The sequence below is a fragment of the Coturnix japonica genome, chromosome 5 (genome assembly GCF_001577835.2).
Source record: "Coturnix japonica isolate 7356 chromosome 5, Coturnix japonica 2.1, whole genome shotgun sequence".
Taxonomy (NCBI): Eukaryota; Metazoa; Chordata; class Aves; order Galliformes; family Phasianidae; genus Coturnix; species Coturnix japonica.
The window spans coordinates 25,820,098-25,935,675 of NC_029520.1; the positions used below are offsets into that span (position 1 = coordinate 25,820,098).

Here is a 115,578-nt window from a genome sequence, read left to right on the forward strand (position 1 = left end):
GCTGTGTTTGGTCATCATTCTCCTGTGTGGGAAGGATGGTGTGCCTGGTCTCCAAACCCCTATTTTATGTGCTATGTCTGAAATATGTCCAGATGCAAAGGTGAGGCAACTGTGAAAAGGTACTTCTTATCTGTCTACGTATTTGAACCTATGTCAGAATGCCAGAAAATCTACAGTGCAGTTTTGTTGAGTGTATGCTCTCCTAAATGTATTCTTCAAAACAGAGATGCCAGGATTCTGCCCATTGAAGACCTTCATCTTTTCAACACCCATGACAGTTTGAATTCTGCCTTTTTTATTATTTATTTTAAGAAGATGGGATACTTATGTCACTTCAAGTAGAAGAATCCTCCTTCTAATATAAATAACTATATTCTCATATACGGAAAAGGCAGCTGGTAATATTTCTGATAAAAAGATTATTTTCCAGGGAAATAATTTTTTCACGACCCTTCAGAGTCATCATTGCAGTGTGGATTTTACAGACCACATTTGATCCAGTATCTACTTTGACCATGATACAAAGGTAACTGAAATATGTGGAGTGAAACCCGAGACAGAATTTCTGTCTTTCACCTAACTTTATTTAGACAGTTGCATATCCTGACCAGAGCAATCATTGCATCTGAGGTAGATTTGAGTATGTGCATCCACATACTCTGATGCTTACATTTTATTATTTCAACATAAGATCAATCAGGTCTGATTCAAGTAGTGCTGTGAAGCCAGCAACTGCAAAGGTTCTCGGGTCAGATTGAGACCACAGATTCCCCACAGGCCACTACTCTCAGTGCAGTACTAGAGAGTGTGAAGAACAAGCTTTCTTATGTAGTCAGTACTTACTGGTGATAAAACAGAATTTCTCCTCAAATAATCTGTTAGAATTAAGTGAATTAGTGCAACAGAAGCAAATCTGCAGGCAGTTTGCATGTGAAATAGGAAAGGATATTTCCATTTTATGGCAGCTTATGATCTGTTGCTCTCAGTCAGCTCACTCCTTTTTATTCCTTCTTGTTTCCTCCTCTTACTGTCATACAAGTTGGTTGAGTATTTTACCATTCTATATTCTACTATCTATCCAGGTACACTGCTTCTTTGAAGTCTAGAAGATGAACACTCTGAATGTTGAGAAGATAAATTGTTTTTGTGCATGGAGATTGAGTAATACAGGGGTTTCCATACTACTTATACTGTTTTTATGTTCCTTCTCTCAGGCACTAATTGTTATCATAATAACATTGATTCCATTTGGCAAAAAGTATAGTAGCACAAAGAGGCTGATGTATTTCATATCTCTATCTTCTTCAACACCTCATCTGTCTGCTTTATATCTTTCATGTCTTTTGTATACTTAACACAAAGTGCACCCTTCATTCTTTGTTCTCAAGGTTCTCTCCCTGCTGAGATATGATCCAGTTCATATATACACCTACTTCCACCTTTTAACTAGTGTCAGGATAGATAGCAGGACACTTTGTAATGGGATGATCTTTCTGGCTCATTTTATTATTTTCTGTAAGAACAGATGATGACCATTTTGAGACACATTTCTTCCTCTCTGCTCACAAACTAATTATTTCTTCATACCTAGATACTGTCCTGTGTGCTAAATCATTTCCTCTGAGTGGTAAATTTGTTAGACACAGATGCAGTCACTTATGATATTAAATTCTGTTGAACACTACATTTCTGACAAGTGCTACATGTTAACTCCAAGTCATGATGCACTGCTAGTCATCTTTATGTATTCATACTAAAAATAGTCAACTCCAAAGGCAGCTACTTCTCTGCCAGTGCAAGCCAGCTTTATGACTGTCAAAGGGTGACTAACTCATAGTGCAAACATTCTCCAGAATCCCTCAGCTTAGTCAGCTCTGCTAGGACATTTCCTCTACTCTCTGGATGATTAATGTGCCAACCATTGTCTTAAACATTAGATTTATATTGGCAGTAGTAATGAGAAACGTTTAATGCAGAATTTTTCCCCAGATTTAAAATTTGCTCTGTAACAAGTTAAAGGAGATATTGTTATCATCTGTGTTGTCTCATATTCCAGTTTTGCTGAAGCACGTGAGATCAATGCATGTCCTGAGGCAACATACAACCCTGCTGCAACCTAAGAACTGAGCCTTGGCCAGCAGCTAGCAACTTCTGATTGCTGCATGTCCAAAGCCGTGACTGGATCACCCTGTCACTATAAAACTAATGGAGTCCTTAACAGCTTTGAGGTATGGGTTGCTAACTATCATCATTTTGCACTTGCACCACAGAAAGAAAAGGAGAAAAAAATAATAATAATTTGACAGTAACTACACTGACTGATAACCAAAAATTTCAAATTGGATAGGGAAATGCATAGAGTTGTTTCATGGCTTCTTCTTGGTAAAAGCAGATTAAAACAACATAATCAGAGAGGGGTGGTGCTAACTTGTAAAACAGACAAATTATAAAACAAAAGGGGGTCTGTCAGATTTCAGCAGGCATTGTAGAAAGTATCAAATTAATAGAAAATTGGAATATTTGTTAAATGAAATTGAGAATTTTCCTGGGAGCTGGAAAGACAGCTGGGATAGATTTTTCAGTTCTGGACTGACTCAGATCTCTGCAATGGCCAATAATGTAAGTAACAGTACAGTAAGTAACAGTAATATAAGTAACAGTAAACAGTAACAAAAAATAAAAATCATTTTTATATATACATAACTGTATACATATGTATGTGCACATATGATTATGTGTGTAAAATATCTCCTTATGAATACACAGAGTTCATCTCTATACCAATACAGATAGATATATAGAGACATACAAAATATAGAGAAATTAATGTACATCAAGGAAAATATATGGTACAAAAATGCCACAAAATATCTGAGGCCCTTGTAAACATTAGGGAAAACATTTTTAATGAGTTAACTGAATTCGTATAGTTTTCTTCAACTCTTATATATGGCAAACTGCATCTGAAGTCTTAGCTCTGAGTCAGCTACCGTAGGTCACTATTTACTAAAACATACTGTTAGAATCCAAGCTAGCAGATGTTAAACTAAACTGATTAATCAGAAAGATTAAGAAAATACCAGATTGAGCTTCCGTCCAGGAACATGACAGACCTGAGGCGCTATCTGTAGGATTAGAGCCATAAATATCTAAAAATAATGTTTGCAGGAAACAGATGAAAAGCTATCCTACAAATAGGTTTATTTTGATGAAGGTGATTAAAAAGATGTCAGTGTGAAGAGAGTGCTGATATTTCAAACCTCACATTTAGAGCTAAGTATTTGTTTACATTATATTACTATTTGAAATGAAGACTTAAACAGTCACTGAATCTTGAACATTTTTCTTCAAAAATTGGAACAAATTCGAAAGATGAGAAACTGTTGTTAGATCATTTTTTTAGTGCTACTGCTTCTAAAAACAGATTTCTCCACAAGGATCCGAGAAATGGACAATTACTGCTTTTATTGCATCTTCAAAGTAATTATTTTTTGCTGTTACTACATGTACTTTCTGTCAAGGACACACCACTGTTGACTAGTTTCCTGGCTGCAGTTGACAAAACAGAGACCTAGAACAATACTAGCATGACAAACAAAAATAACACTGAGGAGCTGATAAACTACTGACTTTTACCTCACTGATGGCCCATAATGTCTAATTGGCTATACTCTGACTTCTATTCAAGACCCTGCTTGTCGTCCTGATGTCAGAGACTGTACTTCCATATATATACTGACAAAGATAGATAGATACATAAGCAAATATATACGTGTGTGTGTGTGTGTGAAATCTATATTTAGTTACCCAAACAGAAATCATTTCATTTGGAGCAAAAAAGAGAAAAATGTCCCTCAACTGCTATGTATGATGCAGTTTTAAAGTAGTATACTCCAGGGGATCAAATTGTACAGGCAGCAGAAAGAGAGGTGAAGCAAGCAGCCAAGGATTTTGAATAAATACTACAGCTGTGAGAAATGAGTTGCAGAAATAAAAGGAGGAGGAATCAACTAGAGAGTTTTGAGGGTAATAATCATTTTAAATCTACAGGAAACACTTAGAGCAAAATTGAGTCTGATTTATACTGTAAATAACTCCACTGACTTCGCTGAAGTTCCATAGGATATCGAATATATCATCTCAGAAACTTGTTACTCTATGATGGCTGTGAATAAGAAAAGGGAGTTCTGCAGAAATACCACTGTTTATATCTTACCATTTTTATATTCCACGTTTTTAGAAAACTTGGAGATTGATGGTCTCAGAGTGGTAGCTAGAGCCAATGCTATTGCAAGCATGTGTTACACAACTCCCCAGCTCCCAAGGCTCTGGTGTTCTAACTTCTTCCACAGCTCCTCTGCTGCTCTAGTTTTGGATTGTTCTTGAAGGGCTCTGGGCTGTTAATACTGTGATGAACTGGCTATTATTCATACAGATGTAGAACACTCACTAGAAATAAATCTCAAGATTGAGTTCAGCTTAGGTATGCTGACCTTCTTTTGCCTGAGCCTTTCTTTAAGGAGATATGTTTTCCAGACATATATGCATTTAAGGTGAAAAAAAATGGGCTGAGCCACCCAAGAGTGGTTTTCACCTGGGAATTCCCTGCTTCTGCAGTTCTGTTTTATGCCCCTTTCTTTGTTAAATTCACTGCTTTGTATCTCGCAAACTATTTGTCCTGTTGTCAGAGAGGGTTGTGTTGCCTTCATCATCCCAATATATGTTAGAGAATTACTACATTAATATTACTTCATTCAGAATCTTGTTTTCTCTCTGTTATGAACAGAAGGCAGCTCTCTCTTCAGAAAAATTGCAAAGAGAAACAAATAGTTATAAATAGTAATTCTGATTAGCATGGAAGACATGTTTTATTTAAGATATTTACTGACTGAAAAGATACACACAGCAGTAATTTTTACTTCCTACAGCAAGCTTAAATATCTCTGTGCCTGAGCCATCTATCTGAAGTGGTGCTTTAAAGTTTTAATTATTTTAATTATTTCCTATGAATCGTCTACAGTTCTTCATAGCTGTAATTTTTCATAGACTGGAGATGGAAATCTGACATAATCCCAAAGAAGGAGGCTTAGCACTCAGAAAGAGTGACATCTGCTTAGTATTGCTTTTTAGGTGTGCTCTTGCCTGATTCTTAAACCGAACAGTTGGAATCCATGCCAGAATTCTCCATTCTTTTTTGTGGGATATTTTGGTGCAGATTCATCACAGTCCTGAAGTTCTCAGTGATATTTGCTTTTTGCATACAACTTAAGCCAAATCAAACTTAAGTCAATCAAAATTAAGCCAAAATAGCTTAATAACTAAATATAATTCAGGAAAAATTGTATTTAAATAGTGTTTTGCCTATTTTCAGCATATGTCTTAAAGGTGAGGAAACATTGCGCAGTTCATTGGAAAGCAGAAGTCTTCTAAATAATATTCTACTTTAAACCAGACAACCCTAGAAAGTTCCTGAATTCTAGAAATTCAGGGTTACTTCAGCCTTCAAAGCTCTGGACAGATTTATGGATGAATTTCTTCAAAATTTAGTGTGCTAAACGCTAGTTTAAAAATATATATCATTGTTAAGAATGAACTAATCACTGGGACAGTACAGACATAGTAATTGAAATATATCCTGATCTTCTTGGATACTGAGAGGCTGTTTTGTTATTTGCATTGAGACAAGACTATAAAAATTAAATATTGGGTTGGATAGCAGGGTTGAGGCAGAAATGCACTGAGAAATGTTGTCTTGATGGTGAAAGGTATATGCAACAAAACACACTAACACTACATATTGGAAAGTCATACCTTCTACTTCTGTTTACTGTCAAAATATTGCTTTTGCTAATTCCCTTGAATTTCTATGAACTTCAATGTCTACAGAATAGCAGAAACTGTAAAGCATGTACACATCTAGGATGTCTGAGTAATTTTAATGGTCTGGGTATTTTAGGCCAAAATCCACTATTAAGTCTGGGAAAGGCTTAATTATATAATTTTCTTACTGTTCCATGTTGTTGTTGTGTTTACCACTTGCTGAATATGATGTCATGAATAGTGCTACTAGTAAAAATCCTCTTATCTGTTAATCTGGTTTTAAAACACAGGTAGTAAACAGTGAGAGCAGTGGGAATGGGATAGTGCTTGAGGCAGATTACAGTTAATATCATGCAGTCAGGTTAAGCTGTTATCATTTATAGCAGGCATGTCTATCCTGTGGCCTACGGGCTGTATGCAGCCCTGGGCAGCTGCTAAAGTTGACCAATAAGATCTTAAATTTTGGTATCATTATGTGATTTTTAGTGTTATTTTTCATGAGTTGATTGTGTGTAGGTTGGCTTCAGGCTGTATATGCAATAATAGAGCTCCGCGAAGGTGAGGGTACAGTGCAGTGCTGACTCTGCACATTACATGTGCTTGTACTACTAGGCAAACAAAACTCACTGATTGCCAATAATATTATTTCAACCCACTGACATGTATATGTGCCTGTGATGACATGTGCTTTTGGTCATCAAGCAGACATGTAAGTTTTCTTATTATTAATCTCAGGCTTGAGTTATTTTGTAAAATAAATTCAGAAGTTAGCACATTCACTGTGGAAGAAATATCCAGAGTACTTGAGCTGCACTGAAAATTTTTGAAATTTTCAACATCTCAAAAAGCTCACAAAAAATATAAAACAATTTGCAATATGTTTTTAACTGGCTTTGTTATATGCATTTAATTGTATTTTAACTAATGTATTTAGTGTTTCTGCCAGTTCCAGGAGTTCCTTTAAAACTGTGGATGCTGATTATAGGGATATCATTTATTTTTCTGAAGCAGCGTGTCTAAGGTGGGATAAAATGCTAAAAAGATTTTATGATTTGCAAAATGAAATCAAGTCATTTATGGAATCAAAAGGAAAATTTGTGCCAGAACTTGAAGATGAAAAATGGCTCACAGATTTAACATTTTTTGTAGATTTGACCACTCACTTAAATGAGTTAAACTTGCACCTTTAAGGTGAAAATCAACTTACTTGTAGTGTGTTTCAACTTATCTGTGAATTAGTTTTCATGAAACCAAACTTTTACCTAAAGTTGTCCAATTTTTTTATGTTTTAACAGCAAGACTTAAAAATATTTTTTAAAATAAGTTTTGCTACTTATATACATTAACCATATTTACATTAACCATTATATATTTTATATGTGGCTCAAGACAATTTCTCTTCACTTGGTATTCCCAAGGCAAGACAAGACATGATTTAATTGAGTTTATCCACTCTGTGCAAGAGATCGGTTCAACTTCAGGGCTGAATGTACTGTAAGCAGAGCCTATGTTGTATAATAACGTATTGACTTTTGCATGCAGTTTCTTGTCATCATCCATGTGTGATGCATTTGTCACAGCCATAAATACTGGTAATCCAAAGTGTTTGGTACTTGGGCAAAGGATTAGAATAAAGAGCAAATTAAAATACAGGAAAGGATAGTGCAAGAAATTTTTTCTACTTATCACATACATTTAGCAAAGATGAAATCTCAATTAAATAGTGAAAACATGAGCTGGAAAGGATGTTTCCTCACTTGAGCTATTTGTTTTCTGCAGTAAACTGCTAAAAGGCAATATTGGTAGTATTAGGATCCTAAGAAGTAGGAAGGAAAAAACAATTGTCAAGTTAATTGTTTAGGTGGGAAGATCTTTTCAAGATGAACCAGCAATCCAGAAGGCTTACTATAAAAGGAAAAAATAAACATAAAGGAAAGAAAGCACTGTTTTGCCAGATATCCTTGCAAAATGCCTGATGACAGTGACCTAGAATCAAGAAATCAAGGTGTAATCCATGGGAGAGGTGAATATGCAGGACTTTCAACTGCTTGCTTAGATGAATAAGCACAGAAATACAAGATCATCTTTAACTACAGGTGTCTTTGTACAGCATTCCAACTTGTCTTGAGCCATTCTTATTTGTCAAAATCTCTCTGCAAGACCTCTCCATATTGGAGGGAGTCAACAGCTATTCTCAGTTTAGTGTACTTTCAAATCCTTTATCCAAGTAATTGATTTTAAAAAAAACCAACAACATTAAAGGAAACTGGCCCTAAAATGGAGCCATGCAGAATCTCCATTGTGACTGGCTGCCACTAAATGGGATGTAAACATTTTTAATGTAACACTTCGAGCCCAACCTGTCAGCACTATGTGACTATTGCCACTATGTGACTGGGAGGAAGTAAGAAAGAGCAAGCCTGTACTGGACGTGTGAAAGAAAGTTAGAATAGCTTTATTATTTTTAAAGTAATAAATACAGGTTTTCCTTTGTTATTCTTCTTTAAATGGCATTATAAAATATTTTCTGTGTAGTTATTCTTAAATAATATATTAGATTTATACACTGAGAAAGTTTACAGTCCACATAGGGAATATGTTCATGGACCTCACAAAAAGGAGCAGATCTTACTCTCACATCTGGCAGTCATTTGTTCATCATGGAGTTCTGCATCTGAAAGTGTTGCATAATAAATATGCAGGGCCAAAATCATTCTGGGTGTAACAGTACTGACGTCAATTCCCTTACACCACGAATGAATTTTTTGTGTGGAATGCAAACTGTTTTCATGACAGACAGGGAAACAATTCAGTATGGATGCATCTTCTTATTTTCCTTTAACAGCTGGCAGCTGGTAGACATTGGTGTACAGGCCAAGTGCAATAAATGAGATGACAATGAAAAAGAACAATTACAAAGAAAAGTGAAGGTTGCTCAGAGAAGAATGAGTCTGTATGATTTTTCCTGCTTGGAAAGAGAAGGAGAATAGGGGGAGATAGAGAAGAGATCATTTTTAGGAAGCAATTATAAAGTCATATTTTTCACAGCAAAGAGAAGTAGATAATCATTACCTATTACAGTTGCTTCCAGGTTAATTTTCTTCTTAGTGTGGTCATAGAATCCTAGAATCACAGAACCGCTCAGGTTGGAAAAGATCTTAAGGATCATTAAGTCCAACCGCAACCTAACCATACTAGCAACCCACCACTAAGAGTCACAGCTAATGCTTCATAGTATTTAATATCTTCATTAATGATCCAGATGATGGATGAGAGGATACTCTCAGAGGTTTTGCAGATAATAAAGCATGAGGAGGGACAATTGACTCAACAGGTGGTTGTGCTGCCATTAAGAGAGATCTCCACAGGCTGATAGGAATCTTATAAAGTTCCACAAAGTAAAGTATAAACTCCTGCACCTGGGGAGGAATAACCCTGTAAACCAGTGCAAGCTGGGGGCAACTGGTTAGAAAGCAGTTTTGCAAAAAAATAGATTGTACATACTGGCAGACAAGAAGGTGAATAAAAGCCAGCAGTGTGGACTTGTAGCAAAGAAGTCCAAAACAACGTCCTTGGTATACAGTAAGAAGATCATTGCCAACAGTCTGTGAAAGATGAACTTTTCCCTCTACTAAGTATTGGAAAGGCCATATTTGGAATATTAGGCCCAAGTTCAAGAGACATGGACTTAGTGGATTGAGTCTGGCAGAGAGCCATGATAATGATTCAAGGACTGGAACATCTGCCGTGCAAGGAGGGTGTGAGAGAACTGGGATTTTTCAGCCTAGAGAGGAGTAGGGTCAGAGTGAAACGAGACTCTTTGCAGTGTTTCTCAGTGAATAAACAACGGTCACAAATTGAAACACAGGAAATTCCATTTACACATAAAAAAAAAAAAACCTTTCTACCATGGAGTGAGTTACCCAGAGGGGTCATGGTGTATCCATCTTGGAGATATTCAAAAGTCAATTGACAGAGCCCTGAGCAACCTGCTGTAGCTGTCTCTGCTTGAGCAGGGGGCTAGACCAGATGGTACCTAGAGGTCCCTGTTAATGTCAGCCATTCTGGATTCTACAAAATGCATCTAGGTTTTCTGTGAGCCTTTGGACAGCACGGGAATCATTACAAGGTCATATGGGTATGTTCAACATAGAGTATAGGACAAAGATTTTATTTATCTTAGATTGAAATGGAGTGGTAGCATGATTCTGTTTCCTTCTCTACCTCCTCATGCTTCTGGGCTCCTGATGTACAAAAAGAATTCCTGAATTTCCCAGAAAAGAGGCTGCAATTCCAACTGGCACATACAGTAGCCACAAAATTAAGAAGTTATGGCAGTCACAGCTTAATCCATAATGTTAAATCAAGTCCTTGCAGATGGAAATACAACTTAATTTAAAGCATTTTTAAATGATGTGTGAGTCCTTTTTAAAGACCAGTGATTGTAAATGCACCTGGATTGTGTGCACTTTTCTTAAATTTCAGTTGCTTTACAATGTTCTTTATTTAATTATATTTCTATCAGCATTAAGCAAGCATCAGTGAATGTCAGTGGGTGCCATTTTTTCCACATGCAGGAATTAAATGCCACAGCTTTGCTTCACATAAACTTCCATGTCAAATGTCATTTTGTCAGACTGCCCCTCTGCTGCCATTTGTTGCACAGCACCAAAATGTAATGGAATATTTGTGGGAAGGCTCAACCTCTACTCATACTATTAACATTCACCTCTGACATTGTCAGCCAACAAATTAAACTGGAGGCATTAATTTCAGGGCATCACTTGTGTATATGTGTATAAATACAGACATGCTTATGTATAGAGTTACATATGTGTAAATAATATATTAAGCACATAGCCTAAATAATGTATATATTGGAATTGGCTTATGAGCTTGCTTACATTTTTATTCTGTTCAGCTGACTTACTTCAACAGAAACTTAAATTAATTGAATTGAGCTGCAACAGTATAGACCAGTAAAAGGAAAATATTTCTGTGCACGCACACATAACTTTAATTAAAACTCAGATTTTTGGGGCTGCTTTAATTCAGCAATTTCAGACTGCAAAATTCAAGAACACTTGCAACTTCAAACACTGAACAAAAAAATAACATCCTCAGTCTAGTCACAGTTAACCACATAGTAACTAAATATAGCATCAGCCAGTCCTCAGGATGTATCCACAATAACAGACTACTCAAAATGTTCTGCTGCTATTCCCTACCTAATATTATGCCTACAACAAAATGCGGAAGTTTAAAATATCTCTGTAATTATGGTAAACAGACAACAATCAGTAAAATTGCAGGGTACTGTCTGCTGTTCCTAACCTACACGTTGTATATAGTAGGCTAAATTAAACAATTCTGCCTGCTTTCGGTAGTCACATACATACTAGATCCAAGTGCCTGTAAAGCACAGGGAAATTATATTTTGAGTTGGATATAAATTCAGCTCAGACTTTCTTGAATATTTGTATATGAATTCCAAACAATTGTTGTATGTTTTCTGTTTCCTTGCTAACTGTGTCAAGAATTTTCACTGATATTTTTAAATGTAGGAGTCATTAAATGAAATGACGCTACTTCCTTTTACTTGCTTACTGTGGAATTGTGATATTACTCAGTGTCCAAAAACGTTTTTGCTACAATCAAGCCAAATTCCACTTTGAATTGAACACAAGAAGAGGCACATATCTTGATGTTCCTCACTGCCTGCATTCTGAGGAAAGGACTTATTTTGGAGCGTGGCTTCCATCCCATACTGCCTGTGACCTTCTGCTTACGTACTGTGGCCTCTGAGTGAGAACAGGAAGTGGTGAATTAATCAGCTGTTCTCTGAATCACAATTCTCTCTGGATTTCTCTGAAGAAAAAAAAAAAAAAAAAAAAAAGCATTAGAGTAGAAACATATTCCTTGAAGCTACCCCTGCAGCTGCTGTGAAGAGAATTCACAAGCATGATTATAAAGATGGGTGTAATTGTTGGCAAAGAAGTTTTGTAGAAGGTTTGTAGATTCTGCAGGGCTTCAGTATGAATGATCTGCGTTATTCTGGCTCCAAAACCTTCCCTTGTAACACACTCTGAATAAAGACTTCCCAATTTGTGTTGCTGGGAAGTTTAACCCAAGAATAGATGGAGCAAAATTTCATTAGGTATGTCAGCATCCAGTAATCTGAGTGGAACACAGATTTGGTAGAAATTCATGTTCATCCTATGTAGGAATAAGACTTAGACTTTGATAGCCATTCTGCAAATGTAGGAAAGCTGTCCTTCCTCATTTTAGAGGAGAACAGCTTGCACCATGTTCTTTTGGAGGCAAATATCTGTCTCATAATTACCTCAAATGTTTATTTTACGAATTGGGCTGAAAGATATACTGAATTTCAGAGTAAAAATTATTTTACTTTCATCTCATAGATGAATTAGACCATTTCTGTATTAAATACTCTCAAGATTTCTGTAAAATAGCCAAAAAATCTGAGCCATATGTTCAGAAATGCTTAAAAACAGCTATGAAACTGTAGTATCAAAAAATAGTTTTGGCTTCTTGGTCTCAGGCCTGACATTCTATTCAGTTTTTACCTGGGATTTTATCAGTATTTTGAGACAGATAGCAAGAGCTAACATAGCAAAATGACTGTAAGAACTACATTATCCGTGCCATAAGTAACTACCCTTTTGCATCTTACTTCAGGAAATTGTACCAAAAAATTGACAAGTATATTCATTCATAACTGATCAATTTCCATCCCTGAAAATTTCTTGACTTGGTTCATTCTCTCAGCTGCTATTTCCCTTGGGCTGGGAGGGGGGGGAAGGGGGGGGGGGAAGACATTAATGGCTCTGCTTCCGGTAGTTCCTTCCTTCCTGCCTGCCCTTACTGAGAAATTGTTTTTCTTATGATCCTGTTGAAAACTAGAATAATATAGAAAATCAATCTTTGTATCACTTTATGCATAAAATCAGATGCAGACTTAGATTAAGAGATTTTAACACTCCCTGGTCATGCTACTTGTGATGTCTTTCCCCAGTATAGCTGTTAGTTCTGAAGTTTTACATATGCTCTATCTCTTTTCTATTTGACTGTATTTTCTCATAGCCAAGAAGATTTTCATTAACAAAGTCCAGGAACTCATTTCAGTGATAAAATATGAGAACTTCATATCCATAGACATTATGTAGAGAATACTAAAATTAGATGTTTGCTATCTTGTTGCTTACAATATCAGTAAATGAACTTTGGTTTGGAGAATCTTAGTCCCATTCACTGTGTTTTTATGCATTGATGTAAATAATTCTTACAATGTAGGAGACAGTGAAACAACAAGTCTTTCTGCCTCTCTATTAAAATTGTATTTTTAATTCTCATTTTGGTAATTTCCATAGACTTTTTCCATATATTTTGCATATGGTATAAATATCGGTAGAAAAACACCTTTCCTATAAGTTTAGTTGATGATCACAGGCTTCTGAATGCAGAAGTCGCTTTTGAAAAACAGCTTAGATGACTGACCTGGATATGTTTTGAAAATCATCCTTTGTTAGCTTTAGCATTAAGAAAAATAGGAAGTATACATTCCCGCTATACTTCATCAAGTTCTGTCAAACAGAGAATCAGAAATCTTCTAAAATGTGCAATTACAAATAGGCATAAACTTTGAGACATTTCTGTGGTTTCAGAGAAAACTGACTTGAGTACATACGTCTGGAAAGTCCCACCAAGAAGCCACTTCTGTATTTTCAGGAAATTCAATAAAAGGGCCCACTACAAATCTGAAGTTGTCCTTTGTTTGTTTATTTTAAGCATATAATAAGCAGACATTTTTACATCATAGGTACAAGATTTGTACTAAAAGACATTGTTTGAAGATAAAAGGGTAGTTCATATAATCAACTGTTCTTAACATTTTTCAGACAATTTGTAAAGGTCTTCTGTAAGACTGTGAATAGTGGGGGGATTTCAGAACTCTGCAGCTGTACAGACACAGTCCTTTTCCTGAAACCGCCAACAGAGACAACCTGATGTTTGAAAATGATATGCTAGAAGATGTCCCTGAATGGTCTTGATAAAAAAGGTAACTGAAAGGGTAGTGTCCTGAGTCAGATTGCTGTTCTTGGGCATAAGAACATCTATCCTAGATCAGAAAGTCCCTGTAACATCACATCCTGTCTCCAGCACTGGTCAATTAACAAATAGCTACAGGAAAATGTAAGAACAGGACACATATATTGTTGGTATTAGCTGGTATTTGGAAGATCCTGATATCCAGCAGTTTGTAATCCAGATATTTCTTTACATAATGATAGAAGAGCCTTATTGGGCTTGTCTCCAACAGTGTCCGTAAGTACATGCTTAGGAAACAGTAGAAGCAGGAAAAATACATACTCTCCCGCACCCTCCTACCCTCTTGATACATTTAGATTGAAAGACTTTGTAACTCTCATAAAATTTGCTTGTTCAGTTCTATACCAGCTAATCTCCAATCATTAGTAAAAAACCTTCCAATCCTGGGACGAGAGTTCTGGCAGAGTTGGAAACAAGATTTTTTGTAATGATACTGATATCAGGCACTTGTTGCTGAGCCATCTTTGCTGCTTTGTGGTGAAGAAAATGGTAATTCTGTAGGATGGAAAGGAAAGGAAATGAAAAGAGAGCATTCCTCACATTGACATGACTAGTATACACTGTTGAATCTCCAGTAGTAGTCGATGACACTGTTCTTTTGTTCAGACGAAATCTCTAGTGTTGTGAAAAGCCATCTTCTGAGAATGTAAGATGTTTTTATTTTCATATTTATTCTTTACTAAGCATGAAATATTACTTAAAGTATTACTTTACTTAAATTAATACTTTAGATTTTCTGTTTTTAGGAAAATGAGCCTAGCAGTAAGAGATTGCTTGGAACAAATATTTTCATAAGGCTTTAATTTTGCAAAATTTAAGTAGTGATGATGACTTACAGAAGAACGACCCTGTCATACACCTGCTGTACTCTGCTACTCCCACATACAGCATAGTGCTATATGCAGTGCAGTGTCTACACCTCACACAAGCCTCCATTCCAATAAGCTGTGACAGCTGAGCTTGCACACATTATGCCTTACTGAAATATTAGGGTTTGTTTTGCATAGTGACATGCTGATAAACTCTTAATTAGCTGCTAATTATGAGTATCTGCTTTTACAGTAGATCCTAATTCACTGGCCTCTACCTATACTATGTCTACATATGCCAAATTTAGATTATATTGCAGCTCATATCCTCTTGTGCATACACACACAAAGATCGATTAGCTGTAAAGCCTTCTGTGAGATATTTTATATGGAAAACTACTTACAAAATATATCAGGTTGCACAGGACAGCTGCCTAAATTCTGGAATTAATATCTGCTAACCATTTATATGCCAAGATTCTCGTATCTGCTAACCATTTATATGCCAAGATTGTCATTCACAGTAAATTTGTAACTGTATCCAGACCACAAAAGCAAAACCATTATTTGGCAAGTAAGACTTTTCTGAGCCATGGTCACATGGGTACTAAATAGTATACCAGCCTAACACAAGCATGTTATTATGCTTTTTCCTTGCTTTACCAATCCCTGTAGGCTGCCATGCCCTCACTCTAAATTTCAGATGTCTGCTTCTAATTGGATGCTTCCTTTTGTGATAATAAAGATGATTCATGCAGTCTCCTAAGCATATGCAAGACTTTTCAGAACAGAGTGGATACTTCTGCTTTGAAGCCACTCAGTGCTGTTCCATAATTATATAAGATTTTCTCAAAAGGGGATTGGGAAAGGCTGTGCTTTCCAGAGAACTGAAAATAACATGATCTCTAAAGACATAAATGAAAAAAGATATAAATACAGATTTACTCTCTTTGCAGTAGAATCAGTGATAGCATTTCTGATACAGTTCCCTTTGTGAAAGTATGAAATTCTGTCTTCCTTCTTTCAAAGAAATGCATGTAAGGTGAATGATGCATTTATACATATAGGAGGGTAACTTCTTTGACGCAGAATGGCAGATGGGTAAAGGTGTTTTACCTTCACATGCACTGTTTGAGGATTAATCTCAGTATCACAAGAGAATTTGTGCTATAAAGGCCTAAGAGGGATTATATAGTCTTATGTTCTGAAAATAACAGGTTTACTGTCTTTAAAAAAAAAAAAAAAAAAAAAAAAAACTTGTAGTGGGGTATGTGGTTTTGATGGAAGATTTAGAAAATTATTGGTAAACTATAATGGATTGTAATTTTAAGAATGACTGAATTATCATATGTTGGAGGTACATGTCTTCTGTTGCATGGGCTGAAGTCTCAACCTGACTTTAAATGTTGGTGTCTGCTTTAAGTACTCATTATATTCATTTTTTTGGCACACGAGTTGTTTTTGTTTGAAGAGATGTGTAAAATGTTGTAGACTATTTTAACTTATCCATTGAATGTAGCCTTATTTATTTGGGAGTTGATCTGTATAAACAAATAATTATTCCTGTTTGAAAATGTGAATAGTTAACAAAAAAAAAAAAAAAATAAAATAAATCCACTAGTTTTTCATTTGAGTCCATTCCTATGGATGCATAATTTGAAATTTGGAAAAAATATAAGTTGGACATATTTCATCCATTTTTGGAGATGAGGTCACTTTCCCTCACAATACTTGAATTAAGAAGTTGAAGATAAATCACTAATATGATAATTCTAACTATTTTTAATGTGTACATAGGAAAAAAATGTCAAAACTGGATTTGACAGTATTTGTGAAAACTGGCAGTGACAGCTGTCAAATAGGAAAAGCATAGTAGGGAACAAAACCTGGCAAAATGACCTCCACCTCATAGAACCAGAAGAAAGGGAGTTCAAGTCATACATACCTCAGCTGTCCAAGGGAATTTGTGTCATATTTTGGCTAGAGAACTGCCAGACAGCATGTGCATTTAGCCTTTTGCTTGGAGAACAACAATTTGGCTTCCTCCTCCTGTAACTGTACTCAAAAAACAATGGAGCCCCAGCTGTAAATGTGGCCCTGTGCCATTTAGGTTGGAGTGTGGACCCACAAACAGCAGCACTAGTGAAGAAGATATGAGGTATGGGGGATTGCAGCCCTCAGAGTCTCCCTGTCAAAGAACATGTTCCAGGACTTGATGACACTAAATTTCCTGCTCAGCTAGGAGAGCATCTTTCCCAATAGTACCTTTACTAGCAACAGACATGAGCAGGTTACTTGTGTGAAGTCTGCCTTTAAGCAGATTCCCTGCAGTGATGGAGAGGTAACTTGTGACACATTGTATCTTCTCAGTATTTCACCCGAAAGCAGACTGATCAGCTGAGGAAGATAAATGAGCAACAGTAATTCCCCTCAGAATATTTGCATCCTCTTCCCAGTACTTCCTCATAGTCCTTGTTTGCCATATTTTCTTTCTGAATACAGAACTTCAAATAATTCACTTTTTTTTTTTTTTTTTTTTTTTTTTTTTTTTTTTTTTGTTGCACCGCTTCTGGGATTTTTCCTACTACCCTTTTTCTGCTTTAGCAAGAATCTTTCTGTTTCTCAAACATGGGACTAACCAAGGAAAAGAAAGAGCCATTTTTCTTCAGGAATAACATAGAAAAATAAATATAAATCACTTCTTAGCAATTTTGGCACATCTAGAATGATCTTTAGTCTTCAGTGTAGCTCTAAAGAACTTTTATCTACTTTTTCTTCTGACCAGCTCTATAAATCTACCAGAGGTACCAACTTGAGCACATAATAGCAGTCCAAAGTGCCTTTAAATTACCTTCAGAAAATACCTGAGATGCCTCTCTTCCATTTACATGCCTGATTAAGTGCTTATTTGCTATGTAGAGCAAAGCACTTGCTTTGAAAGTTCTGTTTACTTAACAATTATCTTTCTGAACTAGAGCAAAGCTAGAGGTTTCTACTTTGGTATTTCCAGATCCCTCCTTGGCAGTGTTAATCAGTCCAAAAGCCTTTTTCTCCTTTAAATAGAATTTATGAATGCAACAATGTTTTTGTGGGTTTTTTTACTTTCTGTTATCATTTGAAGAGTCTTTAAATTTCTCTTCTTTAATATGAAGACACTGACCCGGGGCTAGCTTAGCAACTCTGTTCTACTCCAATGAGACAAAACTGGATTGCTGACAGGCTCTGAATAAAGGCAATTCCCAGGTGGTCAGGAGCAGCTTCTGTGGCTACAGTATATTCCCCTTTCCCTTTTCCAAAGACTTTGGCATAAACAGTTCTCTGGGAGAAAGTGGGTATATTTCCATCAAAATTTCTGCCTGAAAAGTGGTGGTTAAGTAGTTGGCCATGGCTGAGTGAAGTGGTTCTTTAACTTCTCTAAATAAAAAGATAAAAAGTCCTTTCCTTTGCCCACTCTTTCTTATGTAAAAAAAAAAGACATTTATTAGCTGTGTTAATCTTCCTCTTACCAAACTCTCACTTCCTTGTGATTTCAAGCACTGTTAGCTGATATATTTAGAAATAACTATAAATCAGTTAGACACTGATCTGAGATCACAACTGAGATTTAAAGCTCAAAATTACATAACTAAGAGCAGAATCCAATGTTTCAGTCTCCTCTATCCAAAATGATATGCATCCCTCATAAATGTGGCTAAAATCCTGCAATGTAGAGACAGCTCCAGTGATTTCCTGTCTCTTCCTAGCTGTCTTCCTCGCCTTAGTCTTATCACTTTAATTTTCTCACACTCATTTCTCTATCTTTAAAATGGTGTTAAACTTTACACATTTTTGAAGTAGCATGAGATAAACAAGTTAAATATTTCAGTATTACCTGAGTTTCATTAGTGTGTGGCTGGTATTGATTTCATTTCATGCAAACAGTCTTTCATGTTGTATGAGATATGTATGGTAACTGTTGAGTCACAGCCTGAACCACTGAGAGAGCACCTGGGGAAAAGACCTGGTCAGCCCTGGTCAGCTCTGAGAACACAGGTGAAGGCAATTCACATATGTGATCAGAAGGAGTGGAGCCTGGCTGCACCTCTCTTACACCCCATTTAAGGTCTGACTGCCAATGAGGAAGAATTTTTTTTTTTTTTTTTTTTTGGAGATGGCTTGTTGGTGAAGCTTTCCCTTGCAAACCTGGAGTTTTCTGATACAGGTGAGCAATCTTCCTTTATACTATCTTTCTATCATGCTAGTCCTTTAGTCTTTGAGCCTTTGTTGTTAATGCCTTTCCCATCGTATTGATCTGTCTGATTGCTTCAAGATGCTTTATTCCTCCAATCAGGATTTCAGCAGCTTAAGTGCTTAAAGTGATCAGAATGGGCTTTGACCCTGACTGATGAATGTTTAATTTGTGAAATAAGGCCATTCTGTGTTGTGGTTTTACTTGACAATGCTAGGTTTATGCATGGGTCACAGGACATATCTTGATACAAGGTGACTATTTGCTTTGTATTTTTATTTTAAAAAAAGTATCTGCTCCTTGGCTGTGCCCAGTTGAAGAACCCAACTGCCTGTGCTGTCATATTACACTGCCTATTGCAGTATTCTTCCAGACAACCTCTAAGTATAATTTAGGAGTCAACATAGGCTACTGACCACTTCCAGTAGCAGTTTGCATGCAGCTACTGACTTGGAAGGGCAGAGAGAGGTTAGCAGCCCTGATAGAGTGAGGCCATGCCAGTTGGCTCAGGGCCTGGAGAAAACACTATGGCACTATGCAGTAGAAAAGAGAAGGAAAGTGCCTCAAAACTGTTATTGGTGCAAACTTAGTGTTAGAAAGATCTTGTTTAAAAACAAAATTAAAAAAAAAAAAAATCTGAGTGTATTCATTTATGTTTTTTTGTGGATGGCATCATTTTTGAGTTGTAAGTGCCGTTGATGCATGATTCTGTCTTTCATGTGGAAGATAACAGTTCTGAGTACTGAGAATATCCTAAGGTTCAATGTACCTTAGAGAAGTAGGCTTTAGAGAAGTTGGATGACCTGACTGAAGCTGACCTGCACTAACTGTCAGCAGGGTAGAAGAGCACAAGTTGCTGTGATTATGGAATTATCATAACTTAGCTCGAGTCTGACTTTCATCAGAGGAAAGTATGTTGCAGGTTACTATTTAGAACTAAGCATGTAGGATGCATCTCCTGAACTATTAAAGATAATAAGGTAAGTGCAATGCATTACAATCCAGATGCTCTCAGGATAGAAGAATGACTGAAAACACTGGCAGATATCAGAGTAAAAAACCCTTCTCTCTTTCTTTCCTTGTAGGCAATGTGATTATCTGCACAGATTGGTTCCGGAAATATATAATTAGCCAGGCACCAGCTGACTATTGTGTTCAGTTTTAAAATATGATTGCATACTGAACCTTTGGCATAGCCTGTTTTTTTGTTTCTAAATTCATGAATGAAATAAGTTAACTTGTTGTTCATTGTTTAAACTAATCTAAGTACTTTTTGAATCCCCTGGTAACTGCTCTACCTCCTGCACTGTATTTCCTGTGGGGAAACCTGCAATTCCCAAGCTGTGATACAATTACACTGACTTGCTTCTCCTCAGTGCTAAAAATTCACGCTAATTGTGCAGCACACAAACCCCTTCAGTGCTCTGCTTAAGCCTACCTTAAAGGGGCTTGTTTGAACATTCCTATCCCAGTGTGAAGAACAGCCAACCAACACACTCTGCTTCATTTTGGCAAAGCTACAGATAAAGCTTTTGCGTTGTTCTTAAGATAACACTCTTAGTACACAGGTGTCCCATCAAGTTACTTATTTACAAGTTACAACATTCCCTTATGTCCTCTACTGCATACCTGTGTCTACTGAAACATGCATGTTCATTAAGATGAGGGGAGGTAAGGAAGACTGATATTCTGTCAGTGAGAGGCATGCTGGATTTGTAACGCTCCAGTCTTACAAGTCCAACCGGCTTGACTGATCTTTGCTAGGAGTCAATCACAAGTTCCAGGACAGCCATATCATGCACAAGCAGAGTTATTCCCTACTTACTGTATGATATGTGGACTTAAAACTTGGGCAATCTTTACTGTATATTCTGTTATTCTGAAGCATAGGTGAGGTCTTTTATATGGGAAGATAAATGTTAATGATCCGATCAAGTTTTCAGTACATTTAACATGGAGTATTTACATGATAAATCATGCATTTCATTGTCATTCTTATACTTAGCAGAGAATGTGCTATGCAGAATTAATGAAAGAAATTATATTATGCTCTCTGTAGCGTTTATTCTCTGTACTATCACCATGTTATTTAATTATTCTGATCGGTATAAGCCTGACTGTCACAACACTTGTGTGAAAGAAAGGGCAAATGTTTCAGAAATATAATGGTAGCATTTTATCTGCATTGTATGAAATTATGGATGACATTTAAATGTCCCTTTAGAATACCTTCAGCCTGGGAATATATTTGTTAGCTCAGGATTTCAGGACTTGAGGCTTGCTTATTTTTTCAGTAAGCAGAGTAACTTGTAATTTTTGAAGGAACACATTTACCTTAGATTTTGCATGTGCATAGGTATCATCTTGGTTGTCTAATAGACAGCTTTTTGTTTGGGAACTTAAAAACTGACAACTACTATTTACTGTTAGTATTGCTTGAACTGAAATATGGAAGTGCAAAATTGCATGCATATATAAGTACCTTATTTAGAGGGCTTGATGGCAATTAAGTGTCTTTACACAGACTTAAATTCACCTACAACCAATAACACAGAAAAGATCATCAGAAAAGCAAAAGTGCATTGGTTTAGATTTTCAATTACTTGCTTGAGAACTAATCTTGATCTTTTTGAATTGCTGGCAAAGTTCATGCAAACATCAGTTGTGTAGAGACAGCCCCTTGTAGATTCAGTTCATGGAGATGTCAGCTATTAGCCCACCTGACAGTCCTGCATAAGAAATTTCGAACAACCTGAGCCCCAGTGAGAAGTCCTGTTCAGTGTTCCTACTTGTGGCCCCAGGGAGAGCGAGGCTATCTGACACAAGATATAGCAGCCAGTTACTGCTTTACACTGACTAATTCACTGAAAAATGGATAGTGGAAGAAGTGTGCTTAATGCCTTAATCAGTTCTGAAGTTTTGTCTAAAATGTGTGTCTGAACCAAGCAGAAGCTTTGCACTAAATCTGCTTCTTAGTATGGGCACTAGATATGTGGGTTTTTGGGTTGTGGGCTTTTTTGTTTTTCTTTAAGAGGAAGAAGCTCTAAAGAGCTGGAATATTTTGATTTGAAAATTGTCAATTGAGATTGCCTGGGGGGTGGACAGGGGTAGGAGCTGTTTTATTGAGCAGATGAGAATTCTGAACACAGCAGGAAACATTACTGACAAAGCTTTCAAAAAAATGCTAGCACTGATATTATGTGTATGTGCCTCACTCTGTTTGAGTAGTAAGAGTCCTGTGAGTTAAATGTATTTCTCACTGTGGTGAAAAACACATCCCACATTGATGTGATGTGATACTGGGAGGAAAAGGAGACAAGCTGGGGGGAAGTGCTGCTGGTACTGCCAACACTGGGCCCACAGCCCCTCCAGCCCCTGCCCAAGCCAAGGGGAATCTCAAGGAACTGGTATTATATTAGGGAATATTAGAAATGAAATCTGTAGTAGTCAGGGGAAAATAGTCTGTCAGCCTCTTTGTAAGTGCAAGGTCCATCTTCTAGAGCCATGAGCCATCCTGGCCCTGATCCCCAAGCCCAGGATCCTCTGCCACCTCCCTAAGAACAGCCTGGTGCATGGCCTGGCACGTGGCTTCTCATGTGGATAGTGTGGTTTTGTTGTCCATCTTTTCCAGAGTCAGAAGAAAAAGGATGCTGTGTGATGCACTCCTCTAGGTGCCACTGGCAAGCAGGCCACTCTGAGCAGTGCCCCACACGCTCTTCTTCTCTCGGTAGGATCTGAATGAAACCATAACTGGAGGGAGCTGGAAGAGACAGCATTTTTTGATTCTTATACAGTAGTCTTTGTGATCTGTCACTCTTTTAAACTGAAATATGGGGAAAGCAACCATCAGACACTTCTGTGAGGACAGTATACTTGCAGCTGTTTCCCCACACTTGGCAGATGACAAAGGCATTGAACATCAACAATTAGAACATATGGACTATTTTTTTTTTATCCACTCCTAAATACACATTTCTTCCTGTAGCAAAGTATGACTTCAGGATTTGATCTCTTCTAGTCACCCCTGCCATTCCTTTGATGAAATTAGTTGCATGTGTAGGTTTGTGTTTGTATGTTTCCTAATCTCATATAGGATCTAAAACTATTTCAAACAAGAGGAACACAGGTGGGCACAGTTAATTGCTTTTTATTAATGTCTTTCTCTGCATACTTCTCACTGAGCAGAGCAATGGTCTCCACAGGCCTTTTGATTTTAATTTGACTCCTCATATATGTCACTTAGCTGTCCTGTATGTTGATTACTGGTACTTATTTCTCTTCTGTAGAAAACAAAAGGGTTGAAAATGGAAAAAAATAAGATAGAAAATAATACACAAATGACATAAAGAAAATAGTAAGGGGTGAATATGATTCCACTCCATTTCCTGATTTGCAGTATATGAGGGAGTAATGGACTTCATACCATAACGGTGTTATGACTGTAAGAAAAAAATAGGGTATTATTTAAGGGTTGTTTCAGATCTTGAGCCTAAAGTTATGGCAGAACCAAAATAGTGGGACATGAAGATGGTTTAAAAAAATGTACTTCAGAAGGTGTTCTATAGAAATAGTCTGCACTGTATGATTGCATGGCTTAACTGGAGAAAGCTTTTTCATGCAGTGTGATGGAAGTCTCAGCCTATTGTACATACCAGTCTTAGTGGAAAGGGACTGCGTTTCTCTTCTTTCCAGTTGTTAGGAACTTGTTTGTTCGTATATTCAGTCTGATACCAGCTACTGCACTTTTCAGCTGGTGATTATTCAGTCAACAATGAGAAGACGTGGCATCATATCTATTATCAGCATGGTAGTGATGTGATAGTAAAAATTTAGCTCAAAAAGTTTCAATGATTCATCCAAAATCATGGAATAGGGGTACCCTGATATGAAGGTGCCACAGAAAGACGCCACCTTCTGAGTCTTTGTGGGTTTTGTGCTGAAGTAGGATTTATTTGTGATCATACAGCAAAGACAGTGTTCTTAGAACTGTTTCTAAGATTAGCAGTATGACTTCTTCAGCTGTTCTCTGAGTAATTTCAGAGAAGTATATATTGTGTGTTTCTCTATCCCATGAGAGTCTTTTGATCGTGAAGATACATAATTTTACATCAGCGATTTTTGGATTCTTTTTTTCATTCATATTAGCCTGACTTGCCTAAGTGTTTGAAGAGTCTCTGTGGGTTTTGGAAAGCAATAGCATGCATCAGCTTTAGAACTTCACATTTCTTCACCTTAACTCTGAGCACATGACAAAAGACTGTGGAAGACTAAATGGTAGATTTGAAAATGAACAACAGAGAGCAACAGTGAAGCATCTGAACCAGAAGAAAACTGTCCTCAGAAGATTCATTATGATGCTGTCAAAGCTTATTGCATGTGTTTCAGTTAATATATGTAATCACAACACAGGAACTAGCATCTTTCTGAGCAGTGAAGTATGGTCATGGCCAGCACAGGAGATAGCAATGGTCTGGCAGATTGGGATAATTCCAAAGTAAATGTTGGCTCTCACCAGTCCTGAAAGCCATTGATTATGACTCTTTTACTAATGGAAGATAAAACAAAAATCAACATTATTGACACTATAGGAGGAAGCAAAAAGAGTGTTGGAAAGATTAAAGAACAAACGAAAAGCAATCTGATCTATTTGAATCTAAGTGAATCCAGCTGAAATGTCCAGAGGTTTAATCAAGTCAAAGTTGTTTCTTTTACATTCCACAGCCCTTGTCCGTGGGTCAGATTTCTTCAGAACTGCCTTAACTAATACCTAAAACAAAAGGCTAATGAAGTAGTTTAGCAAATAACCATGAAAGTATAAATTCCATGTAACAATTTATCTCCTGTGATAATGTCCCTTGCGCTGTTGTGTAGGCAAAAGAAGATCTCAAGAAGCTTATTTTCTAAAAGCAAAATTGAAGATTTACAAGTAAACACATGAGTATTTGGCAGTATGAATATTTGTTTTTATCCCTATTTTTTTTCTTTTCTATTTCTGGACTTTAAAAATATTTTGACAAATATTTATGTTATGAAACCATTTAAACCATAACATACTACATCAATGCATTTCTGATGGTTTCAGGAGGAAGAGGGACACAAATCAGATGAATGTGCTGAATGACTGTTTTGCTTGACTCCTCCTTGTTCCAGAAGACAAATGTACTTTCTTTTTCTGTTTTGAAACTTGAGCTATACTTATAGGATTGCTGCTCAGATGGTTATCAGTTTGAATGTAGGTAACTACTAGGCTCATTCAGGAGGGCACAGCAGAAAACAGACTATATCTCAGGACTTCATTGACAGGAATCTAAAAAGACAGGAGTCTGAAGAACATCTTCAGAACTTATATTCTATTGGACAGCCTTTTGCAGCCTTCCATGTAGTCTCTGTCCTGTAAATAGCAAGATTCTTTCTTGTCAGGTAATTGGAAAGAACAATGGTCATTTTATTTTATTAGCACTCTTGCACTGGGTTTGTTGAAGTTCTCTGTAAAATCTGTCAGTCAGCTGCTGTTTCCATTGTCTTCCAAGAAAGTTTTGCTCTTTGATTCCCTCTTGAGGCACTTAAAACTTCTTAATTTCCCAAAATGCTTTGCCAACCCACTTCTAGTATTCCTATTCTTATTGTTCTTAATTGATTCATAGCCAGTCAAGATAAATAACAGTTCCCAGCAATCCCAGATATATAACATTTTCAGGTATGTATTTTCTACTAACCGCGGGAGAATAATGTGCAGTTAACATATTAGATTGAAATCAAGAGGTCTGGAATCAATTCATGTTCTTACCACAGAGACTCAGTGCAACCTTGGGCAAATCACAGCAGGAAAAAATATACAACACAAATCTTTAGGCATATGATCTAGGTGCTTCAGCAACAATCTAGTCTCACAATGCATTTCCTGTGGGCTGTAGGTAGAGAATTGTTGGTGCCTCCTGTTTCTGTCTGCAAACACTATCAGACTTCCATTCTTTATTGGATTCCTTGCTATGTATATATTCAAAGCTAGCTCAGTGAGATCCCTGAGCCCTGTAGACAGTCTGACACTAGCAGTATCACAGACTGACTGGTAGGTATAATTTTATGGAAGAAAAGCAGCTGAGGAAGTTTGTTAATTTATGAATGCTTCCTTTTCATATGCTCATGTGTATGTATGTGTATCTGTGCGTGTACTCATGCATATGTCCATGGCTACATGTATTTGTGAATGGCTGTATGAAAGATTAAGACCAAGGGCACTATGCAGCTATTAGGAGATTAATTTAGCACCAGAAGAATTCCACAAAAAACACAGAGCATAATTCCCACCATGTGCTCTGCCTTGTACTTACCTACATTTCCCATCTAGAATGAGTAAGTGGAAAACCTTCATCAGCATCCCAGATCACAAGAGGTGCAGAATGCTTGTCATCTGCCACGCATTTCATAAAGGGGAAGAAGCTGTTTGCTGTAGTGAAAATCAGATGAGGCTGAAGAGAAGCAATCCTGTCTCTTCCTCCCACACAGGCAATTTACACCTGCACAGTTCAGCTATGCTGAAGCATTTTAATCAGTCTCAGGAAATCAAGAATATAATTTTAAATCCTGTTGTCCTCTTACACAAAGGGAAAATCCAGGAATTTTATACTGTACATGTTGCAGCTTGAGTAGATGGAAAGAACTAAAAATAGTTTCTAAAACCTGCTTAAATTTATGTATATTTGCAAATTGGATTTGGTCATTAACAGAACACTGCTATTTATAGAGCAAATATATGTGCTTTATTATTTACCACATAAGATTTTAAAAATGTGTATTTACAGAACATAGAGAATAAGAGGAAATATTTAAGATATTAGTGTTATCCATGATTCCTTGACAACAAGGCAGGTTTTGTCCATACTTCTTGAGAAATGGCATTTCCTACAATAGCACCCACGAAGAATAAGACCCTATTTTGCCAAGTGCTATGGAAACAGAATAATCTTAAAACCAGCCCTACCTCAAACAGTTTACAATCTAAGAAATGAGAGAAAGCAGATAGTAGGTGTTTGTTTAGTCTTTATGTCTTGCCTTGTATACTGGAACTGTAAAGAATTATATAAATTGTTGCTAGTTCTGATGTGGTTTTGTGATTTGCAGATTAAACTGAAGCAGTAAGGATGGCTTCTGCCCTACTGTTTCAAGATGTTTGAACCTACAGATCTGAATAAACCTGACGAACTCCTTGCTCACAAAGTCTTATGACTTTCATGGTTTTGATTCAAACTTGGATGAAAGGAGAGAAAAGCTGCAGATCTTCCAATTGCTTCCAAACTAGCTTCTACATTAAATCAAACTTCAAACTTTGATTCTGTTATTTTCCTACTCTGAAAATTAATACTATTTATTTGCCCTTAAATGCTCTGAAATAATTAAAATGCTTCCATTTAAACAAGTGAGCTGCCAGCAGATGTTAGTGAGCTGTGGCAGCAGGGAGAACACTGAAGAACTGAAATGGCTTTAAGGCCTTCAGGTGAGAGAATCAAGCTTCTGTCTTTAATAGTTCAGTCTACAGAATGTATTTTAAAATCTCATTTGAAAAAAAATAATGTATGGGAGCAGTGATGTCTGTGTCCAGCACTTGTTTCTCATCAAGTGCTGGAAGTAAAGCATGGAGCTGGAAAGGGATAAGCAGAGCTCCTCTAGCACTGTTCTTGGGATGAGCATCATTTGTACCCCATGAATATAGGATGGGTAGGGGACTATTGGCAGAGGGAAATGCCCATCACGGAGATTGTGCAGAGAGAAATGGATAACTAAGAGGATTGGATCAAAAGGAATGAAATTCAAAGGTTGTGGGTTTTCTTGTTTTGTTTTTCTTTTGTTATGAACAAAAGTTTTACTCTAAGATCTTAACTCTTCATCTAGAAACAGCTCAGGGGGAGAACTACGTGAGTGCATTAACTGGATACAAAATTATTCTGAGCTACTAACTTGCCATAACTGAAGAAAAAGAGAAATGCATTCATAGGCTGTATTGAAGATGCAGGAAGATTAATACCTTCAGTGCAGTGCACATCCCTAACAGTACTTAATATGAAATATTCTGTGATTCATGTTCAAGAAGCATAAATTCAAGCTCAGGAAGATGCTGGGATGAGCTGTCCAAACCATCTTGGAGATGGAGAGCCTGTCATGTGGGAAGGGACAGAGAGATCATGGTCTGGTTCATCTACAAGTATGGGGACTGTGTTAATAACAGTCTAAGAATGTCTCAAGGGGGGAAAATAGCTGTTTAAGTGAGAGACACTGGTGTCTTTAGAACATAGATATAATCTGATTATAAATAACTTTAGGGTGGAAATTTGGATGTTTCTTACTAATTAGGAAATGAAGATAGAGGTCAGTTCCTGCTGTGACTGTGGAAGTGAATTACTCTAGGTAGTTGTAATATGAACTTGGGTACTATAGGAGGAAAAAATATGTAATGAGGTTGCTCATGTCTGCACAGCTGCTTAACTCAAATTAGTGTCTCACATCTCAATACTCAATATTGGCTTATTAAATGCAAAACTGAGTTTTTAAATGAAAGTAGTGTCTCACCAACTGGACTGAAACCTTTTAAAGTTATCAATATATCCAGTTCCCTTTGAATTCAACTAAGATATATGCTGAAACATTGAAAAACATTTTTCCCCAGTTATTGATGTGAGCCATACTGTGATGTGGAAGACAAGACAACTTTTCAGTCAGCAATCAAAAAAAGCTGTGATATTATTTCTAATAACAGTGCTTTCCAGCCCGCCCCCCACCCTCCCTAAAGGACAGTAGCTTAGTTCTGTCCTACTCAGTGTGTTTATAAGCCATTGTGTAAAAGATCATCTGTACAACTGTCAGTGTATAACAAAATTTGTTAAGTTTTATTGTTTACGTACTGAAGATGCCAAATATTCCTAGACAGCTGATGAGCAGTTATTTTACTGGGAAATTAATTTTTCTGAATTATACTGAAAGAAAATATATATATATATATATATATTTATATTTTTTTTTTTTTTTTTGCATTTGCCACTAAATCTTTGTGCCTGTGATCACTGTCAGCACCTGGTGAACTCCGAATGGCTTCAAGATCTTTTTCATCTGTAGCTGTCTATGATGCTTTAAAAGAATTAATTTATCCATTATGGACTAATTTCTTTACTGATAACCTAGTGAGAATGATGCAAAAATACTCTTTGAGCCCACTCTTTTTAGATGGGTTTAGTGTCCTGTTTCTTTATCATTCAGCTCTCCTTTAGGTCCTGAGAGTACCTTTTTATGGTTCACAAGTTGTTGTTGTAATCAAGTTGGCTGCAGTCCCACAGTAAGCTGTGTGACTCAGTGACAGTTGCAATCAGTGCACCAGGAAAAAGACAAAGAACTGATACATTGGGAAGCTGCAGCCATGGATGAAAATGTTTGGAGAGCTTTTCACAAAGTCTATTAGTTGGAGAGCTTCAGATTAATCTGAGCTTTGAATTGTCCAATATCATTATTAACTAATGTATGTAGCATCCAGTGCTGCCAAGTTTTATATTTAGCAAGCATTAAGTTTCAATTAGATAGGATATTGTTAATGTCCCGCAATAAAGTTTCACTACGTTGCTGTGCACTGCAGGACTTTTATTCACGAAACACCCAGACATGTTTTAAGAGAGGCAGGAAGTTTTACTATTTAAAAGCCACAAGGTGGTCAAGAATGCACTTAACTTGATTCATTTGCTTAATTCTCAGAAATATCAGTGAGATTTCAATATGGGCCAGAAAGGAAATATTTTGATTTAAACATTGTCATTTATCAATCCAGAGCCTGATTTGTTCTCAGGAAAACAAGAATTTTCACTTCTCAAGTACTGCGCCTAGGACTTGAAGAATGCTTCAAAATCAGCAATGTTCCTTCAACAGAAGGTAGCTATCATTCTTTTGCCTGTAAATGATAAAATTCCCTGATACGGATCTCTTTTGTAGATTCTTTTGATTACTAAAAAGCATTTTGGTAGCATTTATGTGATCCCCTTATAAGGATGATCAGGAATCTACACGAGCTAAACTCTGTGGATGGGAGCTGAATCTAAGGTGAGATGTGGCCAATATTCAGCAATTATACCTGTTCCACTCTTTCTCTGAAATGTACAAAGCATCTGAGAACAAGGCAAATATAACCTGGATCGCTCTAACTTATGTAATAGCACTCCCACCTTCTCTGCCAGCGATTCATTGCTTCTTCATGAACAGCAGTGTACTCAGAAGTCACCCACAATCACACACATGAATGTAGTCCCACTCATTTGCACATTCCTATAGCAATTCCTAAAGTATTACATCAAGCACTTTTAAAATGATCTTTTAAGAGAGAATATAAAATATACATTTAAAATAGCCTTAGGTACTCAGCAGACACCTCAGTGACGACGACGTGTACTTGTATCACCAAAAGGCTTTGGTTACATAAAAATTGCCATATTGTCTCGGATTCCTTGTCCATTGAGTCTAGAATCCTGTTGGTGAAGGTGACAAGTACCAGATGCTTCAGAGGCAGGTGCAAGAAACCCCCGTATTGAACACTTATGTAATAGAGAGGGTTCTTCCTAAAATCAGGCAGTCCGTGGGTGGCTTATGCTTCACAGCAGGAGAGTTTATAATGCCGCAAAATGTTTATCTTCATTATGTAACTGTGGATGTGATTACCCATCTATAGGCAGCCTGGGCAGAAAGTGCCATGGGGCTTTTAATAAACACTACTAATCAGGACCTTGTGTTATGTCTCAGCTCAGAGACATTGAAGCAGTTCAGGATCTGAGCGAGCCAAAAGAATTGTACCAATTTCCTAGGCTGATCATTCCTTGAATTATAGAAAGCACTTGCAAAGGCTCATTCAGCCATCTGAACTGAATGCTGGATGTCTGCTCTCAGTCAGCCGCTAACCCAGAGATCCAGACTTGTCCAAGCGTTGCCAGTTCACAGTGGTGAGTTCCTACAGTTACACAGACTGAGCTTGAATTGGGGAAGTAAGCAAGAGAACATTTTCCTTCAAATTATCTCAGGAAAAAGAATAATCTCTCAGAGAACTGGAATCAAAAGTAGCCCAGATCTGAAGTAATTTACAATTCTAAGATAACACTCATAATCTCTATTATTTAAGAAAAGAGTAATTTTTATTTTTATTTTTTTTTTCATAAAAGGATTGATTGGCTTTCTTGTAAGGAGGGAGGAACTGAAACATCCCGTACAAATACCAAAAAACTTCTGTGGTGGGTGCTTGATTTTTAAATTACATTCTGTTTTAAATTCCAAGTCTCCTCCCCAAGTTAAAGCTTTTCCACAAGAGGCAGCATGCATTCATAACAATTTAATTGAGTTTGTTTGATGTTATAATCATGCCATTAGTTAATTTAGCACAGCTCTATGTGGGTCCTAGGAATAATGGCACACACAGCTCAGTTGCTATACTGCTCTGCAGCACAAGCAAGGAGAAACAAAAAGAAACAAGTCCCACGCAGAAAGCTTCAAGTTTTAAGGTTCTTTAAGTTTAAAAAAAAAAAAAAAAAAAAAAAAAAGTCATTAAAATGGCAGCTAGGAGCATGGTGGAAGGAGATCCTAAAGTAATTAGGTGGTGGGGTGGTACAAGGCAAATGTTCTCTTTGCAGGGCTGGCATCATGTGGTGTGTTTTCTGAAGCAAAGAACCCCTACAGCATTCACTTGTGCTTGAGCTACCATTCATTTCAGACCTTGCACATCTGTTTCTGGGTCTTTTTGAAAGCACTGGAAAGGAAAAGCTTGAAAGAAAGCACTCTTTCACAGGTATGTACCTGTTTGAATCTCTGAAACACCTTTAAAAATAGAGTGGGCATGTCCTATCACATACTTAGAAGTGAGAGAAATTAGGGTGGGGTAAGTATTGTCCTCCCTTGGAAGCTGAGAGATTGAGGAAGCTCCTTCCCCATGGCTGAACATGCTGAACAGCTGTGTAAATTCTCCCTGCCCATTTCACTTAAAATGAAACAGGTTAGCTCTAACTCCCTTGGATGGTGGGTGGTTTAAACTAACCTGCCAGCTGCGCACTGAAGTGAACTAAAGGTAAATGTACAATGGACCATGGTGTCTGGGCTGAAAGATCTTCCACCATGTCGCAGGCCCCTGTTCCATCTCGCTGAGCTGTTTGCACAGACTGCGTGGGGCTGGGGAAGGTTCCAGAGTGCTGAGTGTGCAGTCTGCACCCGGCATTGCACCGCAGCTTCCCCCAGACAGCACACTGCTGCGTGTGGAGCAGCAACACGCCTCTGTTTCCCATTTTATAGAAACTGAAATGACCGCAGTGGATCTGTCCCCAGCTGCATCAAGCAGGCCCTGCTTTAATTTTAGAATACATTTGGAACTCTCCTTTTTGAGGGCCTTCGGTCCTGATTTTCTGGGTGAGTATTAGTAATAATGGTCCAAAAAAAGCCAAAAAGAAATATATGAAACATTCTATTAAGTTTGAAATTAAATTCTAAATAAGATTTGTGTGTGTTCTTCACAGAATATTTACTTCCTAATACAACCATTAATAACAATAATTATAATTAAAATAGATTGTGGTAGTTTTCAGTATACTTAGATCGTCTGTTTTCTTTTATTCTCCTAGTTTTTGCAATATTTTTCCTAGTTTCAAAGGAAAGTGTTGAAACTGTAGAGTTCTGGAAGTTCTCCCATTTGCCATATGTTGTGTATGTGTACATTATATATATACATGGACATTGTGGGTTAGCCTAGATTGTGACAAAAATGCATTCAATGCTGGTACACCTGAGAAACAATAATACTACTCCATAAATCTACCGCTCTGGACTTGGAATCACCCATCTTGGTCAGAAATCACTGCAGGGAAAGAAGAGGGAGATGGGGGAGGATGGGAAATGATACTCATCCATCTGTGCTCTTCTTTAGCATACTCGACCTTCCCACAGCTTTGGAGTGTGCTCTGAGAGGCCAAAAGTCTTCTGGCCTGAATTCTCCTCCTCTTAATTTTAATCTGCCAAATAATCTAAACTAGAAATACACTTGCCTTAGGCTTTCTATGGAGTCAATGAAGAGAAAAGCATCTCCAGAATATGACTCAGATATTCCACAGGCTCTGGTACTTGGCAAGGCCAGATGCACTCCTCCCAGCTGGACAGCAGCAGGGAGCCAGGGAAGCCCCAGGAGCCCCAGCTGTGAGCACCAACATCTCTGGGAGCTCCTAGACAGATGCAAAGGGCTCTCCTGCATGCATTGCAGTCACAATCACAGGCTACACAGAGAAACACACTGAAAGAGAAGTATCTGTAGTGGAAAGAAACACTCCTATTAGCCCCTTTACAAGAGAGCCATTTTGTCTCTGCCCGTACCTTTGCCTCAGAGACTTGGAGCTAAGTGCTGCTGGTCATTTGTAAACAGAAATGGGAAACGTGCACCCTCAACTAAAAGTGAAATGTGTTCTTCGTTGTATTTTCTGATTTCTCCCTCTAAGCAAGGAAGCATTTCTTATATTTATCCCACTTGATCCTGACTGCAGCATTCAGCTGCTGTGTTGCTATCAACAGCACAGTCCTGAGGCCCCTATTTCACTTCAGTTTGACACACACAAGGGATACGTTTCCGGCCAGTGCAAATTAGTCCCAACAAAAGCAGTTTTGCACTACCATTCTTTTCTCATCCCCCTCTGTGCTATCCCTTCCCTCAGGCAATGTTGGGTGTTTACCCACTCCATGTTTAAATGCACCTCATGAAGGGCCAATCAGTTCTTATTTCCAACACTTGCTTTAGCCTGAATGCATTCCCCAGTGCAGCTCACTGCTCAGCATACAGATCCATAGCTAGCACAGCCTATAACTAGTATAATTTATGAAGTGTTGATATTCTATTGAGTTAGAGCCACCTACACTAAAATTTATAGATTTTATTCTAATTTTTCTAAGTTTTGTATCCTGCTAGAAAACATCTTGGAGATAGTTGGATCCAATAGAATGACTAGGGTTGGAGGGGACCTCAAAGCCCACCCAGTTGCACTCCCCTGCCGTGGGCTGGGCTGCCACCCACCAGCTCAGGCTGCCCAGGGCCCCATCCAGCCTGGCTTTGAATGCCTCCAGGGATGGGGCATCCACAGCCTCTCTGGGCAGCCTGTGCCTCAGTGCCTTACCACACTGAGTAGAGAATTTCCATCTAATATTTGACCTAAATTTCCTCTCTTTTAGTTTAAAACCATTCCCCTTTGTGCTGTTGATATCAGGTCATATACAGAGTTGGTCTCCTGAAAAACCACCATTTTATCCTGTATGCAGTAGCAAGATTCCTGATGAGAATTTAACAGAATCTGACTTTGCTGAAATACTGTTATAGATTAAATCAGCTCAGTTCTGTTAAATCCTTATTAGGATGTGTATAATGACCACCCAGAATTTAACTCACACGGATTCTGAACAGAAGCTCTTACAAAAGAGATTCTGTAATAACGTGTTATAATTTACTTCAAAATGGCAGAACGTCCATACAACTTCCATTTTTTGTAAACTCATCATCAGCATCTAGATGTGAGTGCAACTAACACTGTTTTGTGGAGTCAGATTTCAAAACTTTTCTACAAAGGAGTTAAGACCTTAAGTAAGAATTGGTCACTTAAGTTCTGCAATGACTGACTGATCTGGATAGCATTACTGCCACTGATCCTATTATGGATTTTAAGATGTGAATGCCATGCCGATCAGAATTATGCAACTTAACCCTTGTAATATATCCTCTATATATAATTCTTATTTGTGGCCTGCTACGTGGCACAAGCACTGCTGACCATCTGTTCCATTTGAGATGTCTCAGACACGAGTGTAACCATTTCAAGGAATGGTAAATAAGCACCCTGGGCAGAACGCACACTGGTCCTTTGTTCAGTAGCAGTGTAGGAGACATACTTTAGACCTGCTTAGTAAATGTATTTTCCAACATAGAGTGGACTGCTTCCTCATCGTAAGCACTCCTGTCAACCACACATTTTTAAGGATAAGAGCTGATGAGCTTCACATTTCTCATTTAGAAGTGTCTCTAGAACCAGGGCCTGAGAATATTTGCAGGTCCAAGGCCCACAGCTGTCAAAACGTCAAAGCAGAGCAATGGCTTTGAGGTATAAATTAGTTCTTGAAAGGTGCAACCAAAGATCTTTTCCCGAGCATACAGGACCTGGTTTCTGTTCTTAACTTTTAAATCATCAAGTCTGTAATAACCAACTGCAATCATAGAATGTATGTCAATCTGTTTGAGTTTGTGTGGCTCTTGGAGGAAGAGAAATCCCACGGCACATGGCACTTACAACATGAAGTGGCAGTCTGAGGTTTCTGGATGGTGTCACCTGTGCCTGGTCTGCTTCTGCCCTGTTTGCATGGGCGGGGCTCAAACATACTTTTCAAATGAGCCACTGACAATGAAATGCCTGATTTTCTGCTCCAAAACACAAAACTGGAAGGCTCTGAAACCAACTGCTGCCCAGCAAAAGGCCACTCCATATCGGTGTTCTTTGATCTTCCCAATTTCAGCAGAGACAAGGAGGATTTCTGATTCAAGACAAGCCAACAGGTTTTCTGTCTTCTTTGTGACATTCAGATAGAGACAGAAACTCTTTGTAAGACCTCTGCTATGTGTATGGAGCCATGAGATTGTGAGCAGAAGCTGAAGAGCTACAAGATGTAAAGAAGCAATGAGCTCTTCTCCACTTACCTCCTCCATGCAGATACATAAAAGTCACATGACTTTTATCCCATTTTCAGTTCATAAATGAATACACACTCTATTCTCAATGTAGGCATTCTTATAAGCTTTAACTATTTGTGCTAGATTACAAACAACTTTGTTTTATTGAATTGTCGTGGTGAGAAGTGATATTACAATAAATACATTTAAGGAATTTTTAAAATACAGCAGATTTCTCTATCTTTTTGCCGTGATCCTGTCTCTTTCTTCAGAGGTGTCTGAATAGAGCTGTATGACAAACGGAGTTGTTCCTGAGCACTCCTGTACAGGACACTATGTGCCCATCACAAGGCAGAAAGTACTCTAAAAGAATTCTTGCTGCTAGGTAGAGTAATGCGATGTCCCCACAGCTGAGTTTCAAACCATGTTTTTACGGGGGCAGGCAAGAGGTCCCTATATTCAAATCATACATTTGAATCGTTGTGAATTATAATATTGTGCAAAACTGGGTTTCTGGTATATTTTTAGTATTTAGATGAGATTGTGCCATGAATAACCGATCCATTTTTTACTATACCATTTTAGGAAAAAAAATGTTTTTACTAAACAATTAGAAATTTTCCTCCAAAAGCTGCCCTGATAAGGAAGAGAGCATCACAGGGCACGTTTGGGATGCGTGCAAACACGTGCCACGTGGGCCACTGAGCAGAGCGGCGTGACAGCAGCTTGCTGTGATTGCTCCATCACGCTGATGGCAGAGCCCGTTTGGAGTTTGGAACAGGAATGTTACAGTGAACGTAAACTGCCTTCTTTTGCCTGGAAGAGAAGATTATATAGGCATATATATATATATAAAACGAGTTCTATTTAAAATGCTTTAACGACTCTGTGAACCTCCTCTATAAAAAGAAGTCCCCCAAAATAACCTGACAGGAACTTTGTCTTCACATCAACTTTTTCTCATAGTTTTCAAACACGAAAAAAAAAAGAAAAAAGAAAGGAAAAGCCGTCCAGAAAAAGCCTCTGGACATCACTCCAACAGCCCCGGCAGGGCTGCGCTCCCCACCCCGCTGCCGGCGGTGCCCCAGGCGCTCCCCCCGCATCCCCGCCCCCCGAGGGCAGCAGCCCGCGGACGACCGCGTGGGAACCGCAGCGTTTCCGCACAGGAAGGGGACAGCTCATCGCTGCCGTGCGGCAACGGGGAGGGAATGAGCGGTTCCAGGAAAAACGGAACGGGGCTGGAGTTGGGAGAAGTGCCTGAGAAGTAGCGGATGCGCACTGTACTGTCAGCCCCCACCGCGCCGCTTCCCCGCTCTTACCTGCCCCGCTTCGCTCCTCCATCCCGCGGGCCCGGCGCGGGGGATCCCGGCGGGGGCCCCTCTCGTGTCGCCCATCAGCCCCGCCGGCCCGGGACCGCACGGCGCGGCGCGTATCCCTCCGCGGCGGCGGCTCCCGGGAATGGCGTGAGGCAGCGCCGCGGGAACTACTTTGGGAGCGCCGAGCGGCCGCGGAGCTCGGGGAGAGCGGCGGGCCCGGCCGGGCAGCGGGGGGGGTGGAAGGGAGGAGTGCGCGGGGGGGCCGCCCGCTTCCCTCCGCCCCGCTCCCCTGCGGTTATTTTGGATCGCGCGGTGGCGGCGGAAGGAGCCCGAAGCCGACGCTTCCGCCCAGTTTTCCTGTGAGGGGGCGGCGGAGCGAGGAGCGCGGCGCCCAACTTCCCGCAGCCCTGCACGGGCCGGGGGCTCTCCCTGCCGCACGCTCTTCCCGCATCGCACCGCACCGCCGTGACGCAGCCCCTCGCTGCCGGCCCTCCCCCCCCCCACCGCCACCCCCGGGCCGCCTTAAAACGCCGCCCTCCCCCCTGCCGCCAGCCTCCTCCTCGGCACCAGCCCCCCTTCCCCTCCCCCCGTCTCCGGGCCGCGGCCGTCTGCAGGAATCCGGCGGAGAAGAGAGGGCGGGAGGAGGAGGAGGAGGAGGAGGAGGGCGGCAGCGCGGCGAGCGATGAGCGGCAGCGGGAGGACGGCGCGGCGCTGCGCCTGGCGGCGGGGAGCTGTGCCTGGGCGCCGCCGCGCCGCTCCCCAGTAACTGCGGGAGACAGAGAGAGAGAGAGCGGAGCCGCGCCAGCGCCGCATCGCCGTAACGCCGTCACGCCATCCGCGCGGATACGGCGGCTTCGTGCTTCTGCGGGACCCGGAGCGCTCCGGCCCGGCTGCGGCTGGGGGCGGGAGGGGGGGAACAATGGTGAAGTTTCTGGTGAGTTCTGGCTGCGCCCCGGCCGCCCCGCTGCTGCTGCTCCGCCTCGGATCACGGTGAGGGGAAAATGAGCGAGGAGACGGCGGCTGCTAACACCGAGTAAGCCCCGCGTGTGCGCGGACGGGGGCGCGGGTCGGTGCGCGGGGCCGTGGCGGTGTCGCCCCTTGGCGGCGGGGCCGGGCCGGGCTGCGGAGCGCGGTGCTCGGCGGTGTGTTCCGCATGGAAACGGGCGTGTGGGAGCTCCATCCTGCAGGAAACTGCTCCTGAATGTTAATTGGATGAGTCAGTCCGTGTAAATACGGCTTAAACCTGCCCCGGAGCCCTGCTTTTTTTTCTTTCTTTTTTTTTTTTTTCTTTTTTTTTTTTCTAATGAGGACTTGGGACTTTTTTTTTTTTTTAAGAGAGGAGGCAGCTCAGGGATCTCAGTGTTTTTAACGTGTCGGGACCTAGAGCAGAATGCGCGGTCGTGCGGCTGCAGCCCAGCGTACGTAACGTCTTAAAAATACTAAGAAAAAAATAGAGAAATAAATCTCTGGGGCAGGAAGAGGAGATGAACGGAGGGCAGAGAACCCGGGAGTGCCTCGGGACGGCGAAACGCGATCGTGGGGCGTTCTGAAACTACTTTTATCGCAATAAAGTTCGGGTGGCCGCGGAGCTTCGGGCCGGCGGCCCCGCGCCCTGCCGCTGCCACCCCCGGCTGGGCCGTGCGGGCACCGCTGGGCAGCTGCGGGTCGCTGGGGAGCTGCGGGGCGCCTCCGCCACCCGGGCGGAAGAGCGCAGGAGCCGCCCCACGGCGCTGCCCGGCGCGGAGCCGCGCGGCCCGGGCCCGTAGCGCCCCGCCGAGCCGCGGGGGCCGGGCCGGGAGCGAGGCCGGGGCGGGCCGCGCCGCTGCGGTGTCAGCGGGGCCGGGTCCGGAGCCGGAGCCGCCGCCATGTTTTCTTTTTTTGTGAATCGCTCTCATTTGCATACCACAATCTCCATTCATAAAAAAAACACAACGCCATCCGACCTGCCGGCCGGGCACGCCGCTCTCGCTGCCGCCCGCCCCTCGGGACGATGGGGCGCGGTGCGGAAGGCCGGCGGGCGGGCTGCGGCCGGGGCCGCTCGGGAGCCGCGCATCGCCGTGCGGTGCAGCGCTTGTTGACACGGTTATGTGGGAAATATCAGCCGGGGAGGTGCTGGGAGCACGTGATCGCTCCATTCATAAAGTACCTGGCCGTCCATTCAGTTTGCGGTGCCTGCACGCTGAGAGCTGCCGGGCGGCCCGCGGGACGGGCACGGCGAAGGCGCGGGGGTCCGTGCGGAGCCGGGCGGCCACCCGGCCCAGGGTACTGGGGGGGGGGCGCCGCCGGGCCGGGCTCGGGCCACGCTCGGTTCGTGCTCGGCTCGTTCATGTGAAGCGGCGTTGGTTCAGAAAATGCCTCTCGCGGCACAGGCGCACATCGCCGCACGGAAGGGTTTATTCAGAAAACGTCAGCGTGTTTCCCCCTGCCGAAAGCGTCGGCTCAAAAATAAAATAAAGAAGATCGAATCCACTCACGCGAACGTGTTTTCCATACGGTGCCTTAAACGCTTCTCGGTCCTTATTAATGACCGACGTTCGTATGTGCGCTGTGCCGTGGGCAGGGGAAGGCGAGCGGCCGTCGCAGCGGCGCTGGGAGCCCCGGGCAGGCGGGCCGTACAGGCACTGCGGATCGGGGGGGTGTATGGCAGTGCGGGAGGCAGCCTGCACCTCACCTCCGGGCTACCAGAATGACAGAAACGTTCTAATGTGGCGTCAGCTGTTGAAAGGTCAAAATCCTAACTTTGGTTTTAAATGTTTTTAATTCTTCCTTACGAAAGGAGGAAAACAAAAAAGGACTGAAATGCAGCAATGCAGGACTACTGAAGCAGCCACCGTGACCGTTCGGTGCGACTGCTCTGCAGTTGCCAGTGCTAAAATGGAGCTGCTCGTTGCTCGTGAATACACCATTTCATTACCTCAACAAATTACACGGAGGTGATGCTTAATTATCCACTTGTGGGGTGGAGGAGGCTCTGTCTCTGGTGGAAGTGGGAGAATACCTGAAGGCTTTACCGAGTGTTATTTGAAATAGGAGGAACAAGCTGTCATGCAACGTTTAGTCTGAGTTCATTCAGCGTTGCTTGTAGCTCAATGTATATAACCTAACGATGCATTATCAGCAGCAGTGCTTTTTCTCACACAGAAGATATTTTTACTTCCTAGAATGTCACAAGCATTCTAACTCGGGGTGTGGGGGGAGGAGGGTTGAAATATGTACATATATATCTATTTCCCTCAGTTTCATTTGCAGTTCTGACAGCAGCTCTGGCAGGGCCGGAGTCATTCCTCTCTGCTGATTGTGCACACAGCACTGGATTGCTGCTATGAATGACTGGGAAATAGGATTGAAATTTGAAATTATTTGTGAAAATAGGGCAGATCTACATGCTGAAATACATCATATATTAGAAGATCTGTGCTTAATTTCATAATAATTGATATCATCAATGGCCTTGAATTCATTAACAAATCTCACTGCATGTAAGAGCAAATACGGGTACTTGGCAGTGTTTTTGGTGACATCGTGGCTACCAGCAATATCCCAGTAATTGAGCATTATGCTGTGATTACAAAGCTTCATTTTATGGAGTAAGACATAAAGGTTTGTGGTGCCTGGAGTCAATAATATTAAATTCTTTTCAACTGTAACGTGTGGTGCAGAAGATTAATTAAAAAGCTGCATTAAGGACTATTAGGTTTCCTGTCAGTCATGAGCACGTGTCAGGCAGCCTTCTAAAATCCTGACTGCCACAGCTGGATTTTTCTGTGCTGATTTTTGACCGCTCTTGTAAAGATTTCACTGCATTTGTCAGTTAGACGTTAGATAAACGAGAGTATTTCTGTACCTTTTCAGATCCATTTCTGCATTACTTTTTTCCTCTCGGTGCTGTTGTGTGGTCAGTGAGAACACAATGAAGCGCTCACAAATGCTCTTAGTTTTCAAATGAAGGAATTAGTGGGACGTGTGGCCTCGTGGGTCAATCTGCTGTTCATGCAACTTAACATAATAATGTCAGAGCATGCAGGTCAGCAAGCACTGTACAGAATTCCCAATCTGATGGCAGATTTTTAGTGCTGTCTGGAAATGCTTCTGAGTTTCAGTGTTGTTACCCAACAGAAGAAGTGCTGCGTTATGTAGTGCCTGTTGAGCGGGGATGAATGATGACAGGATTAAGATGGAGTCTGAGTTGCTCTATTGAGAAGCAGGATCGCTGCTTCCCTGCTTGTTTACTTTCCTCTGTGTTGCAGGTGGCCCCTTTCTCTTTGGGGGAATGGCTCTGCTCTGGATTTATATTTTGAGGACTCTTTTACAGATTTAGGCTGTTGTATGTTTTGCTCCACCAGCACAGGCATTCTTGTGGTCATTTTCCTAGGTTATTTGACTTTGGAGATTATATATACCTGGTGCTTCCTTAATTTATAGCTGTGTGCTTAACCATTTCTAGGTTGCGATGGACTAAACAGCCTCAGGTGCTGCTGATTTGAAAGCAAAGCTGAACTACATATTTTAAAATACAGTACTTGCTATATTCTTGTATCTTCCCTGAATATTAATGGAAATACTGCTTCATGGGGGCTTCAGAATTTCTTGCAATTGAAATCCAAATACTGAACAGCAAACACGAGATCCTATCAGGGAAAGCAAAGCCAACTAGTTTGTTTTCATTAATTCTGGGAGGATTTTAACACGTTTCAGCAGGCTGATTTTACTTCTGCTATTGAGGTTGAGCATAAGCTTCAGGATTTTTCTTCCCTTTACGTAAGGAATCTGTGTTGTTTTTTTTTCTTAAGGGGGGGTAATTTGTTTTGAAAGCAGTCAATTAATTAATTATGATGGAATCATTACAATTCAGATATATTTTCTTCTGTGGCAATGGTTCTGTGTTTAGAGTCCCAGGGAGGCTTTTCCAGTTCTGTGAACGGCTTCTTGCTGTCTCCTGGGCTTTGTGCAATGCTGTACTATTCTGAAGGTGAAACTGAATTTACATATTACATAATCTTCAAGTCAGTAATGTGTTTTTTTTTTTTTCTTTTTTTAAAAGGTTCACCTTAACAACGTTATTTGAGTACCATGCTACTGCAGAAAAATACCTTTTGGCTGTTCCAGTATAACCGGAGCCAGCGTTAATGTTTGAATTTTAAGAGGACATTTTTTTCTTCCTTGTTTGTTCAAAATCTGATGTGCTTGAACTGTTAAAAAGGCAGTGACAACGTCAGTGCATGCTTCAGAAGTAAAGAGCTTTCTTGCAAGGAATATATCTTGGCAGGATCAGAAGGTACAGGATTAAAGCTGAGGGCATTCCTGGTGTTCTTAGGCTAACTTGCTTTACTTGTTATTTAGCATTTCTTGTGAGAATATGGAAAAAATCGTATGCATTGGTGATAACTTGATGAGATACAACAATCCAGACACGACAAACTCTGTTGAGAACGTTGCTGCGAGTTGAAAAGGGAGACAGGGGAAATACTTTTGTCGGTTTTGGTTTTCACTGCTTTGATTCAAAAACAAAACCAAAACCCAGTCCTGTGGTACAGCATCTGCCCTACTGTCTGAAACCTTGTTGCTTTGATGCTGAAACATGCTTTCTCGGTCTTAATATTCTTTCCCAGTTGAACCAGTTGCATTTTCCTTCAAGGACTCGGAGAGCTTGCTGGCAGTTGCCATGTTGCTGAGGTTCCCAGTTTCTTTATGGCTGTTTACAAAATGAACTATCTTTGGCTGTTTCCTCTCTGTTCTCATATTCAGCATTTAAGCAAACAAATTTTAACTAGCAAAGCTCTCACAGCTACTGTACCGCTGGCAGTGGTTGCAAACAAAAATTGCATGGATTTACCATGGTTCCTCAAAATCTTTCTTTCTGTTCATTACTTTATTTGAAAGCACTTCTGGTGGCAAAGTATTTGTTTAGTTACTGAGCTCATTGAGCTCAGTGTCTAAGGCTGTGGTAGTTTTGAGCAGCACTCAGCTGTGTTAAGAAACCAGACATGTTATGTGCATTTGTTCTCACATCTTTTCCAGTTTATCTTTTCTATAATGCTCATGCAAGTATCTCTGATACCAGTTTGCTGAGATACATATATATTTCTGTTCACTGTATTATATTCACTGTTCTTTCTGTGACACGAAAATATTTTTTAAAAAGCAAACAGCAAATCTTTAGATATGCTTAGGGGCAGAAAATGTGCATTTAAGTGTTTTCAGTAGTTAAATTAAGTATAAATGTTCCTCTAATTAAATAATAGCAGACTTGCTACGCATAATTGCAGGCCAGAATTCCCACTGCTCCAGATAAAGCAGGCATAAATAAAATCCCAATGTAATCCTGATAAATGCAGCTGTGTGTGCAAGGAGCTCACACATTTTTGTCTCCAGTAATTCAGTGTTTTGCTATAGCGAATACTGCTATCAGGGAAAGTACGCTCCATTCAGCATTACTGACTGATATCAAACTTGTATGGATTAGAACATACTTTTCTAGTATGTGCTCTACAAGGATTCCCCAAATGTGTACTGTCAAAACATTTAAACCATGTTTAAAGATGGGATGGTAGATGTTTTTTGTTTTTTTTTTTCTCCAGGTGGGTTAATTCTTGTGCTTAAAAAATGTGACCACTGCTGCATGTGGTATTTTTGTGAGGTGAGGAAGTCCTGTAATCTGCGCTCCTGCCGTGAGTCAAACACTTCACCTGCGTAGAAGCCTGGCAGATATGGGAGCCCACATTGGCTTGAATGATTTGTGAGAGCAGTCTTTGTTACAAGTCTGTGGAATGAGGAGTCTCTTCTCTCTTTAAAAATTAACTAACTCTAGAAAAACAGTACCAAATAACTAGGTCTTCTCCAAGAACATCCGACAACTGTTGCCAGTTGCTCTTTTTCTTTGACTTGCCCTGACAAGATGTGACTCTGACAGAAGTTTGTCAAAGCAAAAAATGAAACTGGCTTATTTATTTCAGTTTTAGTGAAGTTAAATGCTGTCAATAAACAAGTGTAATGACAAGAAGTACTAAGAATGTCATTAATAAATACTGAGAACTTGGGTGCAGTTTGTTTAAAAACTATGGCTCAAACTGGCTGTCTTCCCTAATTAAGGGCAGAATTGGCAAGATAGAGCTCTTGGTGAGGACTCCTGCCCGCAATTTTTTTCTTCCAGAAGCTGTGCAGAAGAGTTTTGGTGAGGTGGTATAAACCTTGAGGTCAGAAGTGACTTTTCTCTTTAACCTTTTGAAAGGATTAAGTACTTGTAGTGAAAGGTGGGAGCACAGAATCTGCTGTGATGTAGGGGTATTTACGTGGCTTCCTAGAAACTTCTCAGCTGGTGACATTCCGCAGTGCCTGGTCTCCAGGTATTTGTCTTCCTGTACATGCCATGCTTGCTCCACGTCCCAGAACACTGCCTTAATGTGTGATCAGGGCGCACATTTTGAATCTGAACAGGGACGTGGTTTTGAAAAATGTAAAGAAACTAATTTGGGATTGAGCCTTGAGTCTTATACATCTAGAATGGGAAATGGTGGTTTTCCTCATGTAACAAAATTGTATGTTTATAAGTACTAATTCCTCTTGCTAATCCCCGGTCTCTTTCTCCCTTTAAGACCAAGAAAAGTTGGAGATTTCCTAGCAGGGTAGGTTCGCAATAGCATGTTGGTGCCCTCATCATGGGGCCATGGTCTGTCTTGTTACAGGCATCATCTATAGTGTGGGGGCTACTGATCTGCTGTGCTGATGTTATACAAAAAATATAATAATAATAATAATAATAATAATAAAAAACAAGTTTTTTTCTGCCTATTTAACTTTGCAAGATTAAAAAATCTGTGAGAGGGATAATGAGTCCTGGTTCTACTGTTATATAATGAGTGTGCCAAGAGAATGCAGAGTTGTACAGTCAAATGCTCAAGAATTTTCAAGCTTCAGAGCAGAGACTGTTTGTGCAGCTCTAATCTGTGTGGCTGAGGGGTATGAATTTTGATTGTTTCGATACTGAGGCTGAGGCAGAGCCAGCACGGTAATCAAATTGCGTGGGTTCCACTCTCAAGCCTTCAATGCTAGGAAGCACCCATTTTCGATGTTTTCAGCCCCTTGCTTCATTTGCTGTGCATCCTGTGCCAGGAGTGAGGCCTGCATCCTTTGGCTGTGTACAAATGGTTCTATGTCATTGAGGTGTAAATCCTGTAACTGCTACCATTGAAATATAAAGGACCACTATTCTAATAAGATAAATTTTCAAGTTTCAGCTGTTGGATTATTTTCAAATGTTTGTAATGCTGTAATTTTTTTCCAGTCATATTGTATGGAGTTTCTTGTATTGCTCTGATTTCTGATTCTCTTTATCTGAAAGTTTATCTTTCCCTCCTTCCTTCTGATTTGGAAGCTCTTTGAGAAATCACTTGAAGTAGTTATAGATCTGTTGAACTTGCTTTAGCTTTAGTGCTCCTGAGGCAGTACTGACTCGTGCTGAGTGAAGCCATGATGCCATAAGCCCCATGCACGACAGTCTGTCAGTTTTTTAATTTGGATTATGGCTGTTGCCATGCATGGGTGTTTGTACAGCAGGACAGCCCCTGCACAACACAGCAGAGCAGGCCTGTCGCAGCCTGAGGCCTGCACCAGAACTCAGCATCCTGGTGCAAGGTATTTGCAGCTCTCCTTGAAACAAAAGTGCAGTAGGGCTTCCAAGTATCCTGACTGAATTGTGCTTCATCTTCTTTCTACCTCTAGAAACTTCAGGAAATGTACAACCACTGCTTGGAGTTGAGCTGATCTCTCTTCTGTGTGTGTGCAGAACAGTTCTGGCTCAAAATATCTTGTCTGAGTTGTGTTTGGCTTGAAACATCTTTCCCAGAGCCCCCATACGCACCTTAGCATGTACGTGCTTTGTTTCTATGGTGACGGGGAAGCATGGTGCGTGTTGGCAGCCCCGCATTAGGTAATGGAGGACTTGCAGAAAGTGAGTGGTTCCCTGAGGTGCAGAAATAGGGACCTGGCCTCTGGTGCTTTGCTGGCCAGGTCTGGCTTTAGGGTTGTCTGAGGGTGTGGGCACCTCTGGGAATTGATCCGAGGGGAAGCTGAAGGAGTGTTGCCTTACCATAAAATCTGAAGTGTCTTGTGACATGTACGAGTGGGGAGTGTGTTCATGTTTGTTTCCCCAGAAGAAGGCAGAAAACATAATCTCTTCATTTAGTGGTTGCATGAGAGCCTGTGTATTAGCCAAAATTATTCCAGAATATGTTGTTATTCTAGAATAAGTCATGAATTGCTGTAGTTTATTACAGTGTTGTTTCCTGTTAGGATACTTCTATTCTTATGGAATAAATTGGGTTAGGAAGAGGAGAACTCATAAGCTTATATAACAATAACTGAAGGAGTTTTTCAGGTCCTTCCCTTCAAGCCTTTCCTTCTCTGCCATACCTGTTATTACTGTAGTGTTATGGATTGTTTGTTTGCTAATCTTGCATTACACAATTTGTTACTTGTTTATTTATTTTTCTCTTTAAAATGGCATATTCTGCTGTGTTCTGAAGTGCTTTGGCTTTTAAGGAGACCCTTCCTTTTAAGTGATGTGTTTTGTTTAAGTTTGGTTTTCTGTTGTTGTTGTTGTTTGGTTTTGGGTTTTGTTTTTGTTTTGTTGTTGTTGTTGTTTCCTTTTTGCATGAAAGCATTTATCTTGTCTAGAAAAGCTTGTCCAAAACAGAAGAAACCAGATAACTCTCTCTTTTAAGATATTTTGACTTACCCACTTAGCATGTCTTAATACTCAGGTATTCTACTCGGGCTTTGTTTGCCCTTTATTGTGGCTGTGTTAACAAGAAACCTGTTTTGTTTTTTTGGTGATTTTTTTGGTCACTCTGGAAAACAAAAACATAATCCAAATAAAAATATGCATCTATTTTGTTGTAGGAAGACAGAATGCTTCCCACGGGCTATGAGTTCATCCTCCTTTCAGCAGTGGAAATAGAAGTCATCGCATGAATGTTTAAAATCTGCATTGTGACCTCTCCAGTATGGAATATTCAACTGAGCTTTTTCATGTTTTTGAAGTTGGTGAATAATGCTTCATAAAGTAAAATTAGAATTACAGCTTCTTGTCTGAATAAAATCTCTAGATTAGGTTTCTGGAATAACTAGGAAGAGATTTACTGATTTTTGTTAGTGTTTCAGCTGGTTTTTAGGCCTGAACGATTTTCTGGAAGGTACAGGATTGGCTTTTCTGATGGTTTTTTTTTTCATATTTGTGCTGCAGGCGCTTGATCCTCAAGGTTAAAGATAAAAGGGAAAGTAAAAGCTTTAACTACTGCTTGGTCCTCATGTTCCTCCCAACTTGGGTGAGGGAACAATGAGCTTTGATTGATGTACCATCCCACATAAGGCACAACGATCCAAATCTTTGCCATGTGCTTCAGGAAGAGATTATTTCAGTAGAGGAGCTGCAAGAGAGATCCTTTTTTGCATGACAAAGGAGGAAAGGAGTGTCACTTCTCAAGAGCCAAAGCGATTCGGGCCAAATTTTCTGAGATAACTGCCTTACAAACAAGCTATAGGCATATTTGGGAGTGGGAGCTAAGTACTGTTAAAACAAAGATTTTTATGAAATGTTTAAATCATTTACATAGGTGAAAGATTATTCTGTCTGTCGTTACACTTTTGATTATTTTGTATTTGCTGAAGTGTAGGAATTGCCAGATAGGACACATCAAACCACTGTCTAAGCATTAAATTGACTTTCATAGGTAGTGTTAGTTTTGTTTCTTCTTAGTTGAGAAATACTGCTTGTCTCGAACAAGGAAAAGGCAATTCTAGTAATAATAACACCTCTGTGATTCACATCAGTTTAACTTAATTCTCAAGGTTTGGTGTCCAGGACACAAAGAAGTAATTCACTATTTCGAAGCCTAAAGTAAAAAATTACGAGTGCAAATATTTGATGGAACACTACAAAAACTGCAAGGAGGCAATGCACCTTAAGTAAACATTACTTAAAACATTCACTGAGAGGTTACATCCTGGGGCAGATCAGTGTATTCAGGTTGCCAGCCTGGTTACCAGCCAGTGCTATTTTTCCTTTCTTTAGGAAAAACAAGTAGTTGTGTGTGTAAAGAAAGATTAAAATTTTCTTGATTGTTAATGTACATTAAGATTGAAATAAACTGCTGCAACTTAAATCTGTTTTTCATCTGCTGATAACTTCCAGGGATCTTTTTGAAGCACCTGTGGGTTTTTGGACACCACAGTCAGAAAAGAAACCAGCTCCATTCAGTGTCTTCAGTGATACTGGAGCATTTTACATGCCTTTACTTTTGTTTTTTTTTTTTCTTTTTCTTTCAATCTTGTCTCACTTATGCATTCTCCACTGTAAAAATGAGTAGCTGCAACTGTCATTTCCTAATTTTGACATGGATATACATGACTGGGATGTGTTTGGAGATAGAGGTGTTTTTTTTCCATGTATTGTCTTATTTTTCTATATAATCAAAAGGTGCGTTTTATTTCAAATAAGAGCAGCCTTTTCGTTAAGTTGAAAGATGATGTTCATGCTTTTGTCTTTGACCAAGAAAATCAGTTTTGTTCTTCCATATTTTCTGAGGGATGCAAATTTCATTGTCTTTATTTGCACAGGGAAGTTACATCCTTTGGAAGATTTTTTGCTTTCCTCTGCAGTGAGTTCTTATTACGGTTCAGCAATTAGTTCTGTCAGAGATTGCCTCTTTGGAATATACCCTTTGGTAATAACAGTGCTGGCCTAAAAGTACGAAATCCACTTAGCCTGACCTTTTCTTGGGGCATGATTTCACTATATCTCAGGAAGCTCAGACTGATACTTCTCAGGATTTAAGTACCTGGATAGTATTTGTATGCTTTTGGAAAGCCAAATCAGAAGTTGTTCAATATCTGATAGTGGAAGTGGGCAGGATTTTATATTACCCCCGTGTATAATTTTTATAACGTTTGTTTTTTTCATAATGATAAAATTTGTGTTCATCTTCAGTCTTGTAAACTCTGTTGCATATCATCTTTTTCATAAATGAAAATGTTTCAGATGTGGTTTATTAATTTCCTGTAGCAATTCCCAAGTCCAGTGGTTGAGGTGGTTACCAAGTGAGAGTACAAGGTGCAGAGGAGCTAAACTGAATTTAATGTTCATGACAGCATTTGGGGTTTGGTGAAATTTGCCTCTTTGTAATTATGAAGGTCTGAAAGTTGATATTCCTCCATAAAACTATGCAGAAGAGGGCTATTCTCATGCAGATCTTCATAGATGTGTTGGATTGTGGGTTTTGTTTTTTGGGTTTTTTTGGTTTTGTGGCTTTGTTTTGGGTTGGGTTCTTTTCTTTTAGGTGTTAATTTGAACGTCTTTTAAATTGTTTCCACAAATTGTATGAAGTGCTGCAGTTCTGTGACTGAGATGTGCTATGGGTGGTTTTGTTTTAGTGTTCTTCGATAGTCTGCTTACATAACATAAAATATTTTAACTCTTTGGTGTTTATGGGGTTTTGTTGAGTTTTTTGTGTGTTTTTTTTTTTTTCTTTAGATCCTTTCTGACAACCTGTGAAATATTTCAGAATAAGCTAAAGGTGCATAAGTACACAAGCAGTTTAAAATAAAAGTAGTTAGAGTTCCATTAATACCCTGCATTTCACCAACACTAACAAATCCAGTTTCACTAAATAAATGATGCTGGTGCTGCCATTTTGACACACAAAATAACTTTGCCTCCAAATAGTTGATAGCCACCTCTTAGAGTATCTAAAGTAAATTTACAGTTGAGATCAGTTAATGAGGGAGTGTGGGAGTAGATTTATTTGAAATCCTCTGAACTTAACTGCTCATTTCTTTGCGCTTTAATGATAAAGCAGATCTGTGGTTTGAAGCGGTTTGGGGACATTTTGGTGACAATGTAGGTGAGCTACCTTAAAGCTGCAGAGGGGTTGGCTAACGTTTCTGCCCTCTGGGTTTAGCATTGCTTAGAAATGACTTCGGAAATCTACTGAAAATGCTGAAGAAACTTGATACTTGGGATACTGAAGCCCTTCAGAGATGGAATGTTTGCCCTAAATGTTCAAAGGCCATAAATTAATAATGATTTAGTACTATATTTTATCACTCTGAGTTGCTAATGCTTTACATAAAAATACGTGAATTGCCGTAAAGAATCTGTCGAAAATCCTTGCTGTTCAATGTCATTAAATCCGTTCAGTGACTTTTCTCCACCTTGCCGTTCCTGGTTAAATTCTATATGCTTGTATTTCTTCTTGAGCATGTTCAAGCTGAAATAGATTATTTGTTCCTCAATTCTTTGGTGGAAAGCTTTACCTTATGGTTGTCTGGTGGCACTGTTTTTTACTGTGTCAGCAAGCTGTCGAGCTTTGTGTGGTTTATCTGTTTTCCCAGGCTGTGTTGTGTTCTTAGGCATTCGGAAATTGAAGTGAACTGAAATGGCTATGCTAGATTATTCAGTTTAATCTCTTGGTACAGTTGGTTTGCTGTTCGTGTTTCCATGTGTGAATGTGAGGTTAGTTTTAGTAGCTGAATGAGTTATTTCAGTGAATCGTGTACTGTGTGAGTATGTCTTCTCTTGAAATGGCTTGTTTCAGAAGAACCATGTGAATAAGGTGAGGAATAAAATGGCAGTGTTTCCAGTACCTACATAAGGTTCAAGGGAAAAGCTTCTCAATGCATTCCCCAGCCAAACTGAATTGCTTTGTCAGCGACAAGTATAAAGTAACAGACCGGCAGCAGGAGGAAGGGTGCTGGGTATGCTGGTGCTTCTGGGCTTTGGCCTGGAGTGAGCAGCTTGTGAGGTGGGCAGAGACCTCTGTGTCTCCTCTGCCAGTGTCTGGACAGTCGGGGCTGGCTTAGGAGTGCATGGCAGCTGCCCACCTTGTTTTGCAGCTATGATAAGGGCACTCTTGCTTCAAAGACCACACATGCTTTTGGTCAGCTCTAACCTGCTGCCATCTGAGGTGTAGCTTTACACTGGGTATAGACAGACATCCAAGATGCAAAGGGTTATTGATTGTTTTTTGTTTTTTTTTTTTCCAAGTTAAATGTAATATTTCTGTGTTTCAATCATCTAGAGGCCTATTTTTCATTTTTTTTGTACATGGGATAAACTGTGTTTAATAGAAATTGATTGAATGCAAAGAATTCCTAACTGTTGGTTTGGGCTGAGGCAGTGTGAACTATGAATGAGGGATCACACTGGTTTGTGATAGCTACCGAGTGTTCTAAATTACGTTTTCCCCCTTGTTGCTGCTGGGACTTTTGTAATCCTTGTGGGCAGTTCCTCAGAAGTAAATAACCCCACTGCTGTCCTCACTGCACACAGCAGTTCAGCTATACAGCCTTGAGTGAAAGTCTCACTTTTGTCAATGTGGGATTAAAGAAAGGAAGGAATCTCATGGGGAAAAGTGGACTGACGCAGTGGGGAGGAAGGAGCAGGAAATTAGAGAAATAAAATAAATGTGCTGCAGGAGCTACCTGTGTGTACAGAGTGTGTTAATTCCTTCCCCTGGTTGGTGCAGCAGGAGCGGGGCTGGCAGTGGAGGGACTGAGTCCCCTCATACTGCTCTGGGTGGCAATGGTGGTGACCAGTGCTGCTGTGCTGTGCTCGAGTTTGTCCTTCCTGACATTAAAATGGAGGGCAAAGGAGGCAGGAAGGCAATGCCAAAAAGATGAAAAAGACTGACAAGTAAGGAGAGAAATCTAAGGCCTAGCTTTAGGTGTGCATTTAAAAGTCAATGAGGCACGCTACTGGCATCAGGTTTCTAAAATTGTTTCAGATGCCTGTCTTGCTCTTTGAAAGCTCTTCTTGTAGCAGATTCTTGAGTTTTTTTCATTGAAGTTTAGTACAGGGAACATTAGAGTTCTTGATTAAGGCTGCTTCTCATATTGAGTTATTGCCCTGTCAGCCAGTGCATTAGGTTCTGGAAAAATACATAGTAAACCCCACTGCCTAATTGATGTGCTGCTTGGAAGCTATAGATAGTTTGTCTAGGAACTGCTTCCAGTCCTACCAGCGGTATCCATGGCACTGGTAAGAAAGCATTTCTAGGCAGTTTTTATAGGCTTTATTCGTTAGCTTTCTTTCTACTTTAAAAGAATGCCCATACGCTATTCTGAGATTTTAAAGAAAATGCAAAGAGAAGTTTAAATGTCTCTGTGGGCTATGCAGCTGCCATTCTGTATATGACGAGTGACAGGCTTCAGCAGAACTCCTGCTTCTGAAGGCAGGAGACCATGATTCTAAAGCACACTGTAGTGATGTTATTTATATCCTGCCAAAAGCAATTATCCTGCAAGGCTTATAAATATGTGTTAGCTTTTGTGCATGTGATAAACTCTGTAGACTTCCACAGAGATCTGTAGGTCTACTCAGACTGATATATTTAAATTTTTGCAGGACTGAAGCCCAAATACTTGCATAAATAGATGTTTCTACTTCAGGCATATGCAGATTATTCACTAGTGAGGCAGAAGTGTTTCCTTGGGACTAGTCTGTTGTGCTTGGGTTTATTATACCAAGGTAAGGAGGTCTTACATTTCATAGCATCTGATAAGAATTGTTTTAAGAAAAATGGTTTGGTTTGCATGTATTATTTCCAATGATTTCTTTTAAGATTTCAAGAACCCTTAACTGTTCAAGAACCCTATTTTTGTTTTATGTGAATCCTGTGCTTCCTTGTGAAGATTTATTACTCCTTAAAGCATCCTCAGTTTGCTACTTTAAGCCCTAAAAGCAGCCTCGTTCTGAGCTGAGTCTTTTCGTCGCTGTGTGACAGAAAATGAGCTCCTCTGTTGGAGGAAAGGCCTGTGCTTTGGTTCTTGGCTACCAAATAGAGCAGCTTTTCTGTTCACCTCACAGCTGCTGCTAATGTTTCATTCTGCAACTGCTAGAGGATGGGCAAGTAACCATCCTCGTATGAGACAAAAATATAACTCCATTAGTCAGCTGGCGTGGGCTGCTGAAGCAGAAATGCAGGCTGTATTTTCTCCTAGTGGAGAAAAATCCATCACATCCTATTAAAGTTGCCATTAGCCGACTATGGGGGAATGTACATTTCCTGAATCCGTGATTGCCTGTTCTCCTTACTTTGATGGCTGTCTACTTTAAAACTTGTAATTTAGTCATAACTATTATAAGATCATGTTACATCTCTGGGGTTAAATCTATTTGACATATAATCTGTCTGAGAAAAGCCCTTAAGAAATAATGGTGCTTGACACTGACTGAACTTTAAATTATTGTGGCGTGAATTGGAGGAACTTGTTTCTGAGGGGGTTCAATCAGATTCCTGAAATCTGTGTCACCCTGTTGGACTTGTGCATTTCTAACACTTTAATTTTAACTTTTAAAGTACTTTAATATTTTAATTCTTTGCTGTTAAACATCACTTTCAAAGTTTGTTTCAAACTGTTGTTTTTGTTGTTTTACTTTTTTGTTGATGGTGGCTTGTTGTTTTTTAATGGCTGTCTTCCATATGTTCAAAAAAGGCAGGTAGCATCTTTGATGTTCTCTCGCCAGTGGCCAGTGTAGGGCATAAGTAACGGAGAGCTATCACCCCAAAGCTTTTTCACACTAACATTCAAACCCTTAAGGGTTCATAATCTTCATAATCTGAAATTATGAGACAGTGCAGAACCAAGAAAATAAAGGTGCCTTTTTTCATTCTTGCTCACTGACAACAATATTTTTCATCGTTATTCTGGCATAAGCAATTTGTAGTTCCAGCTTGCACAGTGTCTCAACAAATGGTTTGCTGTGGTTAGGTTTACTCTTACTTTAGGGCTGGATTTTTCTGAAATCTTTCAGCCACCTGATTCTTTGTCCTTTTTTTTTTATCATCTGCAAGCAGAGAGAAATGTTCAAATTTCTTAATTTCCTGAGAGATAAGTATTTAACCTTAGCGTACAGAGTGAGTGGTACTAATATAACTGTCACAGATCTGTGATTGCAGTTTGCAGGTATATTAGCACATGTAAATTAAAGGCAGAATAGTATTCAGTCTTGCCATGTAAGGCTCATTTCTTTCACCACTTTGTGTACAGTATTAAAGTTGGAATGGTGCAATGGCAAATGATAGTCAAGCTTCAATTGTTATTTTAGTTAGCTGTGCTGTAGTGTAGGCAGGTCCTAGGTATATATCAAGCCTGTTGGCAGCTGTCTTGTCTTTGGGTTCTTCCTCTTTAGGGCAGGTAATGGACAGTGCCTTAAGCTGCTTTTGGTTTGCTCACTTCTGCCAGTGATTAAGTTACTTCTTGTTCTCAGTAAGCAAGCTGAGTGATAGTGAAGGACTTGAGAATGTGGTAATGAACAGTAAAGTCAAAGTAAGAAAATCACATTATTGTGTTATACAACTATAATTAAATATGTACTTAGTAACTCTCACAGTTTAATTCAACTCTTTGTTAAAATGTAAAACTTAGGCAGTTTCAGCTGATAGAGCTATTTTCTGTCAAGTCAGCTTCCAGCATGTACATGTAAGTAATGTTTGCTAAAACTCAGTGTGGAAACACAGACAATGTTCTGTCCTAATTTACACAAAATTTTGGATGCTGAGCTAAAAACTGCTGTGAACTTCAATGACTGTTCTGTAAAAATTGAAAATCAAGTCTTCCCCAACAATCTGATTTAACTTCTAAGAAAAGGAAATGGGAAGATCCTATTCTGGTGTGTTTGATCCCTTAACCCTAATTTTATATAAGAGCTAAACACAACTATGCATCCAAAGGTTGTGCCCTTGTGAGATGCTTTCCTGTTCTCATTGAGCACACAGGTAATGGGATTTCTCCTGTGTTCTGCATCTGAGGGTTGTTTTCCTATTGGATTTTTGCACTTTGGAGTTCAATAAAACTTGAATGTTTTCCCCTTGCGAAGGGAAAATCCACCCCGCCTGTTTCTGGTTAGCCTGCCTCAGCCCATCAGCATCCAGGCGGCTATGGAGGATTCTTTTCAGCTTTCAGCCTTTCTCTTCATCTTTACTCTTGTGAGTGGGATCATCTGCTACATGTGTTGCTCATTAAACAGGCACCGGTTTTCATTTAATACAGTAATTTTCCTTACGTCAAAGCCTTCCTGTGTGCTGAGTTATGCATCCTAGCCTTCAGATTTTCTCCAACTACTCTGAGTTGCATGTACACAGCCAGCTTGCTTTGTACAGCTGAGAGAGAAATGTAAACACTGGTGTGAATGTGTGCATGGATATGGTAAGTGCCTTCCTGTCCTGGAGAATTCTGGATGCAAAATTTTACCTTTGTGAATTAACAGAATTAAGTAACTGGTCTGTTTGGATGCAGAAATGTATATGAACATGGCTATCTGTAGGCTCTCTTATGTGGATCCCTTTGGGTTGGGCTGCTGGGGAGCTTGTTTTGCCTCGTACAAATTGAAGGAGATTGCCATATGGTCTGGTATAGTTCATGTACACAACTGTGATCCAGTAGAGGAAAGGCAAACTCCCTGCCCCCCTTCTGCTGTTTCAGAGAGGAACAGACAGGAGGAAGTAGGAGTGAGAACAGATTTCTGGATAGATTGGTAGGCAGCGGGGTGAATTCTTAGCACTTCCCACCAGAAGTTTATTCTAATAGCATCAGTGCTTAACTGTGTAACTGCTGCTCTGGAGGCTAGAGCACGAGGATCAAGAGCCAATGCATAAACAGGCTTGTGGGACTAATTCCAAATGTGAATGATATTTACTTTGTGTTCTGGAGTAAGGCTTCCGTGCTCTCAGTCTCTAGTCAACTTCACACAACTAGCTTTGTGAAGTTGATCATGGTTTGGTTTCTTTATGTTCAACTGAATGTGAGCAGTGATGGATAGATCTGGAAAACACTGTGGCGGTGTGCTGTCTGAATGAGATTTTCCAAAGACACACACCTGGTGGTGGAAGTGTGTGTACAGTACATCCACAGTGACTGAAATACTTCAAATGCTAAAGGAAGGGAAGTGCTAAGAGTTTTTTTTTTTTTCCTGGTTTCTGGGCCTTTTAAAGCCAAAGGGTAATGTTTGTCTAGCTTTTCAGTAATGTATAGGAGGAACAGATGGAACTTTATGTTGAACACTGCTACTCTATTGGTGAAAAAATAAAGCACTTAAAAAAAAATAAATTGGGATTAGAATTACTAAATTCATATATGGAATAGAAAACAACTCTTACGAATTGCCTCTGGCTTAAAGATGAGTTTATATATAAGCACCAAAAAAGAAAGAAGAAAATTATTTACATAGGTTTGAAGAATTATTTCAGAACCTGCAGTTCTAATGATGAAACTTTGATCTTTGTCATTTTGGGATGCCTCTGAGAGGTAAAGTTGTGTGTGTTTGTGTGTGTGTGTTCACCAGCACTGCCTTTGCCTTAGAACAGAGGGGCATGGCTGCAGGTGATGTGGTGCACTGATATGTCAAAGCAATCTTTCTGGGTTGTTGAATTTTCTGCTTAGGTTGCACAACCAGCTTGCTTCGCCATTGCATAACAGCCTGAGCTAACACAAAGGAAGCAGCAAAGTTGTGCCCCAAGACTGAGGGAGGAGAAAGAGACAAATTCTTTGAGGTGAACAGGTTTAGTTGCCTTCCAATTATCTCACAAAATCAAGTAAGTTTTGCTTCAAACCTGCAGGTGCTGAATCACTGGTAGGACTCCACATATGTAACTGTTCAGACAATTCATGTAAGTAAAATCTTACAGTTAGTTAGGAGCACTCAGAATGAGAGTTCTGTATATCATTTACGTGCTCTGCATAATATACTGTACCCAGTTTGTTTAACTATTCAGTGAAGCATCACCCTTTAATGTGTCTCATGGAGGTGCATCGTCTGTCTGTGTCAGAATGCTTGCCTGAGTATAATCTGGAAGCTTTTCTTCCGAGTGACTGTGTACTGGAACCCAGTGCTTAAAGCAGTGTTTAAAGCTTGAAATTCATGGGGTTTGTATTTCCCTGCATTCTCAACAAATACTGAATAACCTTTTGTAAATAATGATCCTTATTAAAGGATGAATAACTGCAAAACTAGAAGGATTTTCGTGTATTTTTTTTTCTTCTTTTGAAGAGAGATTTGTATTTCCTCTCCATTATGTGCTTGGCATAATAATGCAGGAGCACAAGCTAAAGCAGTAACAAGTAGCTGTGGTTCATGATGCCAGTAGTGCTGCCGTTTGGAAAACGTTTTGTATCAGTAAATTAACTTAAAATGTAAAGAATCTTCATTTCAAATTGTTAATTAGTGCTTCAGAAGGTTTTGTTGTTGTTGTTGTTGTTGTTTGTTTTTTAATGAAAAACGTCTTCTATCAAAAATTAAAGATAAAAGTAGGCTAAGTTGTCAGATCAGTTTTCCCAGCTGATTCTTAAGGGTTATATTTTTCTTTTTTAAAACTTCTTTGGGTGATATTTCCTCTAATATTGGTGATTTTAAAAAGCACATTTGAGTGAATCACTTAAATCATGTCTGTTTGTTAGATATTAAACTTTCTTCATAGTACAGATTATTGCTGTAACTTCTTTCTAAAAAAAGAAAAAACAAAAAGACCCAGACTTGAGTATTCTTAATACTTGCTGTGTCTTAATGCAATTTGAATTCAGACTTTGGAATTTGTACAATAAAGCTCCAACCTTTACTTTTACTTCACTTCAAAATTCTGAAGAGAATAAAAGTTTTAATCTGCAGCAAGGCGCTGCTTAATTTCCCTTACCTCTTTGTTGAAAATATTTTTATGTGGATTTATCACGATAAAATTAACAGCTATATGTATGTTTGATGCGATTACAGTTTAACCTTATATTGCAATGCATTTTTTTTATTGTATTTCTTGAAAATTGTGGTTTCTTTGCTTCATAATTTTCACCTCATTGTGGGATAAACTTTTTGTAGTGTTCAGAATGTCCATTTTCTGTGCTACCAGAACTAATCCCCTTGCATCATCTAAAATCAAGAGGACTCCCCCTTGGTATTCTGTTCATACAGAAAATAAACTTGGTCTCTTCTGGTGACGTGTAAATTGGGCTTTTAATAGTGAGGGCCAAAACTTGTGGCAATAAGAATTTGTATAGAGAGAAATTGTATGTTTCTGGGAGGAGGGAGAACTGCTCATAGCTATGTTACGTATTTGTTGTTCATTATTCCATATGCGTGAAGCCAAAATGTGCCAAAATTTGTGACTTGAATCTTAAATATTCACATTTCAGGTTGTGGCTTAATCTCAAAATACATCTATAATGTAGAGAAACAGATGAGCTGTGGCTGGACTGTGACTGCTCCATCTTTTCCTGATCCATATGGGTTTGTGGGAGCCAGCTTGGCAGTAGCCACCAAAGGTGAAGCAGGCCCTGCTGCCTGTGGTCCCATTGCTCGTAGCTTGTATAGGTTGTGTGTTCAGACTACAGAATCACTGAGACACAGTCAGAGTGCCTTGAAACCAAAAATCAGCCTTCTGCTGATGACAGTTGGCTGGCTGTTCTGGTCTGAAGTGATCCTTTCTTCTGAAATTCTCTTGGTTCACTTCAGTATTCTGGTGTTGATTGCTGCCTGGCTGCAGGGGCCCTGGAGAATGTGCATGTGGTGATCCCAATTCATGGGGAGAAGAGTGCTGCTGCAGTGGTGCCAGAGGATGTTATCTTCACTTGCTTAATGTAACAGCAACACTAGTGCGGGGGCAGGAAAGGTGCTTCTACCTGCTGGTAAAAGATATTGCAGAACTACAGGTAGTTTTATAGTCCCTCAGCAGTGGTCACTGAAAGACCATCTGAAATGAGGCTGTAGAAGGTGGCTACAGAAAACGTAGTGATCTGGCAGCTGTCATTTTCATCTGTCTGTTTACTGGCTACGTGAATGTGTTTTAACCTTTCTTTCAATTGCATCATGATCCTTAGGGGTTTCCCACCTGTGTTATTTGTAATGATTAACATGATGCAGTCCTGTTTGTAATAGGATGCTTGTGGTTGCTGAAAAGGATTTAATTCATATGCAGTTAAAAATTTAAAACTTCAGTGTTTTGTATTTTTCACTTCTTCTGGAATCAGATTATATTGGAACCAACTTAAACCAATTTGTACTGGTTGAGATCTTGCTACAAATGTTATGCATACGTGTATATCAATATATTATAGAAAGCCATTACATAAGAAGTACTTGCTTATCAAGAGTATGCATTGTGATTATGCACTGAGGAAGGGCATCCAGGTTTTCTTCCTGTCTCTCCTTGCTTAGAAAAACAGGATTCTGTTTGTTACTTCGTTTGTTTTTTAATTTACTTGGTGGGGAAGAACTTATGCAAGCAGCATTTCCTCCCCCTGCCCTGTTTGCTTCATGTAGCAGACTTTTGAAACATCTATTACTTCATTTTTGTTATTTGAGTTCTGGCATTTTTAGCTCCCCTTTCTTCCCCTTAAATAACTCTTAGGCAATCTTTTCTTTTTTGCGCTTCCTAAAGAAACAACTGTGTCAGCTGTTTTCCCTCAAACATCAACTTTTCATGTGAAATAGTCAATACTGGTTTATTTTCTTTTTTTTTTTTTTTTTTTTTTCCTTTTTCTTTTTTTATGAAGGCTTTTGTGATAATGCCTCAGTTAGATGGTTGCGCCAAGTACCAGTCAACGCTTCCCAGTTGATGTATGGATGAGGAAGACAAGTAGTAGCTGCTTTACTCATGGATGGTTAAAATGTTGAGTTGATGGATCTAGAAGCCTTAAAAACTAACCAGCATTTCTTTCTTGATTTTTCTGTCAAGTCAGTAAGATTAAAAAATAATTATAAACAAGTCTTTAGGAGTGCTTGGAAGAATGGCTGAAAATGAACAGCCGGGTGAGTTCTGTCTAGGACTTATGGTATGATTAGGAATATTCCTTCATCTCTTTCAACACAGTAACTTTCTTTGATGTTTGTGCAACCGGATTCGAGAAACAGGCCCCTCAGAAAGTTATATATCTGACATGAAAAGTGCAGGTGAGGTGAATTCATTCCTGGTCTCAGATAGTGAACAAAGTCTAGAGAACTGTCAGATGAAATTCTGTGATGCACCCAGTCCTTTAGGCTTAAATTGCTAAGCGGGGAACAATTTAGGTAAAAAATCGGAGATGATTTGTTAGTATCACTGAAGACATTGCTTGCAATGTGCTATTGGTCTTTTTTTCTCATTTTTTCAGGATGCTTCATAAAATGCTGATTGCTTTTCTTTAGCTAGCAAAGCAGTTAATAACTTCTGTCTTACTGGGTTTATACAGGCAGTCTCATTGCAGATAAAAGTACTTATTCAGTTGTTATTTTATAATGAGGGAAAATTATTTGTAATCCATAATGTTTTCCTGCTACATTCTGTGCTTGGAGTATGAGTAGAGAAGATCCTTCTCTTGCTAGAAGTCCAAAATATGGGTATGAATTAAATCATTGGTGGGCCAAACTTAGATTCTTGTTTCTTGATGTTGAGCTTTATCTTCTATGTTTTTTCTGTTCTGACAGTTTATTTTCTCTTTATATTTATTGAAAACATATTTTCTTATTCTGTCTCTCTAATCAGGGGTCTTGGATTTTCTGTTTGCATTTCATTAGATATGCAGTGAGGATTCACTGTTAGCGGTCTTGTTAAATACTAAACCACACCTGTTTGTGGGATGGGAATATATATCTCATCACATTGACCAGAAAATTTTTCTTTTTTGCTTCATATTTTACAGATTGTTTTATTAGACTGTGTTTTGTGTAACAAAAATGGTATATAGTTGTACTTGAAACATTTTCAGAGGGGATTGCAATCTGTGTTGTCCAGTTAGACTGTGCAACACAAGTGTCAGAGCTGCACAAAAAGTATAATTTTCCTGATGTGACATTTTTGTCTCTTAAATCTACTGGAGCAGGAGGAATTTTTCTGTGCTCTTTCTTGGATTCTGCTGCCTAAAACAGTTTTGAGTTTGCGTTATGTCACATTGCAGTTGTCTCCTTGATACTCTGATCCGATCATATGCTTTGCGCAGTTTGCCTTAACTATCCCCAGCGCCCTTCTCACCATCTAAGGGGAAGTGTCTCACACCAGGCCCGTATCTTCCAAAGGCATTAATGGTTTTGAAATGTCGAAAGAGGAAGTATCAAAGTGTTATCACTGCTCTGAATCATCTCATGATCTCAGAGATGTAACAGATGTAACTTTTTTTTTGGGGGGGGGGGGGACTTTGTTTTTGCCAGAACAAGGGAAATCTAGCTCATGGACCTCTTTCCAGGTGCAGAGTAGACTTTAAGAGATTCAGTGATTATAACAGGCATTCTAGTGACTAGCTGTTATTTTTGAGGTGTGAATGTGTTCTTATTTTGATCTGATATATTTTCAGGGGAAATGCATGTACAACTTCTTTTTCTTGGGCAATTGTTTACAAGCTTTTAAGCTTCTGGAACAGCAACAAATAATACAACTTAAATAGTCTTCATTTTGAAGTGAGGGGCCTTTCAGTGTTACTGTGCTACATGTTGTGTTCCTTCATGAACAAAGTATTCATTACATACTGCTTTTTGTAGAAAATCACGAACGCTCTTAATTTAGCAGCAGTTGGAGTTGGGAATGCAGTTACACAAGGATTAGTTAGATTTTTTTCTTTTATTTTGATGCTCTGTTAACATTCCGATGGTCTCTGACCTTAGGACTTCTGAATCATTTCTGTGCTTGAGTCTGCTGGCTAGGATTCTAATTATTATCAAACAGATCACGCAGTTACATATTGGATTATCAGACTTGATCGTACAGTTAAATATTCACTCTCACTGTTCATTCTGAAGTATTGCAGATATAAAGGGCACGTTGTTAAAACATTTTATATAATCTTGTTAATCTCGTTTCCTCTTCTTTGATGGATTACTGTAGCAGAGTTTGTTGCATTTGTCTCTCACTTGTCTGACGCAGTTTATTTCCTCTCTTCCAAAGATACAAGGTTTGTAAAAAGTACAAAAAGACTGATTCAAACCACAGTGTGTGGTGCTGCATAGCAAGGGAGTGGTAGCTTCCTTACAGCCGCTGAACAGAACCACTTAAAATAGAGCAGTAAGTTCACAAGTTACCATGCTTAAAGCTGGTTCAGATTTTTGTATTTACTCCGATTTTCGTGCTGTTTGTTAAACAATCTGTAGTTTTGTTTATACTTTTTATTTTGTTAGCATGGACATTTTGATTTGTCCACTTATGTTTGTTTGAAACATAGTTTTAGAAGCTGTTTTTTTCCTTTGTCATCTTACATTTAAAAAAGAAAAGCAGTTTAGCATTAGGGATTTTTGGCGTGGTAAATTTTGTTCCAGGACCATTTTCCTGTGGGCAGGTTAAAGTCCTTGAAAAGGTCATCTCAGTGCAAATGCTGAGACAAGCTTGTGATTTAACAATATCAACTACATTTTTCCTTCATGTGGTTTAAAAGTACTTAGCTATGTCAAAACTCAGAAAGACGGTAAAAGGAAGAATTTTATTTTTTATGTGTGGTGATGCTTTATTTAGTCTTACATCTTGGTCCTTTTCTGTTGAGTAGAAATGCATGTCAGGAATAATGTAGGCCTTTTACAAACTTGTTCTGATGTCACAAGATTTAAATTTAAATTTTATGGTTGCCTACCTACTATGAAGTTTTGCTTGAGGTGAGTCATCTGAGTGGGACTGATGGTTTTTTTCTCTAAATATTTTGACAAATGATAAACATAGCAGCTCACCAACTAAATATTATAGGTAGGTCATTCCAAAAGTAATGCCTCCCATTTATTTCCCTGGAAATGACAATGGATAAAAAAAACAAACATCAGTTATACTATTTGATAGAGCAGATTCTCAGCTATAAAACACTATTTTTCAACGTAGACACCACCATTAGCTTTGCATTTTAACCAGCAGTGAGCAGGAGCCTGCATGCAATACTCATTTTTAAAAAAAAACTAAAAAGGAGGTGGTGCAGATATTTTTTTTTTTCCTTTGCAGTATCTCTACTGCTGAATTGGTTTGTTACAGGTTCATTACGAAGTGTGCATAGTATAAACCATAGAATTCTAACCCATAGAATTGGTTTGTTACAAAGAGTGTGTAGTCCAGGATAAACTGAAACGATTTCTGATAAAATTAACATAAAATACAACACAGTATTTTCTAGTGTGTTTATAAAAATATAGCAGGATCCATTTTGTGCTTTTGCAGAACAGTATCTCATTGTTAAGTGGCAAATAATAGTTTTTTAGATATTTGTGGAACATTATTGTTAAATGCAAGAAACATATGTGTATAGGTGCTTGTTTGAAAATAACATATGCATTGCAGACTGTTATACCTTTTTAGGGTGGCTGGAACTGTTCATAAGAAATCTTCATATGGTCTTATTTTAGTGTACTAGTTACCTGCATCTTATTTTACTGGTCAAGAACAGGATTACAGAGTTACTTGCATTCATGTTCTTATAACTGGGACTCTTGGGTCCTGTCTCGTCAATCTTGATTGCTAGATGACTAATAGCTTTGACTATGAGCATGATCTAATTGTACTTGCATACTTGAGTGTTGCTTTGTATGTGAAAATGGAGGAAAGGGGTCCTGAGAGAGAATTCTGACTTTCAGAGACAAACTATTAGCTGAAAAACTTTATTTAGATTGCTTATTGTCAACTATAGCAAACATTGCTATTCCAGGGAAAATAGAAGGCAGAATTTAATCTGTAATCTTTATTTAAACAAGCAGAACAACAACAGGAAACACCACTTTATCTGGATGCATGTTCTCTGGTAGGAGTTAATGAAAGTACTAAACTGTCTTAGTTTCTGTGAAATCCATCTCAGGCTATGAACTTGTCCTAAGTTTGCTGGAGTGCTGAAGTTTCTTCCATCATTTCTTTAGACAATCCTCTGCTTTTGCAAGGATAAGAAGAAATGGAAAAATAAGTATCCTTTTGTTTGTATTTATGTTTTGGTTTTTTTTTCCCTTTTCCTTTTTTTTTTTTTTTTTTTTTTTTTTTTTCATGTCAATCTGCATGTTTCCATGGAAAGCAAGTTGTAGTTAATACATGGCCTTGATACCAGCAGCTTGATTGGTACAAGAACGGATTCTATCAATACTGAAGTAATTGGCAGTGCTGTGCTATAAATATGGGAGATTCTTCAGGATCTTCAGAAATTCCTTGGTTAAAGAGCTGGAAGAAATTATGAGAATGTGTAGAGAGAAAAGCAGGACTGGGATGAAAAGGCTAGATATTTCTGGCTGTCAGCTTGTAAAAAGAAGGTGAATTTCAGCTTTTTTGGAAGAAACCAATTAAGCTTAAGGAAGCAAGTTGCTAAATTGGGTGGAATTTGGCCCAAGAATCCCTGGTATCAACATTCCTCTGTTGCTGAGCAGACAGCTGTGGAAGGTCCCACATCTGTGAGTCCTCCAAGGGGAACTAACTTGTGTCTGTCTGCTGCTTCTCTTAGTTCTGCTCCCTGTGTTGAGAGCATGTTGACCCATCTTTGAATGTTACATTGGTGCTTTTTAACTTTCTTTACTTGCTTGTATATTTGATATAAGATGTGATCTTCTAAGTAATCTGCCTTGATCACACGGTGTTACAAAAGCCACACCATTACTAAAACTTAATTCTACAGAAGGCATTTTCTTTGAAAGAGCTGGAACCCAAGTATATGATCTCCTTCGGTATACTTAGATTACTTCATATAACTGATCTTCATGAATAACATACAGAATTACAGAAACTTCCTGCCATCATTCACAGAAATAATTGAATTTCTACTTGGTAGTTTTCATGGTTTTCAACTTGCTAAACAGCTTCTTAGTTCCTGTGGGTTTTATATAAGTTCCTGCAGCAATAGCCATTTTACTTTGCAGCTTCGCTTATTTTACACTGTTAAAAATCTTAAGTTTTCTGTATCCAAATAGGAATGTGATTCTAGGGCACTAGTTTTATTTTTTTTTCTTCTCATGTTATGTTTAAGAGGAGACCTAACAACAACAGTGCACTTTTGGACACTTTTGTTTTCAGATTTGACTTGTACATGCATTGTCAAACACTTTCAAGTTATGGGATCTCTCCTGCTAAGTAACCCTTGTGTGGTTTGTGGGGTTTTTTTTGTTTGTTTGTTTGTTTTTTGTTGGTTTTTTTTTTTGTGAAACTCAGTCAGATACCAGTTATTCTTTTCTTAGGTGATAGTTTCCACTGTAGCCCTTTATTTCTGCCATGTTGCGTTCAGGCTGGTTTGCTCATAATTTGTATTTCTGTAGGATTTATTTTGCGCAAGCAGGAATATCCAATTCATTTTATTTATGTGCAAGCTCCAAAGTATTATGGAACCCAGCTTTTCATTTTTTAGTCGATGCCTTCTAGATGTACCAGCATTGGTCTAGTAGTTCCTTCTGAAAATCCATGCCTTTTCTTGCTAAAATCTTAACAAAAAATGCAATTCTTAGTTATTGCAGCTACGCATGGTTGCTGTAACTTCTGTGCTTATAGAATATTTGTTAATTCTCAATTTAAAGAAGAAAAATCAATAAAATATTGCCTTCTGTCAGCATATTCCTTGGTGCATATTCCGATTTGCTGTTAGAATTGTGAGTAACATTTGTGTCAGGTGAAGCCTCATATAGTTACTGCAAAAAAAATAGATATATACATACGCACAACAGTTTCTTTTACATGCAGAATGGTAGGATATGCTGTCTTATAATTTGTTGATATAAATTGTCTTGTGTAGTACTGTATTTGCCTGTATAGTATATATATTGCCTATATCTCTTATTATAGACAAGTCATTAGAGTATCGTGCTGGTGGCAGTCATTCTCTAAACTTTCAGTAAGTATACTTTAAGTATAAAGTAAGGCTTTATAACATCAGCAGGTTTCCAGTGTGTTCAAGTGATACTGGTCAAATTACTTATTTTCTTCTAAATTGAGTCAATACTCAACAAATGTTATCTGCAAGTCAAATAGACTTTAGCTCAGCGGTTTGGTATTACCTTCTGGTATCCCGGGCATGCACGTACTCATAAACACTTCTGAAGTTGGGAATTGTAAAATTATCTGCTAAGCTGTTTGGATAATGAGAGCCATAAAAAGCCAAGTGTGGTTCATGTATGTTCTTTGGGTGAGGCTACAAACACACGGGTGTATTGCACCAGAAGTTGGAGGGGTTAAAGTACGTGTGTAAAGTGTTAGTCAAAGGTAAGGAGCCTTGATCCATGACAAGCTCATACTGAGATCAGCCTGGAGCTGTTACTTGTGTGCCAGTGATGACAGTGTATTTTCTTAGCAGAATGTGTCAAGAGTTTTCAGAATTCAAAATGCCTTTTTTTTAACCTTGTCAGAAGTCTTTATCTTGTAGTTGTGTGCAGTGACAACTCTTACTTCAAACTAACGTGAATTCTCATAAATTAAAGCAAATTAGCTAAAATTTTGAAGGAGTATTTTTGAAATGGTTGTGCTTTGAAATACTACATTGAATAAAAGAACCATGGAATGTTTGAGAATAGAAGGGACCTTTGGGTCCTCTGGTCCAATGCCTTGCTCTATCAGCTTTCATAGGTCTCCAAGGAAGATGTTCGATAGTCTCTGGGCAGCCTGTATCAGTGCTCAGTCATCTGCAGTTATTTGTGTTTCATTGTGTTTTATTGTTGCATGGTGTTGTGATATGGGATACTAATAAAACCAGGACATTTATTTATGTAGCCCCTGACTAGCCTCCTTCCAGCAGCTCCATGACTGTCTTGCACTGGAGAGCCCCACTGGGCCCAGCACTCCAGATGAGACCTCCCCAGGGCAGAGGGGCAAGGTCACATCCCATGGCCTGCTGACAGCATTGCTCCAGATCACCACTGGCCTTCTTGGCAACAAGGACACATTGTTGGCTCATGTGGTATCCAGCTGGACACCTGAGTTCTTTTCTATAAAGCTGCATTCCAGTTTTGAAAGAAACTAGAATACAAATAATATTTCTTAATCTAGGAAGATCAATTTCTTGTATAGTTCAGTTTTCTAACTTACAGAGCCAGGTGTTTGTTTTTGTTTTTTTTTGTTGTTGTTTCCTTTTGTTTTTAATGGAGATTGTAATAGTTTTATAGTACTGGAAAACAGTTGGCACATGCACTTTGGTTGTCCATGCAGAGGTTTTTTTGAGATCACTATTATTTTTCTGTCCTATAGTAAGTGCAATATAAAAGATGTGTAATGTTAAGTATGAATCAACAGTGTGCAAGTCTATTCCTTGAAATTGGGTTAAAATAAACAGACTGTAACAAGATATCTGATTTACTTATTTATTTATTTATTTTTCTTCTTCCTCTGTTTCTCTGGGAAATATGTTTTGGCTGAAAATCCTTAGCCTTTGGTCTCTTGAATCCTTAATGGAAGAAAGGATAAATGTTGTAATAATAACACTTCGATATCTTTTACTTGGTTGATACTGCAAATAAGTAATACGTAAAACTAAGACAACCCCCTTTTAAAGAAAGGGGGCAGAGAGGGGAAAAAATCCACCCCCTCTGCCCTGAAGGGATTATTCATTAGTTGCTAGGCTGAAGATGCCTCTGCCTGTCAGAGTCAGGGGAATGCTTCCCAGCCTGGAATAACAGTTTGTTCCTTCAGGTCAGAAGTTACTTTTGGCTTGAGAGCATTACAACAATATAGATTCTGGGGAGGGAGGAGTGCCTTTAATATCTGTGGTCAGATCTGAGTGCTCAGTGTTCTTAAAGTGAACATGAGTGAAGGCTGTGGACCACCACAATCAAACCCAACAGCAATTCAGAATTATGTGAACAGGACTTATCTATCCAACAGAGTAGTGTGCCTAAGGTAAGGAGGTAACAGTATGGTATTTTTAAGTGGTTATAATAACTTACAAATTGTGATGAGCTGGGGTGGGGGGTAGAATTTACCTACAGTATGATTTTCCCTGAGTAAGTATCACTGCAGCATCTCTGTTCTTCGGAAGCAGAGAGCTCTTATGAGCGAACTACTGTTTTTCATTTCCCATAAACCTTGTTCGGAATTAAATTTCCAGTGGCCACAACCAAAATCAGAGGCTTTCAGGAAACCTTGCATGTAATATAGTAGGCTTGGACCTGCTGTTGTAATGCTTCCCTTCCAACTGCATTTCTCACTTGTGGTGGCCCTCTGAAAAGTTTCACCAGAGCTCAGCTAATTTCTGTGTTTGGTTGGTTTTCTTCTGGCAAGCTGCTCTGTCAGCAGTATCTGTACATGGTACAGGTATCAGGCTGTAGAGCTTAAAAAATACTGTAGGGATGGTGCAGAAAAACACTGGAGCCTTGTTTGCCCTCTTTCCCACAGCTAGACCTCAGCAGCCTTTTAGCAATTAGTGCTAGGTGTTCCCAGTTGTAGACAGGGCTCTCGGATACAGGGACACAGGAGAGCTGGCTGGTTTCAGTACCACCAGTGCTGTGACAGGCAGCCCTGTTTTGCAGAGATTTCTGGAAGCTGAAATCCTGGTGAGTCCTGCTGCTGCTCTCCCAGCTTGTACTATTACTGAAGATGGCTGTCATTAACAACTGTCAGTTGTTGTTGTTTTTTAATAATAAAGCAATTTCTTGGTTTTGGCATTGTTATGCAAGTGTAGTAATGAATTTATGTGGTTAAACATTAACATGGTTAACATTAGGTAGTTGTCTGGAAAAAGTGTTTCTTTTCAATTTAAGAAGTTAGTCAATCAATATTACAGATTTACCTACTGGGCATATTTATTCTGGCTATTGCAGTAATGGGGTGGATTTGACAGTGGTTTCTAAAATGTAGGAAAGGATAAGTACTCTAAAGGATAGAAAATATGGAAGGAAGACACAAGATTGTTAACTAGACTGGGTTAGTCACCCCACTATGGGAAGGGGAAGGAAAAAAGGAGATCCAGGACTCCTGGAAGACTTTTGGGAAATGGAAGGAGCTAAGCTTCTGAAGTATCGTGTGTTACTTCTGCCTTTTCCTTCTTCAATTTTTAAAAAGCAAATGGATGTGGAGTGTAAACTTTTTTCTTTTCTTTTCTCTCTCTCTCTCATTTACTCTAAATGAAGTTCTGTGGCTAAATTGAAACATTTACCTGAATTCTTTCTGAGTAGCTTACTAGTTCTACTGGTATATAAAAGAGAGCTCTAATATCCAGATTGTCAATGAAGTTTATAGAATGAGTAACTTCTAAACTGAATTTGTAGTTGGCTTGCAGAGAGAATAGTGGAAATACAGTGTAGGTGTAACTAGTTAGTGCATCCTGTTTGCTATGATTCCACAGGAAGGTCTGGGCACCTTCTGTTCGGAAGAGGTATTTGTGTCCGTGTGAGACAAAGAAGAGATGAATGATTATTTGTACCTTAAGTGCACATGTGAAATTGTCACTGAGTTAAGTATAGGTATAGAGCCCAATGAATGATTTAGATATCCGGGATAACCATTTTTATTTTCAGGCATTAGGACTGATAGATGCATTCAGTGAAGGATTGGGTTTTTTCATAACTTAAAGATACTGCTACAGAAATGGTGAGAAATGTTGAGTGAAGTGTCACTTTAACTATGAGTTTAAGAGGAGGAGGTTGGTTTTTATTTGTTAGGGGGTGAAGAAAGTCTATAAACAACTTAATTTGCCTGTAAGCTAAAATTGAATGGTCTTGTTTTTCCCCCGCTCTGCAAACCTTTATGTATTTAGGCTTTAGATGCTTGTAGCAAAATTCTTTATATAAGTATACACACACGTGTGTATGAATCATACGTATGAATCACATATGTCTTTGAATGTAATGTATTAATTACACGTGCAAAAAAAACACCACCCTATTTCTCATTATTTGGGGGCATTTAAGGAAATTAGCCTTCTTTTTAAATACAAGTTTGGTTATGGTTGTATCGCAAGTATTTCTGTACGGAAGGAATAGTTTTGTCCTCCTTTAATATTGCCCATTCAGTCCTTACTGGCATAAATACTCAATAGATCTGAAATACATTGCAAGAAGATACCATGTAGCTTATTTTTCCTGAAGTGCTAGGGTACTCATTCATGCAGTAAACCATATTTAGAAAGTAGGATAGAATCGTATTTCTTCCTTGGCAAAAAAAAAAAAAGCAGTTTTACAACACATGTAGCATCAAATTCATGCTCAAAACTAAAATGTGTGATTTAATTAAAAATAAGTAAAATGTGAGGGAGAAGGTTACAGACTGTTTTTTTCTGAAGCTCTGGAAAAGGAATCTGAATGGAAAGAAGCAATAGCTGTTTATTTTATGAAAATACTAAATGATGAAAATGGTCATTAGATTGTAAAATTCAAGTAACTTTCCATATGCTGCAAAAGTAGGCTAGAACCAGCTAATGGATACTAGAAATATATTAGTTTTTAAGTGGCCATAACCAATTTTACTGTCAAATCCCACATGTGTTCTGACTTACCTCCTCCAAAGGAGGGCTGCTGTATATGGGAGGGAGGAAGCAGTATTTCTGGCCAGAAGCCTGTTCTTGTTTAGATTTCAGTGGCAGAAGGCCTGACCTCTTTCTGCTTTCTTGTTCTCTTTTCTGTGTGATTTCATGGTGAATGACTCGCTTCATGATTAGTCTAAAATAAGTCAGGAGTTGATTCATACTCTTATCCTGCCCCCAGCCTTCTAGCTAGATCACTGACTGCAAAGTTTCTAGAAGAATAAAAATGTTGACTCTAAGGAAGTATGTTGTCTGATCATTTCTTTACAAGAAACCACACGAAAGCTCCAAGTAAAAGTGCATTCTTCTGAAGTAGCCCTAAAGAGAATGTGAAACTAGATGGGAATGTTTGAGAGTCATTTTAGAATGGTTTCTTCTAGGTAGCATTTATAGAAACACAGCAATCCAGAATGTGAATTACTTGGTTGTGGGGTTGTTTAGGTGGTGGTGTTTTTTTTATTTACTGTGTTTTGGGTTGTTGTTGTTGCTAGGTTGGTTTTCTTGTTTGTTTGATTTGGGTTGTTTTGGTTTTTTTTGCTTGTTTATCTTCTCATGTTTTCTTAACTAGCTGTTCTGCATTTATGGAAAACTAATTTCTTCTTTTGCATCTCTTCCAGTAATAGTTATGCACGAGTGCGAGCTGTGGTGATGACCCGAGATGACTCAAGTGGTGGATGGTTACCACTTGGAGGGGGTGGACTAAGCTGTGTCACAGTCTTCAAAGTCATTCCCCAGGAAGAGAATAGCTGTGCTGATTTTCTTATCCATGGAGAACGACTCAGGGATAAAACGGTAACAATTTACATCTGTTTAGTGATATAGAGCCTAAGAATAGATGTTTGTCTATTGGTGCTTGTAGACTGGAAAGAAAACTTAAAATCTCAGTCTAATACTGTTACTGAAAGCGGTTCTTATGATTGTATACCTACAGATCCAACTACTTACTTTAACTAACAAGATGGACATTTCTAGAATTAAACGCATATCATTTAGAAACCTTTAAACAAAGCTTTTCATGCAGATTTTCATCTGCTTGGGAAAACATTTGGGTAATCTTTTTTTTTTTTTTTTAAATTTTATTTTTTTTTTCCCCAGTGGAGGGTCAAAGTAGAATCCGTTTTTTAGCCTGTTCATACATGCTATGTGTAATAGCAGCATTGCCAACCTTTAGAAAATACGATAATTTGTTAAGAACAGAAAGTCAGAAGGAATTGCTCAGTAATTATTCATTTTTTTGAGGAATTTGGCTGTGGTGAGTAAAAGGTTCCCTTTTGATGTAAAAAACTTCTCTGAATGGAAAGAAATCAGAAAGTTATAATAAATAATTCATCTGGTTTGTTGGAATACATGGTGGTATTAATTTATGAGCTACAGTAAATTAAATAACTGTCTTAAATAGCATCATGGAAGTCAGCTTTAGAGAAGGAAAACCAGCATAGAGTGTCAGCTGTTGCTACATGCAGGTCTGTGGAAGACAAAATTGACTGGCTAAGATTTGCTTTGTGTACTTGTGTAGCAAACAGTTTTCCAAGGGGGGTGTCCTACTGTGGAAACAAAGCAGGGAAAACACAAAATCTCTATCTTAATGCCTTCTATCAAAGGCTTACTCTATTCTGCCAGTTTACAATTCCTTAAACTTAAGCTGTGTAAGCTTAAAAGATAGGATTGCTTCTTACGCTGTACTGCTGATTCTTCTTAAGCATACCCATTTCTCCCTTGAGGCAGGACTGCTGAGTTTTCTGCCTTGACTGTGACTGCTGTAGGAAGAGAGCGTATAAATAGAAATTCTGCTGACTCAGTTGTTTCAGCGAGGCGTAGTGCTATTAGCAGAGTACCCTGTGTTCCCGCACAGCTATGTGCACCTGCAGTTCCTTCCTCACTTTGCAGTAGTTCCCTTTAGAACTTTTTTTAGATGTATTGGAGCTGGTTTTGAGCAGCTTAATTGCATTTAGAAGTACTTGACAATTTTCTCTTAATTCTTAGTGCTTTCAGTATTTGCTTCTTGCCTTCAGATTGTAAGGGAAATAAAATGCTCAGAACTGAAGGCTGATTTAATGTTTCTCCCACATGCTTATGAAAATGTTGCAGCCATCAGTGTCCCTGTTTGCTTTCTCTCTCCAAGTTCCCCTGGACAAGCATTGTTTCGTTTCCGCTTCTGGTAGAAGGCTTAAATGTCTCTGCTCCTCTTCCTGTCCAAAAGCCAGTCCACATTACTAAGAATGTGTTTCCAGACCTTTTTAGTCCTGAAAATGCACCTCCTCTCCCACACTCCCCCAGTTAAGGCAGATTTTGATCTTACTGCAGCTTTGGGAGATTGCTGTTGGAAGTCAGCCAGTCAAAAATACAGGATGAATAAGAAATGCAGTAAGAACACCTATCCAGTTTGCACTGAATGAAGTTCAAGGACCTAACACATACAGACCTAGAGGCTATGGGGAGGAATAACGTCGAGCCAGAAATGATGATTTAGTAACAGAGTGAAGAGGAGAGTATATTTCCTCAGGCTCCAAATAATGCAAAAGCTAATGTGTAATGAATTAACAGCAGACTTTCATGGTATCTAACAAGAGCCTTGTTGGCATAAAAGAAACAAGGTCCTACACCAAGATGCATGAAGATCACAAGGTCATGATACTTTTTCAAGAGGACCATAATAGGGATAGGAAGGGGACTTTTGTTGGATAAGTATCAGGTCACTGATTCTAATACCATTCTGGGTTTTGTTTTCTATGGAAGTAGCTGTTTTCTGTTTGTTCTCAGGGATGTTCCTGAGGATTCACTTTTCTAGCACTATTTTAAACATATTTTTAATGAAGTCAAACAATTAATTTGCTAGTCCAAATATCTTGGGCTGTGCATTATTATATCTTACAATATAGGGGGAAAAAAACAAGATGAAATATAATTCTTTCTGATAAATGTTTATTTAAAAATACAATCATTTCTTAAAATTTCTCTTTTTGTGAATTTGTCCACCTTCCAGGAAAGATATGAATATTACTTTATCCTGTATTTTTAATATATTAAGAAAAAACACATATATATATATGTATATGTGTGCATATATATATATATATATATATATATATATATATATATTTAACAACAACAACAACAAAAACCCCAAAAAACAAAACAATATGATGGAAATTTGGACACTTTCAACTTTGACTTTCAAAATACATAAACTTAGGGAGCAAATATAGTTCAGATCTGTGGGTTTTAAATCAGATACATGGTAATTGTAACACAGTTATAACAGTTCAGGTTTATGTGTTAGTAGAAAGATGGATCTGATTGTAAAGTGACTGCAAATCCTTACTAGGATACAGGTGGGGGTATCCAGCTGCCTCTTCAATGGCTGTACTCTAAATGAATGAGAAAGCTTTCTTCTTGTTAACTGAACTTAGTTGTGTCATCTTCCTGTATTGTATCTGACACTACTGACATCTGCAATTCCATTCTAAAATGCCAAATCTCTCCATATGTTATAGCATATATGGGCACATAATAGGCTGTAGCTCTTATTGTGTCAGTTTTGTAAATCAAGTGTTTTGCGACTGAACATTGGAATATTGAGGTTCCTTGTTGCTGTGGCCCTAGGGTTTTTACTCATTTTTTCTTTATGTACTTAAGAGTTAGGTTACTGTCAGTATTGTTAGGAACCAACTTCAGTCAGCATGTAGAAGATAACAAAATTTGTGTGGTACGTAGCTGTTTAAAGCATTTTGTGGGGCTGACAAAAAGCATTCTTGTCAACTGAGAAAGAAATCAAAGTGGTGGCACCACTGAAGTAATTTAGGAGAGGGAATGCACCCTGCTGGTTTACCCAGGGTGTTTAGATCTTTGTTGGAATGTAAAGTCTTCACAAAATACCCTTGACATAATTACATGTTTCCTCCTTTATTATACCCACCTTCCTAGATCTGGCTCCAGCCAGTCTGCTGGGAACGATTGCACTCCCTTCTAACCTGGTCACTCTGCTGCTCTGTTTTACTGTGTTTACAGTAGCTCCCTTCTATCTTAGTAACAGCAGTGCTAAGCATACGTTATGCTCAAGCTTACAGGTTTTTAGGCTTTGGGGAATCTTATGTTCTGGAATGAAATGTCTAGTAGGCCTCCCTGATCTATCTGATGTTCTTATTCAGTCCTTTACTGCTTGAATTTTTTTTAATAATGTGGCTTATATGTTTTGTCATCGGTCAGGGTGAAAAAGTTTAACTGTAAATGGAGATAAGTAATAATCTGTATTAACTCCTTCCAGAGCAGGTGTTCATTGAGATACTAGGGAGAAATCAGCCTCGTGGTTCTTTCTTTTGAGATTTTGGATGAAATTGCATGCAGTAGAGTGTGGGGGCAGCTGGTGTTTCATATGGCAGAGATACCCTAACAGTCATCCCAGGCCTAGTAAACGAGATGACTTGAGAAGTCTTCATTTTGAACTGTTTTTCTTCTTCAAAGGAAGCAAGATAAAAAATAGTCAAAAGGAAAAAGATATGATTATTGAGTACACTGTAGACCTGCAAGGGTGATTTTTGTTATTTCGTTGCATTTTAGGGAGATTTTAGGAAGTAAAAAAATAAAAATAAAAATAAATTTAAAAAAAAAGAAAACATTTTGGGTAGAAATCAGAGTGAAGTAAAAAGATTTTAGTGTAGGAAGGGTTTGTGTGTGTGGAAAAAAAACACAAGAGTCTTCTAGAAATGGCAGTTAGAGGCAGTAAAATGCAAGAGGTGATGATCAGCAGTGGGCTCTTGTTTGGGGGAAATAACTAATAAGAGCAGGAGGAAAAAAATAAATCAACTTGCCTATGTAATAATTTGACAAGTAAAGGAGCGGTGTATAATGCAGAATTGTTTTTTTTAAACTTAGCTATTATTCTGTTATGTTTGTGATTAACTTCCTTTTTCCACATGCCCAAAGAAATCTTGCATTTTTTTCTCTCCAAAACACTATGGGCAAAACAAAATTAAAAATTAATATTCTGAAAATAATGTAGAAATACTAAAACGTTAATATTCCTTGCCCACGTTTCCCTGTGTAGGTTTTTTGGAATTTAATAGTAAAATAGAGATATGGGTTATCTTGTTGTTTATTTGTTTATATCTAGTGATACAGGGGCAGATGAATGCACATCCCTTCAGACTTGCTTGTTTGTCTTGAATTGTCAGTGCATTAATAGTTATGTTTGGTAATGATCACAAGTAAATTAAATACGCAAATATATATGTAAAAACAGCTAACTTGAAGTGGAGAAATTATATACAGGGAGTGATTTTGGTTTCATAGGCAAATAGTTATGTATTCTTATGTCTTGCTGAGAGAAAACTGCCTGAGATCAGTGTAAAATTAGTTCAGCACTCAAAAAACATACAGAGTAATAATGCAAATAAAATTCCTAGTGATACTGTAATATTCTATATTAAAAAAACATTATTCTGTTGATGTTTTTCAAGTGTGGCCTTTTTCATGTGAAGAACTTCTAGTAAGTGTGTTGTACTTGTTGCACAGATGAGAATCTCAGAGGGAAGGTGCAGCCAGTACACAGTATCCTGAACACATATCACTGTATCAGTAACTGTTAGTGAATAATTTGGCCATGGTGGAAACTAATTTAAAATCACTTCCTTATAATAGGAAGAAATTTAAACAAGGGCTTTTATCTCTTCTTTTGATGCATATTTTGAGATGATTCAGAAGACTACATTTTGTGCACAAGTTTGCTGTATTAGTCACTGATAACTTCTCCCTCTTGTCTTACTTCTGAAAGGTGGTCTTGGAATGCACATTAAAGAAGGACCTCGTTTACAACAAAGTTACTCCAACTTTTTACCACTGGAAGATTGATGACAAAAAGTTTGGCCTCACATTTCAGAGTCCTGCTGATGCAAGAGCGTTTGACAGAGGTATTCGGAGAGCAGTGGAGGATATTTCTCAAGGTATCTATTCAGATGAAGGGGTTAAGTTTTCTTGTGTGTTATGAGGTGATATGCAGTGTACTTCAGTGTTTATCAGCAGTATATCAGCAGTGTTTAAAGATGTGGATTGGTCAATACCAAGTTAAGATTGTAACAGTTTTAAAATAGGCTTGTTGAAAGTGCAGTTCATTCAAGTGTCTTCAATGATTTCACCAGCACTAATAAGATAATTCCCTAAATTAAAAAACATTGCCTTTTTGTTTGTTTGTTTGTTTGAAGAGATAATGGAATAAGCTAGAGTTACGGTTTCTTGCTTACTTCTGTCTTCTCAGAAGTTCATTACAGCTTCTGTCTTCTTAAACTCTGAACGTGAATATTTTCAGAAATTATGTGTTCTTTTTATCTGATAATAACTTCAGTCCATGCTCTAACATGTCAGTTGTTAGTAAATAGAGTAGTTTGGCAGACAGATTTAGATGGGACTTTAGAAGAATTTTCTGTAACAACGGTATACCTAATTGGTTCCAGAGATTCACTGATCTCATGGAAACTAGTGAACAAACTGAAGTTCATAAAGCCTTAGTGTTGAAATTGAAAATATGGTAAATGTATTGCTAGATGGAAGGAAGGGGGAAGGGAAGAAAAACAACTTCTATTGAGTGGAAAAAATGTCTCAGGTTTCTGGGGGTGTTTTTGTTTGGTTGGTTTTTGTTCTTGTTTTTTCAGAAATAAAGCAACTCAAAGAGAAAAATTAAGCAAAATATTATGTAATTGGTTGTAAATTTAGGTTTTTTTAAAGTTATCATTAACAAAGTGAGAAAGGTGTTTCTGAAGGAAAATGCTTTTTGTCATACTAGAGTGACTTCTGAACTGAGTTGATTCTTGCAAGAGAAATAATCGGGACATTAGTCATTTTCTCTCTTGTGGTCTCACAGTTCCAATTTCTGCTTCTTTACAACAAAAGAACACAGCACAACATGCATTGATGTTAACCAAATATAATCTGCCCTTAGTCTTCAAAATGTTATTCTAGCAAGAATGCGTTTTAATTTACAGTGATTTTCACAAGAATGACATCAACAAGATAGGAGTGTGACAAGGTACACTTAGTAATAAAATCACATAAGCAATGAATGATACATAGTCAACGTGATACAAGATCACCTTGAAACGCAGTGATCTACTGCTTAAAAAGTGAACAAGTCTGCTTCCCACAGCTGGGTTATTGAAGGATGACGTGAACTATGGGAAGCAGTCAAGAGTGAATTAAAAACAATTCTTTTTTTAACAGTTTTTTAAAACTTTATTGTAGGCTACCCACCCTCTCAAAATGATGTTGAAGTGGCAGAAGACTGCTTTCAAGTGAGTATTTTAATTTTTATATGAACTGTGCAGTTACAGAAAATGTTTGAACAACTTCTTTCATTAGTGAGAATAAACAAAGTAAGTGCAGCAAGAAAACTAAATTGAATGTTACAAAATAAGTCCTCCAGATAACTGTTCTAGAACTTACGTTATTGTCTGTCCTAAGCCAAGTAAACAGTATTTAATCGATAAAATGGTTAACCACCCTACTTTAAAAAATCACTTCTAGGTTATATTTTGAAACTGTGGGAAAATTACTTTTTTGAAGGATCAAGATCTTTTATGTGCACATACTACTTTTTTCCCAGATTTTACTTTGCAGTGATAAAAGCTTCCAGCACTGAAAGGCTGGAAAGATTGAGATAATGGTAAAAGAATCTAATCCATACAAGGGCAGAAATTCATATAATTAGAAAATAAATCACACAATAAAGCGGTCACTTTTGAAGTGTCAAATTTTTATAGGTCTTTGTTGGCACCATTCAATTTCTATAGGTCATAACAACATGAGAAATAACCTGCCCTCCGTTGTGTTTCAGCATGACAATACTTTACACAAATACCAGTATCAAATACTGTAGCACTGCCTTGTAAATGCAAGAATCTGTACAATTAAAAAGCTAGTAATATGAACAGATATAGTACATATATGCAGTAAAACTGGGTAAAAAAACACTAGTGTCTGTGTGTGCTTGTCATCTTTGTTCGCAGTTGCAGGGAAAGCAGTGTCTTCACACATACATTCACTTTTCAGAGTGCAGGTATTTAATGTGAAGCTGTTAGAGAAACAAGTTGACTCTGGGATCTTAGCAATTATTCAGGAAACTGATAGTATAAACGTCTTCTTGAGGATGGAGTTTTGCCATTTATGCAACATTAAATTCTGTATAGGCGCAGTGTAGAACCTCTATAAGTCAAACTCAAGGAAGTTAGTAGGCTACTTTGCAGAATCAAGTTATAGTATGAGGAAGAGTCAAATATTTTGAAAGGATGCTGCAATGCAGTGGTAATGCAGAAGTGTCTCCTGGTTTTCTTCCATTTAGTAGTGGAATAAAAAAATTTTTCTCCGAGGGTTGGTCTCTCAACCACCTGCTGTTGCTCTTCATTTTCAGTGCTTTATCTTAAAGTATTTAAAATTGGATGTTTTGGATTTAAGTTAAAATGAAGTCTTGATATAGTAGAGGATATGTGGGCCAAAGCTAATGCAATCCTTAATAAGCTTTAAAAGACTTGTTTAAACACGCTTTATTGCAAAGATTAATAATTGAGCAATTTCTGCAGGCCTAATGAGATTAGAGGAAACTAATTACTTCTTGATTATGCTGCCTAGCTGTAATGTTTCTATATAAGGATGTCAAAATTGAAGCAAAATGTCTGCGATTCTATGTTTTTGCAAAGTTTGTTTTTGAGAAAGTGAGGAAAAGAAGTAAATATGCATAATCTGTGATATGTATTTACAGATACAGTCTTCTTTTCAATGCAAACTGCTGGCAAAATTATTTCTTTACTTTCTACTCAGGAAAACGTACTTCATGAATTTCCTACAGCACACATTGCCTAATTGTAGATTCATACTCTGGATAAATAAGATTTACCTGTTTCCTAGAGGCAAGAAAGCTGCCAAATTTCTCTTAACATATCTCTGCATACCAAGGTGAAATAAATGTTAGTAGAATTACTTTCCTACTAGAATACTGTAAAAGAGGGGGAGGAAATGAAGGCAATGTTGAATTCACCCTGATGTAGCTATGCTTTATTTAAATAAAATTTATATATCAATAACTAATTCATATTTACAGCTTTATGAATGTCAGTGTAGAAGTGGTGGGGTTTTTTTAGGAACAACAGATACAGTCATCAAGAATAAAATCCTAGAAATAGCCAAATAGTGATCATTCTCTTCACAGTGATTAATTCCTTTCTCCCTCCACCACTAAGTCTCTTGCAAGTAGAACTTATCCTGCTTTTTACTTTTTATTTTTGTTATTATTAACTTAAAAGGTTGGTGAGACTATTTGATTTAATGTATTATGTATGTAAGGAGTCATGCTGGCTTGTCCCACCTCCCCATACATGCGCACACATACAGTTTGAAGGGGCAGTGATTTATTTTGTCCTGTTTTATTAAATGAGCTGTTCTCCAAAGTATCTAATAGCATTTTCAGTGATTCCTATTAAAATTTTTGAGTTATGTTTATGCGAGGCCATTTTAGAGTACGGGCAGAATTTTAAAGAAGAGGTTGACGCTTGTGTATAAACATCCCAGCTGCCCTTATAACCACTGTGTTTCATCAGTACAAACTTCCAGACACTGGATTCAGCTCCTCTGTTTGATTAAAAATATTAAGTAGTCATAATGCTTTTCAAAAATAGCAGGGTATCAAAAAGGTTATTGCATACTTGTTAGCAAACTTATTTCTGTCAACACTCTGTAGTAACTATCATGTATGTTGATGTTTTTCAGCATCATTTCTTTCTTCATTAGTTAGTGTGGAAAATAAAGTCCCTAGAATGTCATCAAGATACATTTGAGAACTTCAGTTTTACTAGGTCCTTCTCAGTTACACCATCTGCTATCAAAGTGTTTGCTTTGGCTGTTCTAGTCAGCTTCTAATTATCTAGGAATCCTATACTAAGTGTGTACACTTGAAATACAAATATAGTATAAATTGCTTACAGAATTTCTTTAACAATGATTCTAGCTTTTTTCATTATTTTTTTTTAACCAAGATGTTTAGTGATGAACAATGTAAACCAGATTCCATTAATTGTTTTACTTCCTGGATATATTCCACGCTAAAGGAAGGAAATAAAGTAATTTAAATAAAACACGTAGCTGCCGGATCTAGTCAGGAATGTTACTGGTATCTCAGTGCCTACCTGTAATGAGTATTAACACATTTTACAGATGTAGCAGGTGGAAACACAGGTTGTCCTAAACTTGTACATGTGGTTCTTAAATTTTTTTACTTTATTTTATTTTTTTTAAAACTGAACTCCTGTCATGCTAGGAATTCCTATTTAGGCTAGCATTTTGCTTTTGAGTCACTAGGTACTTTTTTTTAATGTACTTCAAATAAAATCTTGCAGATAAAGTAACATTTTCAATGACAATCAAATCTGTGATTGAAGAAAACATAGCTTCATTGCAGCTTCTGAGGTGCTGGGTTGACAAAGAGTGTTAAAAGTTTAATATCAAAATGCCGTCATTTAAAGGTATTGATACTTGCTCTTAAAGGTTGTGTAAATGATTAAAATTGCTATTAGTTATTTAATGAGCACACTATACTCAAACTGTTCACATCATTAAGTAACTCACAGTGTTAGAAGATTAATTTGAAATAGAAACACACAAGTGAGTTAATGCAGAGTTTTCTGATTTCCTGTAGTGTTTGTAAATAAATCCTGTGCATGTATACGTATTTGGATGGAAATATATACTGAGAATTTGTCCTGGTAGGAGGTTTGAATTTTTTTGGTATGAATCCAGCTATTTTGAATGCAGTAGACAAGCAGCTTGTTTAAGTCAGTTTGCTTGTTTGTTCAGAGATTGGCTCAGGTTCTCGTTCTCTCCAGATACAAACTTTTTGCTCTAAAACCGATTGAGCTTAACAGCAACAAAAAGAAAGCAATCATTCGGATCTTTTTTTTTTTTTTCTCTCTCTTCTTAGGAATAAATCTAAATGTGAGCCATAGTTCATGTCTTTAAAAATACTTCTGTAAAGATTTTGGAATATAATATACGTAAGTCCTTTGGGAACTGAAAAATACAGAAGATTGAGTCTGTTTGTCAGATGTTGTTGATCTAGACATTGATGTTATTTAGAGGCTATCAGCACACTTTAACAGTTTTGAAGTAATAAGCGAAGCATTTCTGCTTGCGAGAGTCTTATTACTCGAGGCAGAAGAAAACTGAAGGCAAATAAATTAAGGTGGGATCTTGTTGGGTTTCTTTGGTGTTTTTGTTTGTTTTTGTTGTTGTTTTATTTGTTTGTTTTAGTTGGCTTTCAGAAATAGATACATCTGTGTATCTGCCAATATAAAGGAAAGGAGGCATGAAACTTATAAATACAGTTTAAGGGATTTTGTTGCTGGCAAAGACGACAGGAATGGTTCACGTGTCTCTTCATAAATACACTACTGAGCATTCAGTGTATTTTTTCTGAAGTCAGAGGTTTAAACAAGCTTCATTTTACAAAAGTAATTTGGCATGATAACTTGTAAGGATCTGTGGAATAATATATACTTGACAGTGTTGTCGTAGAGAAAAACATGATGTGACTAAGCACTAAAGATTAGCAGTATTCAGTGTACATTATTTAACTGCATTTAATTTCTGGAAGTAAATGTATTATCAATTTGTTATTAAAGTAAAATCTAATAATAAATGAGCTAATTTTATTTATACGTATTAGGCGTTTGTGGTGTACTATTCAAAAAAGATGCATTTTTTTTCTTGCCACTATCCACAACAGCTTGTTTACATCTCCATCCCTCTCTTAATTCCTCAGAGTTACACCTGGTGTCTTAATTTATTCATTTCTTCATTGGAATTCCTAATAGCCTCTACTGTGCTTTATATATTCTAGTAGAACATCCTTACAAGAAAGATGTCAAATGCCTTATTTTTTACTTCAAACTGAGTCTAATCTACGTAATAGTTCATGTCAGAAGTACATACCTGGCTGTAGTAGAACTTCTTGTTAGCACTGGAAGTAGTTGCTCCATCAGTCATCGAAGTAGCTGAAGCAGAAGGAAGTTGAGTGGTTTTGAAACCCGTATCATTTATTCAGAATTAAAAATTACAGACAAAAGTGTAAACTCTCTTGTGGTGGTTACCATCAAACAGCAGATTTTCAGGCCTCGTGGGAAGTAAATACAAGAGCTGAGATGCAGCGGAAGTGTGGTCTCTCAGACATCCTTCTGTGTAATCATTAAACTTAGAGCAGAACATTTTTAACAGTGTTTGCAGAACAATGTTGAATTCTCTCCCAGACTTAACTCTGGCAAACTGGGAGAAGTAAGGAGAGAAAACTTAAAGGAGAAGCTCAATCTGGTTTTCATTTTCTCTACAGCTGTCATCTGGCTTTGAATTCTGTTGGAGAGCTACAGCTGGAGTCATTTTATTGCTTTACCCAGCATCCTTTTGCCTGCGCTCACAGAAATGTTTTAGTAGTCTTGGAAAAAAAATTCAGAGTATCTCTTAGCAACCATAGGACAGTAATTATTATACCAGCAGCTGGGAGCAAACCAGATTTCCGTTGTGCATTAAAAACTGGCGTAGGTTACTCTGCAGATGATACTGAATAACCTATGCCAGTACTGTACTTTGCAGTCAGTGGTTAAAGGATATTGAATGTGGGCGATGTAATTGCTTTGGGCAGTAGAATAAGGGAACGCGTGCATCTGTGTTTGTGTGTAATATTTAATATACCAAACTTAGTTCTTCTGGAAAAGTTAACATTTGTGTTTTACTTGAATGCATTTTCAGTACAACAGTGTTTTTGTTTATAGGACTTCTCCCTTCAGGTCATCAGTGTTTCCATTGCAGATAGGGGTTTCAGGTGTTTATAACATTGTCATAAAATGTTACGTTGGAGCAGGATGTCCAAAGCAGCCCTTTCTGGTACCAGTAAATGTGCTTTAGCTGTATTTAAACTATCACCTTGATTAAAAATGCATTGGGTATTTTCTTTAATTTTGCATGATGAGTAATTATAGCCTGATAGTAGTCAATGACCTACGTATTCAATTTTCATCTCTTTTGAGATTCAGAAGTTAGGCCATTCCATTTACCTTCAGTGTCTGGGTTGGTAGGCTTAGTGAGCTGTGATTTGTCCTGCGAGTTCTTAGAGTTCTCACCATATGGAGTTCAAGTGCCTTTATCTCCTGCCACCCCTGATTTGTCCTTCAAGTAGGTTGTGTGACTTCACTTGGGATGCTGGACTTCAGTAAAAGTATTTCAATGTACTTGCTGCATACAGGGCACAAAAGTTTGCTTATAGATGACACTCTATTTCATACATTATAAACTGGCACTGTTAATGCTGTAATAGATGATCAGTGCCTATATGTTTTATAGGGAGAGTGTGTGTCACCTGCAGGGGCAGAAAGCAATGCAAGGTGTTACAAAGTAGACTTGGGACTGGCATGTGGACAGGTATCTTTTCTCCTGGAAAGGAAGGCATAGCAACTCTTGCATCTTCAACCCTACACCACACAAATTAATAGTAGCTGTGGGGTTTCTCAACTCATTTTAAGGTTAGGTAGTGGTTTGTAACATCGTGTCATTGGGAAATGTACCTTCACAAGTATGTCCTGCTGGCAAGGTATTTGATAGTACACTAATACTTGATGCTCTTCAGCTCTTAAGATTAATATACATCTTCAAAATTCAACACTTGTTAGTCATTTTAACATTGTTTTCTACTCCATCCCAGCAGCATTTGACCAGAAAATAGAAGGCGGCTGGCTTAGTAGTGTTGGGGTTGCTCAAGGACCATGCAAGTGCTTCTATTTGGAGCTTTGTCTGTCTTCAGTATTTTTCAGCTGAACTTTAACCTTATTGAACTCCTGTCTTTCCTTTCATGGAGTACATGTCACTGGTATTAATTAAAGTTGATAGGGAATTGACTTCTTAATTCAAGTGTTTTTCCACTCAGAGACCTTATGAGTGTTATGTAAGTTCTTAGTGATGGTTCTCCTTCTCATAAACATTAGCAACAGAGTAGCTGCTTTGACTTAATCTGAGTGTATTTTAATTTGATGCATGGAGCTTTTATGTGTCTCAGGTGCTCATGAAATTCTGGAGCAAGTTTCTTAATTATTCTGATAAATGATTGCTAACGATTCAGTGTCAGCATTTAACCTGCCAAGATTTCAGGTACCTCCTCAGTAATTTTCTGCAGTAGTTTTTTCATTGTTTGCTCTATTCATGTTTTCTTGATGCATTCAAGTCATTATAAGAAATCTTCATGTTAAAATGGAAGTATTCTCATAGCTGGAAGCTGGACGATGCCAGAATTTTCTTAGAGCTATCAAGTGATGACAGCTAACTTTGCAGCATCTTTCAATGCAAACAAAACATACAGCATTTTTTTTTTTTTTTTAGCAACTTAATGAGATTTATCTCAATATGCTCCACTGTATCTCAAGTATATCCCACTCAGCTTAAAGACTGGGAAGTGTTTGCTTTTCTATTCTTCTTAGAAAATTGGATCGTCTCACAAGCCAATGTTCCACCCAAACATACTTCCTCTTCCTCATTCTGAGTGGCATACGTTCTGTAGACATCTCATTATACACTGCCACATGGTGTCAGTTCTGTATCAGATTGCCTAATGTAACCTTAATTTTAAAAAGACAGCCATTAGCTGTTTAATACACACTTGCTGTAATTAGATATTTTAATTGAGGCAGTATATGCTAACACTGATTTTTTCCCTTCCTTACCAGTAGATCTGTTAAGCAGTCTTGCTTCTTAACATACTAAAAATTCTGACTGGCTTTTGCCTCATTAGTCTTAATTTTTCTTTCCTACAATTCTATATTTGTAAATACTGGCAGCCTTGTGGGCAGTGAGGGAAAAGCATTATCTTGGGGCCTGGGTTTACCACTCCTACACTAAAGAAGTTCCTTGTATCAGATTTGGCAAGCAACTTAAAAGGCCTGTATCTCTGACTCTCCTAAGTTGTGTATGCTCTGCAGAAAATGAACTCTTCGTTTCCAAAGCTGACTCATCGTTAAGAAATGTATTTATTCGTACCTACAAATGTGTATTTTAAAACGCTTGTGTTTATAGATGTCTCTAACAAATTGTGTAGAATTTTGCTGCTTTTATGTATGACCTTGGTACTTGAGGAACAGTTTTTGTGTAAATGCAAAATCATTTCAAGAATGTTTTTTGCTTTTTCCAGAGTACTCAAGAAAATACATCAGGTTCATTAATGAAAGATCACCTTTTCCAACACGAAACCGTAGTAACCAGTGAACCTTACAGTACTTCAAATGTAAGGCCTTCAGCACTTGAGGATTTCAACACTAGGAGAGCCTGTTTTCCTAGCCAACCTAGCCAGGTAAGACCACCAGTGTAAGCAGTTCTTACTTTGCTTGCTGTATTACTGGCATGGGATGCAGCTTCTGACAAGAGAGCATTTTCATTCTGAGTCCTTGTTTGTAGCATTATATTGTGGACTTCTTGAAATGATCATTAAAAGTTTTACAGTTGAAATATACAGCATTATTATCACAGAATGATAGAAGTAAACCTTTGTGAAGGTATCGTTCAGCAGACTACATAAATAGGTCTTTCACTTTCTTTGAACTCGTATTTCTGTATCACTGACCTGGCAGCTTTGACCTGCTATCTGAGTTGTTTAGAGAATGTAAACAAGCCATTGTCTGAATCTCTTTTACATGTATACTAATACTGTTTAGATTTTTGTGAAATTGTGAAAATGGTTGCTTTGGATGCATTGCACAGTGGGGCAGTTCTGAGTATTTTTAGTGAAACTTCATTCATGCTAACTGCCTGTTAAATACTCTATTTCAGTACAGAAAGGGGAGGTTGTCTGTTGGTTACACATGAAAGGTAATAAGCAGCTTGCAGACACTCTTAAGAGCAAAGACCAGTAATGTGAGGAATGCTTGAAGTACTGTGTCGTAAAAACAAAAACAAAAAAAAAAACCAACAAAACAAAACATCATCTTAAACTGCATGATGTTCTAAGAGCATATTAAACTAATATATAATTGACTAATTAAAGATTAAGTCCCATCTGATATAAATTTGACATGAAAATGCTGGAAGTCACTTCTTATATGCTGAAGTTAGTACTATTCCACAGATTTAAGTAGATACATATTCTTTAAAGTGTGTATCACTACCTGCATCCAACATACTGTGCTTTTTGTGTAGTCTTGTTGTGCACTTGTTAGAACATATGTGAGTCAACAAAGCATCACATTCTGTACATGCAAACACTGCTCTTGCTGCTGAGCTCCATGCATGGTGGCCATGTAGCACAGCAGTTTTTGAGGTAAATAGCGATTTTGTTTTAATTATGTATAAATATGTTTGAACCCTTACTGTGCTCCTAAGTCAAATAACAAGTACATGCTGATACTGAAGAGGTGATAATGGCAGTTGAATTCCTTTCACATTATACTGTCACAATGTTATTAAAAGAAAAAAGAAAAGAAAACAGGAAAACAAACTCCTTCAGCTCTTTATCTTCTGGTGTGTGTTTAACTTAAATGTAACACTTTGGAATGTTACTTTTAGCTGCAGTTGTCTTCCTATTGTAGAGTTTCATTTGGAGCAATCAGGTACATCTGTTCGAAGGGAGTCAGAGAGGGCTGCAGTACTGAGCAAGTGCCCTCGCCTTACTTACGGGTGTAACCCTTCAAGTAAGGTGCAGTAGTAGGAAGTTGAGCCATGTCAATAAAGATTTTCTGCCTAATTTCCAGATGGCTGATTATGTTTGCAGTGGGATTCTCTGAGGAGTTCATTTGTTGTATTCCTCACTTCCTGCTTCAGATATTACACAGTAGCTTTCACCTCCACTGAGATATTACTGTGAATATGGGAAGACTAAATGCATAATTTTCATTGCATTTAGCTGGTGTTTGTGCCTAATGAAATCTGGGCTATATACTGTTCCTTAGTATTTATGTATGTCTTGCTTTCATATATAGGTCCCATTAAGCATCCAATATGAAAGAATTTTATAAATAAAGCTTTTCCAATGTTTATTAACCTGTTCACTTGTTTTCTCAGTGCTTATTGCTTGCTTTCTTAATGATTTCCTAGTATCAGTTACATATTGGACTTTAAGCATTTTCTAAGTGTAGGGCTGGGGGCTTGATAAAAGAAGATACTTCTATGTATGTGTTGTGTTACATTCAAATAAATAGAAAACAAAGATTGAGGAGAGATCAGATTTTACAATTGTTGGTATTTACTGTAACAGAAGATCTGGGTTGTGGGAGGTAAGAAGCGGAGGTTTTGATTCGGGGTTTTAACTTTTAAACAGTGGGTTTTAATGTCTTAAGTGTATTCTTAGTACTCTGTTTGAACAGTGAGGTAAGGGTCCTTGTGCTTGTAACATATGCAATTTTAATGATGCTTTTAGTACTTTTCCCCTCAAATTTATGCTCATAACAGTTTGAAAAAAACATCCATAGCTAGTTACTGATGCTAAAGCAGTGGACTGTTTGTCCTCTTTTGAACACAGCAGAACTTAGGAGCAGTCTGTATTTGTAAGCAAAAGGTTGAATTAACTGCTTGTACTGAGGAGGACAGAGGGAAAGTGTGGAAGAGCAGGGATGTCAGCTGAATGGGATGGAGTCTTTTTGCTCAGTATGTCCACTACACCTTGTGGACGTCCAAGTAAATGACTTGGAGCCAAGAAGAAAATTGTTCTTACTAGTATACTGCAGTTGAAGCTCATAGGGCAGAGCAGCTCATATTACAGTTCTGTAATACATACCACACAAGGTTTATTGAGCAGGCTATGGATATGCCAACTTGTGATTGTATAAGAATATTTTAAGAAGCTATTCCCTCCTCTTCTGCCTCCTGCCCCAGAACTGGAACATGCAGATTTCAGTGTAGTAGCAGCAAAGATGCCTGCAAAGTGGAAATGGAAATGTTAACTTGCAGCCTCATCTTCAGACATGAATTGTTTCACAAGGCAGCAATGTTAGGAATCATTAATTTGCTCAGTACTAGTAAGGTGGTATGTTCTCTCAAAGCAATGGTATGGACACCAGAGATAGCCTCAGTAATCCCTAATTCTGGGAGAATTTTTAAGACTAACATTTTAGGAAGTGACTTTTCCTGTCTTTTTGGTGAGACATTTTTCAGACTGTGCAGTTGACAGGAAGGAGGGAAAAAAAAAAAAAAAAGAAAAAAAAAAGAAAAGAAACAAAAAAAAGGTGGAATTAGATTTGGAGCTCTGTTATATTCTGTCTCTATTTAAATCGCCCTTGCCAATGTAGGAAAATAGTTGCCTGGCTGGGACATACTGACACATTTCCTTCATTGCTGGACTCTGTTGTTTTCGAAGTTCCTTCTATACACGTGCTATATTGTATTCTGTCAACTATTTACACATTTCCTTAAAAATCACTTGTGATTTCAGTAATGTTCAATGGCAGTCTGCTATATTACACTTGTATCAGTTCTGCAGCATTTCAGTTCCAGCATTTCAAATCTGCCACCTTCAACATTTTTTTCACTGCAGTACAGAGTAAACAGGAAGTCTGATCTTTTTTCTGGGCTTTTGTGCTTCATGTTTAGCATGTTCTTTGTTATTTGCCCATTAAGATAAACATTCTTGAATTATGACCAGTTCCATTAATTTTAAAAGTTCTCATGCACTTGTCTACTGGAGTACTAAACTGTCCAATTTCAGTAATGTACAGTCTGTTAGCTAAGAGTGAGATGCATTTAGAAGCTGCTGTTATTGAACACAAGACATTTGTCCGATAGTACTATTGAACTTCAACAAACAGTATTCTTTCACGCGGCAAAATCTGGAACACAGCTTTGTATAATCAATATTTAATACATCATAGCAGAACTGGGGAAAATTTTAAAACTCAGAGCAAGAGTGAAGGCTGTGGATAACGTATCTTAGATAACATGAGAGAGTCAGCATGAGTTCATCAGGGAGTTAATCCTAGAGGTTGTCACTAATACATGAGACTGGCAAAGTGACATCATTGATCTGTATTAATTGCTAATGTGAGATGTTAAATCCAAATTTTGAGGCTATTCTGAAGCACAGTGTGAAGTTTTATGTGGATACCAACATGTCCAGAGCTCTTGTTAGGCATAAAATATTAGGAGGGCATATGAAACCTTGTGGTGCTAGTATCAAGAGGAAGTCCATAAGTGGTATACTGGTAAGAGAGCTGGAAAGCCTATTTACATGCAACAAGGAAAAAAAAAAAATCCCCCACTCTTAATTATTTGCATTATATGTGAACATAAATTTGAGACTTAACTGTAGTAAACTAATCTCACTTTGTCATTTCAGGTCCCATTGAAGCCGATCAGACACGTTAGCTTTCAGGATGAAGACGAAATCGTTAGAATAAACCCTCGTGATATTTTGATACGTCGTTATGCAGACTACAGGCATCCTGACATGTGGAAGAACGACCTGGAGAGGGATGACGCAGACTCAAATATACCATTTTCTAAATCAGACAGTAAAAAATCTGACTATTTATATCCGTGTGGGGATGGGACTAAGTTGAATTCCCTGAAAGACTCAAAGAGTTCTGTGGTATTTAAAACTCAGCCTTCCTCATCAAAATTTAAAAACTCAAAAAGAAGAAAAGAGGATGGTGAGCGTTCCCGCTGTATATACTGCCAGGAAAGGTTTAATCATGAAGATAACGGCAGAGGAAAATGTCAAGATGCTCCGGATCCTATTAAAAGATGTATCTACCAAGTTAGTTGCATGCTTTGCGCAGAGAGCATGCTGTATCACTGCATGTCAGACTCGGAAGGAGACTTCTCTGATCCTTGCTCGTGTGACACTAGCGATGACAAGTTCTGCTTACGCTGGTTAGCACTGGTAGCGCTGTCGTTCATTGCTCCGTGTATGTGCTGCTACCTCCCCTTGAGAGCATGCCATCACTGCGGTGAGGCGTGTGGGTGCTGTGGAGGGAAGCATAAAGCTGCAGGATGAATCAGTCTTGTGCCAAACAGAGCTGAAAATCTTTGTTTCCAGGAAGCATCTAACTTGGATTTGTGGAAGCTTTTTGGCAAGCCGAAGGGAATCTTCTTTCACGTAAGAGATGCTCGATGTGGAAGAAGCAACAAGACTTGTCAGACCTTGGCATTTTACAAGTGCTTGCCACGCCTGACTGTTTCCTTTGAGCGCGTGGCGTTCGTTGCGAGTTGTGAAGGAGATTTTGCAAAGGAAAGCCTGTTCTTATTATTGGCTATAAAATGAGTATATAAACTATGATTATACTAAAAGGGATTAACTTTTGCCACTTTGTACATTCATGGTTTAGGTGAGGGGGCTCTTTTAAAAGGATTAAAACTTACCTGAGGGGAAATTTTAACTAAAAGTGCACTAGTGACAGTTGATTTAAGATTAAGAAAAGTTAATACTCGGCAATTGAGAAATGAAACTGATTTTAAGTGCAACTAAATCACTTATTAATAGTTTTTTGGAAGCGACTTTATGTATAAATAACAAATGTTTATATTTAACTAAATGTGTAAGGTACGAATTATTACATGTTAAACTTCCCTTCCCTCTGGTCTAGTAGGTATGGACCATATCTACTGTCACATTCCATTGTAGTACTTTAAATATTTAATTAGTTAATTTAGTTGCATTTTTATTCCAGATGGACAAATTGATATTTTCAGTCCTGTTTCCCTTCAGCTACAGTTTGTGTTGAGTTGTATCCATACATTCTGATAATCTAAAAACTTTTAAAATATTAATTATTCTAGTCTTGAGTGACCAATATTTTTTGTTAAGCACAGATGTAATTGTCTAAAATGTTCTTGTTAGAACATAACATTTATTTTTATATATAAATGACTTTGATTTCAACATAATAGCAAAAAGGAAGTTGTTTCTGTTGCTCAACCAGCAAGTTGTTTTCTTTTGGGGCATCCTCCAGAAAATACTTTATTACGTATACAGACGTTCATTAAGCAAAAGGTACATTAAGGCAGTTGTAACGAGTTGTCATCAGTGTTCTTGTTTATCTTTCTGTTAAACTAGGATCCTGTTCAACTGTTTATCGAGTACTATGATTAAAACAAAAGATTAATAACAAAAGTCAAATCGTTTTCATTATTTTGAACTGCAACTTTTTCTTACTTGAACGTGCAAGAACAAAGCCACTGGCTTTGAACAAAGGAAAGACTGCAGAAGTCTCGAGAAGTAAGCCCAGGCAAAACTGGAGTGAACTTAATGGAGTGAATTAGGAGGGAACCTGGGGAGTGGGATGGGGGAGTGCGTGTATACACACGTGGTGCTGTGCATATTTGGTACAGCTTTGTATTCACTATGTGTTTAATTTTCAGAAAAGAATTAAGCAGTTAACCCTTAGAGAATTTTTTGAAAACATATTTTGCTGTCGTGAAGTAAGAAGCATTTGCTTCTCATTAAAAAATATGTAAAACTATAAAAATAATCATTCGGTAGGGTAAGTGCCAATTTGTTGTTGCAGCTGGAATGGGGCGGACCGTCCTCAGAGTATCCCACATTAAACAAAAGCAATTGAGTTGAAAAGATGCGTGTAACTTTTCTCACCCTATGTATTTTTCAGTGTCGCTTGTGTACTTTGGTGCCCTTAGTTTTCTTTTGTAGCACAGAATTAAAGGAAACAAACATGTACATCATCTGTCCGTGAGTTACTTTTTAAAAGAAAACACTAATATTTACATTATGACTTGAATTGACCACGTTATGTACATAGCTCATCTCAAAGTATTATTTCACATTGAAAAGAAGAAGCATTATTGATAACTGTAGTAGTTACGAAAGAGCTTCCAGTTTCATAATGAGTTGGTCGGATGAATTAAGTCCACAAATCTGATGCTGTAGCAGCAGTCTTTGTTTTTACTGTTAATATATTTGCTGCTGCTCTGGTTGATTGTCATGCTGAGCACGTCTTCAGCTGAACTTGGTTTCCTGGAATAGACTGTTAACCTTAAAAGGATAAAATATAAACTAGTAATGTCTGCCTTGTGAATGGGATGCATTTCATATTTTTCAGTGCTAGGTTCCTAACTCAAGGTGAAGAGGGGAGTGAATGACCCAAGAACAGAACTCGCTGGCTTTATAGGTAAATACTGTAGAATCCTACTCTGTATATACTGCAGAAGGAAATGAACTTAATTCCTTCTGAGCACTAGTACTGTATTTTATATGAAACATATCTGCTTTAATATTTTTACTGAATGTGTGCATTAATATTCTCGTTTTGCATTTAACTGCTTTGCTAAACTGTGTTCATCTTTTTGCCTTCCCCTTTAAAGACTTGTTCCATCTGAAAAAAAAGGTTGGTGACGTTTCACAGTGTTCACTTTCCTTTTTGTGATGGAACTTGCAGCCTGCATGCCCGTTCTGAGATTAGTGAAGAGAAATGCAGAAGTACAGTTACATAAGGGGTGCTTTTGGTAGGATGCACGCATCCTTTTTTCTCTCCTGGTGTTAGGGATCCTATTCACGCTTGCAGTTAGGAGTAACAAATGGTGTTTGCAGATCAAACCCTTCGCAGAAACGGGCTTTTAAATCTGTGCGTCTTTTTGTTTTTGACAGCAAATAAAATCTTTTCTCCTCTGAGCCGTTTTCTTAAGCGTTTGGAAAACGAGACATTCCTTCCCCAGCCCTGACCCCCCTCTCCCTGGGCATCAGAGCTGGAGCTTGCCAGGCATGCGGCAGCGGAGCTTTGTGCTGCTTGGAGGGGAGACCCGAGCCTTGGGAAACCGTCGGTGCATACTAAGTCCTTCTCTCACCGAGAGCCTCAGTTACCGTGAAAATTAAACGTTTCCTTTTGAAAGGAAGTGGGGGAAGCCAATGGATAGCGGCGCTCGTCCGCCATCTGCTGGGGGAGAGCTCTCGGGCTTCACCCAGACGCAGCTCCGGCCGCGCCGTCACGTAACGCGCTTTGCGTTAGGGCTGCGGAAAGAGTTTGTAACTCTGAATTTACACCAATGGATGTATGGCATCGTGAAGGGATTCTTTATCTCACGGTGCCTCAGTAAGTTTTAGTGTTAATTGAAAATTAACACAGGTTTAGTTGTGCGTTCTGTTAGGCTGTCGTACTTTATTGCATGAAAGCATAAAAGCATAAAAATGAGGAATGGAACAACTTCTCCAGGTGGTGTCGTTAGGTGTGAGAGATTCCTGTCTACAAAGTTGAAGGCACGTTGGTATTCCTGCAGAAGAAATCTGGCTTTTTGACTTGCGATGCGATTGGAGCCCGAATACACAGGTGTGCCTGTGTACCTCCTTATGCACTGCAGTGGTTCAGAGGGCTACACCCACAGCTGCGTGCAAGATTAAAGCAATATTCTGAAAATCTACAATTACTATGGTAACTGCTTAGTAAATAGCAGCAAAGGATGGCACAAACCTCAGCTGCCTTCTCAGAGCTTATGTAAGGGATGCTGTGAGCAGGCTTAACCCAGCTCCTCTAGGAAAACAAAGTCTTCAGAAGAATGTCTTAATTTTGTGTGTTGGGATGTCACATTCCCTTTTCAGTTATGTTCACTTCAGAACATTTTGTTCACGTGTACCTGGAGGATAATGCTCAACTCCTGATTAAATAATGCCCGGGTTCATATTGGACTTTAAATCTTTTTAGAGTATATGACACAGTATGCAGCCAGCACTGTGATACATTTATCTCAATGGACTGAAGATCTGGGTCATGGCTGGCAACAAAATAGTAGATTTTAAAAGCTGCTTTCTGGTATTTTTAGTGCAGCAGTGGGGTGGATAAAATTTCCCTTTCCTTTGATGCACTGGCAAATACGAGGAAGGGTGGGCTTGAGGAACAAGGCAGCATTGGGTTTCTTTGCTTTCCTGAGAACTTCTCTTTCTTGATTGCAAAATTCATGGTTAGTTGAAGAAATTGAAGCATTTGGTGAAGAAGCAGCCTTCATCTTTGAGGCTCCAGTATAATCTGTACAGAATTTTCTCCTTTTGCTTGGTGCTGTTTGCTTTCCACCCATATATGACCTCAAAGTGCCTCCATTAAACCTTCACTGCTGTTTCTTTCTGCTAATTGATGTATCATTGCATTAACTCATCCCGTAGGTTTTTCCTTTTATGCCAATAAATACAGCTTGTTACTTTGAGTATATAATGTAAATATGCCTTTACATTTGTAATGGATTTGTTATACATCATATTCTTGTAAGCTGACATAGCAGATAACACCTTAAAAACTGTTTAAATGTTTTTGTGTTTTTCCCCCCTGTAATTACCTGATTAAAACTATCTTGAAATGAAACATCTGACACGTTGTTCCATTCTGTGTGGGGATTACTCAGAACGGTGCCTATGAAGTCAGGTGCTACAGCACAAGAACAGAATAAAAATATATCAGGTATGGAAATATATCCAGGTAATGTTTGATCACGGTGTTCTGTGCGTTGAGTAAGTGAAACATTGATCAAACCATTTTCTGATATTTAAAATCCATCAAAACGAAGCGTTGCATTGCCCTAGAGGTCCCACATTTCACTGTGAGATCTGTTCTGAAGAGTTGTTAAACCACTGTAAACAAAAAATGTCCTTGCTTTTAAGCAACAGCAGTGCCGTCTCTTGCCATCATACTATGCAGGCCAGGATTCCTTTATGTAATATAAATGCTCTCTATTCAGGATTCCACCACCCCCACTACAAATGATAATAATAAAAAAATCTGTTCATGATGGAAAATGGAGCTGGAAGTGAAGATGTAGAAACTTGAGAGACTGCAATTTTAAGCTCAGTGGTCAGAATTTAGGATGGGCTGTTCTAAGCTGAACTTCACTTGCCTTTAGTTCTTGTATTTTCTTTCTAGTTACAACCAGTGTGCTAATTATCACACTTCTTCTAATCAGTTCCTAGTGAGAAGAACTTTGCTTGCTGAATGTAATCATGGTGGACAATTTACTGCTGGTACCAGAGCTTTTACTGTGTGATTTCTCTACTAGAGAAAGGAAAAGGGTGAAGAAATGAAGGCACAAAGAAGGGAGATTTTCTTAGAGAATATTGTAGGTCTCTGTCAGGAACATGCATAAGAAAGCAACTCAGTATTAAATATGCTTTTTTTTTTTTCCTTTTAAGAATTAAGCTACAATTGCACAAAAACTTACTGCTGTCAGCAGCTATCACTGTCCCTCAGCCAGAGCAGACTGCCCCCTTCATATGCATGTGCCAGTGGAGTTCCAATGTACTTAGGTGCTTTTTTAATTGTAGCTTTATATTATCTGTGAGGGAAGTAGTACAACAACTTGGTTTTTCCCATGTTTTTGCTGTTACTTGTTCCTTCTCTCTTTGTGTTGACTGAAGCTTTCCTCAGTTTTCTCTGGCACATAGAGTTGGTACAGGTTGTATGGTATGTATGTGATTGTTATAGCTGTGGACTACTGAATCACCATTATATTCTTTGGAAATTGTATTATTAGAGCCAAAAGTGTGAAGTACTGCATCTATTTTTAAGTATTACCATATTAGAAGTTTTCCTTTCCATGCAGCTTCCTAAGAGTATGTTTCTGAGTCTCTTAAAGTTTTACATAAATTTTCATTTGCCTCTTGTATGTAGTTGTCCATAGAATAAGTAGTGTGGTAATCTCTAGAATAGATGATTGGACAACTTCTGAGGAAGACAAGAAAACTGTAAAACACAAAGTTCTAAACAATTCTTAGCATGTTCTCTTGCCCTAACAGCCCATCGGTAATACTAACAGTTCTTGAAAGTACGTTGAAACCAAAATGGTGGAACAAATTGGTTTGGGAAGATTGTCACCATTGGCCTTCAGAAATGCTGCTGAGCGCAGGATCATCTGCTGTGCAGGATCCTCTGTGCTTGTTTTTCATGTTGGTGTTACAGCTGTGCTTTAAGAATGCTACTTATGAACCTGAGAGCCCTTTTTCTTTCAAAGATACTTCTGCAGTCTGATGGAGTGGTTTTCCTTCCTTCTTGGGCTTAGTCGTCTCACTGAGTTCTTTGAAGCGCAGAAATTGGTGGAGCCTTGAGATGCCAGAATGTGTTGGACAGAGGCTCACTTCAGCATGGCTGTGGGGTGTGTGTGAGCATCTGTATGTGCATGTGTGTATAAGAATGAGATCTGGGAGGAAGAACAGAGGAAGAAGAGCATTATCTAGGTCACGTTCAAAAAAAGAGCTTATTTGGGATGAATCATTAAAATGATGCAGGTTTTGCAAGTGACCTCGAGCTTCTGTTTGTAGTTATGCAGTTCATGATTTTCCTAGGGGCTCTTGAGCTTTATTGTATACCTGAGTCTGTAAGGACTGCTATAGTCCAGCTTGGACTCTGCCATAATAGGCACTGTCTTTAAAATCCACCAAGCCATATTACAAAACATGCCTTTGTGTAAAAGCTTGTCTGGGATTTGCACAGATGAATATCTAATTGATTGATGTTGAAGGTTGACTGCTCTCCAGACATTTCAATTAACACCCTGTTCTAAAGTGGTGGCGTTCAGTCTTCTGAATAATTTTAGCTTGTGGTGGGCTTGCATAAACATCTCTATGTTAGCAGTGTTAGCAATGCAAACATGTTTCTAAAGTCAGGGTTATGACAGTAGTATCCAGAAGGCTTTAGTGTGTTTGGAGCTGGTTTCCAGGTGTGTTGAGGGAGTCTCCATCCTCAGAGATTCTAAAAACTCCTGAGCTGCCTGCTGTGACTGACCCTGCTTTGAGGCAGCGATCTCCAGGAGTCCCTTCCAGCACTTCTGACTTGTTTCTCAAGAAAGTGAAGACTTTGGAGAAGTGAGACAGCAGTCTCAGAAAAGCCTGGTGACTTTGTGCCAGCTACATTTGGTTCCTGGTTTGGAGGCAAACCTTAGTGTTACTGCTTGCGTATTTCAAGTACCATAGAGAGAGCGTTGGTTTACTCACATCATCACTATATCTCAATATTTTTTGCTGATGTAATTATTAAAATATGAGCCTGTTTCATGAACAAAGGCTTTAGCATTGCTGATAGGTATCAGCAGTGAGGTGAGGGGAAAAACTATTCCAACTGTTGGTGAGTTTAAAAAAATATGCACAGGTGTTTGCATAAGTACTGAACAGCTGCTTGAAATGCTCTGCTGGCGCAGAAAATGTTTTCCCAGAACAGCTAGCTAACTTTAAGATAGTTTAGTTTAATATATATATATATATATATATATATATCAGGCCCTCTGAATTTTTTCTACATCATCAATCTAGTTTAGAAGCTTCTCTAAAAACTGACTGGAATCTGAGGTAAGCTTTCTGAGTGAGGTCAGGCAAAACTGCCTGGGCATAGTGTGGAAGATGTACACATGCTTGGAGTGAAGTAGCAGCATGAGGATGGGTGTCCTACTCGTGCAGTGCTAGCAGCTCCTAATGGCTGTGGCTCTGGGACTGTGCACCTACCCAAATTTATGCTGCACTCAGTAGTCAGAGCCAGAGGATGGGTGGGGACTTGAGAAGACTGAGTCATTCCCGTTCTTGTTTCTCCTAAAATATCAAAGTAAATTGCCGCACACAAACATTCAGCCTGTCTTTAGAAGGGCATTTGTCCTAAATGATTTCTAGAATGATTTTAACTGTGTAAAGGTCAGTTCATATTTGGACGTATTTCTCTCTTACAAAGTTTATAATTATTAAATGTTTTAAAAACCCCAGTCTCTTCTTTGTTCTTGGAAAATTCATAGAATCACAGTATAGTTGGGACAGAAGGGACTTCAAACTCACTCAGTTCCACCCCCCTGCTGTGGGCAGGGCTGCCACCCACCAGCTCAGGCTGCCCCATCCAACCTGGCCTTGAACGCCTCCAGGGTGGGGCACCCACAGCTGTGCCTCACCACCCTCTGAGTGAAAACTTTCCTCCTAATACCTAACCCGAAATTCTGAAGTACCTGGTCAGGAATCTGGCTGTGTATGGATGTCAGCTAGCTTACCTCCAGCCAGTTCTGAGGAAGCAGCTGCAGCTCCCCAGCTCGCTTGTGACTGTGACTCAAGTGCTTCCTGCCCTTCTTGATTTTTCCTCCCTATTGAACTACCAGTCTTTCCAGAAAGGGCTTAAGAATTTGCTGAGGTCTTTCTTCCATTTGAGTCTCTCACTTCTTTGCTTTTCTCTCAGCCCTTGTTAGATGACTGAAATATCTATTCATTCAGCGATAGCCCTGATCATACAGTACGGTCTGCTGTCTGTGCCTACTGACTTAGCTCACTGCTTGGAAAGCACTGCCTTGAGACCTAGCAGTAGTTTCAGTAAAGGAGAAGTTCTCATTTCCCCAAAATGAGAACAAATCCTTGCAGAAACAGGCTCTCTTTCTGGGAAGGTGGGAAGCAAAGAGAGGGGAGGTGGGAGAAGGTATGTTAGTTGTATTAGGTGTGTCAATATAGCTTTGCCTTCCTGAGCTGTCTGTGTTACCTCTGCCTAAAAAAACCCTGGCTGGACACGTGTTCTGTATGTATCTCCTGAAACTGCTTCACCACATCAGTTATCACCATTCATCTTCCATATTTCTAGCTTTCAGTTTTGTTAAAAATAAATAAATATACATTTAGATGATGGAGGGAGAAAGCCTGCAGATTTGTGTTGTAACAGGACCTTTACTATTTTACGAAGTTAGAAGACTGATCCAGTTGGGCCTTATATTTCTAGATCATTTGGAGTAGTTTCCAGTCTTCCAGGCTAATCTTTGTACTGCATCTTTTTTTTTTTTCAGTGCACATATATGTAGTTGCTGTGTATCTGCAGAGGCACAGAGTCTAGAAGTTGCCTGTAACATACTCCCAGGGATTAGGCTTCAGTTATATCCCAAGTGCAAAGCTAACTGCATTTGGCAACTGCTTTTTGCAAGTCCTTGATCCCCCGATTTGCATTTTTTTTCACTGTCCTTAAGTACCTGCACTTGATAATCTCCTTCGAATCTCCTGAGGATAACAAAGGAGCCCTTCAGGGGGAAGGCAGCTCTTAGGTCATATGGTGACGTTTTTGTAGACATGGACAGAATACCATATGGGTTTCCTTTTCAGTTCATAGGCAGCAAGTATTAAATCAGTAACTGGTTACCTTCACTTCTCCACAAATGAACCTTTAACAAATGTCAGCTTCCTTATCAAGCTTCTGGTTACAGAAGATGCCAAGGTGATGTAGGCTTGCAAACAGTGAATCTACAGCCTGCTCTGTGAGGGGATCTCCTCGGGAATTACATCTCTTGTGGAAAAAAAATAAAAAAAATGTATGAGTGAAAAATCACACTTTGGATAATTAATGATAATATTGTAGAAAAGATCTTCAAGCATGCTCAGTTCAAAGTAGTGTGTGTGGAAAGTGGACACAAGAACATCTAAGTGAAACTGTTCCCATGTGTTGCCAAGGTCATTTTGGAAAGGCTGACATCATGAGTGATTCATGTCTGCAAAAACAGAGTGACTGACATGCTATCACAACATCACTTGAGATGAAAGCCTTGGCTGTCAGAGCATTGGTGAGCACTCTGCCAGGACTTGGTGGAACTTGGACATCTGTGATGCAGCCTAAAGGGAATTCCAGCATGCGTATTTAATTGGATGAAAGAACCTCTCTCCTGAGCTCTGCACAAAAATGGCACAATAAGTTTCTTTCCAGTGGGGCAGCGCTCTGTGAATGAGTATGGATTCTAAGGACTGGATAACGTAGTGGCTCACGTACTGATGCTGAAGCAGAATTTGGTATCTCAAGCAAAGATGTTGAAAAGAGTGAAGAGCAAAGTGAAGAGGTTCTCCTATCACCAGATAGAACCTAGAAAAGTGTGTTTGTTTATTTGTTCTCCATCACTTATCTCTTATGTACATTGTTCCTTGAGAAACAAATGTTCACAGTTAGGGTCTTTCTTGTGCTATCTGCCACCTGTAGCTTTAGTGGGATATCCACCTTAGAAATGTCTGTACAAGTGTCTCCTCTATTTGCATGCTGCTTTTGATTCCTGTTGACAGTCATGGCCAGCACTTTAGGAGGTCTGTTGCAAGCTTGAATCTTGGATAGAAAACATCAGACAGCAGCAGATCAAGTGCCTTCAGCCTGTGTCATAGTTTTACGATTTTAGTTATCAATATTCCACATCATAATATCATGTAGTGCACTGGGAATTTAGGAGTTAATGCTCCAGTTCTGTGGAATGCCAGTTTTCCAGGCACCTGGTTCTCAGAAGAGAAGAACAACTACATACCCCAGAGGACTTTTCGTTTCCATTTTCCATTCAGAGGGAAAGATAAAACTTTACAGGTCACAAGAGGGCCCCTTTTCCCTTTCTGCTCATCTGCAGTGTGTGCTCCCTACATGTCTCAGCTTTAGCATTAGAGTAAGGCTTTCAGTTTTTTTTTACATTCTTTCATTTTATTTGATGTATTAGCCCCGGTTCCAATAATACTGCATTATCTTACATTCCCATATCTTATATAGTAAATTAGCTTTCCTCCTCAGATGAGGAAACCATTTTCTTTTTAGGCCTATCTCCCTACCCTTTCCTGGGCCGTGGGTCCCCCCACCCCATCAGTCATGGAACTGAGCCAAACCAGGCTGTAAAACATTGACACACCAGCTCCCTGATCTCCCTCTCTTTTTACACCAGCTTTTCCTTTTTCCTCAGAACTGCAGCTATGCACCCACTGTTACTATTCAATTAAGTGTGTACACTTCTGAGTACTGCCTGCACAGCTCCGAATGCTGCAGGTCCATTCCAGCCTTCTGATGTTCTCTCTTCCTCCAAAAAGCTGTTCCCGACATGCCAGTAGGAACCCTTCACCTGATTGCTTTGCCACTGGGGCTCCCAAACCCCTTCTTCTGTCTCTATCAATTAGCATAGACAAATGGCAAGTGGCATTGTGCTCTCCTGTGAGCAGTGCTGCAGTGGCCTTGTTGCACTCTGGTTTTAGCTCATGCTCACACTGCAGTTGTCCCAGCTTCACTTTCCCTCTTGTTTTGCCCAATATACCCATTCCAGCTGGTAGCAGGCCTCTGAGTCTGTCACTGTTCAATGAATGAACTGCATTGATCAAGTTCTTGTAAGTCATATGGAGAAACCCTGTTGTGCTTTTCCTCCTTTACTCCCTCTGCTGTAAGAAGCCTGCATAAATTTTAGTGTCACGTAGCCACAGATGAATAAGACTCTTTCAACATTGTGGAAAAAAAAAAAAAAAAAAGTGTCATTGAAAGACCAGTAATGAAAACAACTTTAATGTCCCTTAAATCAGGCAGAAGCTATATATATTCATTTATATATCAGCTCTTTAGCTAGTTGAACTTCATATGTGGGCACTGCTATTGTGATAGATGTTTCAAGTGACTATTTTCAGCAAAACTACATAACTGGATAATGTGTGTATTTCACTGTATGCATTGGGGAATGTAAGCAGAGGAACATACTGAGCATTTCCAAACTGCTTTAACCCATAAGTGGTTAATGTTAACATTTGTCTAGTGCCTATAAAGTTAAATTTATGTGGCACATAATTTAGGAAATTGAGTAGGCAGAGAGCTGGTGGATGCCTTCTTAGCTAAAAAAAAAAATATGTTCACTTTCCTTTAAACACTCACACGCATTTGTCATAGCAACCTTGAAGTTGGCCATAATGCTAAGCAAAATAAATAGTGTTAGCATAATGTTCGCTGTAATAACATGTCTCATGAGCTAGTTCAGTACTCCTTTTTATTACTTTATTTTCATTGCTCATTGACTGTGTTGGAGTTCTGTTTTGTGGTTTAATCATTATTACATCATTTTCCTTTCTTAATTTGAAGCTGCTGCCCTGTTCCTGTCATTCCATGCCACCCCTTGACTGTGTGCACGTATCACTCCTGAATTGCTCTGTTTCATAATACGGAATTCTCTGGTCTATTACTTTCCAATAAAGACTAGTAGTGGGATATATTTTGTATAAATCCAGTTTGTCCACAGTATCATAGAATCATAGAATCACCAAGGTTGGAAAAGACCTAAAAGATCATCCAGTCCAATCATTCACCTATTACCAATAGCTCCCACTAAACCATGTCCCTCAACACAACATCCAGTCTTTCCTCGAACACCCCCAGGGTTGGTGACTCCACCACCTCCCTGGGCAATCCATTCCAGTGCCTGACCACCCTTTCTGAGAAGTAATACTTCCTAATGTCCAGCTTGAATCTTCCCTGCCGTAGCTTGAAACTATTCCCTCTGGTCCTATCACTAATGATACGAGAGAAGAGGCCACACTTTATCATTAGGAAGAAAAAGAAAACAAGGATTAAGAGGACTGTCTAGTATGTTCTACAAAGTACGATGGAAGGCACAGAATGCTTAATCATAGTCACATCTACATGAGGCAAAACAAAAAACAAGATTCTAAAGTTGATATCTAATGTTCATTATACTTCATAAATCATGATCAAAGTAACCAGAATTTAGAGCAAATCCTGAGTTTGAAGTAGAAAAACTGTTCTTTATTCCAGTCTACTATTTCCCTGCTCTTTTTTGTACCCTATAGAAAAATTGGCCTGTATGATATACTTGTGGAACAATGCACCAGAGGTTTCTGGGGGGTGAATGATTGCTGTTCTGTGTACCTTGCTGCTCTCAGCTTGCGCAGGTGGCAAAATTGCAGCTGACTCTCACTGGGAAAGGCCACTGACAGGGTAGGAGTGGAGAAGGATGGGGCCAGCACACTATTTTATTTTTTTGAATCCTTTAATGATTAAGTTAATTCAATTAACTTGAAATAATGAACCATTTATTTTTGACCAACATGTCAACTGTGAAGAGAAAAATAATTAAAATGGTCTAATACCCTTTTCCCTAGGAAAAACATGCTTGTTCGTCATGGTGGTTGCTATTTTTTTTATGTGGTAATCCTGCTTGTGTGAGAGGTGAAACTTGGTTCACCTCAGATGGCTCACGTAGAAGAAAATAAACATTCAAAAACCTTTCCGAGTCCCATTCAATACATTTCAATGTAAATTTAGAAAAGAGGCCAGTTTTCAAAAGGTTTCACAATCTCCATCCTCAGATGTTTTGGCAAAGGCTGTCCTATTCTCTGTGTACAAATGTATATAGAGGTGATCTTTGTTGCATCCAAAATATATCCCATAGTACTTATTCATAGCGCTATATTCATTTAAAGACTATCTATATGTGATATAGAGTCTTCCAGATTTTAACAGCAGAAGGAGCCAATTGCATAATAAGATGTGAAATTTGTCAATATATTAATCATATTTGCTTTATGTTTTCTTGAGAAAAAGAAAGGAAGAAACATAAAGCTACAACAACCAAAAAAAAAAAGGTTATAAACCTCCCTCCAAACTTTATAAAGTTAAAGTACAATCACCAGAAATGTGATGGAGCTTTATCCAGGTGCTGATGATTCTGTGATTACTGGAAAAAATGGTGCAGTGCACCTAGAATCAGCAGTTACTCTTGTTTAACAGCCTGCACCAAAGTATCATATCATTGTTATTGCAATGTCCCTATGATTTCTTTGTTCACTAATCTTTTCACGTACCACTGTTCTCACAGAACATAATCTCTCTCTCCTTACTCGTGCTGATGCCTACTGACATTTCTTCTCCATTAGATGAGCACTGTGTAAGGCCTGCTTGCAAGAGTGCAACCTGACAGTCTGGGACAAATTCTACTAAAGCATGATTGTCTCATTTACAACAAGGATGAAACACTTCATTTCTAAACTGAGATGTAAAATAAACCCAAATAAGGAAAAAATTAGAAATGTGGCCAAAGATTTTGACTGATAATTTTTCAGCAGTACAATGTGACAATTCATTTATGAAACTCAGTTTACTGACAATACGTGTTCTAACTATTTTATGCAATGGTATTCATGAGAAAATAATAGATTAGTCAAGAGCTGGTGGAGTAATGCAGTTTGTTTTTGTTTTATGATGGTCATTAGTTTTACTTGATTGTCTGCCATTTACCTCAGACCACAGGATTAACTGAGCACCTTCCATATTCACTCTCTCATCAAATAATTATCATTGCTTTTTCCATTCGGTATTATTACATACAGCATTTACTTTAATTTCCTCCAAGTATTGAATAAAAAGCGTATTCATTATATAATATATTTACTCTCAGAGTCATGAAGTCATGAACTCATTTTAAGGACTGAGGAAAAGAAGCAAATATAAAATGATTATGGGCAAGACATGCTGTCTGCCTCAGCAGTCAGTTTAACGTCTATCATGAAGAAATGAATTTTCCAAGGCCGATTGTGGCACAAGTATTTTTAACCTGCCCTTGCTTGCACTGGTTTAAATCTGGAGTAACTCACTGAAGTTAAAGGAGAAGCCTGGAAGAATTCCACTGAGTGAGAAAAGAATTTGGCCACAGGCATAAAAACAAATGTTGTTAATCTTCCTCTTGGTTCTAGAGTTGGTCGTTTCTTTATGAATGTTTACTACAGTTGTAGTTGCATAGGAAGAAACTTATTTAGCATTTTTGGAGGGAAACATAACTTCTCCTCCTGAAGCATATATTTCAAGAAAGTATCGTATTCTAATACATTACCCTTTTCCCCTCCCCCCAAGCTGTCCTGTCTCTGTGCTTCCCAGTGTTTCCAAGAGTTTTTCTTCATGCTTCCAGGAAGTAAGAATGTAATGCTATTTCCATGTTATGGGCAGACAAATGAGGCTGAGGGACTGTGGGCTAAATTCAGAGCAAGGATTTTTCTTATAACCAGAAGTGTCTCTGTGAGTACTTACATACTGTAGCAGAAATGCTAAGTCACAGCTTGAACCAGTGACTGAGCACCTGATGGGAAGACAGGGCCAACCCAGGGGAGATCAGGTGCATGCAATGTCCCTGAGTGACTGGAAGGGCTGGAGTCTAGATTCACGCCTTCCCAGACCTCATTTAAGTCTTGGCAGTGGAGATGAGGTTATCTCACCTAGAGATCCCTGCTTACCTGAGGCTTTCCAAAGGTAAGCAAGTTCTCTTCCTTAATTTCTGTACCTGTGGCTTCTGTGCTGAGACTTGTTCTCATTTGCTGCAGCCTAGGATTTTGTTGCCCTTCTGTTATTGCTGTACTTTGTATTATGTTATGGCATTGTGTGTGCACATTCAGTTTTTTTAATCTGCTCAATACTGAGAGGTGCCTAGAGTCACACAGTACTATGTATTTAACTTATGAAATTATCTGTTGGACAGATGTGCTGGTGCATTAGGTTACAACCATATCAATTAACTGTCTTTCAGGTGGCCTTTGAGGAACTTTCTCTTGTTTTTTCTTACAGTTGTAAGCTTCCCAGGCAGGTAGATATAGAATGTGGTTCTAATAGGTAGGCCTAAGCATCCTCTTGAATCTGGGTCCCTAGGTTGTTCCCTGTTGGTGCAGGTGTGAATCCATACCCTATCTCCCCTACGATTGTTCCATCCTCCAGGTGCTCTGACAGTGCACTGGAGTTTGCACTCTGTAAAATGTGTTAGCTATGTGAAAAGGTGTATTTGTAAGAGCAAAGAGGAGTTGTTCTAGAAATTTCTCTGTGTAACACACCTACTCCAAACTGATCAGCTTCAAGAAAAGGGCTTACCCGAGAAGTTTCAGCCTGTTGGCTACATTGTTGAGGTTTGAATTTGGCTCTCCTACATCCAGCAAAATGCTGGAACATGAGTTGAAGTGTACTTCCTCCAATTCTCTTTTCTATTGGAAAAAGGACTTGACTACTGCTTAGAAGAGCAATGGTACTCAGACCCTTGCTTAACTCACTGTCTTCCTGGGTACAGTGCCAGATCCCACTTGGATCACTCAGACTTACAAACTCCACCCATCAGAATCTAAAGCCTTACATGCTGTATGGAGTGAAGGCAAGATACTTTGCTGTCAGGGCATGCATTGCAGAGGGTAGCTTGGAAAAATAAAACCCAAATGTGCAAAACCCAGCCAAAGACTCAAGCACCTGCCTGTGAGAAGACTGACTGGGTCATCTCTGACTTGGAAGCTCTGTCTGAATGTGTTATCCTGATTTTTTTATTTTTTTTTTTTTTCACTGCTGTACTGAACATATTTTTATCTTTTGAAACACAGGGAAGTCTCAGTGGAATCACAAACTATAAATTTAGGAATGAAAAAAATCATTTTCTTACCACCTTTATTTTACCTTTATCTTTAGAAAGAGAGAAAGAAGCAACAACCATGTGTGAGAAAAGAGTGGTGAAAAGACATCTAGGTGCTTGTGTGGTGTGCTGAATTTATCATAGGGGAAAGGAGCTTTTCCATCGAATCTGTGGGATTTAGAGTGGGCCATTGTCAACTTGGATACTTTATGCGTGCTGTGATTTGTAACTGTTTCCAAACAAAGAGCCTCCTGTCTTGCAAGAAGATGAAATCTTCATCTTAGTAAAGCCAATAGGAAACACAGCATACTTCAAGGGTCAGTTGTGTTTCAACACTATTTAGTTTTTTATTCATATTTATAGTTGGGATTCTTATGAATAGTTTCATGTCTGAATGGATGCCTATATCATAAAAAATTAAACAAGGATGAGCACCCTACAAAGGAGCACTCAAATAGTTTTGGTGTGTGTATGGATGTCACTTATTGACAAGAACATTATGGAACATTCTTCTCAAATAAGATTCCAAATAGATGTACATATGGAGCTACGTGTAACTCTCGCAGATACAAGGGAAATAATCTGAGTATTGAGACAAGCTTATAAACTAGCTTGTTTTTATTCACTGTCTAATAGGTTGATACAGAAGCCAGAAATTCTACTGAAGCAAAACACATCAGCAGAAAGAGCGGTTAGAAAGAAAAGGGGCAAGCAGTGTTGGTTTGGTTTTGTTGTTGTTTCTTTTTTTTTTTTTTTTTTTTTAAATGTGAAGGTGAAATTATGCATAATTTTAATATACTCTTTTCTCCTCAAAAGTCCCTTCTGTTCCATTTAAGGGAAGGCCATACAACAATTATTTTCTACATGACTGCTCTGTGTGCGTATGTTGTGTACATGGAAAGCATACAGAGCACTATTTTCTACAGAGTATGAAACATTTTTTTCCTTCCTGAAACATTTTTACTGCAACTTGTAACTGTGGTTTCAGTTTTGTTATGCTCCAGAGTCCCCCCTTCATTCTGCTCTGCTTTCCAACTCTAAGTAATACAGGAGCATGCAGAAGGACAGTAAGGAAAAGGAAATGCATTAGGAAATAATCAGGCTAAGGAGTTGCTCATGGTGGGTCTTCAGCCAATGTATGTTTTGCCCTGGCAGTGATGACTTCTATGTACAATTGCTATGCAAAATTACTAATTTCAAATATGTGCATCTATGTAGAGATAGGTCTTCTTGCAGTGGCAGTCAGTAGGACAGACATTTGGAGAAGCCACAGTGTGTCATTTGTCTCTTCAGCCTCCATTACTCACACCAAATCCCAGATTGGCTGCATCGAGCTTTCAATGACAGCAGCCTTTCACGTAGCTTGCCTCTGGGAAGATCCAGTAGCAGGTATTAAATGGCAGATATCACTGTATCTGCCTGTCCTCTTAAGATAACTTTAATGTTTCAGTGAGCTGTTGGAGAGCTGGGGATGAGGGTCTCTTTCTTTCCATGTTTCTGCCACAGGGAGGGCTGTGCTCCACAACTCCCAAACAAATGGGCTGTGACACTCCCAGCTGTTCTTAGTGGCTTACTGATGCCACTCTCCAGATCCCCCAGAGTGGCCGAGACAGTAATAGTCTGCTGATACAAGCTGGTATCAGTGAGTGGTAAGGTTATACAAAAGCTGCATAAGGCTCTGTGGGCTGAGTGATTCTAGTGTAGTGGGTTTTTTTTCCCCAGTTTAAGTAGAACTGAAATGCAGTTCTAGAGAATGTAGGCATGGACAACAAAGTGCTTCAGAAATAATAATAAAAAAGTTTTCTTCTCTGTTCTGTAGTGTATTAATCCAGAAAAGAAAGAATAAACTCAAGAAACCAATAAAGGGAACAAGAAATCAAAGTATTCTTCCCCATTTTTGTAGTTTAGCCACCAGTTAGATGTCTATGAAATAGCAATGCAAATAGTGTGAGCGGGAAGAGTATTTACAGTGTTGCCATCATCGGGTGATGGCAGCCATAACATGTGCACTGTGACACTCTTTGCTTTCCCCCATATTATTCCCTCTTCTTAGGTACAGAGCCCCCCAACTCTCTGAGGAGCAGCCATATGCGGAAGAACTTCTTTACAGTGAGGGTGACGGAGCACTGGAACAGGCTGCCCAGAGAGGTGGTGGAGTCTCCTTCTCTGGATATATTCAAGACCCAACTGTATGCCTTCCTGTGTGATGTGGTGTAGGGAAGCCGCTTTGGCAGGGGGGTTGGACTCAATGATCTCTAGAGGTCTCTTCCAACCCCTACAATTCTGTGATATGGTTGGGGTCACAGGAGTGGTGCTGTGTAGATAGGATCTGTTGAGTTTTTTTTCTATGCTCTTGGACAGAGATCTCCAGGACAAGCCAGGCTTAGGTTGTTGCCTAACTTTGCTGTGTTTCCTCAGCAATTTTTTTTTGCAAGACCCTTCTTGAAGACTTACACAAGCCTGCTTTTCCTGGTTTATAATCTTTCGGTTGCTATCTTACTAACTCATGTTACAGTATGTTGTTGGCAGAACTCTACTCTTAAAGAGAGTCCTGAACAGCATAGCTGGTATTTAAAAGGGCCATTGCAATATTTAGATGAGACACAAAAATCCTGCCAGATTCAATCTGAATGAACTGAAAAATGTCTGATTTCCTGAGTATTCCCAAAAGGCATTAGGAAAAAATCTGTGGATAACTATTCTGATTTCATCTCACTAACATTATGTTGAGGTCATCTGAAACGTATGCAGTGCAGACATCTATGGAAAAGGAAGGGACTGTTCTTAAAGTGTTACAAGGGTGCTAATAATTATTATTATATGCTAATATTAAGCTCAGGAATATATTGGATGCCTTCAAGAAGCATTAGCCTTGATGTTACCATTGGAATCAGACCCCAGGAAAGGAAAGCATAAGCAATAAATAGGCTGGAAGGTCAAAGAAAGAATTTAGCACTGTCAGAATGGAATGGATCTAAGTGTTTTTACTGATGGGGGGAAAATAGCCATTAGGGGGAAAAAAAAGAAAAGATTGTAGCTATTTATGAACATCAGGTTGCTAAGTGACATCATGTGATGTTCACTGCTTCAGCGGCCACCCACAGTTCTCAAGGAATAGCAACAGAGGGGGTGAGAAGGGTGAGAGAAAACCAAAAGGCTGAGTTACTATTAAAAAAAGTCTTACCATTCAGAAAGGGGAAAAAAAAGAAAGCAAAATAAGCCCTCTAAAAATACCTCATTTCTTTTTCTGGGAGAATCCTTTAGAACTCAGCTAGGAATTATTAACAAAAGCAATATATGGGTGAATCATCTAAAAAAGAGACTATCAGGACCAAAACCTATCTCCAAATATAAGTTAGCCACTTGCTTTTACACATATGTGTACATGCATGTGAATTCATTTGTTTTCTACGTGGAGCTGCATGCATGAAAGACCACACCATACATTTCCTAGTTATTCCTGATGTCAGAACTCAATTACTTGGGCTCAGATGTTTCATGCTTCATTAATTCTTCTTTTCATTTTTACTTCATCTGTGTCAGCTCAGCTGCTTCATGTAGATTCAGTTATTTAAGCAGCCGTGTCACCAAACCCTTAGCACTTCCCAAGAGTAGTAGTGGTGCTCTTCAAATTTGTCAGAGGACATTGGACAAGGAGAATATTGATGTGGAGATCAGAAGAAGTCTGGATCAAACACTCCAGGAAAGCATGCTTGAGAAACAGGTGTGATTGGATGAGGAAAGAAAGAAATTAGAGCATAAGCAACATAATAATTCTGGTGGTTATGATGGTGGTGATTCTGAAAGAAAAACGTAGTATGAGTTTTAAGCCAGAATCCAAATCCTCACCTCTTTTATTTTGGAAATTCTTCATACTTTGGAGCTTTGGAGGCAAGTGACATAAAGGAAGATGCTCAGCCTTCCTCATCAGTGTATCATTTTAACTATGAATGTTTAGTGAATTCAACTTTTTTTTTTTTTCTAAATCACCTCTCCCATCATAAATTGTCCAATGATGGCTTTGTGAGTGCTTTACTATGGAGTATAGGATTTCATCTTGACTTTCTTAATACTTTGCCTTTAATACCAACATATAAAGTGACTAAAATATGTATGTTTAGATATAAATATATACATTCTAAGCATTCCGCCTCTCACCTTCTTGGAAACTCCTTCTGCCACTCTTCAGATTCTTTCAGTTGCATTATTAACAACCAGAATGAAATTGAATAGTTCTCTCTCAAATACAGCCAGTTTTCATTTTTCAATGAGTAATGTTACAACAGAGTATTAATTTGATGCCCATTGACCAGAAGGAAAGCATTTAGAGTACTGAATTAATTTTTTTATTCTCACATTCAGTGAGGAGAAAGAGAAGGCAACTTAGTGGTGGTTATGAGTGCTGGGATAAACTTGTTAGCTAGCTAAATTAGGGGGAATATCTGTTGTTTTCTCATAAGATGATTATCAATACTTACCCATTACGAGTATATTTTTACTAACCAAGTTAACACATACAGAGGTAGATAGTCTGCTTAGTGCTTCAGAGTCACAAGATTATTTTAATTTATACTCAAGTCACACTGATTTGGAGCATAATTTCCTCCTTAAATTTCTGCTGGAGGGTTTAAGTGTAGCCTTCTAATCTTGGTTGTTTCCTTTAGCAAACTCCCAGTAAAACGCTTGCTTAGCACCACCAAAACAACTAAACTAAAAATGTGCCTGCTTTTAAAGGGGAAAAGACAAGAATGTTATGTCTTGCACACTTCTTTTGTTGTCATTTTCATTTGTGCTGCTGGGGGGAGATGGGGGAGGGTGAAGACAAGCATGCCCTCGGTTCCTTCTCATACTAACAGAGTAGCTTTTTTTTTCTGTGGGAAGCACACCTTCCAGACAGGGAGTTGCTTTCGGACTTGAGTGGTTCACTCCCTTCCTGTTTGAGACCAATTTCGTCTCATTTGCGTTGCCGTTAGTCAAGGAAGTGGCTATCCTGAAGTCACTCCTGAGCCCACCCTTCCCAAATGGCACTGCAGCCCTTTCTTCTGAAACACCACCCCCAAGGCTGGGCCCTCGTTGTGGTGAACAAGCAACGTAAATCTGTCAAGATTGGCCACGACTGCTGTACATTGAAATTCTCCAAAATAATTTGAAAGCTGTGGTTTGAAAAATGATGTTGGCTATTTATTAAAGCAGTGAGCATGATCAGTCCAAGCCAACTTGCCGGCTTAACAGATGGAAGCTTGTTAAAAATCTTTATTTCAATATGTTAAGAAACCAATATTGCTGCAATTTGTGAAGTATGACTTGTGTTTCAGGCCCCGGTGGGGCTCTGAAGCACTCTGTTCTACATTTAAGACACAACATTTGCCACTTCATAATGTTTTGATTTGTTTTGCTGTTGTTTTTCTGGATTATTTTTTTTTTTTAAGAAGTCAACTATTCCAGTCTTTTTATAGCTATCCCATATTTCCTGTCTTTTCTTTCAGCTATGATAGATACTCTGATACTTTACGCTTCCTCAGTTGAGGAGAGCATGATGATTACTTTGTGAAGTTCTGGTCTACATTTTTGTCCTACTATAGACAAAAGATCTTCCTTTCTCTGATTTCTTTTTCTCTCATCAGAAGGAAGATTAAAATAGTCAGGGAAAAAAATGACATGACAATGTTCCTAAGCTGAATGACGGGCATTTTGCAAATCTATGGACTTGCCTGAGCTTATAAGCTTGTTTTGGCACATGCCCATTCTTGGAAATCTTTGCATGCAGCTGGTGCTCCTGATGCAGGCTGTGACACTCAATAGCAGGTTTCTGACCCCAGAAATCCCTCAGGTAACTCTCACACCTGGCCATACACCTCATTCATCCATTCAAATATTTACTGTTTGTTAATTAGATTGGTACGCATAGGAACTATCCTAAGACATTTCTGTTATTCATTCTTAGAAAGAGGTCAGGCTCAACGTCAAACAGGATCATGTGAATACATCATACACAAGCATAAAAGATTAAGATAAGTTTGTATGCGATCATGAAGAGATTGAAAAAAATAATCAGAAAACCTAAAAATGGGAACACTTTGTGCTTGTTTTTTTGCTCCTGTAACTCTAGTTTCCAGCTAAGATGAACAAAAATACCTTTCAGTGAAGGCAGTGAAACCACAAAGAAGGACTGCAGTACGCACAGCTCCCTCCTCTCAGAGAAGCCCTAGCACTTAACTTCTAAGAAATAATGTCAGTGTAAATCATGATGTGATGAATGCTTCACTGAAATGATTCATGCCATATGGTCTGAAGAGCAAAATGGGCACAGTTTATTTTTAAAAGAATGAGAAATATGAACTTGGAATATTCATTGCTTTGTCCTGCCAGGCTGAACATTTGCTGCAGCAGAGGCCAGGCTTACTGCAGGTCTGTCTTCTTTTGCTCACTTAATAGCATATGTTGCAGCAGTTCAAGGCTGCAGTCTCACTCACGATGGAATAATGCCCATAAAATCATAAGCACTGTCTTTTGTGGAGACACGTTCACTGGGCACCCAGAGATTGTGTTACCTGCTCACTTATCTTAAAAGATGCTACCCAGGAGAACTTCAAAAGCAAGTAGCCTCCACAAGGTAATGACTACCTTGGTAGTGGGAAGCCAGTTAAATTCAGCCCTGACAAGACTCAAAAGCTGCTGTCAGTTCTGTGAGACGCTTGCCCTTCTCTTTTCTCAGGCTACTTCTGCTCAACACTTTTCTTGCCATGCTATTGTATATGTTCAACATGAGATTCCACTTGAGCAAAATGAAATCTAATGATAAAAAACTGATTCTTTCAACATTTATAGCTCTTCTTTTGAAATGCACCACAGGAAAGAGAAGTGGGAGTAGACAAATGTGAATGCTGGGTCTGCAAAGAAAGGGGTTTTGTCGTCAGCAATGCAGAAAGATATGAGCACGTCTCACTGAAATTCCTAGGTTGTACTCAACTTCTTTTAAAGCAAATGACAAAAATCTCAGTGACTTCAACTATAAATGACCAACACTATAACACTGAAGAGCTAGATGCTGTGCATTATTGACTTTATCACAACTTGAGGATTGTGAAATGCCTCTGCCTCCTTAGGCAAGCATTGGAAAAAGAGGCATGGTCAGTTATGATGCAGGCAGTCTGCAGTGTGCTTATGGTTGCCTGCTTCTGAGCTCTCCCTCACCAGCTGTGCAGCAGTGTGACCCAGGAAAGTACTTTGGGAGCAATCAGTTTTCCAGAAATCAAGTTTTTTGTTCTTCGGAGTTTATCGCTATGCATAATTTTGAGCAGGAGCCCATTTTGGACTGAGAACTTCCAAGTCACCACTTCAGGTGGTCTGGTTTGGTCTAAAGATGGCAGAAGAATGCTTCCTAAATAAAGTGTTTGTAACTTGAGGGCAGTTTCAGCTCAAGTAGTCACTCCCAAGATTGGCGTAATTTGCATACAGACTAATTTCACCTTGCAGCCTGGTTCTGCAATGCTCTAATGAATGTGATACTCTCCTGGGTGGGAACTTGCAAATAATCCTTAAAAATTAATAAAGAGTTTATTAAAGGACTAAGAGTAGTTTAACACTGGGATTGAAACTAGCAAGCTGCTGTTGTTTAAATTTCAGCAAGTCTGTAGAATAGTACCTATCTTTTGTCTAACAGGCTTGCACTATTTTACAGGTGGAAGCTGGACAGTTTAAACTGATGCATAAAGAAAAGATACTGCTTTCTTTTAATGTAATCCTATTATCGATCTGTTTTATGCTCCCTTCACATAAGCTTCTCACGTTGACTTAGGCACCTGCAAAAGTGCCGTCTTTCTTCACTTCTAAACTGCACATATGCAGTACAATGCTGTGCGCAGGTAAGCTCATGTGAGAAGGAAACGTTTACTACGTGGTATATTCTATTTCTTCTCCACTCCTCTGAGTCCCTCTAGTGGTCAGTAATTGCTACCTGCTTCTCAGTGCTACGAATTATGTGTACCTTCTCTGTGCTGTAACAGTGGCATCTCCCACTCATTCGAATTCAAGAGATTTGGTTCTTATTCCTTGGCAACAAGTTAGAAGCACAAGGAAAGGGAATCTTTCCAAACGTGCAGCTGCTTTATCTGTGAACAGTGTCACTACATTTAGTAGAAAGAATTCTATTTATTTGTTTAAGTAATGTTACAGACACCTTGTAATTGTAGAGATTTAAACAAATTGGCAGGAGAGCCAAATTCCCGCCTTCACCTTGTTTTCCACTCAGGGTGTTTTCCGATATACTTAAGGTGCAGACAGCTGCAGCTGCGCACTCTGCTAAGGTGCCATTTCCAATCAGTTTGAGCAGATTCAGGTCAGCCCTCACCAGACCTGTCCCTACATTCTAACCCAAGTTGTGTTCTTCTGCCCCGTTCATGTGCTAGCACTAGGATGTGCCTGACTGCTGAGTGATGGCAAGCTGCCAGACTAGTGAAAAAGAAATCCTGTCAAAAACCTTGTTCTGGTTTCAAACGTATAGGGCTCTGAGGACAGAGCTGACAACAGAGAAGCCACATCTGCCTTTCCCATGAGGGTGATGGCCATATGCTGGGGCCTTTTCTGTTGGTGCTGGTGGTTGCGTAGTTCAAGGAACATGTGGCAAGGGCAAAACTCAGTCCCTTAGAAGTAAATTGCTACAAAGCTAAACTGCTATATCACAATTTCTTGTATTCCTTCCCAATGGATTGGAAACAGAGGAATGGACATAGAGAAAATTATGAAATGAATGAACGGTTGTAAGCAGGTGTTAGGCAACAGCCCATAGAGTCACAATCAAAACACCTTTCACTCGTAGGTTTTAAGAAATTGTTTATGAGATTCAGACCTTTTCTTCCTCATGCGTGTAATATTTATATAATGCAGGAAAGTTAGGAAGCAAAATACACTTCTGACATAGAACAAAATTTGGAGACTCACAGGAAAATGGTGCCACCTACTTGCACCACACAGTACTTCTTACATTACCAGACTGCCTTTTAGTTTTGATAGACTGTATTATGATAGTTTCAGTTGCTCTCTGCTCTGCTTAGCATACTCTGCTGTGTGTGTGGCACGAAGGTTATAAGAAAGAATGAGAAAGAAAACTGCCTATTT

General features: G+C 38.8%; 1 protein-coding gene across 1 annotated transcript; it reads left to right on the forward strand.

Moving 5' to 3' along the window:
- Nucleotides 1-37,717: 37,717 nt before the first annotated feature.
- On the forward strand, nt 37,718-92,047 carry SPRED1 (sprouty related EVH1 domain containing 1). The gene is made up of 6 exons (XM_015864817.2): nt 37,718-38,032; nt 71,001-71,175; nt 76,154-76,322; nt 77,614-77,663; nt 85,583-85,741; nt 89,711-92,047. Exons 1-6 carry the CDS (start codon nt 38,001-38,003, stop codon nt 90,368-90,370), a joined length of 1,245 nt encoding a protein of 414 aa, XP_015720303.1. The 5' UTR covers nt 37,718-38,000; the 3' UTR covers nt 90,371-92,047.
- Nucleotides 92,048-115,578: the final 23,531 nt, after the last annotated feature.

Excerpts from the sequence above, each read along its gene's own strand:
- SPRED1 (XM_015864817.2), top strand. The coding sequence starts at position 38,001 with ATGAGCGAGGAGACGGCGGCTGCTAACACCGA. Across the intron at positions 38,033-71,000 it reads ACGGCGGCTGCTAACACCGA|TAATAGTTATGCACGAGTGC; the intron begins GTAAGCCCCGCG and ends CATCTCTTCCAG. Across the intron at positions 71,176-76,153 it reads AACGACTCAGGGATAAAACG|GTGGTCTTGGAATGCACATT; the intron begins GTAACAATTTAC and ends TACTTCTGAAAG.